Here is a 134,740-nt window from a genome sequence, read left to right as displayed (position 1 = left end):
AGAGCCTCGGGCCCCTGCAGTCCCTGGACGCTGGCTCTGGCCAATCCCTTGGGGCCGCTAGACAAAGAAAAAGCAGGAAGAGTTATGGTGGCTACCCCTTTTCGTCGTCCTCTCTTAACATGCATCCCTGCCCTCCCTGGCCGTTTTTCGTTTTTTAATTTTTATTTTGCAGCTGTAGCTAATTGAGTTCAAAAGGTGGCTTTAAAAAAGGCCTATCACCCACCTCTCAGCAAACTCTTGTTATGGAGAAACGTTGGAAGCAGTCTAAATGCTAAATACCTTCAGTGGGATATTGCTTAAATAAATAATGTTTTAACAACACAAAAGGATATTATGCACTATTTAAAATGATTGTAGGAATGTGTGTACAGATAGGAGAAATGGCCTTAAGGAAGGTTACAGACCAAGATACAGAATGTGATTGCTTTTTAAAAATATATATCATGTACTATATAACCTATGCATCTAAACGACAGGCAGTCCATACAGTAAGCAAAATGTGACAAGTGGTATTAGTTCATACGGGTCATTGTGTTTTGCTGTATTTTCCCAAAATTTCTATAATGGTGTGTCATAATGAAGTAGTTAAAAGCATGAATTCTGGAGCTAGATTGCCCGATTTCAAATCCCTGTTTCATTATCTGTCTACTAGCTCTGTGACCTTGAGGAAATTACCTCACCTCTCTGGCTTAGTTTCATCATCTGTGAAATGGAATTGATGATAATAGTACTTACAGGTTGTTAAGAGAATTAAACAAGTTCCTATTTGGGTGATTTTGTTGTTGTTGTTGTTTTGTTTTTGGTACCAGGGATTGAACCCAGGGGAGTTTTAACACTGAGCTACATTCTCAGCCCTTTTTATTTTTTTATTTTGAGACAGGGTATCACTTAAGTTTCTTAGGACCTTGCTAAGTTTCTGAGGCTGACCTCGAACTTGCAATCTTCCTGCCTCAGCCTTTCAAATTGCTGGGATTGCACAAATTCCTATTTGAAAAGCACATAAAACAATGACTAGTTCACAGAGTGAACTTAATATGAATAATTTTTGAACTTGTGTCCCTTATTTATTTTCCCGTTACCCACAAACCAGCCTTCCTTTACCATTAATTTGTGCATAGTGTCAAGTTTTCCTCTCTTCTATAAGATACCTGTTCCAGCTTGCCACTGCCAGCCAGATACATAGTTACCCTAGTTCACAGTTAAGTGGGTTTTATTTTTGGTTGTTGTTTATTTATTTTTCCTTTCTGGGGATCAGATCCAGGCTTCATGCAACCAGGCAGTTGCTCTACCACTGAGCCACCCTTCATAGCCTGGAATTTAATTTCTGAATATAGTCTTTGCTGGACATAGAAATGCCTAATGGCCAAGTGAGGGAGGGTGTCAGGTATTTTTGAAAATGTATCCATTCCCAAATCAGATGTAACAAAGTGTTCTCTTATGTTGCACTGCTGTAACTTCAGGATATATCTTGAACACTCCTTGTTTTGAACTGGGAGTGATCAACTGTGGAGAATGTATCCAGTGCTCAGGGGATCATTGCTTCCCTCATGGGAGATAGATTCTGCCCTTGTATTGATTTTTCAGGTCAGCTAAGAGATGGGGGCTGGGTGTTGACAATGGAAGTGTGACCTCATTTTCATGTTCAGGAGACCCCTTTACTTCTGGTGTTTCATTGGGAAGAGCCTTTCTTGTGACCAGTGGCTAAGGCAGTTGGGGAGTAGGAATGAAGGAAACCAGAGTTCAGATCCTAATGAAGAGCCAGCAGTAAACAGTTGATAAGCCTGGCAAATGCTTAGTGCCTGGAGCATTGTGAAAGCTCCATGCATTCCAGCGACAGAAACAACAACAATTATAATAAGCAACCTGTGTACATGGCTGAATTTGCCCAAAGCAATGCCTAAAGGCCAACAGCTACAAGAAGAAAAAGATGGCTGTAGATCTTCAGAGGTTCAAAGTGAAAAACATTTTAAGACTGTCAGATCTAAAATCATGTACCATCTCAACCATGCAATATGCATCACAGAAAAACCGGGCAGAGACTATCATAAAATTTTCAGTATTCTGGGATATCAGTTTTTGTCTAACTTTCATTTTCTTCTGTTGATACTATATTCTGCTATATTGTTTGGTATGTATTATTTTCTTCAAGATAAAAGGCAATAGATGTTATTTGAGAGATAAACAACAAAAAACCCCGCTTCAATACAGGGTTAAGTCTGCACCAGTCTGTGGAGGCAGACTGTGGAGGAGTCTGTGAAGCAGAGTGACAAATTAACTGAGGAGAGAGCAGGGGGAGCAGAGAGGAGGAAGATTCAGCCTTGAAACCATGGTAACATCTGCTGGAGTGTGCAAGTGACTCAGAGCCAGTAATGGCTGCCAGTTGTATTTTCTACTAATTATCTCCTCAGACTGAGGCTTCTACGCATTACTTAAACAAGGAAAAAATCAGGAAGGGAAGCTGGCAGCCCTCTTCCCAGAACAGAGGTTCACAAATCTTGGCTCATACTCACTACCCAACACCAATTGCTCCCAAACCAAAGGGCTATAGTTTCTTTCCTATTTGAGATACCAGCAGATCTTATTCTGAAAGGGAAAACTTGAAGCAATAAAAGAGAGAGAGAGAGATCTAGTTGATTCCATTCATAGGTGGTCAATACATAGAGAGCTCTGGGTCCCAGACTCTGGGAACAAGGGAAGAAAAAGTCACCTTGATAAATTGAAACCAGGAGAAAAAATCAGTATATGGTGAACGAGATCAGCCACCTACAAAAGTAGCCACCTGTCATGACAAACAGATGTAGGTTTATTGGTGATAGAACTGATGTGTCTCCCTGAGTACAATCAGTGGCTGAAGAATTTTCTAGCCCACTTGTTGTTATTGTAACATCTCTGACATGAGGTAATGAGGCTTTGGAGTAACTGTTTTTTGTTTTGTTTTGTTTTTGCGGTGCTGGGGATCAAACCCAGGGCCTTAAGCTTGCAAGGCAAGCACTCTACCAACTGAGCTATATTCCCAGCCCAGAGTAACTGGTTTTTCAAAAAGGGCATCAGAGAGGAAGCATCCATCCATGTTTGCCCAGTTTTGTCTAAGCAAAAATAACAATAGTTTCTGGAAGACGTGAGTATTGCAGTATCTAGAAAGATTTTTTTTTCAGAGTCAGTGTTCATTTGAGATAGTAGAAACAACCAACAGAAATGACATATATACTGAGAGCCAGGAACTTTTCCTCCATGATGTCTTTTAGTTGTTTTTTTTTCCCCCCTGGTGTGTGTGTGTGTGTGTGTGTGTGTGTGTGTGTGCCCTCCATGCTAGGGATAGAATCCGCAGCTTCACAAATACTAAGCAGGCACTCTCCCAGTGAGCTACATCCCCTGCCTGATCACTTAAACTTTTCATAGAAGCCTTATTTGCAAAATACCACTATTGACATTTTAGATCTAAAGACTCAGAGAAGTCAATAAATGTGCCCAAGTTTTCACAGCTAGCTAGGATCTGTGATAGGGTCGGAATGCTGTGTCGTTCCAGGTTTTGTCATCTAATATGTGAAATCCAAGAACGCCCAGTATTCTTTGTTCTGAGTGCATGTTCACCATGTTAGTTACCCAGGGACTGTGAGGTCTACAGGGGGCACTCTGGGCAAGAGGCCCCAAGGGTCAAGTTTTGCCCCCAGCATGGGACATAAAATGAATTAGCTTTTTGATTATGCATCAGTGTGAGGGTTATGAGTAACATGGAATGTGCCCACCTCTGCCTTCTGTGCTGGACCTTCCAGGTCGCAGAAGCACAGGGACAACATGAAGGAACCCAGCATAGATGGGGGACAGTGGGTAACTTCTGCACAGTAGCTGAAGTAGAGGAGCTTATGAGGAAAATTTTTCTATATATTCACTTTCTGGAACTGTTCTCCATGTTCAGTGGATTATGCCTCCTAAACAGCCCTTCTCCTCCCCCCCTACATCGTTTATTTCATTTAAAAAGATGTTTTAGTAGTTGATGGACCTTTATTCTATTTACTTTTATGTGGTGCTGAGAATTGAGCCATTGAGCACATGCTAGGCAAGTGTTTTACCACTGAGCTAAAACCACAGTCCTCATTTTTTTTATGCAGGATCTCCCTATATTGCCAAGGCTGATCCTAAACTCCTAGGCTCAAGCCATCTTCTCACCTTGGCGTCCTGAGTAGCCACAGTGTTTGACTGCCCTGCCCTGCATCATTTTATGAAGAACAGTGAACATGCTAGATTTGCTTTACCACATATCACCCATCAATCCATCTTGTTTCTGTGGCATTTCAAAGTAAGTTACAAATATTAGTACATTCCATCCCCAAACACTTCAGTAGTCATAACATTAACTAAAATTTACCAGTTGTCTCTGTCACTTGTCCCCTGTCCCTCTGCCTCACTGCCACAGTCTTCTGCATATTCTCAAGACCATTGAAACAACCTCTGCATTAATAACTCCATACCAGTCTCACTTCCCTTTTAAACTTCCTTGTGTGGCACCTGAAAGAGAGCTCTAAAAAAGCATAGAACTTACACTATCACTCATCCTATTAAGACTCTACATTGATTTCCTATTATCTGATAGGATAGGATAGTATCCCACTCCTTAGCCTGGGGACCCAAAGGCTTCCCCCAAACTCCCATAAGGGCTGCTCTATCACTGAGATATATCCCCAGTCCTTTTTATTTTATATTGAGACAGTGTCTCACTATGATGCTGAAGTAGTCTTGAACCTGCAGTCTTCCTCTCTCAGCCTCCCAAATTACTGGGATTCAGGCATACACCACTGCACCCAGTCCAACAGACTTACTAACATTTGCAGCCTAATCTCTCATTAGACACCCTGGGGCCTAACCATAAAGTTACTGTTTATAGGCCCTCTCTTCTCCAAATACTGAAAAAACAAAAATAAAAAAGATCTCTCCCTACTTGGAATGCTTCTCCCCATTTTTTTTTTTTTGGTACTAGGACTGAACACAGGGTATCTTAATCATGGAGCCATGTTCCCAGTCATTATTATTATTATCATTATCATTATTATTATTATATTTTCAGACAGGGTCTCACTAAGTTGCTTAGGGCCTTGGTAAGTTGCTGAAGCTAGCTTTGAACTTGTGATGTTCTTGTCTCAGTCTCCAGAGTTGCTGGGATTATAGGTGTGCACCACCTTGTCTGGCATGTGTAATTTTTATTATTTTAAATTTATGATATTTTGTTTTATACCCCCTGTACACATAACAGGAAAAAATTCCTAAAAGAAGTGTATGGTTAGTTTTAAAATAAAATGCCAAATTAGTCAGGTGCATTGCACAATGCCTGTAATCCCAGTGGTTTGGGGCCTGAGGCAGGAGGATTAGGAGTTCAAAGCCAGTCTCAGCAACTTAGCAAGACCCTATCTCTCAATATATACAATATGTATTATACATAAAGGTTGGGGATGTGGCCCTGTGGTTGAGTGCCTCTGGGTTCAATCCCTGGTGCCGAAAGAAAGCCAAATTATTTTCCAGAATGATTACAACATTCCATGTTCCCACTGGAATTTGTGAGTGCTCTATTTCTCTACATTTGAACAAGCCTTGTGTAGTATCATTATTTTTCATTTCTAATCTTCTAAGAGGTAGGTAATGATATCTTTTTATGTTCTAAATTTTAATTTCTCTAATGCTGAGTGACATTGAACATATTTTCATATGTTTACTTGCCATCTATAGATTACTGGTGAAGTATCTCATCACATCTTTTGCCCATTTTCAAATTATATTTTTATAAGAACATTTTATTTTGAGCCAGGCTTGGCAGTGCACACCTGTAATTCCAGCAACTTGGGAGGCTGAGTCAGAAGAATCTTAAGTTCAAGGTCAGCCTCAACAAATTAGTGAGAACTCGTGTCAAAGTAAAAAATAAAAAGGACTGAGGATATAGCTCAGTGGTAGAGTACACCTGGGTTCAATCCTCAGTACCACAAAAAATAAGTAAATAAATAAATATAAAATTAAAACATCTTATTTTGAGATAATTATAAATTCATATGAAGTTGTGAGAAATGATACAGAGTTCATGTGCACCATATTTCCAGTTCCATCTAATGGTAACAACTCAAAACAATAGTATGGTATCACAACTAAGGAATTGATAGTGGTGACATTCACATTATCAGTTTTGCATGCACTCAAGTGTGTGTATTTAATTATCTCCATACCATATGGTAGATTTGTGAGACCTCCACCACATCAAAATACAGAGTAATTCCATTTACAAGGATTCCTCATGCTATTCTTTTATACCTATGAGACAACCATTAATTTGTTTTCCATCATTATAGGTTTGACATAACATTTCAAAAACTGTTATGAAATCACATAGCATGTAATATTTTGGGATTGACTCTTAATTCAGCATAATCATCTGGAGAATCATTCCAGTTGTTAGGTATTTCAGTAGTTTATTCTTGGTTTTTTCTTTTTGCTGAGTAGTATTCCAAGCTATAGATGTACCATAGTTTGTTTAAACCATTTGCTTGTTGAAAACCCTTTGGGTTGTTTCCAGTTTTGGGTTATTGAAAACAAAGTCAAACAAGTTTTGATATGGACAACAGTTTTCATTTCTTTGGGTTAATTTCCCAAGAGAGCAATTGATGGAATGTATGATAATTGCATGTGTAACTATAAAAAAAAGCCTGTTATACCCACTTACAGTCATTAAACCATTTCGCATTCCCACCTGAGATGTATGAATAATCCAGTTTCTTCATTAACTTGACAGAATTTTGTTTTATCAGTATTTTTTATCAATAATTTTTATTATTATTTTTTGTTTTTTGTGTTAACATGGATTAAACCCAGGAGCAGTCTACCATTGAAATACATCACCCACCCCTTCTTATTTATTTTTTTTATTTGGATCTTGCTAAGCTGCCAAAGCTGGCTTCAAACTTGCAGTCCTCCTTCTTCAGTCTCCTGAGTAGTTATGATTACAAGTGTGTTCCACTGCACCTGGTTTGTTTTTTTATTTTATTGTTTATTGTTTGCAGTGCTGAGGATGGAACCCATGGCCTGGCACATACCAGGAAAGTGGTAAACCACTGAAATATGCCCCAGCCCAGGTTTTTTTTTTGTGTGTGTGTGCTAGGGAAGGAAACCAGGGTTGCTTTACCACTGAACTACATCCCAAGTCCTTTTATTCATCTGTTTATTTTTATTTTTGAGACAGGGTCTCACTAATTTGCTGAGGCTGACCTCAAACTTGCAGTTCTCCTGCCTCAGCTTCCTGAATCACTGGAATTGCAGGCATGTGCCACAGTGCCTGGCACCTAGCCCAGTTCTTAAACTTAAGCATTTGGATAGGTTTGTAGTGATATCTCAATATGACTTTAATTTGCATTTATTTCCCAAGTGACTAATGATGTTGAATATTTTTTCACATTTATTTTCCATCAGTATATCCTCTTTTGTGAAACAAATGTCATGTCTTTTGGCCATTCTCTAAGTTGTGCTTTTTTAAACTGTTGAATTTCAAGAGGTCTTCATATATTTGAGGCACAAGTCCTTTGTCAGATGTGTGACTTGCACATATTTTCTCCTAATATCTAAGTTTCTCTTTTCCTCCTCAAGGAGAGATTTTTATAGAGCAAAAGTTTTTAATATTTTTTCTTTTTATGGCTCATTTTGTGGCACTGTGTCTAAGAACTATTTATTAAGCCTTAGTTCTGAAGATTTCCTTCTATGTTTTCTTGTAAGAATTTATCTTTACATTCTACATTTAAGTCTATGATCCAAGTTAATTTTTGTATAAGGTGTGAGGTTTAGATCAAAGTTTATTTTTTGCCTGCTACAACATCATTTATTGAAAAAGCTATCCTTCATTAAATTTCTTTTGTACTTTTGTTAAATATCAGTGAACTCTACTTGTGAGTCTGTTCTGGACTCTATTCTGGTCCACTGACCTATGTGTCTATGTGTTCACCCCTCCAACTAATATTACAAAATATCATAAAGTCTTTTTTATTTTTTTCTTGGTACTAAGGATTGAACCCAGGGACACATTATCACTGAGCTATATCCCAAGTGCTTTTTACTTTTTTTTTTTTTTAGACAGGGTCTTGCTAAATTGCTGAAGCTGACCTCAAACTTGTCATCCTCCTGCCTGAGCTCCCAAATTCCTGGGATTACAGTCGTGTACCAGTATGCCCAACCCTCTTTCTTCTTGTTTTTCAAAATAAATTTAGTTATTCTGGTTCCTTTTATCTTTCCATTGCATTTTAGAATAATCATGTTTTATCTACAGAAAAAAGTTCACTGGGATTCTGATTGAAATATTAAACATGCAAAGCATTTGGGGAAGAACAGACATCATTACTATATTGAATCCTCTAATCCTTGAAAATAGTATGACTCTCCGTGTGGTCAGGTCTTCTTTGAATTCTTCCATCAAAATCTTGTAGTTTCAGCCAAAAAAAAAAAGTCCTGTACAAGTTTTGTTAGATTTATTCCTAAATATTTTCTTTGAGTGTTGTTAATGATATTTTGGTTTTAATTTTGTTTTCACATGTTCATTGGTAATATATGTAAAAATTGAGTTTTGTATGTTATCCTTTTTAGAAAAGCTTCCTTTTTATTTTTTTATTTGTTCTTTTAGATATACATGACACTAGAGTGTATTCTGACATATTATACATACAAGGGGAATAATGTATTCTAATCAGGATCCCATTCTTGTGGTTTTGCATGATGTGGAGTTTCACTGGTATGTTGACCTTTTGTCCTGTGACTTTGCTGAACTCATTAGTTCTCAGACAGTTTTAGTTGTTGTTTGTTCTTTGTTTTAGATTCCTTGTGATTTTCTACATAGACCATCATGTCATCTTCAAATAGATATCATTTTGATTCTTCCTTTCTGATCTATATTTTATTTATTTTCTTATTGTGGTACTGGGGATTGAACCCAGGGCCTCATGCATGTTAGGTGAGTGCTCTACTATTGAGCTATATCTCAATACTTGCTAAATTGCTGAATTCTTGAGACAGAATTCCTTTAAGTTGCCCATGGTGGCCTTGAACTTGTGATCCTCCTACCTCAGCCTCCTTAGTTGCTGGGATTACAGGTGTGCAGCACCATGCTTGGTGCTATATGCTTTTTATTTCTTGCCTTATCAGTGTGTAGGACTTCCAGTTTTGTGTTAGGCAGAACGCTTTCAGGTTTTCACCATTAAGTATGGTGTTTGCTCTAGGGTTTTTTTTTTTCAAATGTTCATTATCAAGTTGAGGGTGACACTCTCTATTCCTAGTTTTTGGAGGATTTTAAAAGCAAGAATTGGTGTTCAATTCTTCCAAATTTTCCTTTTTAATAGATTGATAATATTACATTATTTTTCTGCTTTAGCCTGTTAACATGGTGGACTATATTGATTGGTTTTCAAATGTTGAACCAGTCTTGCATCCTTGAACCAAAACTTCACTGCTGAATTCTATTACTGATATTTTGCTGAGGAATTTTGCATCTTTTTTGTGGAATATTGATTCATAGTTTCATTTTCATACTTTCTTTTTCTGGTTTGGTATCAGGACCTCAAAATGAGTTTGGAGATATTCTTTCTTCTACATTCTAGAAAAGATTATGTATAAGTGGTATTAATTCTTTTTTAGATATTTGGTGAAACCACTAGGATTTGGATGTTTCCTTTGTAAGAGTTCTAAATTACAATTTTATTAAGAAAACTTGCACATTTTATAAATGTCAAATTTATATGTGTAGTGATGTCTGCATGGCCTGTGGTGCTACGTTCCATTTCTTCCTGATATTGTTAATTTGTGTCATCTATTGTTCTTTTCTAGTCTAGTTATAAGTTTACTGATTTCATTGACCTTTTCAAGGAACCAACATTTTTTCTGACTTTCTATTGTTTTTCTGTTTCCAGTTCCACTGATTTCTTCTCTTATCTTTATTATTCCCTTCCCTAGGTTTTGCTTTTTTTTCCCCTAGGTTCTTGAGACAGGAACTTATGTTACTGATTTGAGACCTTTTTATTTTTTCTTTTCCTTTTTTCCTCTTTTTTCATTTCTTTTCTCTCTTTTTCCCCCCCTAGTATTGGGGATTGCACCCAGGTGCACTCCACCACCAAATTACATCCTCAGTCCTTTAATTTGGTTTTGTTTTGTTTTGAGAAGAGTCTCATTAAATACCCAGACTGGCCTCAAACTTTCAGTCCTGCCTCAGCCTCCTGAGAAGCTATGATTGCAGGCATGTGCTGCCATGCCCAGCTCATTTTTTCTAATATAAGCATTTTTGTTCTATATATTTCCCTCTCAGTACTGCTTAGCTGGGACTTATAAATTTTGATTTTGTATTTTCATTTGGTTTAATATTTGCTTTTTTCTCATTGAGACTTCTTATCTCACCCATGAATTAATTAGAAGTATGTTACTTAATATCTAAGTACATGGTGATTTTTTTCTGTTATCTTTCTATTACTGATTTCTAATTTGATTCCACTGTGGTTAGAAAAGAACTGCTCTATGATTTCAGTTGCTTTAAATTTTTTATGATTTGTTTTATGACCCAGTATATGGTTTATCTTGGTGAATGATCTGTGCAAACCTGAAAAGAATGTGTATTCTGTTGTCAGGCAGTGTGCCCTCGCAATATTGATTAGGTGCTGTTGGTTGATGGTATTGGTAATTACTTCTATACCCTTACTGATTTTCTATCCAGATTTTTCACCAATTGTTTAGAGAAGGCTGATGAAGTCTCCAACTAGTGATATGTCCATTACTCCTTTCAGTTCTTGCTTCACACATTTTACAACTCTATTGTTTGGTGCATGCACATTTGGAAGTACTATGTCTTCTTGGTGAATTGACCCCTTCACATTTTTGTAATATAGTTTTTGTTTTTTAATTTTCATTTTATTTTTTGTGGTGTTGGGAATGGAACCCAGGGCCTTAAACATGCTTTGCAAATGTTTGACCACTGAGCTACACTGCAGCCCCTTGTAATATAGTGTTTAGATTCCCTTCTCATTTCTTTTTTGTATATGTGTGCACATACGTTTATGTATATATACACACATATGGTATGTTTAATCATACTCACATTTGGAATCTGAGATCCTTCTCGGTACTAGCCAGAGAAAACTCTGCTTTCAAGGTTTCAGTGTGATACGATTGAGTCTGCAAAGATAATCTATTAATATTAACTCAAAATTAACTGATTAGTAATCTTAATTACATTCCCCACATTCGCTTTTGCCATGTAACTTAATGTAATTGTAGGCATATTATCAGATCACATTCACAGTCTTTGGAATTAAGGCGGGAAGTCTTGGGGAGCCATTTTAGAATTCTGCGTAACACGATGTTAATGTTCTCTTGAATGCCAGACACTATGAATTTTATGTTGTGTTAGATTTTTTATTCCTTTAAAGATTTTTGAGCATTGTTCTCAGATGTAGTTAAGTTACTTGGAAACAGTGATTCCTTTGAGGCATCCCCACCACCCCCCACCCCCGCCCCCTGTGCCGGTGATGGCTTCCAGGGGCTTTGTGCAAGCTCTGTACCTCTAAGCAACACGCAGGAGCTGAGGCTTATTTTTAAGCTTTGTTAAGTAGGACCTAGAATGGCCTTTAGTGCAAAACTAAATTGATTCCACTATAGAGGCAGTAACCTTCTGAAGACTCTAATGAATTCCACTTGGGTTTTTAACTCTTTCTGGTGAAACATGAACTATTTTCAAACCCTATATGAGTTCCAAAAAGTGTTCCACTTTCCCCTTTCAGGCAGTTTCCTTCAATTTGATCAGTATTCATCTGAATGCTTGAGGAATACCCTCTTCAGATCTCTGGGCTTCTCTCTGTGCAGCACTCACCATTCTAGAACGCTTTCTAACTACCATGTTCTCCCCGGATTCTCGGCTGTATTTACTGAACTCCGAGTTCACTGGACTCCAACTAGGTTCCCCCTCCCTGCACCATGGCCTGGAAACTCTCTCACAGTAGTAAGTTGAAGCAATTGTAGGGGCTCATCTGGTATGTTTCCTGTCTCTCACAGATCACCATCCTTCAATTTCTAATAGCCAGTGTCTTGAAAACCATATTCACCCCTGTAATCCCAGTGGCTCGGGAGGCTGAGGCAGGAGGATTTCGAGTTCAAAGCCAGCCTCAGCAATTTAGTAAGGCACTAAGCAACTCAGTGAGATCCTGTCTCTAATAAAATACATAAAAGGACTGGGGATGTGCCTCAGTGGTTAAGTGGACCTGGGTTCAATAGCTGGTACAAAAAAAAACATATTGCATAGTTTCATGTATTCTATTTGCTGCTGTATTTTCAGGCAGGAAGATGACTCTGATTCCACTTATTCCATCTTGGCTGGAAAGGGAAGTTCCAAACTTGACATAAATTGAAACATCATAGGTCCTCTTCTGTATCTAGCTTCTTTTGTGAATACCAGCATGCTCTGGTTTGAAAGCCCCTCCCAAACTAATTTCACAATAGCTAGATTTTGGAACCAATCTAGATGCCCTTCAATAGATGAATGAATAAAGAAACTGTGACATATATATGCACAATGGAATATTATGGAGTCATAAAGAATAAAATCATAGTATTTGCAGATAAATGGATGGAATTTGAGAATATCATGCTAAGTGAAATAAGTCAATCCCAAAAAACCAAAGGTGGAATGTTTTCTCTGATGCTGACACATAATGGGCAGAGGGAGAGTTAAGGGAGGAATGGAGGAACATTGGATGGTCTAGAGGGAAATGAGGGGTGGGGTGGGGGCAGGGGGGGAAGGAAAGAGAATGGAATGAGACAAACATCATTACCCTATGTACTTGTATGATTGATTACACAGTGTGAATCTACTTTGTGTACAACTAGAGAGATGAAAAGTTGTACCCCGTTTGTGTACAATGAATCAAAATAAAGAAGGGAAAATGATTTGGGATGTAGCTCTGTGATAAAGCACCCCTGGGTTAAGTCTCCAGTACCAAAAAAAAAAAAAGTGGAACCTTTAAGAGGTAACCATGTCAATAAGCCTCTGCCCTCATGAATAGATTAATGCTGTTTATCACAGGAATTTGTTATTATGGGAGTGTGTTCCTTATACAAGGACAGGTTCAGTCTCTCTCTCTCTCTCTCTCTCTCTCTCTCTCTCTCTCTCTCTCTCTCTCTCTCTCTCTCTTTCCTTCCTTCCCACTGCCCTATCTTCCTTCCCCTCTCTTTGCCCTTCCATGTGGGGTGATGCAGCAAGAAAGCCCCCACTAGATGCTGACACCTTGATCTTGATCCCAGCTTCTAGAACTGTGAGGAAATAAATTTCTGTTATTATTAAATAATGCAGTCTCTGGTATTTTGTTATAGCAACACAAGATGGACTAAAAGGCAGAAGTTTTTCCTTTTAAAAATTGCTCAGTATTCCATTATATGAATATTTTTTCATTTTTAAAAGGCTGCGTAAAATTCCATTGTGTTGGATGTGTCATAATTTATCTAACTGATTTCCTATGGGCTTACATTTAGAGATTATTTCTAATTTCTTGGTGTGACAAATAGTGATGTAAGAAACATCTTTAACATATGTTCGCATAAATATGAGATAAATTCCTAAAAATACAACAGTTGGGGCAAAGGACACAAGCATTTTGAACTTTGCTCGTAATCGTCAAACTTTCCTTCAAAGGGAGAGAGGCCAGCCTTCCACTGATCGTGCCTGTTTTTCCAACAACCTGTCATTCTTACAATACCTTTCATTTTTTGTGGTACTGGGGATTGAACCAGGGCCCTCACATATTAGACAAGTGTTCTACCCCTGAGCTATATCCTCAACCCTTTTTTATTTTATTTTGAGACAGGGTCTTGTTAAGTTGCTGATTTGCAATCTTCCTGCCTCAGCCTCCAGAGTTGCTGGGATTATAGGCTTGAGCCACAGTGCAAGCCCTAAACTGTTCTTGAAGGAGTTATCATGATCACTCAATTTGCTAACAATAGAACAAGATCTTCCTATAAAACTTTTCTGTAGCCAGGCCTCAGGATTGCCTCAGGAAAGGAAGACATCAGGTAGGGGGCTCTGACAATTTCAGAAATGAACTTCTCTTGGATTCCATCCAAGGCCTATGACCTGATACTGAATTAGCTTTATAACAAACAGTGCCATGGCCATGTGCCAGTGTGGTAGTATTTGCTCTGCTGAAATGATATTCTGAAGTAAAGTGAATTAATTACAGACCTTTGGGGGATTTATTCTAGATTATAAATCTGCAAAGATTTCTATTCTCCTTCAAGACCAGGCTTATATCTAGAATATTTTAAGATACTAATTGTGTGTGTGTGTGTGTGTGTGTTGGTGGGGATCAAACACACATGCTAGGCAAGCACTCTCAGATACATCCCCAGCCATTTTATTTGTTTTTTTTTTTTTTTTTTTTTTTGGGTGCTGGGGATTGAACCCAGGGCCTTGTGCTTACAAGGCAAGCACTCTACCAACTGAGCTATCTCCCCAGCCCCCCCAGCCATTTTATTAAATTTTATTTTGATACAGGATCTTGCTAAGTTTCCCAGTCTGACCTTGAGTTTGTGACCCTCCTGCCTTAGCCTCCTGAGTAGCTGGGATTATAAGCATGAGCCATGGCACTGGGCTATCAAGACAGTGATAGTTTTTTTTTAATGCAATATTAGACCTGCCACTCTTTTGTAACCTCAACAAAATTCTTTCTCAAAAAATAAATATTAAGCCAGGTGTGGTGGTACACACCTGTGTGGTGGTAAACACCTGGCTTCATATTCATGGGGTACAGGAAGATGGCAAGTTTTAGGCCAGCCTCAGCCAATGACAGTGACCCTATTTCAAAATAAAACAATAAAAATAAAAACGGTCATTGGTAGAGTGCTTGCTAGTATTTGGGAGGCCCTGGGTTCAATCCCCTTCACCCCCCATGAAAGAACGTGAAGTTTACTTTGTCTAATGGGTCGTTTTTATGTCTCCACGACTTGCCTCTTCAAATGTAATGGTATGAAATTATGCTAGGCCTGCTCTTAAGAGGTTGCATGACCCGGGTAATCAAAGTTAACTGACTTAAAGCAATGCAAAAAGTAATGTAGGTTGTATCTGTATATGTAAGTTTTTAGTTGAGTATAGTGAGGGTGATACTGGAGCCAAGGTGTCTGGTATGAATCCCATGTTTTGTCACTTCTAGCTGTAACAATTGCAATGATGTTATATTTCTTGGTGTCATCTGTAAAACAGGGATAATGCTAGAGTCTTCCTCATAAAATTGTTGGGAAGATTACAAAATTAATTGGAATAGAGCATCCTAGAACAATGCCTGACACATGGTATACTGTCAACAAATATAAACAATGATTATCTTTGCACGAGCCAGCATTTTTTCTATTTTGGCAGAAAGTTTCCACTGCCATAATGCAAGCTCTGTGAGCTGATGCCCTAGTAGATAGTGGGGTATGTAACAATGTAAGGTAGCTCCCTCCAGCAAAACTTATGGAAACCCCTAGGTGCTAGTCCAAAAAACAAGAAGAAAAAATGTGTACACACACAGACACACACACATGTGCATACATACAGAGATACATTTAACAATAATGAATAAATGTCCATGAAGTCATATGGGAACTCAGAGAAATCATCTTTGTCATGGAGACTCCGCTGCAACTTTTTAAAAATATTTTTTTAGTTGTTGATGGACCTTTATTTTATTTATTCATTTATATGTGGTGCTGAGAATGGAACCCAGTGCCTCACACATGCTAGGAAATTGTTCTACTACTGAGCTATAATCCCAGTCCATCCACTTAACTTTTTATTCCAGAAATTTGCTGGTGGAGATTATTTACCCTAACTAAATACCTGAATGGTTTAGTTGGAGGAGCAGGCTAGAAAGCTGGAAGCTGAAGGGAACTGACTAGAAGCAAGATGTATAAACAAACAAAGGTCAAAGCCCTGGGGTTGTCTGAATAAGAGGGATGGGACCAGAGGGGAAGTGAAGTTAGTGTAAGGTTTCTAGACCCGTCTCCCTTTAGACTGTGAGCAACTTGAGAGCAAGACTAATATATTAATCATCTCTCTAGCTTCTATAGGCTGGAGGTGATTCAGTAAGTATTTGTTGGTGAATTTGATGGGATCAAAATTAAACAGGCCAGGAATGTTGTGAAGGATTTCAAAGCAAGCATGAGAGAACAGGCAGAGTGGATTCCTGTGGGGAATCTGGGAACAGTTGAGTACAGCTGAGACAGATGGATGCACGAGATTGGCAAAACCCCATCAGAAAAAGACAAAACATTGCAGAAAATTTGGAAAAACTACCTCTAATCTTATATCACTACTAACAACTACTGTTATTTTTGTTTATTCCCTTGGAATGGCTGTCCATATGTATATTACTTTTCATTCATTAATTCATTCAACAAATGTTTACTGGGCACTTGTGCCAAGCATCTTCTGCACATGGTCCAACACGGTTGCAATCATAATTTGCATACCATTTTGTAGCCTGATTTTCCATTTTCAGTAGCATAAGCCAGAATTCCCTTTGGTGTGTTTTGCTGAGCACAAATTGCACCATGACAAAAAGGTTCCATGATCAAAGAGACTTGGGAACACACAGTTTAGAAACCTTCAGTTTCTTTTCTTGCTTGATCTTTCTCTATCTGATGTCTAAACCTTGGACAACCCCAGGGCTCATCCTGGGCTTTCTTCTCTTCTCTGTTTACACTTGCTCTCCAGGTGAACTCATGCAGCCTCAAGGCTTTAAACCATCACAGTTAGTGTGATACTTTGAGACATGTACTATACTAAGCACATTACTTTATCTAGTTTAATGGAACCACCTCTGAAGTCTTTAATTGTACTTCCCTTATGGATAAACAGAAGCTCAGAGAAGCAAATTCACTTGCCAAAGATCACACAGCTAGTGAGGGGCAGAACCAGGATTTGAGAACAAAAGAAAAGAAAAGAAAAAAAAAAAAAACACTTCTGGCTGCTGTGTGGTGAACTGATGGGAGTGAAGCAAGAAGGAAGGCAGAAGACTACTGCAACAATTCAGACAGTGGGACGGTGTGGTGTGGGCCAGGGTTACAACCATGGAGGAAGGGAGAACTGGGGTGCCTTTGGTTAGTTTGAATATTGAACCAAATGGATGATGGGCAGAGGAGTTGGAAGTGGGCAACGAGCTAAAGGGAGGAATCAGGAATGATTCCTAATTTTGAACTTAAGAAGGTGCATGGATGGTGGGGCTATTTATTAGGATGGTCAATATACAGAAAGAGCACGTTTGAGAGGGACAGGGGAATTGGTACTTATGCTTCTGTATATGAAACCTGAGTGGCCTACTGGACACCCAAGTTTTGATGACAGGTAAACAGCTGGATACATAGATCAGCAGCTCATGGTAGTGGTTAGGGCGGAAGAGAGATTTGGGAGTCACTTCCAAGACCTGTTCATATAACCTTTTCTTTTTTCTGCATAATTTTCCTAGAACAGATTCCCAGAAGCAGGATTATTGAGTAAAATGGCATGAGAATTTAAAATTCCCTTGTGTGTATTCCCAGATTTTATTTTCAAGGGGCGGTATTTATTCAGAGTGTTAGCAGCCAGTAACCATGCATCAATTTGGTACTCTTTCCAGCCTGACATATTGTAATTCCTTCCACCTCCCCTTAATTTTTGCCACTATAATTGGCAAAAAAATGGTCATTCAGTTTTTTAAATTGGGTATGTCTTTGCTCATTAGGAAGAGTAGACATTTTTCCATATGTTTGCCTCCTGATAGTATTTCTTCCTCTCTGTTTGTGCCTGTGCTCATTTTTTTCTATTGTGCAAGAGAATTCTTGTCATGGCTGTGAAGAAACAGGCCGATGACTCTTGACCTTTCTCTGATGTGTCCTGCAGAGCAGGGGTGGATAAGGGTTGACACTGTTGTCCACTCTCTTCTTGGAAATTTGGAAGTCTTCTCTGAGTTTCCTTAACGCCCTGCTCTCATGGTTGACTGCCTGCCTCAGGATGCCTCTTCCCTATCTCTTTTCTAAGGAGATTCCTTTTCCTGCAGCCTACACTGAAATTTGGTGTAACTCAGAATTGTATCCTGGGTCTTTCAAAAAGTGTCTAATTGTGGGCTGGGAGTATAGCTCAGTGGTAAAGTGCTTGCCTAGCAGACATGAGGCCCTAGGTTCAATCCCCAGTAGCACACAAAACAAAACAAAAAACTCTCTAGTGGTAAAATATACATATATACCCCAAAGTGCTTAAAGCCAATGTCATCTATATAACTAATGACAAGTGAATAACAGCAAGACCACCATGCAGATCAGAAAATACAACTTTAGCTGGGCACAGTGTCATGCGCCTATAATCCCAGCAGCTTGGGAGGCTGAGATAGGAGGATCACAAGTTTAAAGCCAGCCTCAGCAAATTAGTTAGGCTCTAAGCAACTTAGTAAGATCCTGTTCCAAAATAAAACATAAAAAAGGGCTGGGGCTGGGCTTCAGTGGTTACACACCCTTTGGTTCAATTCCTGGTATCAAAAAACAAAAAAGAAAAACAGAAAAAAAAGAAAATACAACTTTTTTAGCACCCCAGAAATCTCCCATATGTCATTTTTTATTTTTATTTTTAAAATTTTTAATATTTGGTACCAGTGACTGAACCCAGGGAAGCTCAACCACGGAGCCACATCCCCAGCTCTTATTTATGTTTTATTTTGAGACAGTGTCTTGCTGAGTTGCTTAGGGCCTTGCTAAATTGATGAGGCTGGCTTTGAACTCATGATCCTCCTGCCTCACCCTTCTGAACCATTGGGATTACAGGTGTGTAATATGTTATTTTTAAAAATTATTTTTATTATTTTTTAAAAATTTATTTTTTGACTGCTACATAAAAATATTAAAATTGTACATATTAATGGAGTATCATGTAATGTTTTTATATATGTATACATTGCTCTCATGTGTCTTTATCAATGACAATTTATCCCTCCTCTTAGAAGTAGCTACTCTCTTAACATTTATGATACTTGCTTTGCTTTATAGTTTTATCATCTACATGTGCATTCCTAAATAATCATTTAGTTGTGCTTATTTTTGAACTTTATTTAAATGAAATCACTGTGCATATTCCTTTGTGTCTTGCTTGTTTTGCTCAGTTTCATATTTGCATGATTCATACGTGTTTGTGTGAATGGTTGAACTTTAATTACCATTTCTGTATAGTATTCCAAAATTGTCCATTCTACTACTCTTTTTTTGTTGTTGTTGTTTTGAGTTTGGGTCCTACTGTTTTGCCTAGGTTGGCCTCAAACTCCTGGGATCAAGGGATCCTCTTGCCTCAGTGTCCTGAATGTCTGAGACTATAGTTGTAGGCCACTACACTCGGCCTATCTGTTCTACTATTGATGGACTGTTGGTTTTTTCCTAGTCTGAACCGCTATGTATGCTTCATATGAACCTTCTATATGTCTTTTGGTAGCTGTGTATACATTTCTCTGGGATATATACCTAGGAATAGAATTGCTGGATCCTTGAGGATTTATATTGTGTTAGCATTCTAGCACTGTGGAAAAAATACCTGAGATAAATAATTAATAGGAGGAAAATTTATTTTGGCTCATGATTTCAGAGGTTTCAGTCCATGGTAATTGAGCTCCATTGCTTTTGGGCCTCTGGTGAGGCAGAACATCACAGTGGGTGTCCATGGTAGAGGAGGCCTGTTACCATATGGTGGCTGGGAAGCAAAGAAAGAGAGGAAAGGGTCGGTGTGCCAATATCCCCTTCAAGGACACACCCTCCAGGGACCTAACTTCCTTCTACTAAGTCTCCCCTCATCCTGCCTGCAAAGGTTGACCACTTCCCAATAGTGCCACAGGGTATACAATAGATCTTCAACATATGGACCTTTGGGAGATATTCAAGATCCAAACTATTGCATGTATACTAAACTTAAAAATAAGGACAAACCGGTTTTTTTTTCAGTAATTAAGTCAAGTGATAGCAGTGCATGAGAGTTTCTGTTCTTCTACATCTTCTTCAACACTAGTAATTATCAAACTTTAAAAATTGCCATTCTGATGAATGAACCACAATCTAGATAACGAACATATTCATCACCCCCCAAATTTCTTCATGCTCTTTCCTTATGCTTCATCCTCCCTCACTTCTCATTTCTCTGAGAATAGATGAGGTTAAGTACCTTTATGTGTTTATTGGACATCTGGATTTCTTCTTTTGTAAAGAACCTAAAGTCTCAACAAGTTTGAACAATGTCACAAAGTCAATGAATGAGAGAATTGGAAAGATGTGAGATTGTGACAGATTGAAGAAGTTAAGATTTCAGTGTTACATCAGTTCTGAGCCATAAAAAGGTACACTCAGGGCCTTGCAGGTATGTGAATGGAGCAGAGAAAGTGATAATCAGAGGTGAGGAGGTCAGAGGAATGAGAAACCAGGGATATGGAATAGATTTTCAACATAAATGTTGATGTGACCTGGATTTTGGCAAGGCTGACAGGTGGAAAGAATGACTGAATTGAAGGAGAATGTTTGAGAGATGCAGCAACCATAGTCTGGAAGGTGCAGTTGTGAGCAAAGAAGAGGCCTGGTCTATCTCTAGACACAGAAGTATTTGGGGACGGAAAGAATTTCCAAGGAGAAACCTATGGGAGAAGTGGGATTCCCAGGAAAGAACCAGGTCTGAGTCAAGGAAGGTGTTGAGGGGAGCTTTCTGTATGGTTGTTGGGGTCCATACCAACTCCTGGAATTGGGGTTCCAGTAGGCACTGTTGAAAAGGATGTAGGGGAGGGGTAGCAGAGTGGAAGCTTAGAACAGCATGGAGTAAATGCTGAGAGAAAAGAGATGACCAGAGGAGTTCATAGCCACAGTGATGATTCCTAGATAACGGGAAGGTGAGGTCCCTTGATCCTCGTCCCCGGGAATGGCCGTGCCGGATGGTAAGCTCAATAAGGGCAGGCATGATGTCTGTGTTGGCCACTGCTCTACCCTCAGCACCTAGTGTTCTGTCTCGTATGTCATAGGAGCTCATTACACACGTGCTGAATGGAAGAATAAAATACATGGATGGAGGTACATGCAGTGCATGGTCCATTGTAGATGCTTGATATATACTAGCACCATTTCATTCATGGTATTTTATGATGAACTGATTTATTTGCATAGGCATGACATGTCCTTGGAAAGGGTTTACTAATGGGTACTAAAGAGGCTTGTGAAACACCAAAGCCCAATTAAGGCTGCTGGCATGTGTCCTTGAGATAGTGACTACAATTTTAAGAAAGCCACAGACCTAATCAAATGAACTATAATTGGTTTGAAGTAAGAAGTAGGTGAGTTCTATAAAAAGGGGAATCAGAAAATAAGAATTCAGGGCTGGGGAGATAGCTCAGTCGGTAGAGCACAAGGCCCTGGGTTCAATCCCCAGCACCCCCCCCCAAAAAAAGTAAGAATTCTTAAGGGTTTAGCATGCATTTTTCATGGGAGTGATACCCCATGAATTGTGATGGACACAATTTGTGTTACCTGGGAGTTCTGTCAACAAGGAACCTTCTTCAGCTGTCATTTTCTTCAAAGATTGCTTCAGCTGATGAGAGACATCTTGCCCAAGGTTGTGCCCTTGGTGGGGTGGCCCATATCCAATGATCCATTGAAACAGGGGTATGAAGGCCTGATCTGTGACCCAGCATAGGGCAATTGACTGACCATTTGAACTCCAGAGCCTGCCATTAAGTGAGCCAAAGCTTTGCCACAACTGCATTACTGTTCTCTTCTTCTCCCTAATCCTCTTTCCTTCCCTTCTCTTCCACAAATGTTGATCCCTAGGACATTCCCTGGAAAACATTCCACATGGTATACTCCATCTCAGAGTCAGCTTTCAGGAACCCAACTGTGACAACACCTTAATGCAAGGGTCACACACTTCAAAGGCCTTCCAGAAATTAAACTGGCTGGGTTTACTCCGCTAGGGAGTGGTAGAAAACTAGGTCAACTGGAGAGATAGTGCCCTATCTAAATTTAAAGAAATTGGCAAACAACATTATACTCCAGGTGATATATTTAATTCAACCTGCAAGACTCCATTTCTGACATTTGCTTGGAAGGTGGTTAATTATGGTTCCAGGACCTGCCTTTTACACGTCTTTGGTGAGTTTGGTCAGTGTGGGTCAGTCCTTAAATGCATAACCAACTCATGGTGCTGTGGGTGAAGAAGGTTCTGAGCCTTCTAGGGTGAACCTCAGACCCGGATCTGTTGGGTCACAGCCAGGCACTGCCTGACAGGAGACCACCTACAGCCAGTCTCCTTCTTTGACCTTTATCTTAAATTTTAATGCCTGTTGTTGTCTGAGAGTAACCCTGGCCCCTCTCCCTTCCCATGCTTGCTTTTTCGGCTGTTTGCCATTCTGTTGTGTCTTTTTCCAAAGAGTAGCCTGGTGGTATAAAGGAACACAAGCTACTGCTGGGGCCTATAGAGACAGGGCTGCAGGCTTCAAGGAACTCAGCACACTTGCTGAGAACAGAAAACAAATTCCCTTTTAAATGGAAGTTGACCCTCCCATTTGGCTGTCACCATCTGCATTGGTGGGAACATACCCTTTTGGAAGGATGAAAGTGATCTGGACCACATCTGGTTTGGATATTTTTGCTCCTAGACAGACTCACTCTGGTCTGCCTCGCTGGGTGGCTTTATTGAGCCAGAGAACAAAGAGGAAACATATTTGTTAAGGCCACCTCTTCCCATCAGGAGCATAGTGATGGCTGCCCACTTCCCTAGAGCTTTGCCACATCTGTAGCCCCTTGTTGGCTCCATGAGAAGCCAAACTTGAATCCTCAAAATGAAGTCCATGAACACAGATTACCTGCCCATTTTTTTGTTGTTGTTGTTGCTGGGGATGGAACCCAGGACCTCATGCATGCCAGGAGAACACTATCACTGAACTATATCTACAGTCCCAGATGTCTTAAGGCTATGGTTTGGCGAGCTGGAATTCTGCAAGATATTGTGTGACGTGTTTTTGTTTGGGACTTTCAAGGATTTGTGAGCATCAGATTCAATCTGTATGGGCCCCACATGAAACTGGGGAAGATCAAAAGTTCCAGCTTCACTTGCTTTTAACTAAAAAATCAACACTTTTGGAGGTCACATAGCTGAGAAATTTATTATTAGTCTTCTACCATCTTTGCTGTAGGCAACACATCTGACATGTGGATCATGTTGATGACAGTTTTCTAGTTTATTTTTCAGGGACCTGAAGGCTGCTTTTGTTGAAACTACTGATTCTTCACTTGTGTATAGGTGTCCAACGGGTGATTTTTTTCTTAATTTCAGAGGGTGTTTTCTCTCATACTTGGCCACCTCATGAATAAAGTGTTTGTTTTCCAAACTTTTTACTTCAGTGATTGGCATACTGTGCAGTGGGCAAAATGGGCCTAGTTGGGTAGCATATACCTGTGCAGTCGGAAAAACATGCTCATGAGTCAGGTTTAGGGTCTGAATAAAGGCATTATTGCTTCAATGAAAACCAGAGAGTGAAACAGAAAACGATTTAACAGAAAAAGTTTATTTTAAGAAGACACAAACAGCTTTAGCTATATAAAGAATACAGTTCAATTGCTGGTAGCAAGCCAGTAAGGAATGCTTTTTAAAAAAAGAAAAGAAAAAGAAAGACAAGTAAAACCCTTTGTAATATCACCCCACAGAGGGCTCCCTTCCATTTTGTGTTGGAATCCTACCAAGACTGGGATTGTGGTCTCTCTCAGTTTCTGCTTCTTCTTGAAATTCTGTTCCAAGGATACATTCTTGTCACTGGAGGAATCACCTTACCTCTTCCTTACAGTTTAGGATACTGGTCTGTAAATTCCTCTCTCCCTTGTTTGTCTTAAGTGCATTGCTGGCACTTAGTAAGCACTGAATGTAAGTGCTAACTTAACGAAATTCTGCCTCCTGGCTCTGTACAGTAGGACTGGCCAATCCTCAGTCCTCATTTTGCTTTTGGTAGGGGGGCTCCTTTTAGGTCCAAGGCACAAACCTGGTTTCCCTTTCTAATTATGGAAATCCTAAACAGAAGATAGAAAGGGACTATTTCATGGGTGCTTTAAAATAGGGAAATCCTGAAAGTTACTTGTGTCTCTGATTTTTAAAAAAAATTATATTTCAGTAAGTGGGTAGATCCCTGGGCTCAAGTGACAGAAATCAAACTAAAGACCCTAAGAAGCAAATTTGCTGAGTTAGGAAAAGCTGCAATGTGAGGGCTATTTCTGAGTGACTGAGTCCACACTGAATTGAAGTCCTGGCTTTCTGTGCACTGACCTGTCCAGAAGTGTCACAGAGGAGTTTCTTCAAATGGCTCCCTGGGAAGGAGCCAACAAAAGCCAATGGAAAGGTCTCAAAAGACAAGAAAGGGGAGATGCCTTAGGAACCCCACCATCTGTTCTCCTTAACCAGTCCCAGCAGAACTGGCCCTGGACCAGAAGACTGATGAGAGAGCTGGATGGTGTACATGTGTGCATGTGTGATTGATTAGTGAAAGTGGCCCTCACAGTCCAGGTGGAGAAACCACACTCACATACACAGGCACACACCTTCTCATCCATTCCTATGTCCCAAAGTTTATACAAGTGAATATGAAAACGTGAATCTAAGCTTCAGACCCCCAAGTAGTATGGAGGGGTGGAGATGGGAGTCAGGTGAAAAAATGTGAAGGAATTTTGGGAAGCATTTTAGAGGTTTACGAAACAGGAGATGGTGGGCTGAATATCTTCAGGTTTGCCACTGCATGGGACATCCCAAGGAGCTCAACCCAGGGGCTGGGGGCCCAGGAAACAGGGAAAAACTGTAGGCACAGAATACCTTCTGTACCTCATTGGTTTTCTTGTCAGGGCTGAGTACTCTGTCTAGTGCTAGGTCTGAATCATTTTAGGAAATAAACACATGGACATTCTGAGTTTTAAAACCAGCCTTTGGAACCAGGAAAACTGGTGGTTTCTCTAGGAAATCATAGATTGGATTGGAATTTATAGCCTACATAACCAGACTTTCTAATGATAGTCCTAAACTTGTGATGGCAGAGAGGGGGGCCCAAGGTGTGTGGAGCAATGACAGGACTAAAGAAATAAAAAAACTCAGAATTCATTCTATCCTACCACCTCACTCCCAACCTGATGAGGCAGAGGAACACTGAAAAACGAGAAATAAGGACAGATCCAGAGAAAAGAATGAGTGTTTCTACACTGAGGTAGTCAGTAATGAGAGTGAGTCAATGAGGGACATCCATTGTAATGATTGGCACATGCAGCCCCTTTCCCCCTGCCCTGTGCAGTCAGACTGGTCTGATGATGCAGGAGATATAAGGGCAGTGAGCCACATCATCTGGCACACAAACCACTTATCACATGTGACAGGTTATAGAAATACCTATTCCAGAAAATAAGTCTGAACCAGGAGTCAGCTAATGATGACAAGCAAACCAAGTTCAGCCCGAGATTTTGTATGACCCATAAGCTGACTTGTTTTTACATTTTCCAAGGGTTGTAAAACAAATGAAGGAACAAACAAACAGTAACAGCAAATAAAAATGTGTTAGAGACTGTATGTGGTCTAGAAAGCTTACAACAGTTACTGTCTGGCCTTTGCAGAAAAAAATTTGTCAGTCTCTGGTCTAGATGATGGTGGAAATCCCACCAATCTCTGCTAAAAAGCCTCTGAGTGTGCCTGAAAAGGGAAACCAGAGGAGGTCCAGGAGAAACAGGGGGATGATAAAAATAACTGGAAATACCATTCAATATGACTGGCACAACCCTCAAAGTGCACTGCCTGCAAGTCCACAGAATAGTAAGTTATGTGTGAACTATGGAAGGATAGCTAGAGAGAGCCAGACTTAGGAACATTAGGCAAAGAATATTCTGGAAAAGATACTGCATACAGAGCTCAGTACTGATTAGGAAACTCTGTTATTTTTTGACAAGACAAAGATGGAGTTTGAGCCCAGGGATTGACAAAATATCAAACCAAGTGAAGTTTCTAGAATACAGCTGAGTAATGCATGAGCATCTAGCAATCTGAAATTTTCTCATAAAGATTAAGGAAGGCAGGCTCAAGTAGATTCTATGAAAGCTAATATTGGTTTGCCCTACTTAAATAAACACCAAATACAAAAGTTCACACTAAAAAATAGAAACATTAAGGAACAAGAGGAGTCTTGGTTTTTCAAAAGAAATCCCCAGAAGATTCCCTTTAGTAGGGAAACCTCCCTACTAAAAATGAAATTTGATCCATAAAATCCCATTTCACACAATTTTTAGGTAGAACATCCACTATACAAAGTAGGGCACAGATACTGAATATGGAGGGAACAAAAGTTTCTAAACTAAAAATCAGATTTATCTTTGGATTCATGAACTAAAGTACTCTTGAGCATTTTTTCTTAAAGCATATAGATATTAGTTGTCTGAAATACCTGGGAAATTCACACATCATAAAAGTAGAAGACAGCTGTGAGTATTCTATAAACATAGTGCTTTAAGTGACAAAACATTCAGTCTAGAGGCAGGAGACCTGGAATTGAGGTTGGACCCTGCCTCTGGCTCACTGCGTGACCTTAGGTAAGCTATTTGACCATTCTGGTCTCAGTTTCCTCATCTATGGAATGAGAGAGGTTGGTCCCTTTCAACTCTAACATTCTGTGACTATAGATAAATATAGAAATAAGATAAATACAACAATCTTCAAATAAGAAATATTCCCCAAAGTAAGTTTTGGAGTCAGTAGAAAATAGTAGCAATGAAATATAATAAAAAGAATAAAATCTTAACTACTAGCCAGAGTAACTATATCTCATTGAAAAATTAATGAAAAGGTTTGCAATTTACAATTGATCAGGAGACATCAGAACATACATATTGATATTTCTTCACCATCACACATACGGAGGAAGGAATGAGTTTGAGGCGACTGGTACAATGAGCACAATGCTGCGTTTGCATGCATAACATTTTATAAAATTGGACATAAAAAAGCTCAAGACCACATAAGGAATAAATTTCTATAAAGCTTGGCATTACAAAGAGGCTGAGAGGGGTTAACTGTTTGTTCCCGTTCATATTTTGTTTTGGAGTTCATTGCTATCAAATTCCACTCTTTAGGCAAAATCTTAAAGTCAAATATACTTCTGCCAGAGCCCTTTTGGAGAATAGCCACCATGGCAAAGATTGTTGTTTAAGGATTGGCAATACCAAACAAATCTAACACCTTTTTTTTTTTTTAATTTGTGAGTTAATTTTTTTGTTAAAATCCAAACCAGGTTAGGTGTGCTGGTTAAGTCAAATCAAAGGTTTTACAAGTTAAGTAGTTGATTCAATCTGGTATTTATTTTTTGTGTGTGTGGTACTGAGGATTGAACCTAGGGGCACTTACCACCCAGCCCTTTTTATTTCCAGACAGTCTTGCAAAGTTGACAAGGCTGGCCTGGAACTTGAGATCCTCCTGCCTCAGCCTTCAAGTCACTGGGATTATAGGCATGTGTCACCACACCTGGTTCAATCTGATAATTCTTTTTTAAAATATTTTTTTAGTTGTTGATGGACCTTTATTTTATTTAATTATATGAGGTGCTGAGAATTGAACCCAGTGCCTTGCACATGCTTGGCAAGCACTCTACCACTGAGCCACAATCCCAGCCCTCAATCTGATAATTTCTTAACACCAAACAAATGTATGCCTGACTAAGACAATGATATACATCTTTTGGCCAGTGACTGATCAGTGTAATGTCAGACGAAACAATAGGAAAGGTTGGGATCAGTTGAAGAGTTGTGGCTATAGTGATTCAAGGCCTTGAAGGAGTAACATCACTGGACCACACATGTATGCACATGCGCGTGCGCACACACACACACACACACACACACACACATATGCACTCTCCCTCTCTCCTCCATGGATGTTGCTGTTGCTGGTCCTGCAACCACACTTTGAGAATCACTGGACTAGATTTTGGGCTTTACTGAACAAAAGTATATACCTATCTTAAATAATCCATTGCTCATGCAAATTTCTTTTTGTTAAATGTATTAAAAGTGCAGTGCCCCTAATATGTGTTCATAACCATTTACTACTGTAGAACTCTATAAACCTATTTCAAAGTACTCTAAAACTTTCCTTATTTCATATCATTGTTTAAATCATTATACTGTTTTCTACCCTTTGACAAAAGTACTTCTTTATGCCTCTTTCCCACTCTCTCATCATTTTAAATCTCTAAATCTTTGTTACTTATAGCTGAAATACATGCAAAGGCTTTGAAGGGACTGGGTGCTCTGATATAAATATGGTCTCATTCTCACACCAAGCTGAAGTGATAGCACATAACAGAGATAAAATGCGGGGAGGGAGAGCAGAGGCCTATGTTTAATAAAGCTGTACCTCCAATAAATACTACTACCAATACTGGACGACTGACATTGATGGACATGGGTTGGACAATTTCATCTTTCACAAACAGGACACATTTTCACAAACTCTTCAAATCTTTGTGTTCTTTTACTGAAATGATAAGTAGTATTAACTCTGTTACATAAACATGTTAATGTACAATATGAATGATCTAGGCCTTCTCAGTGACTTTTAGTAGCCACTTCTGAGAGTCCCTTGGTAGTAACCATACTGAACAATACTAGGTTTCTGGATAATCTGATTGACCATCAGCTACTATCTATAATTATTCCTGGAGATAAAGTTATTTTCTATACTCTGGAGTTAGCCATCAGGGAATCTGGCCTTTCCATGGTGAAAAATATACTTTTACAATTAGTTGATGCCTAACATTCTGCAAGTAGAACTTCATTCCTTTGGCTTAAGGCTTTCCCCTGTTAAAATGCAAGCAACCCTCAAAAGAGGTAGCATTAAGCCTTATTTATAATCTCAAAGTAAATGAATTTATCCCTTTCCTGAGAGCATGTTTTCTTAGAGAGGGGAGAACAAAGCAGGAGGCACTAAGGAGAGTTGGTGCTAGGAGAATGGAGCAGAAAGAGACTGAAGATGGCTGGGGCAGACCTCCAATTCATTCACTATTTTATGAAGGGCTGTCCCTACTGAAATGGGTGCCAACTTGTCACATGGAGCAGGTTACTTGGAAATAAACTGTTTTCTGATAACTCTGAAGATTATATAATGTGTAGGCATACAAAGGCTTCTAGCAGTGAATGGAAGAATAGATACCAATAAAACATTTGGTACAACAACAGATGGGAAGTTACCCTCCCAAATCAGAAGAACCATACTTGGAAGAAGAGAAACTGATATCACTTTGCAGAGTGCAAATCACAGGGCCGGGACGAGGGTAAGGCACTTGCATGGCCCTGAGAGCAGGCAGGCGCCTCCTTGGCGCTTCGCTCACCTCACCCTAGTCCTGGCCCTGGCAAGTCATATTAAAGCAAAAGCTCACCATTGTGTCACGGACTTGGCAAACATGGAAGGCTGAGCCAGTGAGAAACAACACTGAGCATGAACTCGTTTTTTTTTTCCTGACTAATTCTGGGACGAGGAAGAGGACAGGTGCATGGGCAGATCTGCTCAAAGAGATAGGTACAATTGGATTTGTGTTGTCTAGATAGTTAAAGTGGATGTCAGACAAAATGCTTGTTAGAACAGCTTTGGAGACTCTGTTGTCATTTTTCATTCATGGTAATTTCCCCAGGTCATTATCAGCTGATCAACTTCTGGTCATTAAACCAATGTGAACTATTGGCTGCCTGTGGCCTTGTGTCCTTCATGGTTGAGCTGTTATCTAGGACTGCGGTTCATGGGTGTTGGGGGTAAGGGACAAATTGGGGCCAGGTGGGAGGTCTAGGCAGGGCAAGTAGTACAGGCAAAAGAGAGGAGGCACCAGCAAAGCCTGCCTTTGAACTAAGAAGTTACTAATGTCCACATCAGAACCACAAATATGTAATGAATCCTCACCACATGCAAAGCATTCTGAGATACCAATTAACTGCCTCTTTGGGGATGGTTTCCTCTGCTCATGACAAGATCAAAACCACCTGCTACTTTTTGGTTGGAATAGGAGGGCTGAAGTTGGAAACTGACATCCTGGGGCCAGCTTCACTCCCCTCCAATCTCTTCTCTATTCCACTTTTGGGTATTATTCACATTATTATTCATACTAGTCATAGTAGTGGTAGTAGCTTTCCTGAGAGCCTTCCTGGAGGGGGATTCCTACCTCTCTTCTCCAGCCTTAGCAAAGTAGGCCCAGAAGGTGGCAAACATGGTGATAAATGCCTGGATGGGAGAGAGAGTCAGTGTTATGATAATCGAGACAGGACTGGTGGTGTAGCTCAATGGTAAAGCACTTGCCTTGCATGCATGTGGCCCTGGGTTTGATCCTCAGCACTACAAAAAGTGGTAAGTGCAGGAGAGAGGTTGAGTGTTAGGAGCAGGAAAGATGCTTGGTGTTATTTTAATCAATGAATTGAAGATTTATGGTTTGGTTGTTTGGGACTAGATCCACCTTTTGCAAAATATTATATGAATACTTCCAGTCATAAATGTTGTCTCTGAACATAAAATCTCTGCTCCAAAATCCTCTTGTGCTAATGGGGTCACCACTGGGCATTTGAGGGCCATAATGATGATGCAAAGATATTAAAAAATTCTAGGCATATGGAGTTCTGTAGAGGAAAGCAAGAATCACAGAAATTGTAAAATACCAAAGCGTCTGGGCATTCAGCTTTAGAAACTTTTGGGAATATCTCCATAGGTAGTAAGGTGAGGGGAGAGGCAAAACCTACTAGGACTCACAAATAAGAAGCTTCCAGAAAAATCAGCAGAAGTAATAAGTCCTACATTATACTCTCATACTTTAGAGTTCAGCTATTCATAATGGTTCCCAATGAGCAGGCCCTGGCAACCTTTCACTTTTGTTAGGCAAAAACACAAACACTCCTTCATTTCCTTCCAGAGCAAAATGTTTCCATCATTTGGAATTCTGAGTCCAGGACAGATAAGTGTGGCATTCGCGTATAAACTAAGGCTAGGGATGAATCTATTTTATTTCAGGCAACCCCCCTGAAACTTGGTTAAGACCTTCAAACCAGATAGTTCAAATACTTTCAAAAACAACTGGACTTTCACCAGCTGTCTACCATTCTCAGTGGCTTCTTTCTAAACTGGGGGGAAATGCTGATTGCAAGGGAGTTGGTGGGCCTGGCTGTTCCTGTTAGTCTAGAATTCAGAACTGGACCAACCAGTAGCCTAGGCCTAGGAAATCTACGTGAGAGGCCTGAGTCTTCTCAGCACTTAGAGTGGGTTTTCAGTTGCTTTGTCCAACTGGAGTGTGGGCAGTTGAGCTAAGAACTTGCTTCTCATTGGGGAGGAATGTGTCCTATCAAAATTGAGATCTGCTTGTCTCTGGAACTCTTGATGCATCCTCCAGGAGATTGACAAGTGAGTCTGTAGGGCAGGCATGAAGGAGGAAGGGGCCTGAGAACCCTCTCTGTGAAGCAGACTACAATTTCATTTGACTTTCTCTTTACCTCTTGGGACCGGTAGACAATTAAAACTTTCCAACATCAGTCAGAAGGTTTTCTCTGTTCAATGCTTTTCCTGTCTTGTCTTCAACTCCCTGAAATTAGGGATGTGGAAATCAAATGAATCATTGCTCTTGCTCTGCTTAGAAAATGGAGCTTACAAGAATATTTAGTGCCTGATATTTTGGATGGGGGAGGGGCTGCAATCACTGTTCTGAAATTCTTTCAGCATCCCATTTACCCGAGTTCTTATATACTCCCCCAGCACAGTTAACTGAAAGTTGGACAAACAGCAGAATGTAAATGACAAAAAGTAGCCCTTTTTGGATTATGGGCCATGGCAACTTACAAGGTTGCCTTTTAGATTCTGGGTAGATCCTTTTAATCTGTAAGTTCTTCGTTTTTGGAATAGAGTCAGAATTCCTTTAAACAAAACCCAACCAACCACAAAGTGCCATCTGAATTGAATGGTGTGGGGCAAAATGCACTTACTTTCTGTCCTCCTTGAGCCCTTGATGACACTGGTCCTTCAGCTAATTACTTCCTGTACTGGAATGTTATATGCAAATGAAACAAGAGGTCTTAGAATGCAGCATGATCTGGGCACAGATCTTGGCTATCCACATCAACTGACACTTGAAGGACCTCAAGGCGCATGTGCGGGTTACCTTGGATAGAGCTGAGGGAACAAACAGCTACTTCATTTGCTGGCTGAGCTTGGTTCATCCAAATCCACCCAGTCCAGACCTTTTCTAGATAATGTTGGGGGGTTCCTATAAATTTATTGAAATTCATCACCCTGATCTCCGTGTAGACAAACTGAAAAAGGCATAAAGTTTCGGGATACAGTCACATTCATATTTTGCACCACAAAAGCCATCCAATCAACCCCATGCCGAAATAAGTGCACACCTGCAAAATTTGCTGGAGGAATCACACTGTGGTTGAGGAGGCCTTGCTGTTTTTCTGTATCTTCACACAGGTTTGTCAAGGCCTCCTCCTGAGAATGAATAATTGGCAATGGCACCCAATAGCCCCAATCCAGGGGGTTGGCAGCCCTTTATCTGCTCTCCCACTGTGGCTCTCAGTGACACAAGCCAAGAATGGAGGAGCCAGGACATTGATTGAAAAGGTGGCATGAAAAGTGTGGCACAACCTTTGCTTTTGAAAATTCCTCCTTAGTTAGTGCACACCACTGGGGAAAAACAAGAAGAAACCCAGTAACCAGTCATGGCAAGGGTGTAAATATGGAAATGCAAAATATCTAAAGACGATTCCAGCGCCTGACAATTTCGGCACTAGTTGAAGTAGCCTCTCTCCTGCTGTCCAGAGTGTGAGTTAATGTAAAAGAAATGTAGGCTCTTTTGTGATTCCCATGGTTCCTTTTTATAACCCTTTCTCTTCCCCCTTCTCTACTCAAGTTTAGTAAGTAAATCCTGCTTGTCAAACTCAGGGCTTAGGTACTGGAGTTATCGGTGTTTTCATAGTCTTTTGAAAACTGTGCAATAATTCTCCTAGCCAGTGGGTTAGTGGTCTTCAGCAGTTCAGCTGCTGAGGGGCGGGACCTTGGAGCTGCCTTACTTCCCTTCTTCAGGAGCAAGGCCTTGAAATCATCATTTCTGCCAGCATCTAGGCTGGCAATGCTGCTTGACCCTGCAATGGTGGCAGACTCACTGATTGGAGAATCAGCTGTGTTCTTTACTGGTGAGTGAGAGCTCGGTCTGCTGCCGGCAAAGCCCTCCCCAGGCTCCTTCCAGCCAAGCAGTTTTCTTTTGGACCTAAATAAGAGAGAGCTTGGTCTGAGTTAATTTCGGGACCAGACATTTACCAAAGCTTCATAGTGATGCAACTGAAAATCTGTACATGGTTGTCTTGAAAATGTACTGACTAGCTTTCTCTCCCACCTCTAAGCCCTCAGGTCCTTGGTTGGCCCCCACCGCACACCCTTCAATGCCCACAGCTGGAGTCACTTGACCTCTGCTTGCAGGTTCAGTCCTGTCCAGGTTCTGGGACCAAGGACAAATGGCGGTAGTCTAGGCTAGTAGCTCAGTGACTGAATCAGGACAACCTGGGACTAATTCTGTTCTGAACTGGTATTCCAGCTCTGGTATCTGGGTTCTTTCCAGGTTCCTTGTCACCAAGCCCCTCCCTGCCTTGTGCCCCTGTACTTCATGTATTTCCCTTTGCCTAAGTTCCTGCTTTGATAGGCTGCCTAAGTGCCCACATCATCTCTTGATAGGATTCTGTGGTACAAGGAATTCTGTGAAGGGTTAAATGTCTCTGACTGTAGACAGAGCTGTGAGAGAGCAGATGGAGCCACAATAGGCCAAATGGTTGCTAGGAGACGAGGGGCCTCTCACTCGGCACCTGGTCCTCCCCTCCCCTCCCCTCCTCCACTTCACCCAAAGATGTCAGTAAATTTGAGATGTGAGGCCCTGGACTACACTCACATATGTGGGTATCTGAAAGTAGTCTCCAGTTGCTATTGTAATGGCTCTTAGAGGTAGCAGTTTTTCTTTAAGTAGAAAAAGGGACTGCAATTTCAATTAGAATGAAGGAAAGTGGTCCAGACCTGTGTATCACAGTAAATAAATCTTCAGTTGTGCGTGAAGCCACAAACACGTCATCATCCTCCTCCGCAATCCATTCGGCTGTTTTATCACTGATTAAACTTTTCTCTTCGGTGCTTGGTTCCACAGAACTCCCTAGGCATAAGAACCAGAAGGAATGAATGACTTTGACCACAATAGATAGGACAAAGCACATTCATTCTCATACGTTTATTTCATGTGATGTTCAAAGTAACTCTGGAAGGGCAGCAGGGTGGAGATTTATAATGTCTTTATTTTTGCAGAGAAGGAACATGAAGTTAAGAAGCTTAATGGTTTGCCCAAGGTGGAGTGAGTGGTGAAGATCGCTCTGAGTCACTGTTCTCATATGCCTTTTTCATGACAACAGGTGGTCTAAGCATTCTCTTGTTTTATTTTAGTTTTCATTTATTTATATATATTTTTCAGTGCTAGGAATGGAACCAAGGGTCTCGCACATGCTAGACAAGTGCTCCACAATTGGGCTATGCCCCCGGCCTCTCTCATTTAAAACATATCAGTTTATTGGTGTGTAATAATTATACAGAATGGAGGGTTTAATTGTGGCATATTTATACATCCACATCACATAATTTTTTCTGGTACTAGGGATTAAACCCAGAGGTGCTCGATCAACTGAGCTATATCCCCAGCCCTTTTTATTTTTTATAATTTCGAGACAGGTCTTTCTAAGTTGCCCAGGTTGGCTCTGAATTTGTGATCCTTTTGACTTAGCCTCCCAAGTAGTAAGGATTATAGGTATACATCAGTGCTCCTGGTCATATAACATAAGGTGATCAACTGCAATCCCTAGTACCTCCTCTTGCTGTTCCCTTCTCTCTTCCTGATCTTTCCTCTATTGGTCTCCCTTCTATTTTTATGATATACCTTTTCTCTTTTTCTCTCTAACTTGCATATATGAGAAAAAACATACAACCCTTATATTTCTGAGTCTAGTTTATTTCATTTAATATGATGCTCTCTATTTTCAAAAATCAACGAGCTAAGAGAAATCTTAAGCAATGACTCTTATCCAGTGGGTGAAAGTGGGACCTGTCTGAATCTCAGTAGGAACCTGTGGAGTTTAAGGAAGCATATTCTTTTTTTTTATTTTTTGTAGTACTAGAGTCTGAACTCAGGAGTGATCTACCATTGAACTACATCCCCACCTCCCCCCCTTTTTTTTTCTGAGATGGTATCACTAAGTTGCAGAGGCTGGCCTTGAACTTGCAATCTTCCTGCCTCAACCTCCTGAGTCGCTGGGGATTACAGTCATGTGTCACCATACCCAGTTTGAGGAAACATATTCTAAAAATACCTGTGACTTTGATTTGTTTACTTGTTTTAGTCACAAAGTTTAACTTATATTGCGAGTCCAAATCAGTTTAGGTCATGAGATTTTGATGTTTTGTGTTAAGGACTCACAAAAGATGAGAAACATGGATGAGCCTTGAGGACATTAAACCCCCCCCCAAAAAAAAACTACTGTATGATTCTACTTCTGTGAAATATCAAGAGTAGTCAAATTCATAGACCCACAAAGTAGAATTGTGGTTGTAGGGGCCTTGGGGGAGGAGGAAAAGGAGAGTTGTTTAATGGGTATAGACTTTCATTTTTGCAAGATGAAAGGGGTTTTGGAGATGGGTTGCTCAACAATACAAATGTACTTGACCCTAAAGTACTACATACTTAAAAATGGTTAAGATGGGGGCTAGGGATGTAGCTGAGTGGTAAAATGCTTGACTAGTCTGCTTGAGGCCCTGGGTTCAATCTTCAGTACCATAAAAAACTGTTTAAGATGGTAAATGTTATGTGTATTTTACAATTAAAATGAAAAGACAGAAATTAGCCAGGTACAGAGGTACATGCCTGTAATGCCAGCTACTCAGGAGGTTGAGACAGGAAGGAGGCAGGCATTCAGGGTAACTTAATGAGATTCCATATCAAATAAAATAATAAAATAGGACTGGGGATGCAGCTCAGTGGGAGAGCACCCCTGGGTTCAATTCCTAATAGTGCAAAGAAAAAAGTCAGAAACAAACAAAAAGGATGAGAATCATTAACTAACTCTTATGGTTCCAAGGAAGTGGATGCCTCTGGATGGCACCAAGAAAGGCTGCAGGTGGTAACAGAATTCATTGTTTCAGAAGCCTGCATGCCAGTCACGGCACTTGAACTCTGTCTGGGTGTGTACTGAGTCCCCTGCATGAAACTACATTTAATGTGGGTAGTGAAAGTACTGCTCAGTGAGATAGAGTCCTAGGGCAGGGGATGCATGCCTGGCAAGTAGATGGGATCCTGATGTCCTAGTATACTAGGGGCTAGTTTGATTTCATTATCTAGCACCTGAATCAAGGAGACTGGTCCAAAAGTGACTTTGGAGATCTTCCCCAGATCAGTTCTGATCCCAAGGACAGTAAGGCCTACTTGCCTATAGTTCCTATTCAGAATAATCCAAACCTTCAAGAGGTACTCCTACAGATTTGGTCATCCTGGGATGAAGATAAGCATTCTGGGGCATCTGCTTCTTCCTTGGGCACTCCATCCTTACCCTCATCCCTCCTGTGATTGAAAGAAAAAGCCCTTGGACAGTTTACTAACCCAGAGAGCTTGCCTCCTTTTCATTGTCAACCGCTGGAGCTGAAGTTGTCCTTTTACCAGGCAGGTCATCCCTGATGGGGTTATACTTGGCATCTTCTTGCAGGGTGATGATGGGACTCAGAGGCAGTCTTGGTTCTGCCATATAGGCTTCCATTTGAGCTACTGGAGAGGTGAGAGGCAGGTATAGCACACTGGGCTTTTTTGGTACAGGAGGTGGAATCTTGCTTGTCTTTCTCTCAGCTTCTTCCTGACTCTGGAGGCTAATTCTTTCAGGCAGGGCTCTCATCTTGAGGCCTTCATCCTCCATATATCCCTGGGGAGGTTGCTGTGTTCCTGAGAAGAAAGCACCAGAGGAACTGGCAAAAGGCGTGAAAACAAGAGATGAGGGTACTGTTGACTCCCCTGGGCTCCGGCCATCAAGGAAGTTGGAGGACTTTGGTTTCCGCACCACCGTGTAGCTGTCTTGGGGGAGCGGCCTCACATGTTGAATGGCATTCTTGGGGGTCACAGGTGAAGTTAGTGGGTATTCCTCTGGGACAGATGGTGGTTTGTGGGTCAAGCTTGGAGGCCTTCGGGATAGTGGAGGCTTCTCAGCTATGGGAGGTTTCACCTTTCTTTCTGACAAGGTGAAGACTTCTGCTGCAGGTTCCTCAGCATAGTCTGGGCTCTCAATGTCATCTTCTGGCTCAGATTTGCTGACTGACCTCAGACGAACAGAACGCAAGTCAGACTGAGTAACCATGGGCATGATTGGCTGGTTGGGACTAGTTTTCTGTGCCAGCTTGGCCCCAAAATTAGTATCTGAGTGATGGCGGCTCACCTTGGTTTTGCTGCGAATGGAGATACTCATCCCAGACAGATCTAGGTTAGCTGAAGAGGTCAATGGTAGGTCAAAAGATAGACGTGACTTGGAAATTTTCTCCATTGGTGATGTCGGGGGTAGTGATGACTTTCTTTCAGGTACCACTGGACGTACCCGGACACTGCTGCTTGGAGTGGGTAAGTGGCCCAGGGTCAAGGTCATGGAGACAGTGGGTGTTGGTGTCTCTGACTGGCTGGAGTATCCACTAGAAGGTGACATCAGTCCAGTGGGCCTTCCTGGGGAGGATACCTCCCTGGCCTCTACCTCGATGGAGAGTTGGGAAGGTGTTGTGGCTCTGGAGGTGGAAGGAGAGGCAAGAGATTCTGAGCTGCCCTGAACTTGGGTGCACTCAATGACCGTGGTGCCCGTGGCAGTGCTGGAGCTAGACAAGGACTGATAGGTGTCACCAGACTTCCAATCGGTAAGATACCAGTGGTGGGAGAATTGTGTACCTTCTGGATCTTTGAGGGTTGGCACAGCTGGGTGACCCTGAGCATCTGGGTGGGACAGGTTATGTCCTTGGTGTTCCAAAGAGAGGCAAAGGCTCCTGGGCCTCTGGTCCTTGGGCAGTGCTGATCCACCTTCTGGCAAGAGGACTGGCTCATCTTTGACCAGTGAGACACTGCGTGTTGGTGGGGAAGGCTTCTTTTTGGCCTTCTTGAGTGAGATACTTTTGGATCTCTGCCTTCTGTGCCTGGCCTCCTGCTCAGCACTAAGGGATACAATGTTGTCAGCACTGTTACTGCCCTCAGAGCTTGTACTGGCATAAGGCAGGGCACAGGCCTCGCTGGCCTTCTGTTCTTCTTCATAGTCTACATCTGTGGTGCCTGAGTCTGTGGGCACAGATAATGACCTCTCCCGGAATCTGCTGGTCCCACCTGGGCCTGTCTCAAGCCTTGAGGTACCACCAGTCAGAAGGCCAATCTTAGGGGGTCTTTCTGGCACTTGCCTTCGTTGAGTAGGGTGCTCAGAGTAGCCAGTTAGCCCACTACATCCTGTTGGGTTATCACGGGCAGCAAAGAGGGAAGCTGCCTCCTTAGGAACCAGAGGTGGAAGTGTGTTCAGAGAGACCCAAGTATTCCCCGAGGAAAGATTTTTTCCATTTTCATTGACTTGACTGCTCTGACTAGTGGCACTTGGAGTTACATAAGTAAAAGCATCTCCCTTCCAGGAAGCAGAGAACGTTGATTCTGTTGGTCCATTGCAAGAACTGGGGACACTGTACACCATTCCCATGCTCTCCATGCCAGGAGGGTCTAGGCCACTATGTGCCTGGTGAGGATCTTCAGGCTCACTAGAAGGATTTCTCAGTCCTGGAGAGGTGAGATTTGGGAACCGAGCTTCTTGCCCAACAGCAACTCTTCCGTGAACACTTTGTGGAGCTGAGTGGCCGGGCCTGGTGTCTGAGGTGATAGATCGAGCCACACTGCCTGCTGGGCTGTTGCTGTGACCTGGAGGAGGAAAGCACAGAACATTAGTGGTGCAGCAAGGGATCCCCCATCAACAATTTTGAGACAGGAGCACCAACTTTTTGCCAAGAAGCATTTGCCAACAGCTTGCTCAGAATTCCTTGGTTCTTCCTTTTCATAGATGAGGATGCTAGGGAAGTTGGGTTGTTGCCCATGGCCACAAGTGAGTCAGGGTGCCCTTGAATCGTCCAGATGACTGCCAAAGATTTTCCAGCTTTGATGATTCCATTTAGAGGGGAAGAGTCCCTTGGGACCACCTTGGATTTTTTTTTTTTCCGTACTTTCTCCCAGGCTCATGAAACCATCACAACCCGCAGCATCTGTCAATCCTGAGATGAGAGCAAAGACTTCCAAATTGACTAAGGACAGCACTGTGTAACTTGCAGCTCCAGCAGTGAATATGGAATATGCCAGAGGTGGAATGCCAAGAGCCTGGCTGCATTTTTGTTACCTGTTGCTTTTTACCTTTGCAGCACAAAAGACTCAGGATAACCTATAGATGTGAGGAAACTGCTCAGATGTTCCAAGTCTCCAGAGGTTTTCTCATATACACAATTATGACTGTTGTATTATCGTTATTATTACTTCCGCTAGAATTTATACAAATAGCCACCATTTGTTGAAAATTGACTATATACAGGCACATGTTAGGCAGATTGTACAAAAAGGTCTAATCCTCATAATGACTCAACTGGGTCAGTATCATTATCCCCAAATTACAGATGAAGAAGCTGAGGCTCAGAGTGGTTATGTAACTTGGCCAAGGCCTCATGGTTAGTAAGTGCTCACATCCATCTCCCTGGTCTGTGTTTTATTTTATTTTTGTGGTTCTGAGGATGGAACCAAGGGCCTTGCACATGCTAGGTGAGTGCTGTACCACTAACACATCCCCAGCCTGGGTCTATGCTCTTTGGAAGCATTTGGTAGTAATGATTCTGTGAAGGGGTGGTTTTCCTGGCAATCCCTCCACCCCCACCTTGTTTGTCTGCTTGCTTAAATTTGGCATATGTGTTTATACTACATTTCTAATGGAAAACAATAATGTAATGAATTCATAAGTTCTGGGAACATGCTCTCCATATTCAGTTGATGCCCTTGACAAGAAGCTCCTGGCTATCCTTAATTACCATATTGGTTTTCTCAAGCTGTCTAAAGTCCCACCCCTCTGAATTATTCCTGTTCTCCAACACCACAATGCCACTTGGGTGGCAGGACTGGTGGAATGGAAGAGGGGAAGGGTCTGGGGGATCGCTGTGGTGGGGTCACCTTGGTCTCGCTGGGAAAAGTTAGAGAATCCAATAATGGTCCGCCTTCGCCTCAGGGTGGACTTGGGGTTCACGGCTGTTTCTGTGTTAAACAACGAGTGTCGCAAACTTGCATGTTTATCAAACTGCTGCCCTGTAGCCAAAATAAAGACACTTGGGTGCATCCTGGTTTCTGTTTAAAGTACATTGAAACTGGCCTGAGGTAGAGAGAAGGGATGACGGCAGTAGCAATGAGCATGAATAGCGTCCAGGTGGGTGGCACTTCTTCCCTATGCTTCCCTGTTTGGTGCTGGGCACACATGCTGTTTCCAGACTGCATCCAGGTCACCTTTAAATCTTAGGTGGATTAATGCAATGGTTTTCAACCCTGACTTCACACTGAAATAAACTGGGCAGTTTTTGAAACTCCAAACCTGGACTCCACTCCAGAACACTTTACTCTGTGAGAGTAAGGCCTAGGTAGAAGTATTTTCTAGTACCTCTCCCATAATTATTCAGATGTACAGCCAGGAGTGAAAACCATTAGTGCAGAGTGACTGACTGAGAGCAGATGTTGCTTCACTGTGATATCTTCTGATATAGGGGGCCTTTATAGGGGGCCAGGTGAGGCCAATGTCTCCAAGAAGCTGTCTACTGCCCGCCCCCACCATCTAGGAAACAGCCTGATATTGTGTTCCACAGCCTCCTTGGTCACATTTTACCAAATTGCTGCTGTATGGTGATGAAGTCCCTCTCTTTTTTTTTTTTTGCAACAGTTTTCCTTTGCATTGCTGGGATTGAACCTGAACCCTCACACTAGGTAAGCACTCTACCACTGAGCTACATCCATACCCCTTCTTACTATATTTTAAGACAGGGTCTCACTACATTGCCAAGGCTAGCTTTGTACTTTCGATTCACCTGCCTCAGCCTCTCTTGAGTAGCTGGGATTACAGGTGTGCCCCACCACACTAAGCTGAGCCTTAGCTCTCTTAAAGTTGTGGGTTGGCTTTTGGTTCCTGGGAAATTGCTGGGGTAGTCAGGGCGAGGCAGGGTTGTGGAAGCAGGTATGCAGTTCCTCTCTATCTTTTTTTCAGTAATTGGCTCAGCAGACCCTCCCCTCTCAGCCACTCAGTATTATGCATAGACACATAGACACACAGCAGCAAGTGCTTTTGTGGGTAAAACTTAGGGTCAGTAAGATATTCATTTAGAAACAGAGTGCCCATCATCACTTTGTGAGTCCCTCCTCATCAGCTCTTATTCCTCTTGGAACATTTCCCTAAGTGATGGGCTCTACTTCCTGCCTCTTATTCCCTCAGATGACTCTAGTTGCAAAGGATGTCCCCATATCCAGGGAGCAGCCCTACATGTGGCCAGAGCTATTCTCATTGTCTTCATCAACTTGTTCCAGCATAGCAGGGCTTGTGCTGGCTTGAAGGCTCCCTCTGATTCCTTTGGGTCACTGAGGTCTTGATTTGATCAGGCCCCTGGCCCTGTCTCTTCTGTCATGATTGGTCCTCTTCCTCTTCCCCTCAGAGCCAATGAAGCAAAAGATGAATAATGGCAGTGTGCCACGGACCCCCAAAGTCATAGCTAGCTGGGTTACAAATATCAACTCCTCACTCTCATGGTTGTCCCAGGGTCCCTTTTGGTCTTTTGTGCCTTAGTCTCTATTACTACACACTTTTCTTTATTCTTTCTTTTGTGGTACTGGAATTGAACCCACTCTACCGCTCTACCACTAAGCTACAATCTCTGGCCCTTTTAATTTTTTTTAAAAAAATTTTGAGACAGGGTTTTGCTAACTTGCTGAGACTGGCCTAGAACTTGTGATCCTTACTGCCTCAACCTCCCAAGTAGCTAGGATTGCAGGTGTGCATCACTGTGCCAGGCTACTACTTCCCTTTCTTGAAAAAAATTGCCAAATAAGTTGAGGAGGTTGTTTTGCCAGAAAACCTAGTGTGTGGTCACGGGCTTTTGGTCTTGCCTGGGTGACCTTCCCTTTTTGCCATCAGTCCTCTAACTCCTATCCTCTCTCTGTGCCTTCAGTCTGTACTCCAGACCTGGCTTTGGGCACAGGACATTGTCTTTCCCCAAACCAAACAGAATTCCCATACTTTAAGTTTCCATATATGCTCTGAAGAGCATCTAAATTCACAAAGTTTTGTAGCTGTCTGTTAAGAACATTTTGTTTGCTATCAAATGGTATCAGTTAGAGTGGCAGTGACAGTAGGGAGTGAAGGAGAACAGCCAGAGTCCCTCTTCTGCATGCCTCCATTCCCTAGTGAGAGCCATGACTGTGACAGTGCAGAGTAGCCAGTAGCAAAGACGGTGGCCCTCCCTCCCCAGCACCCAGTGCATTTGGAGAGGATGAGCTATAGTGGCATGAAAGGGAAGCAAACAGGTGGTGCTAAGCAACTCTACCAGAGATGTTGATGGGCACAAGGTCAGAGTGCGTGGAGCAGGGCTGAGGCCACCGCTTCTCCTCTAGGATGGGCAAAGGGAAGGGGCCATTCCAGGCAGTTGGCTTGTCGGCTGCAGATAGGTTCAGGGCCTCTGGGGCCCTCACACCCTGGGTGGTAGTCTCATCCTCGCTCAGCTGCCGTTTTGTAGGCTGTTGGGAGAGAAGGTGATGGAAAGGGTGTGCTACCAACTGGCGATGAACCAGAACACAAAGGATGACTGTTTAGGCAGAGTGGTTGGAGGCTTCATCTGGGAGGCAGAAAGCGTGGACAGGCTGCCTGGCTGGGTGCCTGCCGTGCAGGGACCATCTGGGTGGGGCCTCAGAGAACTCTGCTGGTGAGCAGAGGTAAGCAGTAGCTTCCAGTGGGTAATGTGAGTAGCTGGAGGTTCCCTGTCAGTGGAAGCACGCTGGCTCTCCCAGGTGGGGTAAGAGGCAACTCACCATCAACACAAACTCCAGACGTTTGGCAGACTGGGGCCTTGAGCTGGGGGTGGGCTCAGGGGCCTCATCAGAAGAGCGGAAGGTCTGCCCCAGAAGTCTGGCCTCCGAGTACTGTTCCTCATATTCTTCTGAAAAATAGCACAGTGGAGACACACTCTAGGGGGCCAAGGCCAAGTGCTGGACTCAGAGAGGACCACAAGGGCTCCTGCATTAGCTGCCAGGCCTGACTCATGTTGTTTCTTTGGGCTATTTCCTGGTATTGGAGCCACTGAATTTGGAAATAGAAAGATGCCTGCTTCCTGGGACCATGAGGGCAGAAGAGAAAAGAAAGTCAATAAATCTGAGCTGTGTTGCTTTGGGTATCAAGCCCTCATATGGATGGCACCCACCTTAAGTGCTCAAATCAGAGTAGTGGCTCAGGATGCAGATACCTTTAGCAAAAGGTCCTTTGTTTGAAGCCCTGTAGCTCTTCAGATTTTCTGCAACTCTAGCAAGGAAAGAACTGTGTGAAGCAAGAAGAGATCTGCATTGGGAAGTCTTGTCTGGAGCTCTTTCCTGGGTGGCAAGAACTCTTACTTGAGCTTGTATAGACCTGGTTCCACTGTGGGTGGGATTGGGTCTAGGAAGGCTAAGGGGAAGAAGAGGGAAGGAGGAGGTAGCAGCATAGAAGAGGTCCAAGTTCAGGGGCATCATCAGGGAATACGAAGGATGTGTACGATTTGAATGGGTTTGACTGAAGTGATTACTTAGATGAGTAATGAAGGAAGTAACAGTAAAAGAAAAAACATTCATGGCTCTATGTACTTTCTACAAGACTGAGAATCATGGAAACTTGGGCTTGCTCTCTGGGTTCTCTTGTCCAACACCTGGTTCTGTGCTCAGACTCCCTCCTCAGCAGCCCTTCAACGTGCTCTTTTGGAGCACACACCTGCAGGGAAAGGGAACTCACTCCCTACCAAGGGCAGCTCATTCCTTCCATGGACAGTTGGGACAGTCAGGCATATCAGAAAAGTTCTTCCTTATCTGGAGGTGGGATCTACCTCCCTCTGAATTTCTACCCACTGGTCCTAATTCTGCCCATGGCAGCAACATAGAGCACACTGACTCTTTTTTTCTGCATGGCAGCTTCTTGTTATCTGAACACAAGGCTCATGGTGTCCCTCAGCATCTTGCTTCTCTAAGGTCACCACTGACCTAGTAAGGAGGTGGGGGTTATGGCTACAGTCCAGTTGGGAGGCCAATTGGCTGTCTTCTGTTCTTTACTGGTATTAACTATTGTTGGTATGGATAAACAAGAGCTGACACAAGACCTCTGTGCATTTAGCCTCCACCAGGCATGTCTTGGGGGATCCAGCCCTGCATCAGGGGCTTCTGGAAACCCAAGAGTAGTAAGAGATGTAGTTTTTTGAGGTGCTGGGGATGGAACTCAGGGCCTGGCAAATGTTAGGCACGCCTTTGCCACTGTGCTACATCCCCAGCCCAGAGATGTGATTCACATTGAGAGGAAACTCAGTCTGGTTAAGAGTACAAAATAGGTGTACTCTGGATGCTGTATATTGGGCTTACATTAGTGAGGTAGTAGCTACCCAGGAAGCATGTGGGAAAGGTTATTGTAAGAGCAGAGTGAGTGAAGCTCAGAATGGGAGACTCCGCAGATGCCCCCTTTGTTTCCTGGTGGCAGGATTCCAGAGGCATGGGCGATGTGGCAAGAGGATGGCTGGAGGGAATGTGGGCCCACATTATGGGAGTCTCCCACCAAGATCTCTTTGTGAAGGGTCTGACCCACTGCTTTGCCTCAGCCTCTGTCACTCCTAGCACCCATGGACTAATGAACTGAAAAATGGGGGGGGGGGGGGTTGGAGACAGTTATGGAAATAGAATGTTTTAGGATCATCAGTCTGTAAGGTGAAAGATGGAGAATGTGTGCTTTGTTTTTCGATAGGTTTGAAACTGTTCATTTTTCTCTCGCTGGTCCCTGTCCTCTTTCTATTTTCCTCCCTCCTGCTGCTGCGCAGCTCTCCTCTGGGCTCCGGCCGCAGCCCCCCTCCCTCTCAGTACCTTGCAACAGGCTCTGGAGATTGAGCTGCGCCTCGCGAAGCAGCTCCTCTACACTCGGGGGCCTGCCCGAGGAGAGGAACACGTTCACTGGCTGTCGCCATGACGACCTCGAGTGGGCAGTCGCTGTCGCATTTTCCCGACTCGAGTTAGCTGCAGCTAGGGAAGGAGAGAGTCAGTGAGAGGCGCAGCCGAGGAGGGGGCGGGGAGCGGCGCGCCACGGCCAGTGGGCGCCCGCGGTTCGCGAAGACCCGCCCCTGCGGGGGGGAGGGGGTGTGAGGCTGCGCTTAAAAGGCAGGGAATCGCCGTCCGCAAGATTTTTCCTCGACAGATCCTGCCGCAGTCCTCTCTCTCCCGCACCACCCGCCTCCGCCCGCCAGGCAGTCGCCGCGTCTCCTGTCCTGCGCTTGTGTCTCCTGGTCCTGCGCCGCCGCTCGTTCTCTTCGACCCCGGCCTTGAGGTAACGCGTCCCAGGCCGAGCCGCGGGGCCCTCCGCCCCGAGCGCCTGCTCTCAGTGCTCGCCCCGGTGGGTGTGGCCCGGCCTCTCCTGTGCCCCGCTGCCGCACTTCGGTTTCTTCTCGCGCCCCCGCCGCGGCATTTTGGCCTCCTCCCTGAGCCCCTAGCTCCCTGCCCCCACTGCCGGAGACAGAGCCCCTGAGCTAGTCAAGATGTCCGAGGCGGCAGGAAATCTCAATAGCCTCCGCATGGCGAATGTGGCCCTGCGAGAAGAATTAAATGCCCTTCGCGGGGAGAATGCCAATTTGGGCCTTCAGCTGGGAAGAGCCCTGGCCGAGGTTAATTCCTTGCGGGGCAATGTCTCCAGCTACATCCGCTGGCCAGTGCCCATAGTACCCGTTATTGCTGAGGAGAACTTTGAGTTCCCGCTCAATGAGATCGACGCCATTCCCGAGGGAGAGGTGCCCTTCTTGTGCTGGCCTCCCCCACGCACCGATCCCGAGTATGTCTCGGATGATCTTTTGATTAACGTGATCCAGGACTACAGCAACCCCGACGGGGTCAATGATCCTCCTCTGCCACCCAGCCCACCCCCGCCGGAGCTGCCCTCGCCCGCATCAAAGGAGCCGCCCCCGCAGCCCCTTCTGCCACCATTGGAGCGGCCTAACATACGGCCCTTTTCTGGCGATCCAGTCTACCTGGCTGAATTCCTGATGCGGCTAGAGACTTTCATAGCTGACCATGAGGATCATTTTCCCGGGGGTGCTGAGCGGGTGGCCTTTTTGATCTCCTTTTTCACTGGCCAAGCTAGGGACTGGGCCATCTCAGTCACCCAGGAAGGAAGCTCCCTGCGTGCCAACTTCCCGCGCTTCCTGGATGAAATCCGTAAGGAATTCTGTGGCCCCATCCCCCCACGAGTGGCTAAAAAGGCCATCCGCAAGCTCAAGCAGGGAGACTGTACCCTGGGCAGCTATGCAGATGCTTTTCAGTTCCTGGCCCAGTTCTTGTCTTGGGATGACTGCCGCCTCCAAAACCAATTCCTCAAAGGCCTGTCGGAATTCTTCCGAAAGGAGCTCTTATGGTCAACTGAAATGGCCGACCTGGATGAGCTGATTCTTGAGTGTGTGGAGATAGAAAGAAAAGTGCGTATCCCCAAGCCAATCCCGCTCCCTGGGGTTCGCAATGTCTTCTATCCTTTTGCTCCAAACCCTAATGAGGATGAAAGTGAAGATGAACAGCGCTACCATGAGGAAGAAGAAGATGGGATATGCAGGCACAGGTTTTCCCTGAAGGACCAGGAGAAGCACATGAGGGATTTCCGGCAAGAGATGACAGAGGAGGAGGAGGAGGAGGAGGAGGAGGAGATGAGGAAGGAGGAAGAAGAAATGAAAAAGGAGGAAGAGGAGGATGAAGAGGATGAAGATGATGAAGAGGATGATGATGATGATGATGAAGATGAGGATGAAGAGGATGAAGATGAGGAGGATGAAGATGAAGATGATGAGGATGAGAAGGAGGAGGAGGAAGAGGGGATGAAACAGAAAGAGGAGGAAGAGATGAAGAAGAATGAGGATGACAGTGAGAGTAAGGATGAGGAAGAAGACGAAATTGAGGTGGGGGGCCAGGAGCCAGGGCAGGAGCCAGAACAGGAGCGACAGAGGGGGCACACATATGGTGAGATAGAGCACGGGCCCCATCACCATGGGATCCACTCGATAGAAGAGCTGATGGAGATGGAGGAGCCTGTTCTTGTTGACACTTCAACTCAGACCATTAGCACCACCATTGGCTACCATGCTGAGAATTTCCTGGGTGCATCACCTCCAATAATACAGCCTAGCAGACGGAGGAACCAGAATCGAGTCCCACTTCTGGAGGGCCTTCCAGGTACCAATTCACCATTCTACAGCTCCCCACCACTGATTCGCCGTGCAGGTCGCTTGGGGCAACGTCAGATTCGAAGACGTCCCCCGGTGCTATTCCGCCTCACTCCAAGACAGGGGGGGCACCGAGCTGCTCGTGGCCGAATTCGCGTGTGAGTACTGGGGCGAATTGGCCACCTGGAACACACCCTTCTACTGCGTCCCCTGCCCCTGCTATTGCTGCCACACTTGCCCCATGTACTGACCAGTCCTTAAGGGAGTTCCAGACCTGCCCAAGCTGAAGAAGACCTGCAGAGTTTTAGACCATCTTGCAACCATGATCAGAGAGTGATATGTGCTCAGCCAAGGCCACTCAGAAAAGGAGAGGATAGCAAAGACTGTCCTCTTGGCATATACTGTGCTCAGTCCTGCCACAAGCTGGAGAGCAGGTTTCTGGGCCTGTTCCCATAAATGAACTGGTCACCCTTTTGTATTCCCCTCTAGTTGTGCCCAGCCTTCACTTCTCCTGCGTTTATTCACCCTGTGTTCTACAGTTTTATCCTCCAACTGGCTCACCAGAACTTCACCCAATGCCTCATTGATCTGCCCCAATGATTGAAAGGACAGGCTACATTGAACTCCTAAAGTCACTGAGGCCACTTACTAAATATAATGGACAGCAAGCAGGACGACACCGGGAAATGTGCCTAGAAGCCTATGCTTGTTTTATGCCACACCTCCAGCAGAAGGGCCTGGAAGAGGACCCTACATGTAGCCCAGTGAGAGTGTGCAAAGCCACATGTCAGATTGACAATTTGAGATTTGTTTGTCCTTAACTGACTGTGACAAGCTGCTTCCACTTCCAGTACTTGAGTTCACCTTTCTTCAGACTCCTATATTAGGGCCCTTGGATTGGCTTGGTCAAATCTGGGGCCTTCCTGGACATCCCCAGCAGACAGCTCAACAAGGCAGGCCCCACCCCTTTCCTTGATGGTGCCTAAAGAGGCAATTGGGGTGGTGGAATAGGAGGAGGAAGAAACCACATGACTGTTTCAATTACTAAAGAATAACTTTCTTTAGGGAATGGGATCTCCTTCCCCTGCCAGGCTTTGGACTCCAGCCCCTAGCCCAAGGTCTCTGCCAGCGACATTCTGTCCTAGAGGTTGCCCTCATTAGCCTTCCCTTCCAGGATAGTCAGAGAGAGAGAGACAGAGAGAGCCAGCCAGTCAGCCAGCCAGCCAGCCAGCCTATGGCCTGCTCCTTAACTCCTTCCAACTCTAAGGAGGAGAGTTGGAAGGTTGGCCCTACGGAGACTGTACCCAATGCAGCCTCACATCTGGGACACCTGCTGGGTTCTCACATGGGGGTCAATCTCTGGGCTGCTGCTGTATTTCAATTGGACAGTGAGGCTGAAGCGGGTGATCCCTCTTAGGCACTCCTGGGGCTCCCCAGTACAAACCCAGGTGCCCTTATAGAGAGACCTGCTGCTTGCCTTGGGTCCAGAAAACACTGCTTCTGCAGTGAAAAATACACATTTACTATGTCAGCTCTGGCCATGAAATGCCAGCCAAATTCACTGCTGGCCTGAACTGCCCCTGGACACTGAACTCTCTGCACAGTGCCTGGCAGCTGGGCAAGTGCAGCCAAAGTGTCTGTGGCCAGAGGGAAGAAAACAGTGAATGAAGTCTCTGTTCCTCACCGGAGTCTGACAGATAACCTCAGCCCAGCATTGGAATTTTTGGGCCTGGAGGCCAGAGGAAGGAGCTGGAGGAAGAGGAGTCACAGAGATCCAGTCCTCAGACTGGTTTCGGGTGAGATCTCTATTCATCAGTGGGAGGTAAGATGCCCTTTTGCTTATCTCTTTTGTTTCTCAGCCTGGGAATCAGTTGGGGTCAGGTTCCTGTAACCTGTTGCTACCTTTTAAAAAGGTTCCCCAGAGAAAAAAGTAAAACATAGGAAAATTGAAAAATAGAGAAAACCCTAAGGACAAAATACCCCCAAAACATGCAGCTGCCAAGTACTGTTAACAGTTTGCTGCCTTTCATTCTAGTGTGTTCTCACTGTGTCTTTTCAAAGCTGAGATCATCCTGCTAGCTCTCCATCCGCAGGATTTAAAATGGCTGCCACCTCTGCCATCATGGATACTGAATAATTTATTTAAGCATCCTCTTAAGTTATTAGACATTTCAGTTGTTGGGGTTTTCCCCATTGCCAGCAGGGCAGAAGTAAACAACCTTTATTTGTTTTTCAGCTTGTCCTCAGGAGAGAGTTCCAGAAGGGGAACAGCTATTCATTGAGGCCGTGGATCCTGTTTGCTGATGTCGACATGCTGGCCCTGCTGTCTGTGAGCTTGTGGAGAAGTGCAAAGGACAGGTGCCTTGCACCCCCACTTCCAGGGACCCCTCAGCACAGGCCCTGCCTGTTCCCATGGTGCTCACCCTGAACCCTTGTAGCCTCAGCCAGGGAGAGAGTGGATGAGCAGTGAGCTGGTTTCTGGACCTCTGGGGGCAGAGGGGGCTTGGGCTTCCCTTTGACCCTCTCCCCGCTTTCCCAGATCTTCAATATTTGTTGTGATGTGACAGCCACAAGAGCTGTAAGAGGAACTATGAGCTTTGGGTGCTCCCTTGGGTTGAAAGAGGGGTGGGGGGTGGGTGGGAAATGCATGCGGGGGTATGAAGGCAGCCCAAGGATTCCCAGAGGCTTGGGAGGAAACCCCTTTGAAATAAATGTTATTGTTGTTATTGTGTTATTGTTGCACTACTGTGTTGTGAAGATAAGAAATTGCTCTGTACGCTAAAGCTTTCTCTCCTCAATAAAAATATAAAGGGTGTGTAAAGATTGTGTCTCTCTGTGTTATTGAGCAAGCAGAGATGGGTACCCAGTAGGCATGAGGTACTTTCTAGGCACCCTGGCTGAATCAACTCTCACCTGAAACCTTGAAATTCTTAGTTGAGCAAAGGGAGGCTCAAGGGAGCTGCCTATAGGCTTACACTTTTGTGGATGGCAGAAATTGTTGCGAGGGAAATAGAAGCACAGGACATCTTGAAAAATTGCATTAGTTTTGCCTGTGCGCGCGCACACACACACACACACACACACACACACACACACACACACTGGACTTTGCAAGAAGGGAAGGAAGCCAGGCAAAGTGGGTAGGGAGGAAGGCCCTTCCACTTTAGGGCACTAGGTGGTGCTATGAGATGCCAGTGAGCTAGTTAGTGAAAATTTAGAAACACAAAACCCCAGAGCAGTTCATCAGTGGCCCTTCCAGCAAGATCTCTCTGCTCCTCACACTCTGTGGGGTCAGAAGAAACTGAATTCAATTCTGGGATTTGTCCAAGTTCCCTAGACATTTTTTCCCCTGGGGAAATGTGTGGGGAATGCTCATTAATCCCCCATTAGTTCTGTACCAGGCTCTTCACATCTGTCATCTTCCTTCATCCTGCGGGGCAGGCACTATTTTCACCTTCACCCTCTAAATGAGGACACAAGGAGAGAAGTCACTGCCCCATGGGTGACAGGTGGTGAATGGCTCCATCACAGCCCCACAGTTGCTAATTAGTCAGCCCCTGGGCACTTAGCCTCCCCCACCTCAGCCCCCACTTCGCTAGTCTTTCTGTGTAATAGGTCAGGCTGGTCTGGTTCTGCCCTGCCTTGCTTCTTTCCCCAGCTTGAAGAATTCCAGTGGAGATACAGCTCTCATTTCTGAGGCACATTTGCCTTGCACCCTTAAGAGGAAGAAAGGAAGGAAAGAAAAAGTGAGGGAGGAAACCAGCATGTTTCTGATCATGTCATGCCCTTTCACCAGCATCATCTAATTTCATTGCCAAAATATTTCAGTGAGACAGGTAATGTTGTCTCCTTTTAGAGCTGAAGGACCTGACTCGCCGAGATTTTAGGTTCCATGGGGGACTCCAGGTTCTTTGTGACTTGCAAATCCTTGCTCTCAACTCTAGTGCACCATGCTGTCTCCCACGAAAACCCCCTGACAAGCTCAATCTTCAGCCTGACTGGATTTCGAATCTTGCCAAAGCAACCAAGTATGTGTCAAGTGCACTGTCTCTTGAGGCTCTACAAAACCCAGCCAGGTGGTCATTTGTCCTGCAGGGAAAGGCCTCTCAGGAAGGCAGGTCAGTGGCAGTGCTGAACATGTGGCTGACAGCCCTTTTTGGGGACAGATGGAGCTATGGGGCTGTGAGCTGCCTCAGTGAGCACTGGGGCTCCCTCTTAGACTTCAGGGGGTCAGAAAAGGTCTCTAGCACTCCTGGAATATCTCATGATATCACAGGTAAGGATAAGTGATCCCAGTTTGTGTAAAGACCAATCAGAGAAGGTGGGAGAAATTAAGAAAAATAGAATCATCCTTGCTTTAACCCTTCAGCTGGAAGCCCTGTGCAGCTAGGGAAAAGAACCTGGCATTTCAGTCCAGCCCTGTTACTGATTCCATTTGGGATCTGGGAAAAGTCCCATCCCCTCTTTGGCCTCATCTGTTTTGCCACTGTTGAATCCCTGGGGCCCAGCACATGGCTTGGTACACAGTAGGATCTCAACACTAGTCTGGCACAGAAATGAAGATGTGAGTGAGTGAATGGGCCACTGGATGGAGACCTAGAGGAAGCTTGCTAAGGGCATCTGCAGACGGCATGAGGCTTAGCATACTAGAGGATTCCCTCCAAAATGGAATCAGGAGGGAATCTCCCTCACCTGCAAGGATATATTGACGTGAACTTTATTAGGGGCAAATGTGAAATCTTACAGTCAGGTTCAGAAATCCAACTTCAGGAGCCTGAGTGGGGGAGATATGGCTTAGAAGCACGTGAAAAAGAATGTGGGTGTATGTGGGCTCAGAATGAATTAGCAGATTGACAGGACTGTCAGAGATGCTAATGCATTTCTGGGCTGCTGGAAGCATCTAGAGGTGGACAGGCCCCACCTGGGGTCCTGGCTGTCTAATAGAAGGGGACCAGGTTGCACCTCACAGGATCCTTTTCGCATTTCGGAGCAAGGAAATACCAGAATTGAGGAAAAGAAGGAGGGAAAGGGGGAGGTAGTAGAAGGGTGATCAGGATGGTGATGGGTCCTCAAACCTTTCCAAGGGCTGGGGGAAGGCAGAGAATATCTTGCTATGTGTGAAGCAGGCTAGATGGTTGTACTCACTCTTTTTAAAAAGTGAGGGAACGGGCAGCCAAGAGGTCAAGCAACTGGTTCAAGGTCACTGGCCTCATATCTGGAGTTTGACCTTGAAACCCAGCAGTCTGGCATCCAGAACTGGTGCTCTTAAACTCTACCCTCCACCCTGACTGAGGCTGACAGAAACAGAATCTCCAGGAATTTCATTTCTAAAAAGCTCCTGAGGCAGTTCTAATGCCCAGTCCAGCCCAAGGCTTGGGGACTAACTAGTCAAGCGACATTCAATGGCCAGTTTGGTTCTGAGCCTTCCTATACAGTTCCCAGAGCAGGAACCAGCCCAGAGACCCAGTTCTATCAACCTAGGAAGTGATGGAGAAATAAATGTACTAAGATTCCCCAGTATGTACCATGGTCTGATGCAAACTTGCCTCTCCTGCACACCTACCTCAGATAGCTACTGATACCCTCTTGAGAGAAATTGTGCCATAGGGTAGGTGCTGAAGTCTTGTCTTGGGAAACTAGGTCCATGAGAGCCAAAGCCTGTGTCCTTGACCACCAGAACTGGCTCATGAGGCTGGGGGAAGGGCTGTGTGAGCTCCTCCAGGGGATAAGCACAGGCGTTAACAAGCCCAGAGACTACACTCAAATGGGGGGGGGATCCATCTCCCGCTAGCACTTCCTGCATCCTGCCCAGACTAGGGAAAGCTCAGCAGGCCACCTCTCCCCAGGGACTCCATGCAGAAACACAAAGCCCAGAGTTCTTCGTTGCCCTGGTAACAACGGGACCTACTTGGAAGAATACAGTCTCTTAAAGGCTTAAAAGGGTGGATATTTCCTTTGACAGAGAGCAGGCCCTGACCTGCTCCCTGCACCCCCCTCCCCTTCCTGTCAGCCACACACACATGGGGCCCCTCACCTCAGCAACTCTTCTACTGGGGATGGGGGTGGGGTGTGTATGTGCTGGAAAGCAGGGCCCTGGCTTTTTATTCTGTTCTCACTGTGGGCTGTTAATGTGAGAAAGAAGCTAAAATGGAAAGTGTTAATTCCTGGCAATGGCCTTGTGGCCCAAGGAAGCCTCATCTTGTAGAACCCCCACAACAGAGCCTGAGGAAGGTAAGTATTCTCAGCAAGTCCGGTCTTCCTCCCCATTTGCTGTGCAGAGATAAGATTTGTCTGGGTATGGGACAGGGTGGAGGTGTCCAGAAGCTTAAGACTTCTCTCTCTTACTTCAGCATCTCTTTCTCCCCCTTCTGAATTACTGAAGTAGCTCCCTGGTAGTCTACCTGGCCTCTAACCTCTACTTCAATCAATCCATCTTCTATAAGCCTGTGTAGTGGTGTTGCAGGGGTGCCATGATGGTCCTTTGAACTCACAGATTTAGGCTTGTTGTTCCTATACAAAAATCCTTCAATGGCTTCCCTTCCTTAGAGGAAGACTCGTGGACCAGATTCTGACATTCTTCACTATCTGGTCATAATCCAACCTTGCCATCTCATCTGCCCATGCTATCCTCCTTCCTTCTCTTCAGTCCAAACTCCAGACATTGTGAATGAGTTCCTTATTTAATTCACATACCAGGCCCTTTCATGCCACTGGGCCTTTGAACATCCCATTTTCTTTGCCTTAAAAATTCACAAACATTCTGGGCACAACTGTAGTCCTAGTCACTTGGGAAGCTGAGGCAGGAGAATCACCTGAGCCCAGGAGTCCAAAACCAGTCTGGGCAACATAGTGAGACCTTGTCTAAAGAAGAGAGAGAGAGAGAAAGAGAGAGAAATTTACAAACACTCTAGGGCCCATTCTGAGGTAGAAGAAATAAGAAATAGGTAGAAAGGAGACACAAAGGAAGGATGAGAAAACAATTGGGGGGGGGCGCGGTACCTGGGATTGAACTGATGGGAGCTTTATCTTTGAATAGAGCAACATCCCTAGCCCTTTTTTAAATTTTTTATTTTGTGACAGTGTCTCACTAAGTTGCCCAGTTTGGCTTCCAACTCATAGGCCTTCTATCTGAACCTCCTGAATAGGTAAGATTTCAGACATGCACCACCACTCCTGGCAAGAAAATAGGATTTTAATTCAGAAGTTCGGCATACTTTTCCAGGTCTGTCACTCCTGGAGCCTGTCTCCTTTCCAAGCCTGTTAGTCCCAGATTTCTGGGAAATTTGTAAATCTATCTGCATTGTTAATCTTTGCTTGTAGAATAAGCAAAGAAAGACATTTTGAGGAACCTATAATTTAGGGGACTTTCTGGTGCTATCTATAAGTCAGATAATGACGACCACCTCAGCCTAAGGATCCTGAGATTGACTAGACCACCAGAAACTGTCTTGAGATCACTGGACTAATATCATTCCTGCGTATCATTCCATACCCACCCCTCATCAATGTCCTTTAAAAGAAGAGTCATGAATCCCCAAAATGCATCTCTCACTCTTGAGATGGCCCTCATTGCATTCTGTCTTGAATGTGTATTCCTTGCTTTACCCCCAAAGGCATCTCTCTCGAAATCACCCCAATTCTCCCTTGAATAATTATCTACTTCCCTAAATGAACTTCTCTGTATGCCTCTGAATGGCCTGTGCTGAAATTCTTTTTTGTCATATATACCAAAAAGACTACTGGTCCTGAGTCAAGTTCCTGCTTCTCTCGGGGAACTCCTTGGACCCTTCTTCAGAGACACATTTTCTCCCGTGACAACTCCACCCAGCAATCTTCTCCTCAGCTTCTTCCATGAAGTTGCCTCCACTCTGCAGAAAAGCCCCATCCTTCCCGAGTTTCCACTCAGCCCACTACCCCTGGTCCCACTGGCTTGAGCCATAACAGCAAAGGCTGGCCCATAATTACAATGTAAACTCATGGCTGCAAGGTTGATAATCAGTATGAGAGTGTGAGAATATGGTCTTGTCTCCTTTGCAGACGGAGGCTGCATTGGCAATAACTTGGATTTTTGTTTTTGTTTTTTGGTACTAGGGATTGAAACAACCAGGGCACTTAACCACTGAGCCATATCCCTAGCCCAGTTTATTTTTTAATTTTGAGACAAAGTATCAATAAGCTGTTGAGGTTGGCCTCAAACTTGAGATGCTCCTGCCTCAGACTCCTGAGTCACTGGGATTATAGGCATGTGCCACTGGCTGGCAGTAGTCTTTGGAAGGAGGACTGGCTCCCTAAGACTTGGCCAAGGGCTAATGGCATGCAAGTGAAGCTGGGACCCCCCCAGAAAATGTTGGCAATGTGAACAGTAGTGACAAGCAGGGATGAAGAGGCAGGAGCTTACAGAGTAGGTTGCTCCTTCCCAGCTGAGCTCCCTGTTGATGACCACCATTTCTTTGAAGTTCATCACGCCTTTCAGTGATATAGTAGAGAGTGACCTCTGCTGGACTTGTGAGTCACCCAGACTTGGTTTTGAATCCTGGCTCTTCCACTCCCTTGCTGTGTGCCCTTGAATTGACTGCTTTACTTCTCTAAGCCTTAGTCTCCTTTTTCTGAAAATGAAGGTAATAATAAAATATATTCATAAGCTCATTTATATGAACCAGGAATAATAAAAACAGCTAGAACTTTGTTAGCCCTGACTGTGGGGGGGCACTAACTGCTTAACATGAATTAATCATCACAACCACCCTATAAGGTAAGTATTGTTATTATCCCGCCTTTGGTACATTAAGAAATGAGGCACAGTGCTTGGGTTGTGGCTCAGTGGGAGAACACTTGCCTAGCATGTGTGAAGCCCTGGGTTTGATCTTCAACACCACATAAAAAAATTAATAATATAATGGTATTGTGTCCATGTACAACAAAATAATATTTAAAAAAGAAAAAGAAATGAGGCACAGGTTGGGAATGCACTTCAGTGGTAGAGCACATGCAAGGCCCTAGTTTCAATCCCAGCACAGAAAAATAAATAAATAAATGTCACAAAAGGTTGAACCTGTCCAATGTCATAGCACAAGCATGCAATTTCTTTTGAATCCTGCAGTAAAATAGGCAAAGTTCTGTGGCTCAGGAATGAAGCTCAAGATCCAGGGCAGGGACTTAACCATTTTTAGGTCATGTATCCCTCTGCAGTTTGGCAAAACCTCTGGACCCCTTCTCAGAATAACATTTCCATGTGCGAAAAATAAAATATGTAGAATTACAGAGCAAATCATTCATACCAAAATGGCTATAAAGTATTTTTATCATTGTGGTCCAATTATATCACTACTCTAATAATGCAATCACTCACAAGATTTAGTAGTGAGTATATAGATTAGAAATATTGAAATAATGGTGAGCAGAAATGATTTTTTTGGTATGTTGCTAAGGATTGAACCCAGGATGCCACACATTAAGCAAGTGCTCTACCACTGAGCTACATCCCCAGCCCAAAGGTGATTTTTTAGGATTCTTATAACAACTGTGATGAGATTTGAAAATATTTGTGATTTCTGTTGGTGACAGAGTCACAGATACTATTAACACAATTATGATTTGTTGCCTACATTCATAATGTGGGGAAATGCTAAATTTCAGTTTGTGGTTAGTGGAGAAGAGATCAAATAATTTTCCCATCCAAGTTCACAGACCCCCTAAGTTCTTTCCACACACCACTTGGAGGTCCAAGGAGCTCAAGTTCAGAAGCCCTGCCCTAGGGTGTCTGAGAAAAGACAATGGCTTCCCTGTCAGCTATGGGGACAAGCTAGGGGCTGGCAGAGGGACAAGTGTTGTGGTTTCTCTTTCAAGAACTGTTTACAGAAATCATAAAGTCTGGCAACTCCTTCTTCCTCTTGGTCTTGAGTCAGCAGCCAAGGGTGGGGCTAAGACTGTCACACTTGGTTTGAGTTTCAAGCTCACGACGCACCCATCCCAAAGAGTTGATTTGTTGCCATTTCCTTGCAGGGAAATGTTGGTGAATTTTGCTTCATCTTAAAATTGCTTGCACAAACAGATTTCCCATTAGTCTGGAAATAATCTTGAAGTGGACATATTGTTGGCTCTAAGACATTTTCTGAACTAATGAATGCTTTTACCCTAGCACCCAACCAAGCTTAGGGCTTGCAGAGAGAAGAGGAAAGATTACCAACTGGGTCAGGTACACCAGAGCACCAGTCAGAATTGGTACTTGCCCAAAATCCCAAGTGCTTTTTCCTGACTTCCTGACTTTCCCACCTGTCAGCAGAGTTCCTGCCAACCAGGGTAGCACTGTCCTGGGCACTACTATAACCAATGAGACATATGATTAAAACAGCAGGAAGCCTTGGCTTTGCTTATTTTGTCTGTTTCCATTCAAGACTCAATGGTGAGCAATGCTCATGAAGACCAGGTCCCAGGCCTACCCACAATGCCTTGCTTAGGAGTTTCAGTTGGCCAGGGTCCAATGCCTTCTGCTCTTCTCCAGGCCCTCATATTTATTGAGAAATGAATAACAATTGACTGATGGCCATGTACTAAAAACATTGTAGCTTAATTTCCACAATGAGAGGGTAGGAGTGTGAGAGCCATGTACACCAAAGCAACTGGCTAATAAAGAAGCTGATTCAGAATGAATTTACTTCAGGTAGCAGAGGGAACAGAACAATATGCTTTGGGGTTCAGGTTGAGAACTCCACAAGCAGGAATGTTGAGAAGACTTATTTTCTTGACTATAAAAGACATAGAAATATGTTCTTAGGTTGGCCAAGGTTCTCAAACATAGGCAGAAGGAGGTTAAGAGTCAAACGGGAATCCAGAAGAATTTTGGTGAGCTAGATTGATCAAGAATAAGAGACACAAGTCCCTCGATTAGTAAAATCAGATATGAAACAGGGGATACTAAAATCAACCTTGTAGAAACAAAAAGGGTTAGAAAGGAAAATACTACAAACAATTGTACGACAAAAAATTAAACAACTTAGATGAAAAGCCTAAATTCCTAGAAAGAAAAAAAAAAACATAGAAAATGACTAAGGAAGAAATAGAAACTCCAAATAAACCTACAACAAATAAAGAGATCAAATCAATAATCAAAACTACTCACAGGTTAGGGATGTAGCTCAGTGGTACAGTGCTTGCCTAGCATGCTCAAGGCCTGGGTTCTATCCCCACCACTGCGAAAACTAAACAACAAAACAAAACAACAACAAATTCCAAAACTACTCACAAAAAATAGCCCAGACATAGAAGACTTCATTGATAAATTCTACCAAATATTTAGAGTTAAAGTCAATTCTTCACACACTCTTTCAAAATGTAGAAGAGGTAACACTTCTCAACACATTCTGTTAGGCCAACATTATCCTGATACTAATACTGACAAAAACATCAAAAGAATAGTACAGACCAATATCTCTTGTCAATATGGATGCAAAAATCCTCAACAAATATTAGCAAACCAAATCCAGTAATATATAAAAATGATCATATACCATTACCAAGGGGGATTTTCCCAGGAATGCAGGGTCATTTTAACATCTGAAAATCAACGAATGTAATATATCATATCAATAGAAAAATGGCTGGGGTTGTGGCTCAGTCAGTAAAGTGCTCAACTCGCATATTTAAAGCACTGGGTTCGATCCTTAGCATCACCTAAAAATAAATAAAATATGTGTCCAACTACAACTAAAAAATATTAATAAAAAAGTAAAACCAAAATCAACATGATATTCTTTGTAGGCACAGAAAAAGTATGATAAAATGTTCAACACTCTTTTGTGATAAAAACGTTCAACAACCTAAGAATGGGACCTTCCTTAACCTGTCAAAAGGCATCTATGAGAAACCCACATTAACATTACACTTAAGAGCAAAACACTGGATGTTTTCCCCTTAAGATCAGGAATAAGACAAGTGTGTCCACTCTCACCACTTCCATTTAGCATTGTACTGGAGGTCATAACCAGAGCAATCAGACAAGAAAAAGAAATAAAAGACATATGATTGAAAACGAAGAAGTAAACTTTATTTGTAGAGATTACATGATCTCAAATATATAGTAAATTCTAAGAAATTCACTAAAATCTATTGAACTAATATGATCAATAAGATTGTAGGCTAGAAAATCAATATAAAATTGTATTCCTACATACTTGCATTGAACAACCTGAAAATTCCATTTATAACATCATCAAAAGAATAAAACACATAGGAATACATTTAACAAAAGTGGTGCAAAACTTGCGCACTGAAAATTATGATACATGAAAAATTAAAAATGAAAACAAATGGAAAGACATTACATGTTCATGGATAAAAATTCTTAATATTGTTAAGATGCCAATATTCTTCAAATTGACGTAAGATTAAACACAATTCCTATTAAAATCCCTATTTCTTTGTAGAAATCAACAAGCTGATCCTGAAACCCATATGGAAATTTAGAGGGCCCAGAATAGCTAAAACAATCTTATAAAAGAATGAAGCTGGAGGATTCACACTTCCCAATTTCGAAATTATATACAAAGCTATGATAATTAAAATAGTGTTTTGCTAATCTAAGTATGGATATATTGCTCAATGGAACAGAACTGAGAATCCAGAATTAAACCCACACATTTATGGCCAATCAATTTTTGATAATGGTATCAATTCCATTCAATGGGGAAATAATAGTTTTTCAGCAAGTGATCCTGGGGTAACTAGATTTTCAAATGCAAAAGAATGAAGTTGGAATTCATTCTCATGCACACATTAAACTCAAAATGAATCAAAGACCTACATTTAATGGCTAAAACTATAAAATGTAGATGGAAACAGGCATAAATCTTCAAGACCTTGGATTAAGCAAAGATTTCTTAGATGTAACAGTAATAGTACCATGGACAAAAATAGACTTCATCAAAACTTTAAAAATTTTGTTACAAATAATACCATCAAGAAAGTGAAAAGGCAGCCTACAGAATGTGAGAAAATATTTGCAAATCATATTTGATAAGATATTTTGATCTAGATCATATATATATATCTCACAAATCAATAATAGAATGACAAATAATCCAAGTAAAAATCTGGCAAAGGATTTAAAAAGACATTTCTTCAAAGAAGATATACAAATGGCCAACAAACACATGAAAAGATACTTAACATAATTACTCATTGGGAGAATGCAAATAAAAACCATAATGAGATACCACTTCACATATACCAGGATAGCTATAATCAAAAAATGCTGGTGAGAATGTGGAGAGACTAGTACCCTCATACAGTGCTGGTGGGAATGGTTTAGATACTTTGGAAAACAGTCTGGCAGTTCCTTCAAATGTTACAGAGCAACCTTATGACCCAGCACCTCCAGTCCTACACATACACCTAACAGACTTGAAAATATATGTTCACACAAAAACTTGTACATGAAAATTCATGACCACATTAATCACCATAGGCAGGAAGAGGAAGCAATCCAAATGTACATCAACTGGTGAGTGGATAAATCAATAAGTAAAATATGATCTATTCATACAACAGAATTTATCAAGCCATAAAAAGGAATGAAGTATTGATACATTCTACAATATGGATGGACCTTGATAACATCATGCTATGTGAAAGAAGCCCATTGCAAAATACCACGTAGTCAATGATTCCATTTCTATGACATGTCCAGAATAGGCAAATCCATAAAGATAGAAAGTAGATCAGTGTTTGAATAGGGCTAGAGTGGGGCTTGGGGGGAAATGGAGAGTGACTGTGAAAATGGCCACAGAGTTTCTCTTTCGGGTGATGAAATTGTTCTAGAATTGATTGTGGTGATAGCTGCACAATTCTCTGAATTTAGTTTAGTACAGTATAAACCTACTGAATTATACTCTTTAAGTGGATGAATTGTATGGTGTATTCATGCTTTGTCTCAATAAAACTGTTACCAAAAAGAAGGAAAAGGAAGAAGAGGAAGGAAAAGGAGAAGGAAGAGAAGGAGGAGGAGGAGGAGGAGGAGAAGTAGTAGCAGTAGTAGTAGTGGTAGTTTGGTTTGGGCCCAGTGGTGCAGGCCTGTAATCCCAGAAGCTTGGAAGGCTGAGGCAGGAGGATCACAAGTTCAAAGTCAACCTCAGCAACCTAGCCAAGGCCCTAAGCAACCTAGTGAGACACTGCCTCAAAATAAAAATAATTAAAAATGGGCTGGGGATATAGTTCAGTGATAAATTGCCCATGGTTTCAATCTCTAGTACAAAAAAAGAAAAAAAAATTTAAAAAGAGGTTTGGTGAGTCAAAAATATACCATAATATCACACTGAAGCATCAAATCAAAGGTCACAAAATGTGATTAGGACAGCTATGTGACAAACTGCAAACATTCTACTTCGTCAGAATAGATCCCACACAGGTTTGGGATATACACATGTATAAACAGATATGATACCATTAAAAGTAAAGTGGTTACTGGGGTGCAAAGAAATATACCATAGAGACAAGCACCACACTCTGGCCTTAGTAAACTAGCAAGAGTGTCTACTTTCTAGGGATCACAGATTAAAAGGGGAAAGTGGGGCTGAGTGTAGCATTCGTGGTTGGAGTTTCACCACATATCCATTCCACCCATTCCAGTCAGCTGAGCTGGCTCTTGATTTTGCAATGCTATAGTTGCCCTATGCTAGAAGTTCACAACGCAGTCAGGACCTAGAAATTACAGATATGGAGGTGGCAAGATGGAGACATAGAGCTCACTGATTAGCTGGCTGTACTTATACCTTTGCAGATGGAGATCTACTTGAAGCTTCACCAAATAGTTCAGACTTTTCCACAGCAACAAGCCACAAGCAAGTTCACACAGGTTCCAAGACCACATGGCGCTCAGCCGAACTCTTTCTCCCTTTCTGAGGATGAGTCCATCTCCCAGCCCCATGGCTACCCCCAAGTTGTCCTCACTGGGGTCAGCCATGTTTGCTACTATTAAGCTTTCCAAGGTGGACCAGATTCCTGTTCACATCTCTTGCCCTTATAAACTTGAGGAATCTTGGGTTTGATTCTGGTCTGATGCCACCTGATGAGCCCAGAACAAATCTCCTGCCTAAGTGGAGTTGGGCCTCATGTATGGCAGTCCTATATCATGAGAACTCTAGAATAATCTTTACTTCAACTCTGCCAATTGTTTATCCATGATCCATTATGTTTTTTTCTTGTCCAACTGAAATTATTTAATATTTGTATTCCAAAGATATATAAATAACCATATTTCTTTTTCTCTTCTCTCTCCCCCACCACCCTGCTTTGTGGTCTGGGGATCAAACACAGAGCCTCAAGTATGCTAGGCAAGCACTCAACCACTACTCTATGTCCTCAGTCTTAATCACATTTCAAAAGTTTGTGATTAGAGAAAGAAATCACAAAGAAATCACCCAAGTTCATATGCAGATATATTAATGACAATTTTATACCATTTTTTTTTTACTTATCAAATCACAGAAACTTTACTACCCAGTTAAATTTACTGTCATGCTAAGGGAACAACCTTATGAAGCAGGTGCTATTATTTCCTTCATGTCACAGATGAAGAAACTGAGACACTGAGAATTTAGAGGGCTTGTCCCAGATCATCCAGCTATAACCCAGCTATAATCTGTTGCCTGAATTTGTGCTCATAACTCCTTGGGGAATAACAAACACTGGTGTGCATCAGAATTCCCCGGAAGGCCTGTTGAAACACAGAATGTTCTGCCCCACTTCCAGAAATTCAAGTGAGGTGGTCTGGGGTAGGGCCCAGGAATCTGCATTTCTAACAAGTTCCCAAGGGACACTGATGCTGTAATGCTAGGACCACCTTTTGAAGACTACTTTCCTGTACTATGCTGCCTCTGATAGTAGCACACAGGTCAGAGATACCTTGAAGTCAGACCTGTCCATACAGTGGCTAAGAAGGGGGAAATTACTTGTCATCTGCCTTTCTCTTCTTCTTCCCTCATCCCTCCTTCTGCACTGGCAGTGCATCCACTGAGCAGCTCCACATCACAAGGGGATTGTCGTATTCATGCCAGCCTCAGACTCAATTAGCTAAATGCAATCCCATCTATTAAAAGGACTGATAAATCAGTCCGTGGCCGTCAGGCTGCCCCAGCTACTGCTGAATTAAATGCCCATGCTGTCACTTGTCTGGTGCTTGCAGCCAATTGATCTCACAGGTTAATAAGATTAACTTAAGATTAACTCAGCCAGACTGCCTGCAGCTTCCTTTGTTCCTCCAAACTTGAGGAAGTTAAGGATTGTCCTTGGTGAAAGAAGGTTTGGTCCCCCTCCTAAAAGAGCAGACTTCTGGGAGAGTAAGGGTCTCTTTAGAGAGTGAGTTTCATTAACTAAGCCAAATTTGGTTTTGTGATCTGCAGATTGAAACTAACTCATCTGAAAGTTGATTGGTGAGCACGGGGAACTAACCAATTTGACATCAATAAGGAAGAAAAGATTTGTACATCTGACTAGGAAAAAAAAATCATTGTGTTCCTGGGGAAAGAAGGTAACCCCTGGAGTTGGAGACATCTGGTTTGAGACTGCCTCAATATGACTTAGCTGTTCATCCTCTCTGAACCTAGGTTTCCTCATTGATAAAACATGCCAGGAGTACCTCCTCCTGTGTGCATTCCAGAGCAATTAAAGGATCATAAGGTCCAAAATAATGTTTGGATCCCAGAAACACCTAATGGTTGCTGGCCTTTTGATGGCCCTTAAAGGTCATGACCTAAGGACACAAATCAGGAATGAAGATCAGAGCTGAGAGTGATAGATGTAGCCAGGACACTGAGTTAAAAACAGTCTTTCCTCTTTAACTTCCCTCCCCACAATATCTGCTTATATCCTTGCCCTTCATGGAAGTCACTTCTGCCAAGCAGTCCACCTTATGTGCCACCCACATTCCACTTCAGGGATAAACGACTTACTCTCCTAACAGACGGCGGAGCTGCCAGACGAAGGTGCTTTATTGTTAACTGTCTTTGGAAATTGCCTTTTCCAATGTCACACCTCCTTCCCCAGCAGCACCCCAACTCAGGGCAACTGGGAGAAGCTGACTCAGCCCCAGAGCTTCCTCTCTGATTGACCTATTGACAGAAGCCCTTGTTAGGACTGTGTTGTAGTTTACGTTAGGCTCTGCACAATCCTACTTCCTCACCCACTTTTAACAGCTGGGGATCCCAAGAGACTCCCTAACAAACTTCCTGCACACTAACCACTGCCTCAGAGTTGGCTTCCTGGGACATCCAACCTCACTTGGTTTGCAGTATGAATGGCATGCTGACACACATTCTTCCATTGGTCCCCACACAATTCATTTTAAAAAATTGTCAAGCCACGTGCAGTAGTGCACACCCATAATTCCAGTTACTAGGGAGGCTGAGACAGGAGGAGGATCACAAGTTTAAGGCCAGCCTGGGCAATTTAGCAAGACTGTTTCAAAATAAAAAATACAAAGGCCTAGGGATGTAGCTCAGTAAAAAAGTGTCCCTGGGTTCAATCCCCAGTATCAGAATAAATAAATAAATAAATAAATAAATAAATAAACAAACAAATAAATAAATAATATTGCCAGTCTTAATTTTTTTTCTGTTATGCTTTTCTTTTTTGTACTCATTTCAAACACAAAACACACTTAGCACAGTTGAAAATCAGAACATACAAACAAACCGAATGAGGAAAATAGCATTCATAATCCTACACACTAGAGACAATCACTGCTGAGACCTTGGGTATTATCTTTCCTGAAGTTTTCTTATGCCAAACAAAGATGGGATCATACTGTAAATATCCTGTGGTTTGCTCAAACTCTCCCTTGCTACCATGATAAATATTTTCTGACAGCTGTGCTCAGCCACCTGTGAGAATGGGGAAGTGAGAATTCAAAAGCCTGTGGGCTACCTGAGACCCTAGTCCAGACCCCTCATGCAATAGAGATGTGGAAACTGAGGCCCAGAGGGAGGGACCTCTTCTCAGCTACCACATTGAATGAGCATGACAGGGACTCCTACTCAGCCACTGGAGGCCACCCAGATCACCTTCTGACCTGGCCCTGAGCCCAAATGCATGAGCTGCCCCAATAAGGTTCAAAATCAGAAAATGGGATTTGCAGAAAACAAATGAAACCAACATATCAGTGTTTGTGACTGCGTCTGGGCCACCTTGTAGGGTTCAGAGCTTAGCTCTCAATCAGGAGGCTGACATTCTGCGCTTGATCCTCAGAGGAATCATCAAGCTGTGCATAGATCAACCCTCTTGACAGCTGGTATTCCTCTTCTTGCCTGGTACCCAGCAACTCCACCACCCATCTGTCCCCAAACAATAACCAGAGGAATTTTGTTCTCAAAAGTCATTCAGGGATGAGGCAATGGATTTTTAGATATGACACCAAAAGCAAGCCTGAGCAACAAAAGAAATACAATTAGATAAACTGGACTTCATTAAAAAAAAACAACTTTTGTGCTTCAAAGGTCACCATCAAGGAAATGAAAAGGCAATCCACACAAATGGAGAAAATATTTCCCAATTATATATCTGATAAGGAACTTGTATCTAGAATATAATAAAGAATATATTACAACTCAAAGATAAAAAGGCAGCAATAAAAAATGGGCAAAGCATCTGAATAGATATTTCTCTATAGAACATACGAATGGTCAATAAACACAGGAAAAAATGCTTGACATCACAGGTTTTTAGGGAGGTGCAAACCAAACCACAATGACATTCACTTTATACCTACTAGGATGGCTATAATCAGACTTCAGATGATAACAGGTGTTGGTGAGGATGTGGAGAAGTTGGAAACCTCATATACTGCTGGGAGGAATATCAAATGGTGCAGTCACTTTGAAAAACAGCCTAGAAGTTCCTCATGTAATGAAGCATAGAGTTTACACATAGAATTATTATATGATCCAGAAATTCCACTACTGGGGTATCTACCCAATAGATCCCAAAATATATGTCCACATAAAAACCTGTACACAGAAGTATAGCAGCTTTATGCATAATAGTCCAAAGGTGGAAACAGCCCAAATGTTCATCCAACAAATCATGGATAAGCAAAATGCAGTGTACACATATAATGGAATATTATTTGGCAATAAAACGGAATGAAGTACTGATACAGGCTACAACATGGATGAACCTTGAAGACATTATGCTAAGTGGAAGAAACCAGTCACAAAAGGCTGCACATTGTCTGATTCTATTTATATGATATGTCCAGAATAGGCAAAGTAGGTTAAGGGTTGCCTAGGGCTAGGGTGGTTGGGGGTTAGCAGAAGTAGGAAGTGGCTGCTAATAAGTAAAATGTGTCCTTTTGGCATAATGAGGATGTTCTGAAATTAGATGGTGGTAATGGTTGCATATATCTGGGAGTATTCTAAGAACCATTGAATGATATGCTTTAAGTGGGTAAATCATATGGTATGTGAATTATATCTCAATAAAGCTGTTTACTAACAGCTATACTAAGAAGAAAAACCACACCCTATTGTGTTCCAGCACAACAGTTCTTCCCATTGCTTCTCATCACTCTAGGATAAAATGCAAAGTCTTTACCATGATCTATAAGACTGAGTGATCTGGCCTTATCACCTACCACTCTGCTCTTTTTCCATCACAGGGGCCTTCTTGCTGCCCCTCAAACAAGCCAGGTTCACTCGCACTTTAAGATCTTTGCACTTGCTGCTCCCTCTGCCTGGAACACTCTTCTACCAGATGATCACAATCACTTGTTTCTTTCCTTCACTTGAATCTCTGCTCAACTATTACCTCCTCAGAGAGACCTTCTCTGATCCTCCTATGGTGTCACTATCCTAGTCACCCTAGCCAGACCACTCTGCTTGCTTTTCATAAAGTACCTACCAACATTTAAAACTTGTTTATCAATTTCGCTGTTTCTGTTTGCCCTCCACTGCACTATAAACCCCCTGAGTTCAGGAACCTTGTCTGTCTTAGTCACCAGCACATCCACAGTGACTGGTGCATAATAGGTGCTCAGTAAATACATGCTGAATAAATTCCATTTCAGTCAATTCTCTTTGCAAATATCCACTTCTTATTCTTTTTTTTTTTCTCATGGTACTGGGAATTGAACCCAGGGCTTCTTGCATGCTAGGTAAGCACTCTATCACTGAGCCACATCATCAAACCTTTTTACTTTATTTTGCTAAGTTTTCCAAGCTGGCCTCAAATTTGTGATCCTCCTGCCTCAGCTCCCTAGTGGCTGGAATTTTAGTGTGTGCCACCACACCCAGGTTTTAATTTTTAGTTTTTGATAGTGTTTACTACCTGGTGTCAGCTGCTACATGATCCTATACCCAGGGCTGCAACCCTGACCACAGAGAACTGATGATTTTTGTCTTTCCACTGGTTGGGAACTCTTGAGGGGTGGAGCTATGGGCATCATTCCTGGAATGTCATGCCAGATCTGGTGTAGCTGCCCAAGGAACCACTGTTGTATGCTTGGGTATACAATACAATTTCCTCTACAAGCATGCCTGCTTCTCTGCCCAAATGGGAGTCCAGTGTGGGCATGCACCTGTGGGTAGATAGGGGTTCTCAACCCTGTCTGAACCTTAGAACCAACCAGTGGATGTATAAATATTAACACTTGGACTGCACCTTCAGGGATTTTTTATTTACTTGACTTGGAGTTAGACTCAACACAGGCTGTTTTAAAAAGCTCCCCAGGTGACTCCTAAAAACATTTATTAGGCATTGCCTAATGCCTGATGTATAACAGGCATTAGGCAAACCCTATAAATACATTATCTCTGATTCCTACAACACATTTTCTTTTTAAAAATGACACTGAGTGAGGCTCTATAAGTTGTCTAGACCCTGCAGTTAGTAAACAATAGATGTATGCTTAAATTCAGGTCTAAGAATTAACTTCCCATCCTACTCTGGAAAAGAAGATACAATTTCATAAGTGTTTGAAGAGATGGATTTGTAGATCGATTTATTTGTTTGTTTGTTTGTTTGTTTATTTATTTATTGTGGTGCTGAAGATTGAACCCAGGGCCTCATGCATGCTAGGCAAGAGCTCTACCACTAAGTCATATCCCCAATCCTTTTGAAAAATTTTATTTTGAGATCTAGGCTGTTAAATTGCTCGAGCTGGGTTCAAACTTCAAATCCTCCTGCCTCAGCCATGCACCACTGCGCCCAGCTCCAGAAGGCTCTGGATAGAATTCTGTAATCACATACTCTTGGTGACTCCAATAGGTAGTGGGTTTGATAACAGAGTTAAACAAAAGTTATGTGTGGTTGGTGCTGTTGAGGCAGTTGACAGAGTCATGCATAAGGCACTTTTCTGGTTGTTCTAGCCTAGGAAGCAGTAAGGAATAGGTTTCTGAAGTTCTTTATCCCAGCTCTGTGGCTTCCTAGCTGTATGACCTTGAACATGTGCCTCTGTTTTATATTCTATAAAATGGGAAACAGCATCTACCTCACAGGGAAGATCAAATGAGAATGGAGTTGTTCAACTGATGGCAAACTTCAGTCCCTTACTGGCTGCACAAAAAATGGGGTGTGTCATGTGTGTGGGGGGGGGTGGTCCTGACAGACACCCCATTTATGCTTAGCACTCACTGGGGTCTGTTGTGTCCAGGTGTGCCTCAGGCCTGCCTTGCCAGAATTCCAGGATGGCGATCTTCTAGGCAGTTTTGGAAGGCTTTGTCCTCGGAGAGTGAGGAGTTCTTTCTCAGGCCCCAATTTGGCAGGCTTTAGCCATAACACAGAGCAAACCAGCAGACAGCCCAGTGGGGATCATCTCACAACAGTAGCTTATTCTAGTGGCAAAGACTTAAGAGCTATATTCACTTAATACTAAATGGAAATTTCAAAAGAAGCAACAGACATTGCCATGTATTAAGAAAAGCCTAAAACTTGGCATTTAATGTGTAGGCTTAGAAGGATGGAGCCAACTATTTCTACTGGGGCCCAAACACCTTCAGGGCAGCATCCCAAACTGCAATCGTCAAGGTTGACCATGCATTTTGCAGAGCTCTAGGGCAGGAAACAGAAAAAAGTTGATGTAGGCTGGCCTCTTCAACTCCTCTCCTTTCCGATAAAGCAGTTTCCTAAATCTTGGAGATTCAGGGGCCCCTGCCCCTTTCCTCTCATTTTGAGCCCTCAAACTCTGCTTCCCACTCAGTGTTTCCTGAGTCAAAGGAATCCCCTTGGAATATCTGAAATAAAGAAGAAGTCTGGAGGAGGGACAGGGTCCCTCTGAGGAGCAATAGGTCTGCTGCTCATATGGTTCTGGTGCTAGGTCTAGGCACCCACTACCTGGCAACTTGCCCAGGTCGATTTGTATCATATTTTCCTTACCGTACAGTTTTTCCCCATTGGAAGAATCCTTATTCTCCTTGAAGACAAAAAAGCAAGTGTCATGTTTGGGATTTCCTCAGGTCCTGCCACAGAGTAGGTGCTCAGTAAAGGATTTTTAGATGAATGAATGAATGAATGAATGTGGATGTAAGATAACAGTCTGGTGCAGTGTTTCAACTTAAGAGTACCTTGACTTTGCAGCAGAGGCCACAAGTGCAACCTAAGATTCCAGTCCCAGTTCTGCACTTATTGTGTGACCTCAGGCAATTCACCTCACTGAGCAAAGACTCAGTCTCCCTATTTTCAAAATTGAGATAATAAGAATGCCTAACAGGATTATTATGAGAATTAAAGGTGAGTGTGTCAAAAACTTAGCTCAGGGTCTGGCTCACAGTAAAGACCCAATAAAGAATAGTTATTATAGCCAGGTGCAGTGGCAAGCATTTCTAAGCCTAGCAACTCAGGACCCTGAGTTAGGAGAATTGTGAGTTTAAGCCCAGTCTGGGCAATTTAGCAAGACCCTATCTCAAAACAAAACAAAAAGAAAGCTGGATGTCATGGTGCAAGCCTGTAATCCCAGTGGCCCAGGAGGCTGAGGCAGGAGGATCACAGGTTTAAAGGCAGCCTTAGCAACTTAGTGAGGCTATTAGCAACCTAGAGAGACCCTGTCAAAATTTAAAAAATTAAAAAGGGCCTGGGATGGGGCTCAGTGGGTAAGCACATTGTGTTCAATTCCTGGTACCAAAAAAAAAAAAAAAAAAAAAAAAAACCACACAAAAGAGTAGCTATTGCTATTTTTATTTGAGCCTCTGCTTGCCTTCCCCTAATTTTGGGAATTTGAAAGGCTCCTCTGCAGCTGAGTGTAGGGTCCCCTTACATTGTGCTGGACCTCTGGTATAAAGCCTTCCTTGGCTTCCTCTTATATAATCCTTTATGGCCTCAGCCTGCATCACTACAGGCAGAGTCCTGGAGAGTGGCTTCCAGCCACCGTGCACAAACTCAGGTGGGGCAGTGGGATCCTCAATTGGCCTTCACATCCCTCCCAAGGCAGAGTCAGGGGCCAGAGAGATATGCTTACAGATTGCTTTCCATTATTCTGAAAACTCTCAGTCTCCAAACATTGTACATAACCTCCATGGCCAAGTTACTTTCCTAATTCTTGTTGCCATAACAACTTGACTTAATGAAGGAGCAATTTTTTTCTTAAAATAATTCGACTGGTTTCCATATCAACAGGGGTTTATTTTGGTTCTGCATGCAGTAAGGGCTTGATAGCCAGCACCTTCTTCACCTGTGGGGGTGGACCGGGATTTCCAGGGGGCTATTTGAGAAGTGGCACAGGGATCTTGGTGGCCAAGTATGCCGAATAGGCCATCTCCTAAATGAGGACAGAATAAAAGAGCATGGACACTTCAGAAGTTCTTCCTTGGAGGTTTTTGGTTGAGAGGATGGAAGAACAGGGAGGGGACAAGCCTATTCAAAGTCTTGTCTGAAGTCTAGGGCCTATATAAACAAATGTCCTGTCACTGGGCCTTCCTCTTGGAATCATAGGCCAGGAGGGGAGTCCTGGGGCTGTTCTCTTCATTGGTTAGTTTATAGGAAGTGTGATAAGAGGGGGAAGAGCTGCACAGTGCACATAAAATTTTGTGCCTAAGCTGGCTATAGGTTACTAGATTCCTTCACACATTTACTCATTCAACAAACATTACTGCCAGGTGTGGTGACTCACGCCTGTAATCTCAGCAGCTTGGGAGGCTGAGGTGGGAGGATCACAGGTTCAAAGCCAGCCTCAGCAACTTAGTGAGGCCCTAAGCAACTCAGCAAGATCCTGTCCCTGAATAAAATAAAATACAAAAAAAGGGCTGGGAATATGGTTCAGTGGTTAACTGCCCCTGGGTTCAATCCTCGGTACCAAAAAATATATATATTACTGAGGACATACTTGGTGTTGGTGTAGGATTATGTGGGCATGTACAAGGGCCCTGGGGATGCAACACCAAGATTCATCCCCTGCTCCCAGTCTACCTGATGAAGTCATGCTCAGGCCACGTGAAGTCACTCTAGGCCAGTGCTTCTCAAACCTTTTAGGCATAGGAATCACCAAATCCCCAGGGGAACTTGTTAAAATGCAAGTTATGTTTCCGTAGGTGGAGAGGGGTGCATGTGCAGAGATTCTGCATCCCTCATGTGCTCTCTAGTGATGCTGCTGCTGCTGCTGGTCCTCATATCTCACTTTGAGTAGCAAGGATTTAGGGAAATTAGAAGTTTGGAGAACATTTTGAGAGCAAGAGGGAAGCATTTTGTTCCTCTAGTCCCTGAATTCTCTGGGGGATATTTAGTCCTGTGGGTTTCAGCTACATCTCCCATTGGAATAGGGTGACCTCTCATTTGGCAAGGAATTCTGCTTTGCTTTCTGAAGTACTTCTATAGATCTCTGGGGTTTGTAATAAACAAGAATGAAAAAATGGAACAACCAGGGTATTAACAACCCCAACTGAGAGGCCATCAGAATTGCTTCAAGTCCTTCCTGAGGAAGTCTAAGTCATTTATATGAAATGGTTCAGGGAAGATGGAGCCCTGGACCTTCTCAATTAGTACCCTGCTTGGGGGCTGTAGAGCACTTGCCTAGCATAAAAGAGGCCCTGTGTTCCATCCAGCATTGCAAAAGAAAAAATCCTGCTTGAATTCATATTTTGGAGTGATTGTTGTAAGACAGACAGCCTGACAGGAGTTTCAAATTCCAACTCTGTGTCTTCCTAAGTCCTGTGTCCTAGGGCAAGTCATATCACCTCTCCACTTTATCTTCAAAGTGGGAATAAAAATCATAACTAACTCATAGGGATTTTTTGAAGATTGAATGAATTAATATTTGTAAAGGGCCAGACACACAGTAGGTGCCAAAATAATGAGTCCATTCATTCGACAAACATTTATTGAGCTCCTTCTGTGTTGTAGGCACATAGACATTGGGGGATAAAATGGTGAAAAGGCCAGATACTCTCTGCTTTCATAGAGTTCACACTGAAATGGAGCAGATGTGAATAATGAGAAGGAAACAGTCATACAAAGAGAGATAAAAAGAGGTGGGCATGGTGGTGCACACCTGTAATCCCAGAGACTTGGGAGGTTGAGGCAGGAGGATCACAAATTAAAAGCCAGGCTCAGCAACTTAGCAAGGCCCTAAGCAACTTAGCAAGACCCTGTCTCATAAAAAGGGGGTGCTGGGGGTATACTCAGTGATAAAGCACCCCTGGGTTAAATCCCCAGTACAAAAAAATAGGGGGAGAGAGGAGGAGGAGGAGGAGGAGGAAGGGAGAAAGAGAGAGAGAGAGAGAGAGAGAGAGAGAATGCTTGTCAAGAGTGTAAAGGCAAATGCAAAGACCCTGGGGGTGGGAAAGGACTGATGAAAAGGAATCAGTGAACATGCAGGATATGATTGAGAGGGATTGTGGTAAGAAAAGATGTTGCAGACATGGGCAAGAGCTGCATACCTCAAGAACCTGTGGGCTGTGTTCAGGAACTTGGATTTGACATCCAGCAAAACTGACAGTTCTTGGTGGGTCTATGTTTTGGACAAGGATGAGATGAAGTATGACCTGACCGCTTTCCTTCCTCACCAGTAACCTGCACTCAGAGTTTCCCTCCTCCCTACCTGGTTGGTATTGCCTCAAGTTCCCAGAACTCGATCACCCCTCTGAGGCCTGGAGGTTCCAATCTAGATGTTCACTAGAGCAGCATGTGGGCTAAATATGCCACTAACTTGTCACAGTTAGCTCAGGCTAATCAGCCCAAGGTTTGTGTGCTCTGTGGCCCCTCTTTTGGCCTGAATGGGAGGCTCTGAAGAAAACTACATGGATTCAACCTCTTGCTGTATCACTTATAAGCTGAGTAATTCTGGGAAAATCACATCATCTCTATGGGCCTCAGTTTCTTCATCTGTAAAGCAGTGTAAGAATAGTACCTAGCCAGGTGTGGTGGTACACACCTGTAATCCCAACAATTCAAGAAGTTGAGGCAGGAGGATTCCAAATTTAAGGCCAGCTAAGCAATTTCATGAGACCCTGTCTCAAAAAAAAAAAAAAAAAAAAAAAAAAAAAAAAACTAAAAAGGGCTGGGGATGTGGTTGAGCAGTTAAGTACCCCTGAGCTCAATTCCTGGTATAAAAAAAGAATAGTATCTATTTCCCAGGGCAGTTGTGACAATTCTGTGCATGACACTGAGGAAAATGCTGTAGGCCTCCACCTCGCACCTAGTAGGTCCTGCAAGATACCTTGTAGATAGGAAGTAGGTGGACTATCTTTGTTTATTTTTGTTGTTGTCGTTGTTGTTTTGTTTTGTACCAGGGATTGAACTCAGGGAAGCTTAATCACTGAGTCACATCCCCAGCTCTTTTTTCTTTTTTTCTTTTTTTTTTTTGTGGTATTGGGGATCGAACTCAGGGTTTTGTGCTTGCAAGGAAAGCACTCTACCAACTGAGCTATCTCCTCAGCCCCCAGTTCTTTTTAAATATTTTATCTAAAGACAGGATCTTGCCGAGTTGGTTAGGGTCTCTCTAAATTGCTGAGGCTGGCTTGGACTTGCAATCCTCCTGCCTCAGCCTTCCAAGCCTCTGGGATTGCAGGTGTGCATCACTGCACCTGGTCAGGTGGGTTATCTTTGGCTTTGAGATTGGGGTGTGTTAATGGACGGGTAAGTGCTGACAATGTCACAGAACCCTGAAAACAGGGCAGCTACTTCTGTGGCTAGGATAACAGAGCACACTCACCTTGCATGGCATGCAGATGTTTCCCTCCCACCTTGAGGAATCACCAAGAGCTGTCAATCTAACTGAAATACCCCTAGAATTCATCCCTTCCTCCACTCATTGGCACTTTCCCAAATCAAAGCCTCATTACTTCTTACCTAAACAATTCCAAGAATCTCCTACCTGCCGTTTTTCCTTAGAAACTTGTTCTCTTGTAGCCCAGCCTCCATGGGGCCACCAGAGTCATCCTCTAGACATACAAATCAGATCAGCTCACCTCTCTGCCTCAATACTGCCAGGGTAGCTGGGTGCTGTGGCACTCACTGGTCATCCCAGCTACTCAGGAGGCTCAGGCAGGGGGATCACAAGTTTGAGGCAACTCAGCAAGATCCTATCTAAGAATAAGATATAGAAAGCAGGACTGTAGCTTAGTGGTAGAGTCCCCCTGAGTTCAACCCCCAGTACTGCAAAAAGAAAACACAAAAAGATTGCTAGGGTAAAATGCCAGTTCCTTGACCTGGCAGATAAGGCTTCCCCAGTCCAGTCTTCTTAGCCACCTTTCCACTTTACACATGCCACATTTAGAAGTACCATTTTCTGGTCTCTACCTATTCCTTTGCAGTGGAATGCCTCCTTTCCCCATCCATTCCACCTCCTGCACCTAGTAGCAGTCTATCTGTCATTCTAACATCTCTGTAAAGTTTTCCCAACTTTGTTTGACTATGTTTGTTGCACCTTTACCCACAATACTCTGTCTTCTATTTTTGGTTCTTGTCCCACACTACACAGTGAGCCATACAAGGGCAAAAGAGACAGCCCTCTGAAGAGAATGATAACATGGTGCATCATCATAGCCCCAGCATTCAGCTCAGTCAAGTCTAGGCTCCTGTGCACCAAAGCTGACAGGGCTTAGGTAGGTAACCCTAAGGAGAGATACAAGCTGAATGGGGCCCCAAGGTGAACCTCATGCCCACCCACAAGAGGGCAGCATGCCTCAGTTTTAGCTGATGTTTCTGTTGTGGCCAGATCTTCAAGACTTTTTTAAAAAGTACATTGGCATCCCTAGTACCGCAAAAACCAAACCAAAATAAAACAAAACAAAATTGGCAAATAAAATTCTTATTATTATTTTGATGCTAACCACATACTCTACCACTGAGCAACACCCCCCAGATCTTTAAGTTATATTTTAATCTACACACAACAACAATAAAAACTGACCTTCAAGCCATATAGCCTTTCTACTTACCATTTTGTGTGTGGGTGAAATGAATGAATGAATGATTTTTTTTCTGGATGCAAGCTTCCTATAGCTACTCTAAATTTCAAAGGTTGGGGGAAGTTTATGCCTAATTAGTTCAGTTGCTATTTGGTTTGCTTTTCGGTGTAGGGACATGCAATTCAAAATCAAAAGCCAAGTTTTTACAGTTCTCTCTTTGAAAATGAAGCCCAACCTCCTTTTATTTGGTGGTTCTAACAATATCAGGTTTCCTGGGCAACCCACAGGCCCTGTAAGCAAGGCTCTAACCACATTGTGGTGACATCCTTCCTTTCTTTGAGATGGGGGACACCCCAAAAAGGGAGGAACACAGAGGCCACAGAGCATTTCTGTGGTGGTTGACTTGCTTAGCTTGGTAACCTCTTGTAAACACACTGCAGAAGATGGCAACAGTTCAGTTTCTTCTAACTTCTCCCCACCCCATCCCACCTAGCTTAGCTCCAAATGGTAGAGGTTGGAGGAGATGCTAAGAACTCTGAATTACAGGTATTAAGACTCAAATTCTTTATAGCACTGGCTTCCTGACACCAAGACCCCTATAACTGACTATGTGTGGTAGGGTGGGACTCACAGTTGAGTCCCCCTTCCCTGGGGACCAGTTTGCATCCACAATCTAGTCAATAGATTATGGGGGAGATAGAAGAAAGGCCCAGCTGCCTAGTCTCAATTGGGGTGATACAAAGGATCATTTCAGTTCCAGAGCACCCTGTGGGATGGGCTGAGGTCTCTGGTACAAATACATCACAATTCAACTCCTGCCTTGGTCCCCCCTTACTCCCTCACAAGGACTGTTCTAGAAAGCACTTGCCTCTTGTATGTAAGTCTCTGTCTAGGAATCCTTTTCCTGGAGCAGCTCATCTATGATAGTCCCTCTTTTCTCTCACTGCCGTACAATTACTCCAAATTCTTCCATGGTCATCTTGAAGGATAACTCCCAAATCATTCCTGTTGCTATGGCTGCTCACTTACATTTCCCAGAGCCCAGGGGACATCTTTACCTGGGTGTCTATATTTTTTTAGTTTCAAATTTAACTTATTTAAGACAGAACTCTCTCCCACTATCCTAGCCCTCTTAACTTCTCTATTTCTGTTAATGCTATTGCCATTTCTGGAATCCCAAGCTGAAGACCCCAGCATCATCTTGGGCAGCCTCCTGCACAGAACCTCTCAGCATCCTCTCAGTGCTTACAGAACAAAAGTATATGCTTCCTCTCCTTATATTTGAGACCTTCCCCATTGACTCCAATCAGGCCAATTTCCTGTCAAGCCTCTAAACCAGGATTTCTTAACAATTTTATGACTTAGATTCATTCAAGGATCTGATGAAACCTATGGACCTCCTCCTCAAAATGTTTTTATAAGCATAAATAAAATACAAGGGATTACAAAGTCAATTAGATTTAAAGTTATCAATATATATGTTTTAAAATTGGTGACATAGTAACATATGTTTCATTATTAACATATTAGGTAACAGGATCTAGCAGCAGGTCCAATAACTGTCACAATTTTGAAGTAGTAGTGGGTAGAATGGGATTTCAAGATACCTGCAGCAGCAGTAATGAGATATAAAAATATCTGTGGTTCCTATTGGAGACAAAGTCACAGAACTGTTAATGCTACTGTGGCACTCTGCCTGAGTTCATAATGGAAAGGAAAACTAAATTCTAATTAGAGATTAGCAGAGATAATGTTGCCATATTCCCCCCAATTCAAGTACACAAAATTCTTGCCAAACACCTCTTTGCTATGGGGAATCTACACTGTAGTTCTGATTGAATATTCATATTTTCCTAAATAACTATTATACATCCTAGGTCCATTTTGGTGGATGATGGGAAACTGATAATTTGGCACCTGGCCAAGTTGACTCCACTCTCCGTGTAGACCCTCTGCCACATGTTGGTCAGGTTTGGGGGTCCAGATTAACAGAGTTCACTGCCTGTCTGCCCCATGCAGAAACCATTTGGGCAGTTCTCAGAAGGTGTCTTCCTTGGCCCTTCTACCTTTGGTCCAAAGCTCCATTTGAGTGACTTTACTTATCTCTACTGGCCCAACCAAGATTACCTAGGCATCAGGTCCATGGTGTTGCTCATGGCCATCCAACTTGTTATGGAGCATCTTGTTGAAGCAGTCTCCTCCAAGAAGTCATTTGGAGCTATGGAGAAGCCACCATTCTGCCTAGTCCCTTTTCCTGAGCATTGGCAGTTGGGGATCTTCCAGTTCTCAGGCTCACAGGGTGCTCTCTACCCTTATCTTGGTATGAAATGTGAAATATTCTGCAATTCACAGGACAATCATACATAATGAAGGACTATCTTACTCAAATTGACAATGGTACCCTTGGCAGGAACACTGAGTAGATACTCCATAGATGTTTGCTTAGGGCCTCAGCTATCCTTGTTAGTCTGGGACGTCAGCACCCAAGGCAGAGTCAATTAGTGGACATTTTTCTCAACCCCTCTCAGTCTCCTCTGGCCTGAAATCCCAGTGACTTTTACAGCTAGCATTGGATTGAGTAGCAGATGAATAGGATGGCGAAGGGATCCCCCTGCTACTGTGGCCACTGCATTTATCAGTTCTGAATCCAAGCTTTGTTAGACTTGAGCCTTTGCTAGGTCAAGAGGAGTTACCGGCACCTGACAGTTGCCACCAGAGAGGGTAAAGTTGTCACCTTGACACCCAAATGTTTTTAGTTTCCTCCAAGTGCCTTGTAGCCTGGGGCCCTTGTGATTCTGCCTTCTGGCAAGGAAGGCCTGTCCTGAGTAGCCTCTTCCATGTAACCAGAACTAGAGAGTAAGAACTCCCACCTGGGGCAGGAGAATGCCTTAACTCCTCTTGTGCTTTGGTGAATGAACCATTTCCAGGTAGGAGCTATCATAAGCCATCCTGCTGCTCACTTCCTTTGCTTTCTGTGAACTAAGTCTAGACTCCTAAAAATACCTGGTCCCCATTTCTCAGGTTGAAATGCTCCAGAAAATACCTATAGCCTACAGTTGGTGGGGAAGCAGCTTCTTGTGTTAGTTTCACCTGTGTTCTGATGAAAGGAATTAGTCACTTATTGCAAAAAAAAAAAAAAAAAAAAAAAAATCCTGTGACTTTCAAATTATATCTCCTAAGAATAATGAATACTTATATAGGGCTAGTTATAACAGTGCTTTATACTCTATAAAAGCACTTTTTATATTAGGTTGAGCCATACAAAATTGCTGGTATCCAATTACTTTGGGCAATTTCATAGGGTTGAATCTAATACATTTCCTCATTTATTCCTTGCCACACTCCTTGGTAGGAAATTTTAGCCCCATTTTACCAAGTGAAATACTAAATCATGGTGAGGTAAAATGACTTTTGATTAAGGTTATGTAAATAGGAAATAACAGGGTTGAGACTTGAACGAAGCCCATTCGATGCCAACCTGCATATCCTTGATTCTTGAGGTAGGATGATTCAGTCTTCTAGATCCTAAAAGCAATAATGTGAGGAGAAATAAAGCTGGGTGACCATTTTCCTAGCCTAGCCTAAGGAATGGTCCTGGCTGGCTTTACATGTGACTTTTTCTTAGTTCAGTGGAGATCAGTGGGTGCATAGATGCCTGCTATAGAAAGTGATGAGGTAACAAGTTTTAGTTTTAGAGCTTTAGGACTAAAGACAATATCCAGAGCATGTTAATCCTTGCATCCTGGCATGCATGCATACATCCATCTAAGAGAACTCTACTGGCAAACTCTCATGTACCTGCCAGGCTCTACACTAGTTTTTTTTAGCTACCTACCAGGGCAGTGTTATAATCAGCAGGATTTCTGCCCTTTGGCCAGCTGGAAGGAGGGGGCTAGAGTAGCAGAAGCTGGAGTGAGGCTGCCATGTGCATGGGATTTTGAGTAGTTGTGAAACTTCTCTGTCTTCTGAGCCCCAGCTTGATTTGTTGGGAGACCACAGCTTGTATGACCAGGCGGAAAGAAGCCAGTGGTTGCCCGAGCTTCAGGAGTCTGGTAGCACTGAGAAATTTTAGGCTGCAGGCTGGGGGAGGCAGCAGAAGGAATGAAAAAGAAATGCTGGTGTCCCACCCTTAGGCTCTGTGAAGGCAATAAGGAAAACTACGGGTGGGGCTGCTGACAAAATAGTTCCCTCCAAGGCTGCCACAAGAAGAAATTCCTTTTTCTTGCAGCATAGCTGTGCCAAGTCCCTGGCTGGTCTCTGGCTGCTCAATCAGCTTGGTTCTGGTAGCTGGCCAGATGCAGAGGGCAGGCTGGGGGACAGCTGGTTTGGAAATCATCAAGCAGTGGGCATGAAGCCACTGCTTTTGCCCAGGGACAGCATGTGGCCCTGCAGGGGATAATCACATTTCTCAGCTTCCTGCCAGCCCCCTAGGGGCCAAGCCCTTAAGCCTGCTGTGGAGTCCAAATGCTTCTCAAACCTGGCCTGGCTGGCCCAACCCAGGGCAAAGCTGGCTGCCCTGTCTCCTGGGCTCTCCAGACACCTGCCTCCTCCCACACTGCCAGCACCCATCAGGCACCAAACTCCAAGATCGAATCCCCTCACAGTATGCAACTGTGCCCATGCTCACCATTCCAGGCTCTAGGCTGTGTCGCCATGGCTGTCACCACTGCTGCCCAGGACCACAGTGGCTGTGGAGCCACCCTAGTTAAGATCTTACTGTTGAGTAAGCTGTGATGTGGGTTCCTCCCACCACACCCTCCCCAACCTCAGCACCAGGGTTTTCCTCAGAGCCTCATTGCCACACCACACTGCTTTTGAAAAAAAGGAAATGGGCATTGGGTCTTGACTACAGTGAGAAGTACTTGAAGAAGCTGTGAAGGAGGCACTTCTGAAGGCAGAGAAAGCGGAACCTATGACAGGCCTCAGATAATCATCTCCTGAACCCCCAGGCTCTTTCCTCATCTCTGTGGCCAGCAGAACCAGGGCCAGTGGAGAGTTAGGGCCTTTTTGTACTTGAATCAGCTGTTCTGCTCTGTACCTACCAGCACACAGTGTTTACTGGGGTCAACAAATCCATACCTCAAGAGGCCTTAGGAGTTGCCCCGAGTGGTGAACTTGAGTTTTTTTATCCTCAACATCTGACCTCCTAGTTCATTCCTGCCAACCATAGAGTCTCACAGTCTAGGTGACATTTTAAACTCGGCCTGCTCCATCTCCACTGTCCACTACAGTAGCCACCAGACACATGTGACTCTCAAGCACTTGAAATTGGCCATTCTGAATTGAAATGTGCTGGAATTGTAAAATACATACCAGATTTCAAAGACTTAACATGGAACAAAGAAAATAAATATATCACTGATAATTTTTATTATTGAATATATGTGGAAATCTTTTTTATGTGTTGTATTAAATAAAATGCTATTAAAATTAATTTTACCCCTTTCTTTTTACTTTTTTCAGTGCTGGGGCTTGAACCCAGGGTGTAGGCATGCTACACAAGTGCTCTTAATCTGAGCTAAACCCCCAGCGCTCTTTTTATTTTTTTTAATGTGGCTACTGGAAATGGGGGACGCTGGTGCCAGAATTGGAAAATAGATGAATGAAATAAAATACAAAATCCCAAACAAACACACACGTATATATGGGCATTTAGGGTATAACAAAGGTGGTGTTTCGAATCAGTGGGAGGAGCATGTGGCTACCACTAGAAAATGCAAAATTTCATATGTGCTTCATTCTTGTGGGTCATATAATAAATACTTCTATTGAAAATGTGATGCCAGAATTTCTATTTTACCTACTTTCTGAGTAGCTCAGATTGCGGAGATGGGTACCATGCCCAACCCTTGTCTTTTTTTTTTTTTTTTTTTTCCGGTGCTGGGGATCGAACCCAGGGCCTTGTACTTGCAAGGCAAGCACTCTGCCAACTGAGCTAACTCCCTAGCCCCTGTCATTTTTTTTAAACTTACCATTAACTCTCTGAAGTTTGCCCATTTCTACTCATAGAGATCTCCTTCATTCATCCTAATAGTTGTATATCATTCTATTGTGTGGATGCCTCATGATGCATGGTTCATAGCTTTATTTCTACTCCCCCATTTGTGAACAACGCTCTTGTTTTCCTCTTTCTTGACCCTCATTTTCTGTCCTTCTCTTTCCTCTCACCTTCAAAACTCACACACAAGTCAGGCATGGTGGAGAGGCAGGAGGATTGTGAGTTCAAAGCCAGCCTCAGCAACTTAGCAAGGCCCTTAGTAGCTCAGTGAGACCCTGTCTCTAAATAAAATATAAAAAGGGGCTGGGGATGTGGCTCAGTGGTTAAGTGCCCCTGGGTTCAATACCTGGTACCCCCACAAAAAAAGGAAAAAAAACCATACAAACATCTGCAAATGAGGAACCAAGTCCTCTTCTTTGTTCATTCCTTGCTTGCCCAAAATCTTTGGAATTTCTAGACACCTCAGTCTTCCTATAAAAGTGCTGAAGAAGGGTGCCATGTTGCCATCTAAGGCTCAATTACAGACCACTATCATATATGTGATGTCAGCCCTATCAGTAGTGGAGAGACCTACCCAGTGATACCACTTATCCCTAGCAATTTTGCCATATTCATGTTAACATAGGCCTGCTTAGAGAGAGAAAAATAACTCAGGAAAGTGGGTATTAGTATGTGATTTTGGGGGGGCAAGAATGGAGGAAGGAAGGACTGTATAGAGGGAAAAGAGGGGTGGGAGGGGTGGGGGGAAGGGAAAAAAATAACAGAATGAATCAAACAACATTACCCTATGTAAATTTATGATTACACAAATGGTATGCCTTTACGCCATGTACAAACAGAGAAACAACATGTATCCCATTTGTTTAAATAAAAAAAAAAGTATGTGATTTTTGTCTTTCTTGTTTCAGGAGTGAGAGGGGGCAGGGTAAATGCAAGGGGCTCTGAAGAAATGACTTGGTCTAAACTAGGGAAACTAATTTAATTGCCACCTGCAGTTAAAAATCACTATGAGGTTCAAGGGTTCTGAAAAGAAAGCTATAGAGATTGGAGAAAGGAAAAAGAGCTTTCTAGCTTCTGGGAAACAGGTATAACAAGAGATTTGTTTGCTTCAAGGCAGATGGGAACCTCAGTCCTTAGAGTTTAATTGAGAGAATAAAAAAGACAAGAGGTCTCAGCCGATTGTCAAGTAGATAATAGTTTCTAAAGGGTGGGCCTGCAAGGATTGAGAAATGAAAGCCCTGTCCATATGTGTAAGGGACAAGTGGTGTGGGAAAATAGCAACTTTTCTTTTACATTCTTGCTCAATGCACATGGAATAAATTGTTTCAAATAAAGAAGGGACTTGAATGTCTCTTGGAACTTTTTTTGTTGATTACAAAAACCTGCCCTTCCTCTTTCCAAATGAAGAGAATGTTTTAAGGACCCAGCAGTGTACGAAGGAGCAAAAACACTGGACTGGGAGTCAGGGGAATGACTGTGGTTCCAAACTTGCAAAATATGACAAAAGAAAATTTGTATGAAATTCCCTTGGAAACCATAAAGCATGGATTACTGGGGTTAAGTATGATTAATTGTTATGAAACTCAAGTTTGTCTTTGGCCTTTCCCATCCCCTCCTCCCCTTTAATTCATGCCCTCTTCTCTTCTGGCTTCTTAGAATAAAAACTACTGGCCTAAAGGTTTGAAAGGAATCCAATTCCAAAGACATACACTGGTCCCCAGATCACCTAGACTGAAGAATGTTTCCAGCATCCTAAGTTAATGGAAAATGTTATAATAAGTAACATCCTGTTCAATATTTGGAAACAAAGGATTTAACTTTAAGGGGAAATCTGTATTCAACATAATGCCAGAATGACACATATTTGGCTTTTTTTTTCCAACACAAAAGCAAAAATTTTAAATACAAAATGGTTACTTAAGATCAAGTCTAAACTGGGTGCAGTGGTACACACCTGTAATTCCAGTTACTTGGGAAGCAGAGGCAGGAGGATCCCAAGTTTGAGACCAGCCTGGGCAACTTAGCAAGGTCTTATATCAAAATAAAATAAAACATTCTGGGGATATAGCTCCGAGACAGAGCAACCCTGTCAATTCCCAGTGCCACAAACAAAACAATCAAGTCTAACAACTTATTTCTGGACTGAAGGGTTGACTTCATACTGTTGTACAGAAGGGAGAAGGGGACAAATGGAAGCCCTCCACGCAGTGATCCTTGGCAGACTTTGAACTGTCTTTATGGCTCCAAGTGACCCAAGTCCTGGACTCAACTAGCTAAGATACTTCCTTGCCTCTTTCCTCACTCCTAAATTCCAGACCATCACCTAGTTCCATTGATCCTATTTCTAAAACCTATCTAGAGTCTGACAATTTTTTTGCCACTGGCAATACCACCCTAATCTAAGCAGTTATTACTGTCAGAAGCCTCCTAAGTGGCTTCCCAGCACCTCTCCTGCCCTTTTTGGCTCCCCACAGCAGCCAGCTAGCTTTTAATTAATGTATTTGCTTTGCAGTGCTGGGGATGGAACCTGGGCCTCATGCATGCTAGGCAAGCACTTTATTACAGAGCTAAACTCTGAGCCTGCACAGTTTTCTTTTTAGAAAAGAATTCTGCTACATCCCTCTCCTGCTTGCACCTGGCATGGGGTGATTATTTGGCTGATGTCTGCCTACTCCTGTGTGCTGAATACTCCATACCAATACTGACCGCGTCTATTTTACTCACCTGTGTCCCCAGGACTGGCCTTGTGCCTAGCATACAGTAGACATGTAATGTTGAGTGGAGTGAATTTTTAACAGCACACATTCCTATAGTGCTTCAAAGATAATGAATATCTCACTTGTTGATCAGAATAACTCTGTCATAGGTATTATTGCTCTCATTTTACAGATTGGGAAATTAAGGCTCAGAGTATTGCCTACCTTGACAGAGTTAATCAGTGCATACTGAAATTCAGTTCTGTGAAGGTCAAAATTCCACGCCTTTGTGACTATTCTCTGGTACGAGCTACAGAAGTGCAGAAGGAGTAACGAATCAAGAAGCACTTTGTTATTTCTTGACTGTGTAAGGGGCCATTTCACTCAGGTCTTCAGGGCCTGGGGCAGGCACTGTGGGAATTCCCTGCCAACCCATGAGGGGGTGGATTCTAAATCAGGCTTTCCTGGATGACTTAGAGAGCTACTCTGACTACAGTGACCTTATTTTCTGATTCAAAAATCAGGATTCTTTGTCTGACAAATAAAATAGTATACTTGAAACTGGGACTATTCTGGAAAATCCAGGGCATAGAGTTGCTATACGTGTACCAGATGGCAGCTAAATAATGGGCCCTCAGCAAATTATGACCCAACCACCTCCCTTCAATCACATCTTAAGATTCCTAAAAATTCACCGAACTGTTTTCTGGGCCTCACACCAAATTCTTTCCACCTACTCTTTTTATGTGTTTGTTTAATTACTTCCCTTATTCATTCCTATCTTTTCTGTTAGCAGCCTTCTTCTCAGTCTGCCAGAGAGAGCTTCTGGGTCCTGCTTGCTGATGGATGCTACAATCAGTTGAGAGAAATCATAAGCAAAAGTGCTTGGGGACCATGGCAACAGGGGCCACGGCAACAGGGCCAAGCACTAAGAGACAGCCCTTCCCACCCTTTCTGTTTTAGACCAAGTGGTGCTGATAAGGCCTGATGGTCCTGTTGTGCCATCTAATCAGGCAACACTCCTTGCAGTAAGCATCATGGCCAAATTTTGTTTCCAGAAAGAGCTTTGCAACATTGTTGCTTCACAGTAAAAATTCAGTTGTCATCTTTGCAGATCTAGAAGCCAAGAATTATTTTACCCAAGCAATCCAACCCAAGGGTTTATACTGGCATCTGGGAGAGAAGAGGCTTTCAATGAACTGGGGTGAAAAGTCTCTTTCTATGGATGTTATATATCTCTTGAATATGCGAGGTGCCCCTGAATGAAAGGCTGGGACCCCATGGAGCTGTGAGCCTGTCAGAAACTCAGTTTCCTCATCTGTAAAAAAAGGAGCAGCAGCAATCTCTGCCCTACTTTTCTTTTTTTCTATTTTTAGATGATGGACTATTGTAAGCATACAGAAAAGTATCAGGAACAGTATACTGGAACAAATACAAGTATCAGGAACAAGTACATTCACATTTTTGCCCCTGAACATTTTACTAAACAAATAAAGTATTCCAGGTCCAGTTGAAGCTCCTGTATCTCCCCAGTCGCATTCTCCTACCCCACAGAGGAAGCATCACCCTGAATTAGGTATCCTGGAATCATCTGCATGTTTTAGAACGTGTTGTACATGTGCTCATAAATAATAAGGTATATAGTATTGGTTTCTATGTTCTTAAACTGTAAATTGCATCAAAGTGAACATATCTTTCTACAATTTGCTGTCTTTGTTCCACCTTAGGTTTGTGAGAAATATGTTGATATAGGTAGCTGTGTTTCAGTTATATTGATGTTGGGTAGTATTCCATTGTTTGAATCTACAACAATTTTAGTTAGCTATTCATTGTTTCTCAATTTTTTTTGGCTTTTAAAAACAATATTCAACTGGGCATGGTGGTGTACTTCTGTAATCCCAGCAACTCTGGAGGCTGAGGGAGGAGAATAGCAAGTTTGAAGCCAACCTCAGCAACTTATCAAGACCCTTCTCAAAATAACAAAAATAAAAAAGGGCTGAAGATGAAGCACAGTGGCAGATTGCCCATAGGTTCAATTCCCAGCACTGAAAACAACAAAATTCATGCAATATGTGCCACCATTGTTAAGTACATGAGTTTCTCTATGGTGTATATGACTTTTTTTTTTTTTTTTTTGTGGTGCTGGGGTCCGAACCCAGGGCCTTTTTCTTGCACAGCAAGCACTCCACCGACTGAGCTATCTCCCCAGCCCTCTCTATGGTGTATATGTAGGCATGCAATAGCTGAAGTAAGGGTGGAAGTGTGACCTTTTTTCCCTTTCTTCCTTCCTTCCTTCCTTCCTTCCTTCCTTCCTTCCTTCCTTCCTTCCTTCCTTCCTTCCTTTCTTCCTTCTTTTCTTTCCCGATGATTGAACACAGAGGTGCTCAGCCACTGAGTAACATCCTCAGCCCTTTTTGTTTTTTATTTAGACAGGGTCTTGCTAAGTTGCTTAGGGTCTCATTAAGTTGCTGAGGCTGGCTATGAACTTGAAATCCTCCTGCCTTAGCCTCCTGAGTAACAGGGATCAGAGGCATGCACCACCATGCCTGGCTGGAAGTGTAAGCTTTTAAGCCTTTTATATTGAGGGCAATATTCTAGGACTTACTCACAGTAACTCTTCATACACTATTTAATCCAGTAACTGCCACTTTCAAAAAGCTATACTGGGGAGTATTCATATATGTGCACACAGATAAATGTATGCTAATGTTAATTGAGACATTGTTCATAATAGGGTAAAGCTGGCATCCTCCCCAATGTCCATGAATGATGACTAGGACAGATAAATAACCTGTGAACCACCTACCCCATAGAATACCATGGAATCTGGGAGCAAGCAGTGTTAAAGCAGATCCTTTCTTGGCCACGTCCTTTACTACTGGACTGAAGAAATAATGTTGCTTACAGCACAGGATCCGGTACCCAGGAGGTAACTCATGATTGCCTGTGTATTAAATGGAGATACTCTTAATACACCCAAGTGGGGATAGCCAAAGCCCCAAATCTGCAGGAAAGGCACCTTTGCTGGCAATTGATTTAGAGAAAAATGGGGAAATAGTTCAGAGAGTAAAATAAAACTCAAGTTATAGAACTATCAGAGGGAGAAAGAATTGGTGACTATTTGAAAGGAATATTAGCAAATTGTTGAGATTTCTTGCCTTGTCTCAAAGTTACACAACTAGCAGAAAGGAAAAGCTTTTCCCTTTAGTCATGAAAATCAATAAATGGAAGAGTGTGTGGTACCTGGCTGTGTGCTGACTTGAGAAATCCAAACTTACCTCTAGAAGTGCAAGTGAACTTCCATTTACTGGGATCTTAGTGAACACAAACCAGGAGGTTTAACCTAAAAGATTACTTTAAGAATCACAATAGAGTCAGGCATAGTGGTACACACCTGTAATCCCAGTGACTTGAGAAGCTGAGGCAAGTTCAAAGCCAGCCTCAGCAATTTACCAAGACCCTATCTCAAAATTAAAATAAATAAATAAATAAAAAGGGCTGGGGATGTGCCTCAATGGTAAAAGCCCCCTCTGGGTTCAATCCCTAATACAAAGAAAATCACAAAAGATAATACCTTTTGGATGTTTTATGTACTGGGTGCTGAAGTGGACACTTTGCATTCTTTGTCTAGACTGGTTTTCACAACACAACAAAATACATATTGTAAGACTCACTTTATTGGTAAATTATTGTGGATTAGATATGAGGTGTCCCCGCAAAAGCTCCTGAGTTAATGCAGGAATGTTCAGAAGTAAAGTGATTGGACTGTGAGAGCTGTAACCTATTCGGTTCATCCTAATTTGAATGACTAGGTGGGATTTGTAGGCAGGTGGGCATGGCTGGAGAAGGTGGTCACTGGGGAAGATGGTGCCCTGGAAGGGTTCCTCTTTCTGAGTTTCCTTCCCTCCCCCAATATCTGCTTCCTGTCTACCAGGAGGTGAACTCTTTTCCTCTGCCATGTCCTTCAGCCATGATATACTGGTTCACGTTGGGCCCAGAGCAATGGAGTCAGCCATCAATAGACTGAAACCTCTGAAACTGTGAGCCCCAGATAACTTCATCCTCTAACTCTTCCTTGTTGGATATTTTGATTGCAGCAATGCAAAAGCTAACTAAAACAGAAGTGGAGAGGTCAAGCCAGGCATGGTGGCCCATGCCTGTAATCCCAGTGGTTCAGGAGGTTGATAGGAGGATGGTAAGTTCAAAGCCAGCCTCAGCAATGGCAAGGCACTAAGCAACTCAGTGAGATCCTGTCTCTAAATAAAATACAAAATAGGGCTGGGGATGTGGCTCAGTAGCCTAGTGCTCCTGAGTTCAATCCCTGATACCCCTCTCCTAAAAGAAAGAAGTAGAGAAATCAAGGAACTTGGCCGAGGCTAAATAGTTAGTGATAGTCAGAATTTGAACTCAGATATGTTTGGTGAAAAAGCCTGTGTTCTTAATACTGCACCACTCAATTTGGAGATAGAAAAATAACAGAAACTCAGTTAACTAATTTGCTAAATTTGTCAGCCCAATGTATCATAGAGGAATCTTACAATGTTCTGCATACCTGCCTCACCTACTCCCTTCTGAGCAAAATGGATAGAAGTGACTATTTAATTCTGGATTACTATTTACTTATGTAATAAATATTTTATTGAGTGACTGCTTTGTGGCAGGAACTATTCTCTGTACTGTGCACAATTCTTTTGTTTGTGTTTGTTTGCTTTTTTGTAGTACTGGGGATTAAACTCATATGCAGACCTTTTTTTTTTTTTTTTTTTTGAGACAGGGTCTTACTAAGTTGCTCAGGCTTGCCTTGAACTTGGGATCCTCTTGCCTCAACCTCCCAAGTAGCTGTGATTACAGGTTGCAACACTGCACCCAACTTAGGCATTATTCTTTAGGTCACAAATGAACAAACCAGAGAGCCTAAATCTGAGTCAGGGTTAGCCACCTTTCAATTGGTTTGGAGGGTACCCAATGACCTATGAGGAGCTCTGCACTGAAAACACAGGCTGATAAGGATATTCTAGATTACAAAGTGACTAGCTGACCCAATGAGAGCCTCTGTCTTAGGGAGCATGGATGTGATACATACATACAGAGGAACATGTTCAGTGAGGTGGCCCAGAAACCAGGAGATGCAAGGGAAACGGCAGTAAGAAGAAGCCACAGTGAGTGAGAAAGACAGATTGTGGGAGAGTAACAGGAGAGGCTGTGACAAAGACGGGGTGAATTGTGGAAGTGATCAATGTTGTGCTTGTCTTGTTCAGTGCTCCTGAGGCATCAGTTGTGAAGGGAAGTAGCTGCTGGGGACAGCATGAATCCTTATATTTGCACCCTGCCATGCAAGGAAATTGAAGCATACCCATGTTCTTATGACGTGAAAGAGGCCATCACATCCCCCTGGAGACCCAGACCACGCAGAGCTGTGCTTCACAAGCTGGGCTTGTACTTATGAACCTAGGTCTTTTTAAAATTTTTTTCATTGGAGATGGACACAATAGCTTTATTTTATTTATTTATTTATTTTTATGTAGTGCTGAGGATTGAACCCTGTGCCTTGAACATACTAGGTGAGTGCTCTACTACTGAACCACAACCCCAGCCCTGAACCTAGCACTTGAGTTCTATATTTGGTCTTCTGGATGAATGTGTGTGTCTGAATGTGGGGACAGTGGATATAAATAGGTTTTGCTGGAGGTCCTTCTATGCCAACAGAATGCCACTTAAGCTTCCTGATCCTGACTTTCAATGCATATAATGAGGTCCAGAAATAGTTCTCCATAAGCTGGAAGAGGGTAGCAAAGACCAAAAGAAGCTTTTCTGGCTGTCAAGGACTTGCACTATGTGAGTTTGTGGATTGTGGGTACTCTTGAGTGCCACTAGATACCTAAGGTGTTGAGGACACAAGGCTTCCAGCTACATCCACCCCAGGACTTTTACGAAAATCTCAACTAGACCCATGGAGAGCAACCAGGTGACCTCTACCTACCCTGGCTCTACCTCCATCCACCACCTTGGGTTCCCATCCTGTTCACCAAGCACAAATTTAAAAGGTCTATTACAGACTGTAATGAGGACTGGGGATATAGAAGAACAGGCACTCTCCTACATGACTGGTTGGAAGGTCACTGAAGGAACTTCTTTGGAAGGAAATTTGGCACTATCTGTCTAAGATGCATGACAAATGGGTTTCCATCAAACAAAAAGCCCCTGCGGAGCAAAGGAAATCATCAACGGAGAAAAGAGACAACCTACAGAATATGATAAAATATCCATAAACTATATATTTGACAAGGGGTTGATATCCAGAATACACAAGGAACTCAAACAATTCAACAGCTGAAATACCAAACATCCTGATTTTAAAATGGACAAAAACAGGACATGGTGGCACACACCTTAATCCCAGCTACTCAGGGGGCTAAAGCAGTAGGATCACAGGTTAAAGGCCAGTCTGGACAACTTAGTAAGACTGTCTCAAAATAAAGAAAAAGGGGGCTGGAGGTATAACTCAGAGGTACAGTGCTTGCCTAGCATGCATGAAGCCTGGGTTCCATTCACAGTACTGGGGAAAAAAGGCAAAAGTACTGTTGGACACCTCCAGAAGGACATACTAATGGCCAACACATATATGAAAAAAAAATTCTCGACATCATTAATCATTAGGGAGATGCAAACCAAATCACAATGAAGCCTGGTGCAGTGATGCATGCCTGTAATTCCTGCAACTGGGGAGGCTGAGGAAGAAGTACAAGTCTGAGGCCAGCTTCAGTAACTTAGCAAGATCTTGTCTCAAAATAAAGACTGAAAAAAATGCTGGTGAAGATGTGGAGGAAAGGGAATATTTACACACTGTGGGTGGGAATGTTCATTAGTATGGCCATTGTGGAAGACAGTATAGAGGTTCCTGACAAAATTTAAAATAATAATTATTATATGATCCAGGAATCCCTCTACTGGGTTTATATTCAAAGAATATGAAACCAGGGCTGGGGATATAGCTCAGTTGGTAGAGTGCTTGCCTTGCAAGCACAAGGCCCTGAGTTCAATCCCCAGCACCACAAAAAATTACTTAAAAAAATGAAATCAGTTTATTGAAGAGACATCTGCCTGACCATATTTATTGTAACACTCTTCACAATGGCTGAGGTATGGAACTAACTAAAGTATCCACTGTCTGATGAATGGATACAGAAAATGTGGTGTATACACACAATGGAGTATGATTCAACTTTAAAAAAGAAGAAATTCCTGCCATTTGTGGTACAATGGACAAACTTAGAGATCATAAGTGAAATAAGCCAATCACACAAAGACAAATACTGTGTGATTTAATTCAAATACAGAATCTAAAAAAGGCTGAGCTCATAGGAGTAGAGAGTAGAGAAGTGTTTACTAGAGGCCGAGGAGGATAGAGGAAAGAGAGACATGGAGAGAGATTGGTTAAAAGATACTAAGACACAACTAGATAAGAGGAATGAATTCTGGTGTGCTATTATGTAGAAGTATGATTATAGTTGACAGTATTGTATCATATGGGCTGAGATAGCATAGCTCAGTAGTAGGGTGCTTGACCAGCATGTCCAAATCCTTGTATTAGATCCCCAGCTTTGTACAAAATAAATCGAAACAACATTGTATCATATAAATCAAAATAGCTAAAAGGGAGGGACTGGGGTTATGGCTCAGTGGTAGAGTGCTTTCCTAGCATGTGTGAGGCCCTAGGTTTGATCCTCAGCACCAAATAAAATAAAATAAAAAAAAATAAGCAAATCCTTAAAAAACAGCTAAGGGAGTATTTCAGATTTTGTCACTGCAAAAAAAATTACACTGATGTGGTTGCGTCACTGGTAGTATGCTGATTTTAAATCCTTTGGATGTGAATGGAGGAGTGGGATAGCTGGGTCAAATGGTGACTCAATTCCAAGTTTTCTGAGGAATCTCCATACTGCTTTCCAGAGTGGCTGCACCAATTTGCAGTCCCACTAGCAATGTATGAGTGTACCATTTTCCCCACATCCTTGCTTACATTCGTTGTTGCTTGTATTCTTAATAATTGCCATTCTGACTGGAATGAGATGAAATCTTAGAGTAGTTTTGATTTGCATTTCTCTAATTGCTAGAGATGTTGAAAAATTTTCATATATTTGTTGATTGATTGTATTTCTTCTTCTGTGAAGTGTCTGTTTAGTTCTTTAGCCCATTTATTGATTGGGTTATTTGTTTCTTTTGGTGTTGAGATTTTTTGAGTCCTTTATATATCCTGGAGATTAATGCTCTATCTGAGGTGCATGTAGCAAAGGTTTTCAGTGATGCAGTCACATCAATGTTTATAGCAGCTCAATTCACAATAGTCAAACTATGGAACAAACCTAGATGCCCTTCAACAGATAAATGGATAAAGAAAATGTGGTATATATACACAATGGAATATTACTCAGCCTTTAAAAAGAATGGAATTATGGCATTTACAGGTAAACGGATGGATCTGGAGAATGTCATGCTAAATGAAATAGTCAATCCCCAAAAAAACAAAAACCAAATGTTTTCTCTGATATGCAGATGCTAATTCACAATAAGAGGGATGGCTAGGAAAGAGTAGAGGTACTTTGGATTAGGCATAGAGGAGTGAAGGGAGGGGAGGAGATATTGGGTAGGAAGGATAATAGAATGAATTATATATGACTACATGACTCATGTGATTCTATATCATGTGCAACCAGAAGAATGAGAAGTTATACTCCATTTACGTATGATGTGTCAAAATGCTTTCTACTGTCATATATAATTACAACAAATAAAAAAATTACAAACACTTGAGCTGATGGATATTCTAAATATCCTGAGTTGATCATTATACAATGTAATCATGCATCAAATTATCATATTATACCCCATAAATGTATACAATCATTATCTATACTTTAGAAATAAACACATTTATAAATAATTCAAGTGCACATCTCTTTTTATTCACCAATTCCACTTTTAGAGAATTACATTACAGATATACTACATAGAAAAACACATGAACAAAGATATACATTGAAGTAGTATGTGTAATAGCAAAATACTGGCAACAATCCTCCTTCAACAGAAGAGAGGTTAGATAAATTGTGGTTCTACCATGTCATGGAATACTTTGAAGCAATTTAGAATTATATAGCTAAATATAGCTGATAAAGAATGTTCTCTAAGATACAGTCTTAGGTGAAAAAGCAAGACACTGAATGTTATGTATCGTCTGTTACCAGTTATGTTCACTCTCTTTCTCTCCTTCCACGCATACCCACTTGCATGTACAGAGATCATCTGTGGAAGGACATGTAAGAAATGGACATCTGTGGTTGCTTCTTGAGAGGGGGACTGTTAAAGTAGGAATGGTGGATTAGGGATAAGCAGGAGCATTACTTTGTGTAACAACTATTTACATAGCATTTATGTTGCATTAGCTATTATAAGTAATCTAGAGATGACAAAGTACCTGGGAGGATGTGTGTAGGTTATATCAAATACTACACCATTTTGAGCATCTGCAAATTTTGGCGTCTGGGGCAGGTCCTGAGACCAATCCCCTGAGGATATTGAGGAATGACTATATTTTATTTTGTAATGGAACACATAATTAATAATTAAAATATGAGAAGAAAAAGCAGCTCTGGTCTTGGAGGAATCTGCATTCTAAAACTTGGTTTCTTCACATATTTCTCCATTCAAGAGCCTGCATTGAGCCAGGAACAGTAGCACACACCTGTAATCTCAGCTACTATGGAGGCTAAGGCAAAAGGAAAGCAAGTTCTAGGTTGGTCTGGGAAATTTAGTGTGACTCTCTCTCAAAAGAAAATAAAAAGGGCTGGGTGCTTGCCTAGAATGTGTGAGGTCCTGGATTCAATCTCCAATACTATACACACAAACAAACAAAACAAAAAAAATCCTACAGTGGTTTCTCCCAACAGAAAGGCCTGGCTAGGTTTGGCACTAGAGGTTTCCAGAGGCTGAGCTCACCTTGCCTTCTTTCCCACTGCCTGTTCACACTTCCCTCTGTAGAGCCCAACTAGCTACCTTACCAGCCCCAAACAATGGGTGACAAATTAAATAATGTCTCCCCAGGATTCAAGTTGCTTCCTTCATGCTCCACACCTAGGTCCTCCCCTTACCTCACCCAACTTACTGAATTTGCACTCATGTCTCATGACCCAACTATCTGAAGCAAGGTCTCTGGAATCCTTCTGCCTAGAGTATCATAAGGATTCATTTGGAACTGCTTTGTAGCATACTTTATTTGACTATCTTGCTTTGTTATTTAACTTTCAGGGAATCATTTAGCTAAAATGTGGGTATCACTCTGTTGTTTACAAAGTACTCAAACATCATTTGAAAGTTTCATCCAGTTTCTGACATAGTAAAGCAGGCATTCATTATTGTTATCTCACTGATGAGCAAACTGACAGGTAGGGAAGCTTCTTGTTCAGAGTGACACAAGAAGAAAATGACCAAGCCTGGCTTGTCTAGAACACCTGCTTTTGTTCCCCATTCAGGACATAAATTCCTGGAGGACAGGAAGTATGTTTTCAATGTTTCTGTGCACACAAAAGGGACAAAGTGAAAGCCATGAGCACTTTGATGGGAAGCTAAAGAAAACAGGACAGTCAGTCAACCAAAGGGTATGTTGTAAGGCCTCACCATGTGCTTAGGTCAGGGCTGCATGTTGGAGGCAGAAATAGGTCACCATCTTCCTGTGTGGCCAAATATACCAAACTATCAGAACACAATTAGTAGGAAATGAAGGTCACTTGAGATGGTACACTGATGAACTTTTTTCTTTAACCAGTACATCAACTCAGCAGCATTGGGCAAGAAGAATTTTTAGAAAAGAGATTTTTTTTAAAGTTAGGAAATAGTACAATTAGTAAACAAAATTTGTGATTGTGGTACATGGATGGTTAAAATTTGGGAAACATTGCCATAAGCCAGTTAGTCTAAGAGATAGGCCAGGGGCATTCACGGGGGGAGCAAAGGTATGGAAACAGGGGAGACACAGCCAGAGGGAGGACACTTGAGATTTCCTTTCCAAATCTCTAGCCAGGCTAAATTCCAGATACTTCTGAGAGCTTGCCTAGCAAGTAGTGGCTAGATCAGGAGTCATTTTGGTTTTTGTGTGTGGAAGGAACACAATGAAAGTGGCACTTTGAAAAGTCAGTCTGACAGTGATGTGCAATATGGACCCAAGCAGCCTTGCAAAGCAGTCTCAGAAGTCACCAAGATACTAATACCCATGAGAGTAAGGCCTTGAAGCTAAAGTTAAGTCTCTTAACCCACAAAGAGACCCGCAAAGGAGTTGCTCTTTGTCATGTGTTATTTAAGGTGTTAAGAAAAAATTATCTGAGGCTTGACAACAAGGCAAAAAAGATCACCAAGCACACTTGAAGAAACATATGAGAACCTCTTCCATGCTGAACTTACCAGTCATTACTGATTAAGGCCCAGACTTTGAAGTTAGAAGTTTATTTGTAGAAGATTGATTAGTTGCAAATGATATTTGTCTCGTAGAAATGAAAATTAATTTTGTTCAGTGGGAAAGATAGCCCCAAAGGTTACAATTCTATTATCCCACAATATGATCCAGTTTTGTATTCAACTTTTAAATATTATTTCAGAATTCCTTTGAAGTCTCTCATCTTTTTTTAAGCTATTTTTTGTTGAGGTAAAATATGTGTAAGAAAAATTTGCCATTTTAAGCATGTTTGGTGGGGGTGCTAGGGATTGAACCCAAAGCCTCTAGTATGATAGGCATGCCCTCTACCACTGAACTACACCTCTAGTCCCCATTTTAAGCACTTCTAATTATAAAATTCACTGGCATTAATTATACCCACAATGTTGTACAACCATCATTACTATTTAGATCCAAAATTTTCCATCATTCCAAATAGAAACTGTATCTGTTAAACAGTAATTTCCCATTCCTTTGTCCTTCTAACCCTTGGTAATTTCTAATCTACTTTCTGCCCCCTAAAAATTTGCATATTCTAGATATTTCATGTAAATGGAATCATACAAAATTTGTTTTCATGTCTGCCTTCTTTCAGTTACCACAATGTCTTCAAGACTCAAGGCTGAACAATATTCCATTATATGGATATAATGCATTTGGGTTGTTTCTACCTTTTGGATATTGTGAACAATGCTGCTATGAACACTCATGCAGAGGTATCTTTTCTCTATAGTTATTCTAATTGAGGTAATTCCATGTTTAATTCTTGTATCTTTCTTAAAACCAACTTTACTATAATAGTGGTTCCTTCATCAATGAGTTTAAGAAATCTTTAACAATTGATCACTATATATTTGGGTTTTTGCATTTCTTTTTTTATTTGTTCTTTTTAGTTATACATGACAGTAGAATGTATTTTGACATATCATACATATATGGAGTGATCACTATATATTTGAATGAGAGTCATGTTTTCAATATCTGAAAACTATTCTTCGATAAGGGTGATTTCTTTACTTTGCTAATTTCTAAAGCCTAAAGTTGATCATTGCTCTCTACTTAGGCCCTGATTACTTATTATACACTCCCTATAAGGAAGTAAAGGAAATCAGTAGAAATGAAGGTGCCCTTGCATAATAGATAAAGTCAGCATGGTATTTTGTTAGTTCCATAGAGAAAGGAAATTTTAATTAGGGTCCTGTGATAGTGATGGGAAATGAAGACATGTAAGGGTCAGGTGTGGTCACAGAACATGTACCTTTGCTTTTGCTGGGAATGTATGAAGACTTTTCTCCTCTGGAACACAGAACAACTGTTAGATCTCTACAATGTGATAGCTTCTGCTATGAAAACTCTAGAGAAATGCTTTGCTTTAGGCCGATTCTGAGACCAGGCAGACCACAATGAAATCTATTGCAAGAGACAGTAGAATTATTTTTGTTCCACCTCAAAAAGTACCTTGGCATTTGACAGTAAAGGAGGCCTTGAGGGATCTTTTAAGCAGGGAATGAAGAGGGGGAAAAAAGGACTTGGTCTAGATTTGAGGAAGAAGGTAGGCACAAAGGTCAGGGAGAGGACATAGCTGATGGGTGTTGGAGAAGGAACTGGGAACAGCTGCTCTGCCTGAGAGTCAGTTGTCTCTAAGTGGCCTGTTCTCCAGACTATACCTCCACCCACTCAAGCAAAATATCTCCTAGAGTAGTAATAACACATAAAATCAGACATATTCATGGTTCCATAATTTTTCATGTTTCAAACCAAGAATGTTTTACTTTTTTGAGTAAGGCTGAAAAATTACAAAAACCTCCATCCCCCGCCAACAGCTCCAAAGGAACTAACTGGATTTTGTTCACAAATTTCTCACTTTTGAGACAAGATATGGAAGAACAGATGAGTGCAAAGGCAGAATTTCACAGGTGGTTAAGAATGTGTAGGAAAAAGAAAACCAGTATAAAAATGTCACTGATAAAATCTGATCTGAATATATCTATTTCTGAAAGCATGCCAGGCAGGTTAAGAAAATAAAGGTAAAAATCTTCTTTCTTTTGACACCCTTATTTTGTTATCTTGCAAAGCTGTGTCAAGATGAAACATACAATAAGCGTTTTACAAACTACAAAGGACTGCATGTCTTTAAGGGGGGCTGGTGGAATAGCGGAAAGGGCATGGGTTATGAAGGCAGACCTTGCTGGGGGCCATCCCAGCTTGGGGGATCTGACCTTCGGTGAAGTCTAAAGCAAATCTATGAATCTTACTTTTCACATGTGCAGATTGAAGATAATAAATCGTGCCTTAGAGGGTTGTGGGAAGGCTCAGATGATAAAGCCTCCAAGGGAGAAGCAAGAACAAAATAAACGGAAGCATAGTCTTTGGTACACTTCATAGATGTAGCACTTACCACATTGTTCTAGAATAGCCCCTCTATATATCTATTGTCCCAGTTATGCCAGAAGTTCCTGGTGACATGTTTGCCACTGTATCCTCTAAGCATAGTGACTGCAATATTATACCCAGTCATTAATTCTTTTAACAAGTATTTACTGGACCCTGCCAGTCACCAACATACTTGATAGCCACACTCTACCCTCCTCAAACTATTGTTCTTTTCTCACTACCTCCCCAGCACTAAAGCTGCTAGGGCTCTGACCAGACCCCTGTGGGGGACACTGTGATATGACACCCAGGTTCCCCTTCAGGACTAGGCCTTATTCCCTCAGCCAACACAAACGCTGCTAGCTGACAGCCCTCCTTGGGAAATGTCTAGTCCGCTGCACAGACAGACATCCCTTGCCCAAGTTGTGCTTCCTCCCTGGGGACAATCTACATCTAAGAACTGGTCACCTCATGGTAAAGTGAAACAACTCTGAAGGGTCAACCTAGTTCCAGAGATCCTCAAGGGGTCGGGTCCAACTGTCATTAGATAGCATTGCAGCTCAACTCCTCCCTGAAACCAATACTGCGTCTTTCCATTAGACTCCAGATGTTGATCCTGAAGGTTTCCTAATCAACTTCCTACATGTGACCTGCAAGATCCCTCCAAAGGCAGTCCCCAAGTTGGATTTGTGGCCTATGAAGGCTCTAGCATGGCATCTGGGAAGACTATTCAAGTGATGTCAGGAGCTGGGACTGTCCCCAGGGCCCAGTCACTGTTACATTTTTATCCCCACCCTTATCTCCAAGTTTTTCTTATAAAATGGTTCTGGAACTAAAAGGTAGAAGATATATGCCTATAAACAAATAATTACAGCAATTTGAGACATGCTACAACAGAAACAAGGAACTGGTGCTAAACTAAGCTCAACCTGAGCATTGAAGGAAGGCTTTCTAGAGCAGGAGCCACCAAGTCCTGAAGGATGAGATGAGTTTGATGGGCTGGCAAGGGATGTGGGATAAACTGTCCAGACAGAGTACAGTACACTGGAAAGTACAAAGTGTGTCAGGTTTTAGAGAGTGAAGGAGGCAATAAAGTCTGGGACAGTAGTAGAGGCAGATGATGCAGGGCCTTCTATACCATACTGAGCAACTTGGTGCTCAGGAAACAACTGTGAAAAGAATGCCACATTGCAGTAATGACTGAACTGCAGCCATTTTGTTTCCACTTCAACAAGTTTTGTCATGGTTAGGCACTAATGGTTTTATTTACTATTCATTTGATCTTTTTCTCTAAATGAATATTTTTTGCTTGAATATATTTATATTAAAAGAAATTTTACTTGGCAATTAAAAACTAAAACAAAGGACTGGGGATGTAGCTCTATGATAGAGCATATACAAAGGCTAAGGCCCTGAGTTCAATCCCCAGAACCACTAAAACAACAACAGCAAAAGGACTATCACTTACCATAACTAGAAAATAAATGTAAAAGGAAATACAACGAAACACAAAAGAGTAATTAAATTCTATGTAATATTGTCAACAGTCCCTGTCTTTGACACCTGTTTTAGCTTGGTTAGGAAACATTAGAGAGGTTGAAGAACAGTGCCTCACTGAGCATTTTCCTTGATGTAATCAGAAAACTCAAAAGAGAATAATTTTCTTACTATGTAATTCAATGTTCTTTACAGTTGTAGCATGTGCCATTGAAATCACCTTGGAGTCCCCCTCCCTACCACTGCCTACTGTGAAAAGTTGGTAAACAAAAAAAGGCCCTGCATTTATGACTGTTATCACTATTCTGTCATTTGCTTTGCCCACTAGTCCTGGAGGAATTACTTGGCTCAATGATGTTTTCCAATCCTGTGCCCATAGTGACTCTCACCCCAACACTGTAGGTGAGAAGCCAACAAGGCTAGGACTAGGCAGAAAGGCAGACCCTGGAAATCCTACCATTAGGAACTGGAAGGGCCCTTAGAGAATCTCCTATTTTTCCATTTTGCAGCTCGAACACAATTTGCCCTAGGTCATTAGAATGGGGAGATTAGTGTTAGCAGTCTAGGAAGACAGATATGGAAAAAGGGATAGTATAGCTTATTGCTTTAGTGCTGGTACCAGTAGCTGTTATCTGCAAGACAGAAGAGAACAGAATACAAGAGATATCAGCCCATGAGGCCTGACAGCAGGAACACCATCAAGAAATCCCAATCATCAAGAAATCTCAACCATCAAGAAATCCCAGCTAAGGGCTGACTCCTTAGCTAGGGGCAAAGGTTGAGGTGGGCCAGGGCTCTAGGTTATGACCATGTTAAGAGCCTGCCAGGAGCACACATGTTTATAAAAGAAACACAAGGAAAGAAAGGAGGCTAGTACATAAGAACGGTTCCAAAGAACAGTATGAATTCAGCCAGGGACATCCTGGGCCTTGGCAAAGCAACTAGGCTTTGGTGTCTGGCAGGCCTGGGTTCTACCTCAGTTCTATCACTTTCTAGCTAGTATGATGTTGGTTATGTCACTTAATTGCTCTGAACCCCAGCCTCCTCACTGGAGTATAATATGGGTAATGCTAGTGTCTACCTCAGGATTGTTGTGAGGGTCACATGGGGCAAAATATTCAACACTTCTCATACAGGGCCTGCCACCTCAGTTAGCATCACTTTCTCCCTACCTCCTGTGGTATGACCAGACTCTTAACAACATATTTTCTTCTCTTCTTCTCTCTTGGCTCCCTCTCCTGGCCCAGGCTCACAGCTCATACCTCCAGGCCCTGTCCATCCTATGCTTGTGCTCACAAGTCACCCACTAATCCCAGCTATGGTGTCAATGAAGAGTCTTTCACATATCTACAGAAAAGAAAGCTAAGAGGACATGCTCCAGAGTATGGGACAGTGACTTCCTTCACCTAGAGACAGGGGAGATGGTTTCTCTCGGGTAGAGGGCTGACCAAGCATTCTGACCACAACACTGGAGGGAGAGGTTAGGTTTGGCCTCTCCAGGTTATGGCTGGGCTTGGCTGGCAGACAACAAGGACAAGACTCTAGTCTCCTGTAGCATTAGAAGGCAGTGCCTTCAGCAAGTCCCTCCATTAAAAGCTACAAGACGGAAGGTTAAATATAGCCCTTTCCAGTTGTCTAGGACATAGATTTATGAAATGTCAGAGTTGTATTAGAGTGAGAAACGATCTTATCTCTGCTCTGTTTTTAGAGTAGAAAGGAGGCAATAGAGAAGAGAAAGAAATTGGGACTTTTAGCAGTGGGTGATGGGAGGTCAGTAAAGAGTTTTGAACAGCCAGGTCTGTTTTTTAAAGGCTCACTCTGGTTGCAGAATGGAGAATGTGCTAGAGAGTGTAAACAGGGGGCCCAGTGAAAAGGAGAGGAATGAGGGTCCCTGAACCAGGAGAGAGGCTGCGGAGGTAGAAGGAGGGAGCCAACTGCAGGGTGAGGCTGGGCCTTCATTCCAGGTGAGGGCTGCCTCTCCTTCCCTCTCTCTGTCTCCCTCTCCCTCCGAAGAGAAAGGCTGGTTTTTCACATACCCTTGTTTTCTCAAGGTCTCTCTTTACTGAAGACAATGTGCCCAAAGGTACCCACAGCCTTCATCCTATTGAAGGTCACCCATTGAATCCCTGGAGAGTCTGTTAGAAAGTTCTTCCTTGTGTAAAGGCCCCAACTCTGCCACTGGAGGCCCCACTCAGACTTCATTTACTCACTTCACCCTGTGACAGCACCTCAAAGACCTGAAGACTAAACACTTCTTTCCCCTGATTATTCTCCATGCCAAGCAGTACATGTTCATCACAGAACTTTGTTTTTTATCTCATCACTCAGTTTTTTTAATGACTTAAGCTCATAAATGCCTTTTGAACATACTCTTGCCATAAAGGGCCAACCAGAATCCCCGAGACACCGCATGGACTCATAGTCTGTCCTGTTGACTATTTCTGACACCATAATAGTTTCCTGCACATTTCCAGGAACATAATTGAGTTATTATCTCCCCCAACCTGGCTTATCCTCTTCACAGAAGCCAGGGAGGGGTGCTGGTATGGCACAAGAATATGAACTTCATTCTATCTTAGTACTGAGAGGTCTGACTTGAACTGTGACTAGAAAGTACTTGATTGCTTGGGAGTAACCTGTGTTCAGAAGCAACTAGTAATAGGCACCTCTTTCTGGCCACTCATTATGCCTCAGGATTGCAAAAACATTCAGCATATTAGCAGGAGTTCAGGAGATGGGTAAAGCCCCAAGACTGACCAAGATCCTTCTGTGGGACAAGGATGCAGAATCCATGCTGACTTATAGAAAGTAAGAGATGCTTACATGCACATATGCACAAACAATTCTTCAGTCATTTTTATTATCCCTTTAGAGACCCAGAATATCAGTGTTGGGATGTGAACACATTCACTCTCTCCAGCTCCACAGCCACCCAGTTGCAAATCCCCTGTACAGCATCTTTGCCAAGTGACCGTCCTTCTCCTCCTTGCACACCACACACACCTCTAGTACTAAAGGACCCACTCCCAAGACAACCCAGGCTGCTGCCCCACAGCTCTGACTGCAGAAAGCATCTTCTCCACCATGAATCCCAATTCCTTCCCTTCTCCCCTCTGCTGAGCACACGACCCTCCTTCCGCAACAACTCACCTCCCCGACTCCAGAAGAGGGTGAGAGATTCGGCTCTTTCCATCCTAGCAGTGTGGATAACCAAGGATCCACTTCCAGTCAATCCTCAAACAACAGAAAAATATGTTGCCGGCCCGCACTGGAGACAGAGCTCCAGGCTGTTCCAAACCCTGTTCCCGGGCTCCTCAGTGGGGTGCCTAGGGATTCTTCCTGATGTCTGTTTCCCAGCACCCCGGCTGGGTCAGTTTGATCCCATCAATCACATGCTCCTTTGCCTGGTGAAGTTGTCCCTGGGCAGCCCAGCAAGTTCTGATTCAAAAAGTGAGATTTCCCCCACCCTACACCCACAGCCACACTGGTCCTGTCCCCCCAATCACAGCGGGACTGGTAAGGGAAGCTATTTGTGAGTTGGGCTTATCTTTCTCTAGGTAAAGTTCTCAGCCAAAGGCCCGAGTCAGAGCCGTGCACAGAGGACTGAACTCCGGCTCAGCTGCTGTCCTGCAGGGAAGGGAAATGAACAGGAACTGGCTGTCTGAGTCAGCGCCCCTAGTCTATTGTCACCGCACAGGCCCCTTCCTTCCCAGAGGAGAGACGTGTACAGAGATAGGCCTTGTTTTTTGCAAGTCTCTCTTGCACACACACTTTCTCTCTTAGCCTGGGGCAAGTCTGTGAACTATGGCTGGATACAATTCAATTTCATTTCCCCAGCACTCAGAGAGGGTCTACTAGAGAGCATAGAGAGGTCATCTCATTCCTATCATCTTTGCCATGGACCATTTAACAGGGGAGAAAACTGAGGTCCAGCAAGGAACAGGGTGGGGGTCCTCCCAAGGCCCAACAATTAGAAAACATTGAGATTTGGAGTCCAACCTAGCTCTCCAGGACACCAGGAGAAGCCTGTTGACCTTCCTCACACTGCTTCTTCCAGCCCCACCCTGGTCAATGGATTGCAGATTGTAGCAAAGTCTGTTTCTTAGGGCACAAATCATGAGAGAATCACTGGCTTTACAACACTGAAAATATATCTTGTTCAAATTTGTTTCTGTGTGTTTAGAAGGACGAGGATCCAGGAAACAAGTTGTGTATGCCAGAAACCTGGTTGCAAAGAGACTCCTTTGTTACTCAATACTAAAAGACTATACTGGTGAAATATGCATGGGCAAGGGACTGAGCCTGTGTCCCAGTAACCATCTTCTAATCAGAAGGGAGGCATTGCTGGTTCTTGCTAACAGAGTGGAAAGAGACTCAGCATGAGCTTTGCTTTTTTCTGTCTCTGCTAGGAACACAGATAGGGAAGCAGCTTGAGGGAAGGAATTTGAGGGAAAAGCACATGTATTAACAAGACTTTCAATTATTTGAGGGCAGGGCCTGGGTTTATGGATCTTCCACCTTTAGAATGCATTTGTAGGCACAGTACAGAAGCCATCAGAAAAAGACTGAGGTGAAATCTCAGGACAAGGAGACTTCATTGTGTTTCTGAGGTTGGGACAGGGTGAGTTTCTAGGGGCAACAAATGGTTAAAATCACCTATCACATTCAAGCATGTCAGTAGCAGATTGGGTCCTGAGCAGTGACTGTTCACTTTAGCAACACAGGGATGGTGTGGGGTAGGGGTGTGACCTTGGCAAAAATGGCTTCACAGAGGCCATACTGCAGCAGGTTAAGGAGGGAAATAGGAGGGGATTGGAGATACCTCTCAGGAAATCTGGTTGTGGTTAGAGAGGAAAGAGCCATAGCTAGAGGGAGAGGCAGAGCTACGGATGGGAGTTAGATGTTTGTCATCTCTCCCAAGAGATGGTGTGTATTTTTAAGTTGAGGAACTTCTGTGCAAACTGCTATTCCACCCTATTCTCTGTGCTCCTTGCATGCTGGACTTCATCCCAGACCAGTGAAAACAGAATTCCTGAAGGGTGGGGCCCAGGCATTGATATTGTTCTAAATCTCCCCTGGTTGAGAACCATTATGCTAATTCCTAATTCTTGCTAGGAACTGAAATCCAGTCTAAAGCCCAGATAGTACAGAGGACAAAGACAGCCTGAACATTTTACCTCCTCCCATTGGTAGATTAGCAGGAGGGCTAAGAAAACAGCCCTGCGAACCCTACTGCCTGGGCTCAAATCCCAGCCTTACCATTTACTGCCTGTGTGCCCTTGGGCAAGCTAATTAACCTTTCTCAGCTATACATCAGTTATATAATTTACAGTTTCTAATCTATATATCCCCTTTTAGGAGATAATAAAACTACACATAACATATAACATAAAGTTGTTATATGGACTGAATGAGTTAATAACTACAACATATCTGCCTGCCTCAGCTCTGCTAGAGTTGGCCTGTGTTTTCTAGTGTCCCTACTATGCCTCTCTGACCAACACCCTGGGGTTTCCATCTAAGGCTCAGGAAGGTCTCCATTCTAAAATGTTGCTGGCCTTATCCTTGACTTGGTTCTCCCACTAGCTATGACCTCTGATCTGCTTCATACAGTCCTGAGTTTGTCATCCTTCTCTCAGGCCACTTCTCACTCCAGAACACCCTGGGTTGGGGCTGGTTGCTATTACTGTAATGGGAACTGCCTTTATGTATGGCAAGAGTCACATTGAGACTTGAAGACTCTACAAATTAGATTCTTAGTCAATATTTGTCTTTTATCACTCAAACTCAGGTTTGGGGGATCATTTGGCTGATGTCCAGGTAAACTACTGTTGCTGGGTGTGAAAAGAGTTGGTGTAAGTTTCTATAACATGGACTTGATGATTGGGGGGTTAGAGGCCAGATGACAGTGGGAAAGGAGGGCCATCTCCATCCTCAGATCCAGCAGTGTGACTTTCAGCTCTGTGGATGGCCACCAAAAGAGATCTCAACCTTTGCACCTTTGCTCCTTGTCCTAAATAGACAGCTCCTGTTCCCCAGTCTAGGCCATGGACCACCCAGGGGAGAGGAGGAGACTGATGACAGAATCAAATTTGAGGCAGATATCCAGGAAGACAGTCATGGTGCAGGGGTGGGGATGTCAAGAGTCTGACAGGGGAAAGGATAGAAGCAGCAGTGTTTTGCCATGAGCCAGGAGCAGAAGTGTGAAGAATGAAGCTAGGAAGACAGAAATTCCCATAGCTAGGTCCTGGAAGCAGGAGCAAGATCCCAAATGCTCTGAGAGTCTTCAGTGATAATGATGGTAGCTCTCATGCAATCCTCTTATACATAACAGGTGCTTTACATAGCAGGTAGGTAAGAATATTTCAAAGGAGCACTGCGCTAGGGATGGCATATGCCTTTTATGTCTTATGTGGCAAGGGGGTCACAGCACATCTTCTCTGAGACAAACTTAAAGGGCCTGAATAGCACCACCCAACCCCTCTGTCCCAGCTACAGAAAGAATTTATAGAGGTGACTCTGGCCCACCTTCTCCAATGCCAGAAACAGAACTCAAAGAACACATTTTACCCAAATGGTAGTGGGCAACTGGGAGTCTCATTCTGTTCCTGGGACTCCACACACCTCCATCTGTGTTCTGGGAAAACTTGACAGGAGACTGATTTTTGAAATAGAAAATCTGCTGTTAAGAGAAACAAAGGTTCCATCTAAGTTCATTTACTCCTCAGCTTGACTTGGGTCTCCCATTAGCTATGACCTCTGATCTGCTTCATACGGGGCTGCAGATGGCTTTTAGGAGGCCATACAAGCCAAGATCATTTAGAGGTACTGCCTACAGGTGACAAGGAGCTGACCTACCATTATGCAGGACCTTTTACCAGGGATATCTTTCTTTGTCATTTCAAGCACCCATTTTGGCCTCTTCTCAATGTCAGACCCTGTCTGGTTTCTCCCAGGTTGATAATGGTCACATAGTCATGGCCATGTTATCCAGGGTGTCTCTACCACAGTAATGAGAAAATCCTGGAAGTTAAAAGGACAACTCTAGGTCATTGGTGGCAGTAGTGGTAGGAGAGCAGCTAAAATGTTGCCCACATTAATCTCTGTAGCTAGTGGCCTTGGGAATATCACATCACCTCTGATTGGCTATAAAATGAAAAGTTCATGATTTCTAAGCACACACCTCACATTTTAAAAAATATCTGGGTTCCCCAGCCCCACATAAAATAAATAAAATACCTAGGTTCCAACATGATAGAGACAAAAGTTTGCTTTTTCCATGAAAGACTTTTCGATGTTGACATAAAAATAATGATAGTCATGGTGATATATTCACACTGTGCTCCTCCAAGGTTCCCTCCACATCCACCTCAACTCCTGTTGGGATCAAGTGATTTCTAGAGACCCTTCCACTCTGAGAGTCTTAAGGCATAACATGGCAGCTCACAAATGCCCCTTGCTTTCTACATAGCAGGTGCTTCACATGCAGCATCTCATTCCATCCTCACAATCATCCTATGAGGCAGGTGCTGACCAAGGAGACAGTGGAAGCTTTAGGAGCTTCTCAGGTCACTTGCCTAAAGACACAACAGCTTGTAAGTATGCAAGTCACTGAGAACCAGAGCAGCAATGGAAGTCCTCACCATGTTCTTAATAAGTTATTCTAATCTCTTCACCAAGGATAAGTATTTTAGAGGAGGAGAAAAACCTATAATATTTTCCTGATCATTCCCCCTCCAAGACTAAAAATTAGAAAGCGTCACTTGCTTCATCAAATTTCATGGCACCCATACTCAGAGAAGACAGGGTGGCTGCTACCTGGCAGCATAGGCCCAGGCTGTTGCTTTATCAACTAAGTGGGGACAGTGCAGAACAGGTCTGCACTAGTCCATTTTTCTGTTGCTAATAACTCAAGACTGGGTAATATATAGCAAAAGAGGTTTATTTAAGTCCAAGACTGGGTGACCCCATTTGTTTGGCTTCTGGTAAGGGTCTCCTTAGCTATACCACAACATGGCAGATGTTGTTTTGGTGGCAGCATGTGCGATAGGGATAGATCACATGGCAAGACAGGAAGTCAGAGGGATTCAGGGTCCAAGCTTGCTCTTTTGTAACAACTGATCCTTATAGGAACTAACTAGAGGCTCATGAGAACTACATTAATCCCTTCTGAGGGTGTGCCTCCCCAGTGACCTAACCACCTTTACTAGGTCTCACCTCTTACAGGTTCTACCACCTCAGCACCTCCACACTGTGGACCAACCTTTCAGCACATGAACCTTTGAGCAATACAATCAAACCATATTCAAACCATAGCAGTATCTAGCACTTTTGCTTCAAAATATTTGTATACATATTACAGTAAGGCTTCACACTATGGAGCATTTTATACCTTGCAAGGCCCTTTTGAATATCCTGGATCAAGCCAGGCGCAGTAGTGTGTACCTGTAGTCCCAGAACTTGGAAAGCTGAGATGGGAGAATGGCTTAAGCTCAGGAGTTTAAGACCAGCCTAGGCAACATAGTGTGACCCCATTTCAATAACAAACAAACAAAGTAAGCATTCTAGAGCATTTGTTCCTGCTGATAGCTCTTTTAAGGTAGTTGTGGTTGTTATCCTCACACTGCAAATGAAGAAACTGAGGATAAAAGGAATGAAATAACTTCCAACAAAGACTAAATGTGGGGCTCCCTATACTCATTCCACTGCATTTCCCCCATTTTCTGGGGCTCCCTCTTTCCACAAAGACAGACACCTAATTTTTTATTGAGGTCTTTCAAATGTGTTTCCTGGTTCAGGCAAATGATATGATTTGATCTCTCAGTTTGATAAAAATGATTTGCCAGTGAAATTGATCTATATGTTAATGATTTTATTATTCTTTGAACAAACAACATTAATAGAAATCTAAGGGAAAGAAAAATTCACCAAGCCTGCAACGCACAATCAAATTGATTTCATCACACTCTCTTCCCATTCTTGACCATGTTCAGGATTTATATAGCTCAGCATAAGGACAGTTTTATATTATGCTTTTGTATGTTATACTTTCTTATAAGCATTGTCCATGTTGATCAATAGTCTTCACAATTAACTCTCATATGGCTCCATCATATTTCAATATTTCATATTTTTTGATTGTGGATCAAATCCAGGGCCTTCTGCATGCTAGGCAAGTGTACCACACCCTCAGCACATCCATCATATTTCAGTGAGGTTGGATGTATCATATTCACTTAGCCATACCACTGTAATTTGACATTAGGGTTACCATTCCATTTTTGGTACAACCACTTTTTGCCTCCTTCTAGATCTGATCTAGAAAATATAGGGTATCATGATTGACTCCAACCCTTAGGATGTTTGGTGTTCTAGAATTTTATCTTCTTCTATACCGTCCAATGGACTTAAGTCTGGTTAGGAAATATGTCTTTAGGAAAAAGTCATGTTCCATGGGGAATAGCGGACATTTGGCTCTATGATTGACAGTTGTGGGAGGCAAGGAACACTAGGAAATAATTTGTTTGGGGGCCTAGAATTTTAACTTCTTCCATAACTTCCAAAAGACTTGTTAAGTCTGGTTAGGAGATATATCTTGAGGAAGAAGATCCCCAGGAGGCTACAGGCCAAATGACTCCCTTTTCTCTATCACTTCAGCTTCTATTATATTGCTATCAAAATAGAATTGCCAGGTATGGTTGGCACATGCCTGTAATCCCAGTGACTCAGGAGGTTGAAGTAGGAGGATTTTAAGTTCAGTGCCAGCCTGGGCAACTTAGCAAGATCTTATCTCAAAAATAAAAATAAAAAGGTCTGGGGATGTAATTCAGTGGTAGTGTATGCCTGGGTTCAATCTCCATTACCACCTAAATAAAAATAAATAAAGATAAAATAAAAAGGACTGCGTATACGTAGCTCAGTGGTAGAGTACAGGGTTTAATTCCCAGTATTGTAGAAAAAAAAGAGATGGTGAGAAATTTAACAAAAGGGCCAAGTCAACTGTCAAATGCCTTACAAATGCAATGAGGTGATTCCCTCATTTTATTTAGGCACAGGTAAGAGACTGGCGGACTCATTTTCATATTGAAGCACAGGTCACCTTGCTCACAGTGCTGGTGCATCTGCTTCAGGGGAGGAGGATGTTGGAAATCAGCATAATACCAGTTCTTTCTAGATCTATAGCCTCTCTCAACACCTGATTTAGGCTTAAATACAAGAATCCTCCACTTTCTCACTAGCTCAGGCATCCCCCGCTCTAGCTTCTGGACTCAACACAGAGCCTCCAATAAGTTCAATTATTCCAACAATACAAATGTGCCATCAAACAGACATATGGTGGGACTTCTACCAGCTGGGGATCGCATTCCCAGTTGCTATAGAGATTTGCTCAACATACCAGAACAGAGGTCCCCTACTTCCACCACACCCTGTTTCCAGTGTTACAAACTCCTGCCACAGCTGCAAAGATGCTGAGAAGCACATGGCATGGTGCAATAGGCACAGGTTTGGAAGGCAGGCAGACTTAGACCTCAAGTCCTGGCTCCATAACTTTCTTGTCAGACCATGGGGCAGTTCTCCCTCTGAGTCTCAGTTTTCTCATCTATAAAATGGTATTAATCATCCTTATCTGAGTGGTAAGTAAAGTGGTGGATGAAAAGTGTGGGTATATATGTGATAAATATTGGTTCCTTTTTCCTTCTCTGTGGAATACTAGTTCAAACAGATGACTCCTATGTACATAACTGTGCACATGCTGGATAGTGACAATGACACTAGCACACATCCCCCTCCATAATACGTCCAGATTCACGCAACAGGGCTGCACTTAACCAAGAGTTAAAAGTGGCTGTGAGAGTGAATGAGAAATCAATTCCAACTTGTAAGACTGGCAGACAAGGCTTTCCAGCCTTCAAGCAACCTGTGCTCTAAGGCCGCCCTGCTGGGATTTTACATGCTGTAACTGTCCTACCTCTACCCCCACCCCCTCCTGCTGTTTGCAGCTGTTTACCCCCATCCAGCTGCACCATTACTGGGCTCAGCTCACGTGACTGCTCCCTGTGGTCTTTCAAACATGCCTGGCCCACTTCTGGCTCTAGACACAGGGCAAAGGTCCACAGTGTTTCCCCCATCTGCAATCATCATCACTCTTTTTCACTTGAAAAGTAATTTCAACTTTCTTCCTAGCTAGCTCACACTACATTCTCCCAAACATTCTGCAATCATGCTAAGGATCCTGCCTAAGGATCTCTAGCTTTTTGTAACCAAAGGACAGAGGTAACAAAGGTAAATGACTTGCCTAAAATTCTTCCTACAGGTTCACAGGTAAGAGAGACCATAAACCAAACCTTCTCAGTCCTGGTTAAAGGCTCTTTCCCACTCTTTCATTTTCCCCACCCCTTTAAGTTGCAGTCTTTGAAAAGTTCATGTTTTCCTAGAGGAGATAAACATTCAATAATAACTAAAAAATTGACAATATTAGCACTGATAAAATTATATAAAAGGTACCAGATTAGTACATAGGAGGTATGATGGACTCTGTTCATTAATTTTGTATGGAGGAAGGAGGTCAGTTATGGAAGAGAAGATGTGACATTGGATAAGGGTTTTGAAGAATGAATAGGAAATTGCCAGGAGGAGATGGAATTTGGGTAGGTGCTTCAGGCAGAGGGAAGTGCTTTTGTTGAAGCATGGAAATGTTGAATAGGGAATTTTGAAGAACCACAAGTCATTCAATATGGCTAAACTGTCAAGTTCAAGGTGAGAAGTGATAGCAAGTGAGGCTGGAGAAGTAGGCTGAGTCTGATCATAGGTCTCTAAAAATGGTTAATGAACACCCATTTTACCTTAGAAATTGGTGCTTCTCAAACTTCAAGCACTATTGTTTCAGTTTCTCAAATTTTGCCATTCCCGTGCACCACATGTACTAATATGTTTAATCATTTTATTTAAAAAGACTTACTTTTGGGGCTGGGGAGATAGCTCAGCTGGTAGAGTGCTTGCCTTGCAAGCACAAGGGCCTGAGTTCAATCCCCAGTACCGCAAAAAAAAAAAAAAAAAAAAAAAAAGACTTACTTTAAAAACACTTAACCTTATCCTAATAAAAATATATGAGAAACATACATTGGATATACTAGCTATATTTTTAAAATATGCATTAAAATAAACAGAACTTTGAAGGGTAAAAAGAGTTTTCTCTCTACCACTTATACCTGGGGCACCTAGGATCCACTCCATATCTGGGGAATAGTCTTGACCCCCCTATACCCAAATTAACAGGACTTGAGTTCACAGCAGGAGAGTGACAGTGGAGATCATTGGTTGTTGCATTAAGAATGGCTAGAAAGTCAAAGGTGGAGGAAAGGAGCCAGTTTAAGAATAAGCAAGAGTGGACAAAGGTCTCAACTCAAACACTGGCAGTGGAATAAGAGGAGGAGCAATTGTGTCTCAGAGAAAGTCTCAATAACTGTTAAATTAATGAATGGCTGGGTGAATAAATGAGTTAAAATTATAGGTGTGAGGTGAGGAAGAGAGATAAGTAAAACCGATTCCCAAGTTTCTAGTCTGGGTTACTGGAAAGACAATGGTGCTGTTAAAAGAAAATGGAAGAGAGAAAGGAGACAGGATATGTTCAGTTTAGTCGGAGATGCTAAATGCTGAGGCATTTAGGTGGAGATGGAGAAGTTGGTTGTGTTAGTCTGAGCAGCAGAGAGAGATCTGGAGGCAAGTCTATAGAGGTGGTCTCCTCAGGTATGGCCTGCACTGCTAAGGGAGAGGGTGCAGAAAGAAGACAGGATACTAAGACAGAACTCCAAAGGAAGTACATTTGCATAAGAGGGTGAGCAAAAGAAGAAATGCTTCTTCATCCATGAAGCCTTTCCTGGTTACTGTAGGACAGATCTATATCCCATAGTCAGGGTCACCTTCCCCTTGAGACCATGAGCTGAATATTTCATGTGGTTGTTCCTCCCTTCCTTTCCCCCTACCCCTGCTCCTGGTGCTGGAGATCAAACCCAGGGCCTTGTGCACACTAGTCAGGCACTCTACCATGGAGTTGCATCCTTAGCCCTTTTTTAAAAATTTTAAAATGGAGACGAGGTCTAAGTTGCTCAGGCTTGCCTGGAACTCAAGATCCTTTGTCTCAGCCTCCTGAGTACCTGAATTACAGCACATACCACCATACCAGGTTTGTTTCCCATCCTGGATCATCCTATGGGAAGCTGGGAGGTGGGAGGATAACCACTGCTTTTCTCTAAGTTAGTCCAGTGGGAGTGAGTACTCCATCAGGAACTCTGGGACTGCCTTGGGATGTGATAGGGTCAGGAGTGAAGGTCAGAAGATGGAAGAGACGGGGAAGGAGAGGTGGTCATGAGGCCACCTCTTCCTGCTGCCAGAGACTGTTCACATAGCTACTGCCTCCAGGATGACTTTGGATTGGAGCTGCCATTGAAGACGCAAAGTGGCTTCTAAGAAATGACAGCAGCTAATGACTGTCCCAAGCTGTCATGCCAGCAAGTATGTGGGAAGTTATCCTCAAGTTCCCAGACAAGGCTGCAAAGAGCATCTCTGTGTATCACCAATAGGGCCTAAAGCCTCCAGTTGCCTGGCAGAGAAGTAGGATGTTATAAGGTGCCATTTACCTACTATTAGTGGCCTTAGAAGAGTTTGTTCTCCAAAGATTCCAAAGAAACCTCAACAGAATCTTAGTCTTTGGCTCAGTCTACTACAGGAGCCAAAATTCAGTCCACCCAGGAAGCCCCGCTCTGGCAGGTGGGACCCCAGTGGTTGTTACCCAGTCTTCTAGCACATCCCAAGTGAATTTCCTGTAGCTTCCTTCCCCAGGACCATGTGATGCACTCCCACCCCTGGGTTGGCTGGCCCTGGACAACTGCTCTCAAGTGCATATCCAGCTGAGTCCCCAGGAAGAAACAGAAGCAACTCTCCGGACCTGATCATAACATGCTCTCTGCAAAATACCAATCCATTTATTGCTTTCTTATGGTAAACTTGAGTTAAACTTGGCAAAAACTTTCCCTTCCTTTCCACTGGCATGAGTGGTGAATGAGAGCTTCCCGAATGATTACAAAGGGAAATGAGGGCTTCTCAAGGATTCTGTGTGAAGAGGGGCTTTGAGAAGGAAGAGAGAACACCATGGTGGAGGGAGGAGGGCACGGAGAGAAAGTGTGGTGGGTTCTAGTACATGAGGTGTGACCCCAGCTATTGAAGGTGATTCTGAGTGGCCAAGGAGTAGGTACATAGGTAAAGAGTTGGTGCCAGGGTGAATGGAACAAGTGAAGTTGCTATCACATCACTCTTGCACCATCTTGCAAAGGTGAACTAGGAAAAGTTGTCTTCAGACCCTAATTTCCATACTGTGAACATCCAGGAAGAAGTTGTTGGGAAAAACTATGCCAGCACCCTTGAGCCCATGTCTGAAGGGGTGCAAGAGGCAAAGTAGAATATATCCAGGGGTAGGAGGGCAACGAACTCAAGACTGGCCAATGCTTCTCTTGTCCATGCAGTGAGAAGAGCTCTGCCAGGGCTGGGGCAGGGAGATGGGGGGCAGGGCATTACACAGCAAGAAACAAATTTGTCTGGATCATTTTGTGCATGCAGCATAGAAGATAGAAAGCCAAGAGAGGTGTAGGTGTACATGTGCGGGGTGAGGATGGGGGCTGGGGGGAGGCGAAGGTTTGAATAACAAAGGAGGCTTGTAAAGGATAAGCCATGCATGGTTCCAAGACTCTGCCTACTGGATCCAGCAAGAAATCACAGTCCTAGCAATAAACTTCAGTCATTGGCACGTTGCTCACTTCCCAGATACTCCAGCCACCCTCCAGAGGCTACACAGGGTTGCTGGAGAAGGAGCCAGCCCCTGCCAGCTCAGGGAGCTCAGACTTATGCAATTCAGCCTGGCACAGGAGCAGGGGAGCTGGGAGTTCACCGCATCTCCCTCAGACTTTCTCCCCGCCCCCTGCCAGCCCCTGCAAGTCGCGCCAAGGGTCAGGGGCCCTGCAGCGCGGCAGCAGCGAGGTGGGTGGGGGGAGGCCATGGCTGAAGGAGCCCCAGAAAAAAGGAGGGAAAGGAAGAGAGTACCTGTTGCTGAATGCATCCTGCTTTGGCTCTTACTCCTCGGTTGCTTGTGGTGAGAGTTGCCCATCATTCTGTTCTGGACTGGCAGCTACCGCGGCTGCCGCCGGCGCCACCTCCTCCTCCTCCTCCTCCTCTTTATCCTCCTCCTCCTCCTCCTCCTCCTCCTCCTCTTTATCCTCCTCCTCCTCCTCCTCCTCCTCCTCCTCCTCCTCCTCCGCCTGTGCTCCTCCCCAGGTGCTTACATCACCTCAGCTTTGCTTCTCTCACATATGGCTCTTCTAAATCCCACTTGTGCCACTGCCTGAGAATTGTCCAGACCTGACCCTCTCCCTTGGACTAGAGCCTGCTCGGAGCTTCTCCCAGTCAGTCATTCAGTCATTCAGTCTCTCAGTCAGTCTCTCTCTCTCTCTCTCTCTCTCTCTCTCTCTCTCTCTCTCTCTCTCTCCCCCACTCTTCCTCTCTCTCTTCCCCTCCCTTTCCCCCCCTCCCCCCTGCTCAGTGCTTCACTTAGGTCGAGCAGCCCAGGTTCCAAAAGGAACCCTAGCAAGCCCCGAGTGTAGCTCCCTCCACATATGCCTCTGCATACAGAGCCAGCCTGAGCACCCTCCAGGACCTGAGTTGCCCACCCTCACCGTCCCTGGTTGCCTCTGCTCTCAGCGCAGTCATTCCTGCTGCCGCTCCCTCGCTCGGTCTGCAGAAGCTTGCAGGAGCAAGGGGCCAATAACAGAGCCTAATCCGGGAGTGTGACAGGGACCAGTGAAGGAATGTGCTACCCAGGAATTCTAAGTGACACAGCTCCCTGTTCCACTGGGGGATGGATCCAGTTCTTAAGCGACAGCTGCCAATGGGCTCTGGGCTCCGGTCCTGACAGAAACCTGGGGAAATTTGGGCAGAGCACGAGGCTTCCAGGCTGCAGGTTTGGAACTAGCACAGCCAAATGCCTCCGGAACGCCCAATGCGCGTACCTGCTTCCTTGTCAGACACACCTGAGCCTCACTCCACTCTCCCCTCCCTTGCCTGCCTTGCCTTCCCAGGGGAGGGCAGAGCTAGCAGCCCAGAGATTCACAGACTGAAACTGGGACCCTCGGCAGCCAATGAGAGGGCTTCTTCCAAGTCCCACAGTAAATCCGTGCGCACGCGCACTCTCTTTCTCGCGCACACGCAGCCGCTTGCCACTCGTGCTGCAGCCCTGCGGGATAAGTGACAAGGGGCAGGTGGTGCTGGCTCAGCAGCCTGTTCCAGCTCCAACAACCTGGCAGTGAACAAGAGTCACAGCTCCTGGAATCAACTCTGTCCAAGCTAGACAGCCTTAAGTGACTTCATTTACTCATGCGAGTCTGGCACTGCTCAGTGCTGATGTCATCAGACTTGCGCTCATGGAGACAGTGGGTATTTTTGTCATGGTCATAGCCACAAAGCTCTGCGGGTGTGTGTCCAGCTAGAACTTCAGCCTGGCAGACTGAAGCAGAGCTTTCTGACTTGGGGGCAGGAGATCTAAAGTGCGATTCATCTGGCTATCCATCCACCCAATCATGTAGGCATTCTGTCAACAGTTCCCAGGGATCTTCTTATCCAGGCTGGGAACAGGAGGTGTAAGTTACCATCTAGGAGGGGTGACCAACACATCCACAGATCATGACAATTCAAAGGAGGATCAACAATGTTTAGGGAGTATCAGAGAGAAACTTCTTCAGGCTGAATGGGCTGGAGCTACCCCCAGAGGAATTGACACTTGGGACTGAGTCATGCAGAATGGAGAAGAGTTGGTCAGATACAGAAAGGGGAAGGGCATTCTAGTAACTACAGAGAAAATTACCCTTACTAGGAACCTCCTGCTGGGCCCCTATCTTTCAAGGGTCTCTTCAGTTTCTTTCAACAATTCCACAAACATCACTCAAACTATTATGTCAAGTTCTCTTAGCCTAGTGAAGGAGACATAATTATACACAAATATCACCGGATGGTTTGACCTTCACATGGGCTTTGTAGCTCACTGTGGAATGTGGCAGGATGCCTCTAAGGAGACCAACCCGAGGCCTGAAAAGAGGACTTGGGAAATAACAGTCTCTGAGCAAATGGGAAAGGCCAGGAGTGAAGTCTTAGGAACAGAGATTTATGAATGTGGTAAATATAATAGATTAATGAACATGGCAAAAATCTTGAAGGTGACAAGTGAATAACAAGTTTGGGGAAGATTTGGTCCTTACCCTCTCATTCACTTGTGATAGGTTTTAAGGTCTTAGTAGGTTTAAGGTTATAAACATAGACTGAAAAAAGCTTACGATGACTGGGAAAGACAGAGCCATGACATCTTGCAATGATTCTAGAATGTGTAGGGCATCCTGAAAGTCAAAACAGAATCAAATTCAATTGGGTTGTACACTTGCAATCCTGGATTGTATTTACAGGGACCAGGTGAGGAAGCTTGAATAGGAACAGGCAGGTAATGGAAGTGTTTGAGGAGTAAGGAGATGGGTGGGCAGTGATGAGGAATGAGTGAATGGTCACAACCTGGATATACCTGTACACTCAGTGCCCAGGTCAAGAAGTTGAACACATGACCAGGACTACTAGAGAAGCCCTCCTCAAAGTTTTTTTTTTGTTGTTGTTGTTGCAGTGATGGGGATTGAACTCAGGGCCTTGTACATACAAGATAAGCACTCTACCACTGAGCTACACCTCCAGACCTTCAAAACATTTTAAAAACCATTGTTGCAGATCTTCCTTCCAACAGCCCTGTCCAACAGATATTAGTCAAATCCACTCTACAGATACCCAAATAAAGGCTAAGAAAGGGGAGGCTGCTTGGCAAAGGTCCCTATTTGCTTCTTTCATTGGTCTTTTACATATGTGCAAGTTTGCTGAGGAGAAGGAAAAACAAGAGAATAGCAGGCAATGATCCCCTCCTTTCTTTTTGCATCCTCTCCACCTCATCATTCCTCTCTCTCCTCTTCTCCTATGGGGAGTTGGCACCCTATCTCCCATATTCTTGCCTCTTCCTTTCTGTCAGCCATACTGGAGCCCTGGTACCCCCTCCCCTTGCCCCTGGAGCTTCCTTCCCCCAAGCATCAATGTCAGTAAATGCTTTAGCAGTTTTTCTCAGTTCTGTGCATTGTTTGTCACTGGGGGTCACACAGGTCCCTTCTTTAATAAATGAACCCAACTAGGACATGAGGCAGACAGCATTTGAACCCACTGTTTTGGATTTCAGATGTTCCCTCCCCAAGGTCCATGTGTTAAATGCTTGATCTCCATGTGTCAAAGGCTTGGAGGTGATGGAACCTTCTGAAAGTGGGACCTAGAGGGGGAGGTCCTCAGGTTATTGGATGCATGCTCTTAAAGAGGATTGCAGAAACCTGGTCTCCTTTTCTTTCAGTTTCTAGCCATAAGATGAGTGGTTTTGCTCTATCGTGCACTCCTGTCATGATATTCTGCTTTGTCACAGGTCCAAATGCAATGGGGACGCTCAATCATGGACTAGAACTTCCTAAACTGTGAGGCTAAACAAATTGATTCTCTTCATATGTTAATTATCTCTGGTATGTCATTACAGTAACAGAAAGCTGACTGACACAGGACCACTGTCTACCTACTTCCAAATTTAGGACTTTCTCCCAGCATGTCCCTCTTTATCATCTGAAGTAGATGGGGAATGCTTTGAGACATCTTTAACACTGTCTTTGCCACCTCCCCATCCGTTTAGTGAGCCCCCAAAATTGTCCCTTAGAACTGTCAAATATGAGTACTTCTCACAGTCACTTCCACTTCTTTCACCCTGGTCCCAGCCACCATTATCCATCCCCTGAACCACTGCAATGAACATCTTCTTAAATGAACTCCCTGGTGCCATTCATGCATCCTATAATATGTTCATCACACAGTAGCCAGAGTGAGATTTTACAAACTTACACTAAATCATCACCCTACTGCTTGGAACCTTACACTGATCTATTGTCTAAAGGGTCAATGCCAGACTTTCTAGCCTATACTCAGAACCAAAACCATTTTACCTCCTCACCTTCTGTCTATTCCTGGAAACATATCCCTCTGCCCACTCAATCTGGACTCCTCATTCTATTTTTAATCTCATCCCTGAAATTTATCCCTCTATGGTAAAGTAAACAGGGAAAGACTTTGTAGTCACAGAAACCTAGATTCAAATCCTCATTCTGCCATTTCTACCTGTATAACCTTTTGTACAAATTCCTTAACCTCCCCAACCTCATATTTCCTCTTCTGTATACTAGGAGGGGGATAAAAATGCTTAATTGTAAGCTACAGTAGTCTCTCCCTACGCCATCTATAGTCTTGCTTTGTGAAGTTTTTGTTACCTGTGGTCAACCAAGGTCCAGAAAGACTAGATGGAAAAATCTAGAAATAAGCTCTTCATAAATTTTAGATTGTGCCTCATTCTAAGTAGCATAATGAAATCTCACACTATCCTAATCCACTGCATCAGTGACATAAGTCTAATGTATTCAGGTTGTGTGCTCTACCCACCTATTAGTCACCTATTAGCCATCTCAGTTATCAGATCAGTTATCTTAGTATTACAGTGCTTATTCAAGTAACACTTATTTTACTTAATAATGGCCCCAAAGCAAAAGAGTAGTTATGTTGGCAATTTGAAAATGTCAAAGAGAAACTGAAAGTGCTTCCTTTAAGTGGAAAGGTAAAAGTTCTCAATAAGGAAAAAAATGTATGCTGAGGTTGCTAAGACCTACAATAATAACAAATCTATCCATAAAATTGTGAATAAGGAAGAATAAATTTTGGGGGGGTTACTAGGGATATATTCCAGGGGCACTTAACCACTGAGGCACATCCCCAGTACTTTTTATTTATTCATTTATTTTAAATTTTGAGACAGGTCTCACTACGTTGCTTAGGGACTGCCTAAGTTCCTAAGGCTGGCTTTGAACTTGTGAACCTCTTGCCTCAGTCTCCTGAGTCACTGGGATTATGGTTTGTGCTGCTGTGGCCAGCCAGTAAGAAGAAATTCATGCAAAAGGAATTAAATTTGTGGGTAGAAGTCATGAACAGAAAACAGGTTACAATTTCTAGATGTGTAGTGCCAGAAAGCATTGAGCTTATATGAAGACTTCAGCAAGGGATCCCCTGAAAAGCGTAACACCAAGACATTTATTGTAAGTAATGAGTGGTTACACAGATTCAGGAATAGGTTTGGACTAAAAAGTATAAAAATTACTGTATAGGCTGTGTCTGCCAATGAATAAGCTGCTGCCACTTTTGGGCAGAGCTGTAGAAATTAAGAGGAAAGGATCCCCTTCAAAGAAAGACTTCTACTGTGGTGAAGCTGGGCTCTTTTGGAAAAAGATGTTCAATAGTACCACATTCATAAAAGTGCAAAAGAGACACTAGGGCATAAAACATGGGGTCTATAACTTTTGATTATAATGTTCTTCCAAAAAGTTTCAGAAAAAAAAACACTGAAAAAACAGCTGGGCGCAGTGGCACATGCTTGTAATCTCAGCAGCTTGGGAGGCCAAGGTAGGAGGATCATAAATTCAAAGCCAACCTCAACAGTTTAGTGAGGCCTTAAGCAACTTAGTGAAACCTGGTAAGTAAAATATTTAATAATCCAGACTCAAAGTCAAGGATTGAATGTTTGTTCTCATATATGGAAGCTAGAGCAAGATAAGGAGGAAGAAAGAAGGGAATTTCATGAAACTACAAGGGAGAACAGTGGATTAGTGGAAAGAGTTAGAGTGGGAGGGCAGTGGGATGGGAAAAGAGAGGAATTGTGGAATGAAATTGACCACATTATGCTATGTGCATATGTGAATATACCACAGGGAATTCCATTTTATATATATACACATATATAAAACACCAATTAAAAACATAAATGAGTAAAAGGAAGAACAGAGGAAATGGAACGGGGAGGGAGGAAGGGAGGGGAGGGAAAGGGACAATGCTGGGGACTCAAGTGGAGCAAATTATATTCCATGCATATGTAATTATGTTAAAAATGAATCCCATTATTATGTATAACTATAATGCACTAATAAAAACATAAAATAATAGAAATTTTAGAAATAAAAATAAATAAAATATTTAAGAAAAGTGCTGGGGATATGGTTCAATTGGTAAAGAGCTTGCCTAGCATGTGTGAAGCCCTGGGTTCTATCCCTTGCACCATTAATAAAAAAGAAAGGAAAAAGAAAAAAAATGAAAGTCATTAGTAGCCTAATGCTTACATCATTCACTTCATTTCATCTCATGTCATCATAAGAAGAGAAGTGTAAGTATAATACAAGATACTTTGAAGGAGAAAGAAACAGAAAGACCCTGTATTCACGTAACTTTTGTTACAGCATATTATTAAAATTTTTATTGTTATTGTTGTTAATCTCTTACTGTGCCTAATTTATAAATTTTAACTTTATCATAGGCATGTATATATTTACGGGAAAAACATATATACAGGGTTCAGTTTCTGGCATCCGCTGGGGGTATTAGAAATGTGTTTGCAGTTTCTGGCATCCACTGGGGGTCTTAGAAATGTGTTTTCCGTGGATAAGAGGAGACCACTGTATTGTGAGACTTCATGAGATAATACTAAAATGAGCTAAAGGGCATCAGGCACATAGTAGATGCTTGTTAAAAATGACTTCCCAGATCAGGTATGGTGTGCATAACTGTAAACACAGCTACTTGGGAGGCTGAAGCAGGAGGATTGCAAATTTCGGGCCAGCCTAGGTAACTCAGTGAGACCTCCATCTCAAAATAAAAACAAAAACTGGGGATGTAGCTTAGTGGTAGATGGCTCCTGGGTTCAATGCCCAGTGCCAAAAAGAAGAAGGAGGAGATAAAGAAGAAAAGCTTCCCATCTTCTTCTCAATGATGCTTCATAAGTAATGTTCCTATGCCCTACTGACTGTTTTAGCTCAAATGTTACCACCTATCCTCTCTGCTATCTATCCTCCACCTCATGCACAGGTAATTTCCTTCTCTGAGAATCTTTAGCTCTGGCTGCCTGAGCCACTCACTTGTCCTTAAACATAGATGCCATGGAATTTTTAGAAATCTTCCATGCATTTATGAACCCTCCCTGCCCCAGGAACTTGTAAGTTCCTTTGTGCATGTGGTGGGGGCGGTAATGGGGATGGAACCCAGGGTCTCATACATGCTAGGCGAATACTCTACCACTGGGCTACATCCCCAGTCCTTTTTATTTTGAGACAGGGTTTTGCAAAGTTGCTGAGGCTAGCCTGGAACTCGCAATCCTCCTGACTCAGTCTCCTGAGTAGCTGGGATTAGAGGTTTGTGCTACCACGCCCAATAACTTGTGAATTTTTGAGAGATGGGTCAGAGTTTAGTTGCTTGACACTGTACCTTGCAGAGGGCCTGGCACAGATAATGACTTAGTGAGTGTTTGCCAATGAAAGGGCATGGGTCAAGCTGCCCTGCCAATCTACAACTTCCCTCCTCCCCCTTCCTTCTACTTCTCCTTTGCTCCCTGGTAACCCTTCTGAGACCTCTACACACTTGGTTCCTGTGCCTCCACCAACCCAAGAGTCTTCTCAAAGTTTTATCACCCTTTTCTATTCATCACGGAGGTCATCTGGGCTGTGTGGGTTGTTGGTGGCAGCTGTTCTGATCAATCAGTCCACTAATGCAAGATATGGAAAGGTGCTAGGAAGATCAGCTGCCCTTTACCCTGCAAGGGGCTCAGGGAGGGAGGTGCAGTGGCTTCAGGATGGGCTGGACTCCCTGTGATGTCTTCATATGGAGTTTGTAGAAGAGACAGTTTCTTTCCAGCATGTGTTCAAGCTGAGTCTGGCCAGGAGCAGCCATGTCTATGGAGGAGGAAAGCCAGGCCCCAACATTTGGTTGGTTCTCCACTGTATTTGGTGCCTCTTAGATTCACCTAGTGAGGAGACAGAGAGACCTGAGGCTTGAAGGAGAAACTTTGGGGTCCATGTCCCCAAAGTGAAAGAACATAAAGTTCATTGTCTTCACCTCATCAGTGAGATCCCTCTGTACTCAAGCAAGGATAAGAAAGTGTGGAGACAGGGAAGTAGGGGAGCAGGTAGTACTGTCTCTAGACTGCTACCTGGAGCACAAAAGATGGGATAACTTGTCACTTTAGTCATCCTCTCACTCCTCATAACCACCCTGTCAAGTATGGATCATTGAACCCCAAACTGAAGATGAGGAAACAGAGATTGGGCAAAGAGCTAGAAAGTAGCATGGGCATGACTTGAACCCAAGTTAGGCCAACTCCAAGCCCATTTGGTTTTTGTTGTGCTGGCCCTCTTCTGCAATGACCTGCACATGCTCTCTCCGAGTGTGTGGAATTTCCAGGTACGAGCTCCAAAATGAATAATGAATTCCAATACCAGCTCCAACTTTGACTGTAGGGGGTCATATGCTAACAGAAGCCTGTCCTTGGCAGTGCTCACATATCCTGTGCAAATTCTCAGCCCTGGTCCTAGAGGATACTTTTCAACTGCACTGAAGTCAGTCAGTCCCTGAAGCCTGAAGCATGACCTTCTCTTCCAGCCCCAGCCAAATCTTCTCTATTTTCTATTCCTTCTGCTTAGAATGCTTTCCTTTCTAGTTCCACCTCTGTTTGTGAGAAGTCATACTTATGTGTCAAGATCCAGCCCAGTCAGGCATAATAACACATGCCTATAAATCCCAGCTTATCAGGAAGCTGAGGCAAGGGAACCACAAGTCCAACGTCACCCCGGGCAACTTAGCAAGACCCTGCCTCAAAACAAAATTTAAAAAGGGCTGGGAATGTAGATCAGTGGTAGAGACCCTAGGTTCAATTCCCAGTACTGCAAAAAATAAAATTAAAAGAAAAAGAAAAAAGACCCTCCCATATATCCCTTTCTCTATGATACTTTCTTGAAGCCTTGTAGTCAGAATTGAACTCATCTCTATGTGGCCATATCCTCTCCATAGATTTCAGGTTCACTGCATAAGCCTCTGGGTCTGGCTCAAAGTATTTTATATATTCCTAAATGTAAATGGCCTACCCCCTGTGCTAATTCTCACAGCACAATGTTTCCCCAATCGTGGTATATATTTTGCTAGTAGTACTAGTTGACAGTGTGATGGAGAATTTTAGAGATACTTGGATGATCTTTTTAAGGTTTACTGTTATATATTTATTCTAATGCATATTAGACTATAATCACAATTAGAAGAAAAAGCTAAGTGCATGAAAAGTGTAATTTCTTGAATATTTGAGGCAGAATTAAATGAATTGGTTTAAAGAAAAATAATTTGGTATCTGAACACTGGATTACACTGCTTATGTCTTTCCTCACAGGGCTATTGGAAGGAAGAGCTGCAATGATGTCTAAAAACTGCTTTGAGAAGGGCTTCTGTTATCCTGGTTGATCATGATCCGTTTTTTGACCTGGGGAGTGAGTACATGGGTGTGCAGATTCTGACCATTCATCAGTGTGAACCCTTTTTGGTGTATATGTCATTTGCCCATAAAAACTACATTTAAAATTGCCAGGCACAGTGGTGCACTTCTGTAATCCCCGTGGCTCAGGAGGCCTAGGCAGGAGGATGGCAAGTTCAAAGCCAGCCTCAGCAACTTATCAAGGCCCTAAGAAACTTATCGAAATCCTGTCTCAAAATTTAAAAAAAAAATTAAAAATAAAGGGCTGGGGATGTGGTTCAGTGATTAAGTGCCCCTGAATTTTATCCCTGGTGTGATACACACAAAAAAATTACATTTAAAAAAAATGTCTGACACCTAGAAATCTTCACTCAAGAGAAGTTGAACATTTTATATTTGAGGCCAAAGTGATGAGAAGGACACTAATGTTATTAATATCCAGGGAAGGGGTAGGTGCATGTATGTAGAAAATGGGTTTGTGGGAGGCAGGAGGTTATAGAATTGTGACATAGAATAGGGACATGTTTTCTGTTTTGGCTCCCAATTCAGTAAGAAAGTCAGAGTGCTTTCTGAGAGCTGGTACTATGAGTAGCAGGGCAAGTTCAGAGCCAAGGGGGTAGAGCCAGCCAACGTCCAGATCATAAACAAGCATCCATCCCAGAGGCTAAGCAGAGGCAGGCACAGGGAAAAGACTGCTTACTGGATGCTTCATAACTTTGGGTGTACCCTGGCCTCTCAAAGCCCCATTATATTCTACCTGGGCAGTGAAACTTATGGACCCAATTGCTCTCTGAGGGTCTTCTCAGCTCAGGAATTTTCCTACATACTGAAATGAATCAACAAGTACATTCTCAGGTGATTTGAGCACACGTTCTGTTCCAGGCGCCCTTCTAGTTACCTCAAGCTTCCAGGTTTCAGTCTTTACCGCATATTTGCCACTGGGGACAGACCAGCACCAATGTCTACTGTAGAAGGTTCTCTAGATCTTTGCACAGGAAACCTTCCATGTTTGGAAATGCACATGCCTCAGAAGGTCAGGAAGGGCAGAGCCATTTGTGAAGTTGGGGTAGAAATGGGGAGTAGGGAAGATGTGGAATCTGCCTGCTACCCAGTCCCAACGCAGTCCCCAAGACATTCAACTGCCAATTCAAGAAATCTCTCTGCTAGCCCAAATCAATCTACGTGTAGGCCACATTCTGCCAACAGTCTACCTGTTTGCCTGTGGTCTTCAAGTGGTTTTTGAGGCTATATTCTAAGATACATATATTTATATAGAAACTTGATACATGGAAAACTGTGCTACTGATTTTTATAAATTATAAAACACAAACATGAAAATAAGATGGGATAAAAATGAGTAAATAGAAATTCTAATATTTTCTTTCTGCACCCTGATAAATGATGCACCCTCTGCTTTGGAGGTCACAGGTCCAGCAAAAGCCCCACTGCATTATAGCCAAATGACAGAGGTCAAAAAGAAAGGAATAAACATATATTGTGCTCAGTTATCTTTCAGGCTTTGTTCTCAATACTCTGCCTGTCTCATTCATTCATTCAATAGATTTTATTGATCCTATTATACCTAGGCACTGTGCTGGGCACTGGAGTGGGGATAAAAAGATGAATGAGGCAAAAGTATAGAATTTACAATCCAAGCAGAGGAGACAGACAGTAACAAATATGAAAACAATCAAGGCAGGGCTAGAGACTTGCAAAGGAAACTGTCCCAGGTTTGGTAATGCACATGCCTCCAAAGGTCAGGAAGGGCAGGGCCATTTGAGAAATAGGAAGTAGGCTGTGGTAAGCAATAGCATGGGAGAAATGCTAGAAAGGAAATCAGTGTGAGAAGTGCTAGGAAGGAAATCAGCATGCTGATGTGCCATGAAGGGACAAGGAGGTGTGAAGAGCAAGTTTGGATGACTGATTGGAGAAGGTATCTCTGAGTGAAGACTGAGAAAGAGATAGCAAAGAGAACAGAAAGTGCAAAGTCCACGAGCTGAGAACACTAATGCCTTGAGAAATGGAAAGGTGGCCAGCATGTCCAGAGTGCAGGAAGTTGGGGGGAGAAGGGTGGGCTTTATTTGAAGTGTAATGGGAAGCCATTAGAGAGTTTTAAAGCAAAGGAGTGACAGGATGTGATTTTTTTTTTACTGTGTTGGGGATGGAATCCAGGGCCTTGTCCATGCTAGGTAGGTGCTTTACCACTGGGCTACAGCCCTAGTCCCAGGTTGTGACTTAAATGTTTGAAAAATCATCATGTCTTCTATGTAGACAACAGGATGGAGGGTAATCCAATAGAAATGGTAAAGTCAGCAAGTTTCTGTATTGGTGTGACAGATCAGGATCAGAGCAAAGGAAAAAATGGAGAAAAAGGCAAGCAAGAGATATATTTAAACCTCATCACAATCGAACAGTAATGCAAAGCCTCTATTATCATCCCTGTTGCCTGTATGAGGAAACCAAGGCCAAGGTTCAATAAACTTGCCTAAGATCACATAGCTTGTAAGTGATGAAAGCAGGATTCACCCAGGGCCCCTGGCTTCCTTCCCAGTGTTCTGAGAATTTAAATTCCATTTCCTGCTCCAGGGAATCATTCAGCAGGACACTACAGGGTCTTCCTGTTTCAATCCTGAAAAATCCCTGGGCATTCCAGACAAAGAAAAAGAATTGAAGGTTATTTGACCCAGTGATCAGCCAAGGGTATATAAGTGATAAGCACCATCCATTCCTCCCATTTCCATAAATATGCTGAGTTCAGCCTAGCTCTAGGTAAGGGAAAACCATTCTTTCTTTGCAGGGGGAGTGGACAGGAGGAGGGTGGTGATGGTATATTTGGAAATACAGAAAGAAAAAGCTGCCAACTTGTGCCTTCAAGGAAAGCTCAAGGGTGCAGGCCAAGACAGGGGAAATAACTTGCCAAATCCCTCCTCACAGCCCCCAGAGTTATTCGTGTGAAAAAGAAGGCGGAATTGTCCCTGCCAAAGACATGAAGTCCTTTACAGAGCACTTTGTTAGCAAAGCCTAGCACCCTGTCACTATGCAAAGCGCGCTGGAATGTTGCCATGGCAACAGGCAGCTGGGCCTCTGAATCAGCTCAAGGCCTGTCTTGGCAAAGAGGCCCAAACCTGTGGGGGCATTTCCCCACAGGCTGGGTAGAAGGGAGTAGCTGGTTTTATGTCTATTGATAAGGAGCCATGAGTTCCCTTTCAGGTCACCGGACTCCAAAGCCTGTGTCTTCAGGAACTATTTCCTCAGATGCCTAAATGCCACAAAACATGGCACTTCAGGTTGGCATGACCTGACCTTTTTCCAGGTTATCCCCAGGTAGAGTTTTTTTCCCCCTTTCTAATTTTTTTTTTTTTGCAGTGTTGGTGATGGAACCCAGGGACCTGTACATGCCATTCAAGTGCTCTGCCACTGAGCTTCACCCCCAGTCCCTCCTGTTTTCATTTTGGAGTGGCTAGATAATGAGAAAAAAATAGAAACATCCAACTGTTGTAAAACAAAACTCCCTTCCATTACAAGTGTAGGAAAAAACCAAAGACCAGAGAGGGAAAGTTACTTGCTGAAGGTTGCACAGCCCTAGTGGTGCCAGGGGCAGAGCACAGTTCTCCTGACTTCTGATGTACTATGAATCCCTTAATACCACACTTCTCTGTGGGCGCTAAGGAGGCAGGAAAGTGAATCATGCTCTAAGTCCCTCTGTGTACCTAACCTGTGCTTGATTCTTGTACATTTCTCACAGTTCATCTGCACGACAAACCCGCGAAGGAGATATTATTATCCCCACTGCACATATTAGGAAGCTGAAGCTCAGAGAGGTTACAGAATTGGTTCAAGGTCACACAGTAGACCAAGTCAGTGTTACTACCTTTGTGTCTAACCACTTGACTCATGCTTACAAAGCCAAATGCACTTCTTTTTCCTTTGTGGGAAGAAGAGACATAATTGCAATAGGATGCTGTCCTTATTCTGCCATTCATAACAAGAAATTGTTCTGCAGCAGATTGACAAACTGTCACTAGGTGAAGACCAGCAAGCACTGATGTAACTCTGGGCCCCAGCCTCTTCATCTCCAAGGTGAGCATAATGCTAATTTGGGATTGCTAGAGGGATGAGAAGAGAAAACATATAATCTGCATACAGCAAGGTCTGGTACCTAGTAAATGCTTAGTAAGTCTTAGTTACTTTTGATTCCTTTTTGTGGTGCTGGGGTTCAAACCCAGGGCCTTGTGCATAATCACTCTACTTCTGAGCTACATCCCTAGCCCTTGTTAGTTACTTTTAAGATTTTTCCCTTTAGGTATCAGCTCCAATTCTGAAGCCTCAAGGGCTCCAGCCCTCATTTGATGCAATTCAGTTTCATTTCCCAGTCATCCATATCCATTCATTGCTGGTTGCCAGCATCCAGAGTTGAATTCCTTCTATCAGAGGAAAGGGAGGGCATTAAGAAAAGTTGATAGGGGAAGGACGCTCTAGTGCATGCCTATAATCCCAGCTATTCCAAAGACTGAGGCAGAAGGATCACAAGTTCAAGGACAGCCTGGACAACTTGGTGAAACCCTGTCTCAAAAATCAAAATTTTAAAAAGTGTTGGGAATATAGCTTAGTGGTAGAGTGTTTGCCTAGCATGTACATGCTTAGGTCTTGTGCTCAATCCCCAGTAGAACAAAAAGAAAAAATCAAAGAAGGAAAGATGATGTGAAACTAGTTTTTAAAAGAATGAAGTGATATTTGCCAGTAAAATGAGGCCTGGAAAGAGGACATTCTAGGCAGAGGTCATTTTGATCAAGAACATAAAGGTATGAAAGTTGCTGGTGTTTGGGGAGAAAAAGAAGTAATTTGGTCTAGTCAGGTAGAAAAAGAAGCAGATGGGACTGTAGTATGGAGACCCTAAATATTGAGAGAAGGGGTTTGGATTTTATCTTGAAGGAGAGAGGGAGTCACTGAAGCTTTCAGCTGAGGCAGTGACTTGAAAATCCACATGGTGGAAGACTGAGGGAGAAGGGCCAGGAGAGAAGTCAGGAGGCTGTGGAAGGGGTCTGGGTGAGAATTAATGAGGGCCTGCCCTGGGGCGAAGGAGGTGGTGAAAGAGAAAGAACAGATTGTGGTGATGTGCAGCTAAACTTGATGGTGTCACTCTCCAAGTTAGGAAATCCTGGAAGAGCACTGTGGGGACAGTGAGGTCAGAGCTTGGCTTGGACATAGTGCATATGTCCAGGAGACTGTGGTATTCCATGACAGGAAGCTCAGAGAAGGTCAGAATTAGAGATGTAAATGGAACCGTCATCAGTTCTCAGGACTATATATGAAACCCAAGGGCAGATAAGATGGTCTGGGTTGAGTTGGGGCAATGGGAAGAAAGGAGAGGAATGATATGGAAGCTTTGTGTTATGATTTTGTGTCTCTGCCTTGCTCCATGATGGCAGCCTTCCTGATGCATCAGTACAACATTTGTGAAGCTCCCTAGATGCAGAGCAAGGAGATCTGTGGTGCCCAAAGGTGGTGAATGCACTCTCTCATACTTGGGGTCCTAGCAAGGCAGACCAGGGAGCAGTCCTAGAATCCTGGATTTTCTGGAATAGGGACTTGAGAATCCCAAGAGGCCCTTGAGAATGAAGGGGTGAGCAGAGAAAGTCTTAAATATTGGAAGAATGTCAAGCCCCTAGTAGCAGAAACAAGTTTTCTAAAATTTGGCTTTTCATTTGCATGTTCAAATTTTCATTGGTAACAAATATGGTCAGCTGTTTTCTTTGAAGCACATACTTACTTCGTTCATCTTGGAGAAAAATGTCTGCCAAATACCCAAGTCTGACTAACTGTAGTTTGTCTGTCAGTTGTTCTTCCAACTAAAAATATACCATGAAAAAAGAGGCCTGTTGAGCTCACACCTCAAACAATGGCTCAGTGGTTTTCCAGAGATGACCATACTCAGCATGCAGCAGAAGTGCTTTATGTGTTCTTCCTGTTTGGTCACACAGGATATTAAAAACGCATGAGCTCTCAGATCAAGATTTAATAAAATTAGCAATTTTCACTGCTCTGTCAAAACTAGTCTTCATCCGGGTGCAGTGGTATGAGCCTACGATCCAAGCTACTGGGTGGGTGGCACGTGAAGCAGGAGGACCTTAAGTTTGAGGCCAATATGGGCAACTTAGCGAGACCCTATCTCAAAATAAAAAGTAAAGTGGACTGGGGGTATAGCATCCCTGGGTTCAATCCCCAGTACCCTGCCCCCCCAAAAAAACACCCACAAACTACTCTTCAGTAAGACTGGTAGCTCTTTTCCTGAGAGTGAGTAGTGGTGAAGAATATAATTTCCATGGTATAACTTCCAAGATGGCTTCATGGACCTGCCCATCTGTGTTTGTGTGTGTGTGTGTGTGTGTGTGTGTGTGTGTGTGTGTATGTAGACATTAAATAAGCACACAGCTGGGCTTGATGGTGCATACCTGCCTGTGATCCCAGCAGCTCGGGAGGCTGAGGCAGAAGGATCACAAGTTCAAGGCCAGTCATGGCAACTCAGTGAGACCCTATCTCTAAATAAAATATAAAGAAGGGCTGGGGATGTGGCTCAGTGGTTAAGTGCCCCTGGGTTCAATCTCCAATACCAAAAATAAATAAATAAGCACACATGTATAGTTAAACCATAATAACTACAATGAAAGAGGGGTATAGGGCTCGAGAAAATACATTAACGAGAGTACTAATATAGTCTGAAAGGCCTATTGGTAAATAGAAACTTCCATCTTTGCTTTCAGCAGCTGCACAATGCTCCACTATGTAATGACAGGCCATAATTTATTGAGCATGTCCCCTATTAGAGCACATGTAGAATATTCTGCTTTTCTTCTTGCATTATAACTGGGTTTTGTTTGTTTGCTTTTGTGGCATTATGGATTGAATCCAGGGTGCTCTACCACTGACCTACATTCCCAGGTCTTTCTATTTTTATTTTGAGATAGGGTCCTGTTAAGTTGCCCATGTTGGCTTCAAACTCGCAATCCTCTTGCCTCAGTCTCCTGAATGACTTGGATTACTGGTGTGTGCCACTGTAACCAGATATGATCAACATTTGATGTACATATATGTATATGCATCTTTAGGTACTCGTCTCTTTATTTCCATAGTATGTATTTCTAAAAGTAGAATTGCCAGGACAAAGGATATACAGATTTTTAAGTCTTTCAAACGTACTTCCAAACTTCCCTGAAGAAAGGGCATGGGAAATAGACTCCTAAAAATAGGGTTAATGGTAATCAGATTTAGATATTGTAAATTCTATCAAGATTTTTGTTTCCTATATATTTTTAAAACATTTTTTTAGTTGTCAATGAACCTTTATTTTATTTATTTATATTGGTGCCAAGAATTGAACCCAGTGTTTCCCACATACTAGGCAAGCACTCTGCCACTGAGCTATAACCCCAGCCCCTCTTTTCTATATTTTTAATCTTTCTATTCTAATAATTCCAGTGTATATGCGTTACTCATTTTAAATATTTTTGAATAGTTAATGCATATGTATGGTATTCAGAGTATAAAAGGGAATTCAGGGAAAAGCAAGTCTCCTTGACCTCTAGTCCTTTTTCTTGGGCACCCTGAAAGAGATGTTCTGTGCAGGAAATTCAAGGGTGGCATCATACTGTAACACTGTTCTGCACCTAACATTTTTCATTTAACATGGTTACCTTATATTAAAGCTGCATAGTATTCCAATATTTTGTCATCACTAAAAATGTGTATTAATCATTTAAAAGCAACAATTATATCTTTTATTAAAATATAGGAATAGTAAGATGACATCTTTTTAAAATTTTTTTTTAGAAGTTGATAGGCCTTTATTTTATTCATTTATTTTTATGTGGTGCTGAGACTCAAACCCAGTACCTCACGCATGCTAGGCAAGCGCTCTACCACTGAGCCACAACTCCAGCCCCAGATTATATTGTTTTTAGAGACTAGAAAAAAAGCAGAATTTTAGTCTCAAGGTTGTGAACACTCAGGCTTCTATTAAGGAGTTACTTTGCTATTATCTGTGACTTTTTTTTTTTTTTTTGCAGTGCTGGGGATGGAACCCAGGGCCTCAGGCATGCTAGGAAAGTGCTCTACCATTAAGCTATGCCCAGTCCTATCTGTGACTCTTATAATTGATCGTTCCTCACTTTTTGTTATCTGCCATGACAGGTTAAAGCCACATTTGAGACCCACATTTATCAAGTGGAAACTTCCTGACATTCACCTTTTGTTACTACTTCTTTGCAAGTTATCCATGGTTTTTTTTTTTTTTTTTTGCCTTATCTTTCTCCCTTATATCTAATTTTGGCTCTCTCCAAGCATCTGGTGTATCTTTGTAAGCCACCTTAAGTTCTTTTTGGAATAAGTCAATGTATAAAAAATATTTTTTACAAAAATTGAGCTAAATGTTTGAATCTCAAGAGGCACAGGCAAGACTCAAGCAGAAAGATGCCTCAAGAAAACAACGAAAACCTAATTGGAGGTCAATCGATTTCTGGGCTATGTGCGTCAAAGCTGAGGTCTTCAGCTTCCAAACACGCAAGGCAATTTAGCGCTTGTGTTCCCATGGCAACCGTGCCGGCTGGATGGAGAAGATGCAGTGGCTGGCCTGGCGGTTGCTGGGGGAACTCGGGCTGCTGGCCGCGTGACTTTGCTCAAGTCTGAGGTTTAGATACTCGGGGACTTTCCATTAATTGGGAGCTCAGGATCTGGACGTCACTGAAGTTGTTGAGAAAAGATGTGAAGTATATACTGGAAACAGGGTGACACTATGTAGTCTTTGATACTTGAAATTAGTCTACATCCCCAGCTTCTACCCACTCCCCCAGCCCCCTACTCCAGCTATAAGAAAATAGGAGAAGGGATTCAGTCCAATCTGTTATTTATTTATTTTTGCTGGGGATGATGGAACCCAGAGCCTTGTGCACACTAGGCAAGTGTTCTACACCGGTGCACAAACTGTCCTTTATCAAAGGGGTAGAAACAGTTACCTTGAGGACAAACTAGGGGTGTGTGTGTGTGTGTGTGTGTGTGTGTGTGTGTGTGTGTGTGTGTTTGACCTTATTAGCATAGTTAAAGCTCCAGGCCTAATTGATTGCTTTGTGCCTCCAATGAAGAAAGGTTGTGTTAACTGCAGGGGGAAGGACTGCCTGGAGGCTAGAAAAGAGAAATCCCAAAGAACTCAAATGGGGCAAGGTCAATGCATGTCACCCTCATCACTTGGGGAGAATATAGATGAGTATCTGATCTGGGAAGAGGTAAGACTTTCTAGGCATAGAAATCACAAGGAAAAATGTCAACATATTTGGCAGTTTCATAAAACATGTTAGTTCATCCCAAAACACAATAAACCAGAAATCAAAGACAAAACAGCAAACTAGGGGGGAAAAAAGGTATCTGCAGTAAGGGATAGAAAAGGATTAATATATTTATTATATAATAAGCTTTAAGTAATGAGGTCTATACCAGTAAGTACAAAGATACATGGTTTTACTTTTCTAATCAGGAACACAAATCTGTTTAAGAAAAAGGGAGGAGGAAACCAGAAAGGAAAGCTATTAAGCACTACAAAATGTGGATCAGTTCAGACAAATGCAGAAGTGGCTCAGGGGGCCAGGGAGTTATGCTCAGTGATACAGTGCTTGACCTGGGTTCAATCCCTAGTACTCTCCCTATCCTGCTCCCCCTAATCAAAAAGAAAAAAGAAAAAGATAAAACGTGACTCAGGAAAGGGATAATTTGAAAATGTTCCACTTAATGCACTGGGAAGAGGGGAATGGAGGGGTTTCCTAAAGTTTATTGCACCGATCTAAAAGCAATCACTTTAGAAAAAGTTCTCAAAAATGGCACTAGAACCTGCCATTAACATGTGCAAGCAGGAAGCCTCTACTTCCCCTAGAGTGTAGAAAGAGGAATACAAGAATTACTTTGGGGAAAGGATCATGGGAGTCTTGCCAGAAACTACTGCAGAGCCTGGCCCAGCATAAGCATATGCTCAGTGAGGGATTGTTGAAGAGTCTGAGGGTCTCTTCAATGATGGCCAAGTCCTTAGGTGAAGTCGCTGTTCCCAAGCAGCCTTCAAGATACTCACCTGCTCAGAGTCCTTACCAGGAGCCTGTTGTGAATGTCTATTCAAGTTCAGGTTCTAGGAAGGGGAAGCAGACCTATTTTGTGTTGCTTCAAGATATTGGAACTGTCCATTTCTCCCACAAACATTGTTTGAGATCTACTATGTCCTGGGAATGAGATGGGGGTGGAGTGGACTGCAAATGAGGAGCTTG

At 42.9% G+C, this 134,740-nt stretch overlaps 1 protein-coding gene across 2 annotated transcripts; it reads right to left on the bottom strand.

The window, feature by feature from the left end:
• Positions 1 to 23,552: 23,552 nt before the first annotated feature.
• Positions 23,553 to 103,394, bottom strand: Nhsl2 (NHS like 2). Of its 2 annotated transcripts, XM_047535532.1 has the most exons (8): positions 80,543 to 80,604; positions 45,264 to 45,419; positions 43,206 to 43,333; positions 42,725 to 42,914; positions 40,320 to 40,451; positions 36,723 to 39,035; positions 34,106 to 34,238; positions 23,553 to 33,311 (listed from the first exon to the last, which is right to left on the bottom strand). In XM_047535532.1, exons 1-8 carry the CDS (start codon positions 80,568 to 80,570, stop codon positions 32,990 to 32,992), a joined length of 3,402 nt encoding a protein of 1,133 aa, XP_047391488.1. In that variant the 5' UTR covers positions 80,571 to 80,604; the 3' UTR covers positions 23,553 to 32,989. The 2 variants fall into 2 exon arrangements, with proteins under 2 accessions (XP_047391488.1, XP_047391489.1); XM_047535533.1 differs by lacking the exons at positions 40,320 to 40,451; positions 42,725 to 42,914; positions 43,206 to 43,333; positions 45,264 to 45,419; positions 80,543 to 80,604 and adding an exon at positions 103,115 to 103,394.
• Positions 103,395 to 134,740: the final 31,346 nt, after the last annotated feature.

Source organism: Sciurus carolinensis, chromosome X (genome assembly GCF_902686445.1).
Source record: "Sciurus carolinensis chromosome X, mSciCar1.2, whole genome shotgun sequence".
Lineage (NCBI taxonomy): Eukaryota > Metazoa > Chordata > Mammalia > Rodentia > Sciuridae > Sciurus > Sciurus carolinensis.
The sequence above is the reverse complement of the archived record's forward strand: the minus strand, read 5'-3'. Positions and strand labels throughout refer to the sequence as shown.

Bases quoted from the DNA above. Each gene is read 5' to 3' on its own strand.
- Nhsl2 (XM_047535532.1), bottom strand. From the start codon at position 80,570: ATGGCGACACAGCCTAGAGCCTGGAATG. The intron at 40,452-42,724 runs GTAGAGTTGCTT...TTTTGGCTACAG, and splicing joins TGTGCCCATCAACATCTCTG to GGCAGCAGTTTGATAAACAT. The intron at 39,036-40,319 runs GTGACCCCACCA...TTCCTCCTCCAG, and splicing joins CTTTTCCCAGCGAGACCAAG to GTCACAGCAACAGCCCAGCA.